The sequence below is a fragment of the Nycticebus coucang genome, chromosome 20, assembly GCF_027406575.1.
Source record: "Nycticebus coucang isolate mNycCou1 chromosome 20, mNycCou1.pri, whole genome shotgun sequence".
Taxonomy (NCBI): Eukaryota; Metazoa; Chordata; class Mammalia; order Primates; family Lorisidae; genus Nycticebus; species Nycticebus coucang.
Genome location: NC_069799.1, coordinates 64,922,360 through 65,063,804, shown reverse-complemented (window position 1 = coordinate 65,063,804; position 141,445 = coordinate 64,922,360). Strand labels below are relative to the sequence as shown.

Here is a 141,445-nt window from a genome sequence, read left to right as displayed (position 1 = left end):
TCGCCCACAGAGCTTCATTTTCAGCTTTTTTCTTATTTGAATGAATATGAACCAGAGGCTGGGGGTGCGGGAATGTTGGGGGGCCTCCCTTCCTCCTCCCTCTCCCTCTTCCCTCCTTAGCTGCAGACTTGGACCATTTCTCCTCTTTACCACCTGGGGTCGCTGCCACGCTTCCTAAACCTTATGAAATTTCGAAAACGTGAGCCAGGGTGACACCTCTTGATGGAATAAGAGGACGCTGCCGTAGGAGAGCGTGCAGTGAGGTCCTCCTGCCGGCAGGGGCAGTGCTGCAAGGCGCCCGCGACATAGGCACCGAGAGCTAGAAGCCGGCGTAGGCGCCTGCGCCTGCGCATGCGCAGACGCGTGCTCCCGGCATCCCGCGCTCCTGACCCCGCGCCGCCAAGCTCCTTGCGGACTCCGCGGAGGGTGGGCGCCGCCGTGGGCTCCGGCCGCCGGCGGGTGTCCGCGGAGTGCCGCCCGGCGCCGCCTGCCGCCGCGGCCCATGGGTAGAGTCAGCCGGGCGGGCCGGGTAAGTCGCGTGCCGGCGGTCCCGGGCGGGCGCCTGCCGGGACCAGGGGCGGGGGCCTTCCCTGGCGGCGCTGGACTCGAGGCCGCGGCTTCAGGCCGCGCGGCGAGGGGCGAGGGGCGAGGGCCCGGCCAGCCCGAGCCGCCGGCGGGCTCCCCCTCCACGGCGGGCGCTTGTCTCCTGGCGCGGTCCGGCCCCAAGTTCCCTGCCCGCCGCCGCCTTCTGCTAGCCAGGCCCTCGTCCTCTTGCCGAGTTCCTCCCGTCTGTCTCTATCCGTCTCCCTGGGACCAAAGAACGTTTCTTCCTTCTCGTGGACCACGTCCTGGTGAAGTTGCCCGCTCCTAGACCCCAGCGTCCCCGAGGGTGTTCCCTGTGGCCCCGCACAACTGCCCCTCTCCAGGGCTCTGGGGAAGGAGCCTCCTTCCCGAGCCTCAGCACTAGGGTTTCGAGTGTTGGCAGACGCTCGCCTGGCCGGGTGAAGGCAGTGGTGAGTCTGGCATCGCCTCGGGCCTTGCGGTTTTAAAGGGGCATTTGAGCACTCACGTCCCTTTCCCTAAGCAGTTTTGAGCTTCATCTCTTGCCCGGACGACATGTTATGAACAGAAAGAAGATGCGAGTCGAATGAGGTTCTGTTCTTTGCAGAGTTTGGTGTCTAGGAAAACAGGCATGAAAACCCTGGTCTGTGTTAATCTGAGGGACTAGAGTGGGGCCCAGAGAGGCCTCAAAGAGAAGGTAATGTTATGCAGAGTCTCTTCATTAGATGTGTGAGATGGGGGAAAGGCTCCCTGCCGAAAAGTAAATACAAAAGTAGCAGAAGTGAAGTCCCGTCGTGAACTGCAGGTAAGGCAGAGAGAAATAACTAAGGAGGGGGTGCTATGATCAGAGAGCTGGTCAAGCCAGATCGTGGGGGTCCTTTAAGAAGTCAGTAAAGGAGCGCCCTTGAAGGTATTTACTGCTAAAGCCTGGCGTAAAGGGGAGAAATAGGATATTCCTTAGAGGCGAGATTCTGCAGGTGCTGTCTGCCTCTCTGCAACAGGTGGAGTTTTTAAAGGAGGCAGCTTCATTTCCGCATTTTTGGTGGATAAAGGCCCAAGATATTTTGAGCATATTAACGCTCTGTGGGTGACATGCTGCAGGGAATATGGGTAACAAATTAGTCATCTAAATTGGGACTATTTTATTTTTAGAGTTTATTAAATAAGATGCGGCATACTGTACAGTTCAGAATAGAGAGAGTATTTAGGCAGTGAGGTTGTAGGGCTATGTGGAACCAAAGATAGCCCTTTGTGGGGAATGTTGAGAGGACTCTTGTACTCTCTGAAACATTATTTAAAGTGAGTTTCTTTTTACTTAATTTGTTTTAAATTACCTTCTTATTCTCTGTGTGCGGAGTTTTTCAGCCCTCCTCCCCCCTCCCAAGAGAACAGATGATCCCAAGTTCATCATTCTTCAGACCTATCATAATAGTAAATAGTGAAGGATGTTTTGTTGCAGACCCAAATTACCAGTGACTCTAGTGGACTTTGTTTGCAGTACCCTCAGGCCTGTGATGTTTTGATAATAGCTGAGTATGAGAATGAATAGAAATATTAAACTGTGACAAGGGTGTTAGAAGTGGAGGTACAGGCCGGGCGTGGTGGCTCACGTCTGTAGTCCCAGCGCTGTGGGAGGCCGAGGCCGGTGGATTGCCTGAGCTCAGAGGTTCGAGACCTGTATGTAACAGCAGTGAGCCAGAGTAAGACCCCATCTCTACTAACAACATCAAAAACAGCCAGCACCGCAGGAGAAAGAAGAAAATCACCAAAAAAGGAGTACTTCAAACAAAGAAGAATGAACAAACACATTGAAATTAAAAACAAAAAAATAAAAAAAACAAACGAACAAACAAACAAAAAAAGAGTTTGAGGTTGCTGTGAGCTTTCACACCACGGCACTCTACTGAGGGCAACATAGACTCTGTCTCAAAAAAAAAAGAAGTGGAGGTACAGAAAAAAATTTAATTCTTTAGAAAGTCATTGTAGATCTTATACATGAGGTAGATTTCTTTTATAGCCATATTTTTTTGCAGACATCAAAGTGTACCATCCCTTCCTATTTCCCTTCCTATGTATACTTGCCATGTTCTTCAGGCTTCACTGAGCCAGGCTTTGCTTTATGATGCATAAATATCTACTTAGTGATTAGAAAGGCTTTTAACCGTAGGTGCTTAGAACTTAGACTTTGAATCATTATTGGTTGTATGGTGGTAGTAGTTTTTCTCCCATTAATTATGGTATACAATTTAGATTTTACCATACTTACATCAAATTCCACTTGTTATAAGTTATGTCTTTAAAAAGCAGATCTGCAGATCTTAACTATTTCATAATAATGTGATGTAAGTAGGTGCACTAACATTTCCATCCATTCACTAATACATTTAGAAAATAATTAATAGAATGCTTGATGGTAAGCTAAAGAGAAAAAGATGAAGATTTAAACAGTTCCTACTTTTAGGGAGCTTGTCGTGTAGTGAGAGACGAGTGTGAACCAGAAGGCAGCATAATAAGGTCGCTGTAATCTGAGTATGTTATGGGAAACAGATTGGCAGTTGTTGGTTTTATGTGGAGATAGTAGTGACTAAAGTCTTCTAAGATGCTCTTGGAGAGTAAGTAGATGGGTTGCTTCTGAGAGGCTTTTTCCATGTTATTTTTCCTGTCAGTCATACATTTTTGGAAAAATACTTGCCAGCTTAGGTGGAATCGTGAAAAGTTAACCTTTTGCAGAACCACGTTTCCTCTTAGAGTAAATAAAGTCTATGTGAAAGATGGGTTGATCCAAAGGTGGGGGTGCCACAGAAAAGTCGTAAATAGCAAGTATTTTAGAGAGGTTTTAAAGACCAGTGGTTTGTTTGTATTTGCATTTGATCTTGGCTTCTGGTATATCCAAGTGTTAGAAAGTGCTACTTTTTTATTACCCGACACCAGACTCATAAAATAAATATGTTTTATCATCTAAATATCTGAACATTAATTAGGTTAAATTTATGTTAATTGTTACATTTCAGTGTTTGCAGTGGGAAGAATAAACAAGCTATTGTTATCATAAATGCTTAAAACAGTTAAAATAAAAAATACATACTTTTTTTTTTTTTTTTTTTGAGACAGAGTCTCAATATGTTACCCTCGGTAGAGTGCACAGCAACCTCCAACTCCTGGGCTTAAGCGATTCTCCTGCCTGCCACAACGCTCAGCTGTTTTTTTGGTTGTAGTTGTCATTGTTTAGCAGGCCCGGGCCGGGCTTGACCTGCCACCTTTGGTGTATGTGGCTGATACCCTACTCCCTGAGCCAAAAAATACATACTTTTTTTTTTTTTTTGTAGAGACAGAGTCTCACTGTACCGCCCTTGGGTAGAGTGCCGTGGCGTCACACGGCTCACAGCAACCTCTAAGTTTTGGGCTTACGCGATTCTCTTGCCTCAGCCTCCCGAGCAGCTGGGACTACAGGCGCCCGCCACAACACCCGGCTATTTTTTTGTTGCAGTTTGGCCGGGGCTGGGTTTGAACCCGCCACCCTCGGCATATGGGGCCGGCGCCTTACTCACTGAGCCACAGGCGCCGCCCAAAAAATACATACTTTTAAGGGAATAAATGCACATAAATAAAACTACACAAAAGGATAAAAGCAAGGATATAGTAAGAGCTGGATTTGGGCAAATCATGTGAATGGGTTGGGGAGGCCATATGGGTTGAGTGTGGTTCCTTGTTTAGATCTTTTGTTTTGGATGGTGGATTCACAGGTGCTTGTAACATTATAATAAATAAAAGAAGGCCATACATGCAGGATTGGTTAAGGAGAGTGTGTCTTACTATGATTAATCCAGTTCTTTGAACTTTAAGTGAGAATCGAGAGAAACAAGAAAAGCTCTTTTATTGTGAGGCACAGATTTAATTTTATAACTGTTGTGTTACAGAAAAGTAGCAGATGCTGGTAAGATGACTTCAGTTTCTAATAATTTAAAGTGTTTTTGAAGGTTTGAGAAGAGAAACTAAACTTTAAATGAACATAAGTTTTTGCTGCGTAGAGATTTCTGAAGCTTGCAGAATGAGACAAATCAAATAGATTGTCAACAAACCATCTTAAATGGAAGTGGAATCATAAATGTGTGGTCTCATAGCATCTCATTAATTCAGTGTTGAAATTTTTGTTAAATATTGAATTCTTAGATGGAGGAGCTATGTTGGCAGCTGAGATCTGCACTGCTTGATTTTTTAACCTCAAAATACAGAATATTTCCATCAGCATTAAGTAGGGATATGCTAGTGTTAGTGTTAGTTACCTCACCCTACACCCCAGTGCTGGCTCCTTGCCTATTCTTTTTAATTGTTTCTAACTTAGCAATTTAAATGACATATTAATAAGGATACAGTTCCATGGCATGAAGTTCCATGGCTTTGCAGACAGTATGAACTGTGTGTTGGACATCGTTTCCTCTTTGACATGGGTCAGGCAGTGATTTTTGTCTGGAGATAGAACAGTGAACAGGACAAACTGGATGGATGTTTTCATGGAGTTTATGGTAGAGAGTTTAAACTAGATTCTAAAGTGAACCCCTAAATTTTTGAAGACATGGTGATATTTCAGCCATGTAAAAACTGGAGTTCATTACTTTTTCTTTATTTGGCCTCAGTGCCTTAAGCCTAATGCTGCAAGTATTGCCAGATTCCTGTACCACTTAAACTGTGGCATTGAGGACTTGGGGCTTGCCCTGTAGGACATGCTGCTTTCCCCAGAGTGGGTGAACTAGAGAAGACTTGGTGGGAGGAGAATCCGTAGGTGTCCCTCCGTGCTCACGTGATCCCTTGGAGTGGTCAGCCCCTGTGCCCCAGACGCTCTGCTCTGCTTTCATACACCCTGCTTCTCCATTGGGGATAATTAAAAATGAGAATGGATTGTCTGAAGCAATAGAAAAAACAGGAAAGTGGTGACAGTTTTGTGGGGTGCTGACTTCAGGCAGAAGGTTAATTGTACTTAAGACCAGAGCAGCTCATCCAAGGGAATTAAAGTTGATTCAATCCCCGTCCCCCACCCCACACAGAGTGGAACCAAGGCCCCATGAGGTGCTAGGTGGCAAGTAGGTGGGGGCTGAGAAGCAGGAATACACTGAAGAGAAATGTTTGCCTTCAATCAGGGCTGAGGGTGGGGAGTCTTGAATATTTTCCTTTCCTTTTTTCTACCTTCTCTTCCTGGGACTCACACAATACTACTACAGCCGGCTTGTGTGTAACTCAGTTTCTATGGAAAATGCTTCCTGGGCCCTGGGAGATGACAAGACTTGGAATGTGTCCATAAATTGGGAACTATGTTGCTAAGCATTTATTTGCAATTGGTGAATTTTATTTTAAATTTTTTTCTCTTTCTCTGAGAAATTGATTTCTTCTTTTAAGAAATGGGCTTTGTTAGTGGGTTTCAGAATGTTAATGGGTTTTTTTGAAGGTGGCAGTTAGAATTCACTAGCAAGGGCCTGGAGTTACACTGCCCAGGTTGGAAGGGGCCTCTCCCTGTGACCATGGACAGATAATTCTTTAAGCTCCAGTGTCCTCATTGGTGCAGTGCTGGGCTTCTAATGGTACCCACTGCAGTCACCACATTTAAGATGCCTGGGCAGCAGGGCTTAGCAGGCAGTTGACTCTTGTAATTTTTTTTTTTTTTTTGGCAGTTTTTGGCTAGGGCTGGTTGTGAACCTGTCACCTCTGGCATATTGGGCTGGCGCCCCACTCCTTTGAGCCACAGGCGCCACCCCGACTCTTGTAATTTTTATTGTCATCGTGTATTCCTCTTTTCTTCTTTTTTTGTAGAGACAGAGTCTCACTGTACCGCCCTCGGTAGAGTGCCGTGGCGTCACACGGCTCACAGCAACCTCTAACTCTTGGGCTTACGCGATTCTCTTGCCTCAGCCTCCCAAGCAGCTGGGACTACAGGCGCCCGCCACAGCGCCCGGCTATTTTTTTATTGCAGTTTGGCCGGGGCTGGGTTTGAACCCACCACCCTCGGCATATGGGGCCGGCGCCCTACTCACTGAGCCACAGGCGCTGCTCCCCTGTATTCCTCTTTTCTTCTAGGATACTTTGTTGCTCACACGTAGATTGATTGCTTCTTTGTAGTCACTGTCATTAAAGATTATAGATTTCTGCTTTATGGGAACGTCAAAGTATTTAAGATAGAACCTGCTCATTCCCTGCTTAACAATTATAATTTGCAAAATAACAGTATCTGTGAGATTATTTCTGTTTTTTTTTTTTTTAGGAATATGTTCACATTTTTTCTTTGCAAAAGGGTAGCTAAGTCCGCTAAATCAACGTAGTAATTGGTATTTTTGTGAGTCTTCTACTTTTTTGCATTGAGATAAATAGAATTTAAAAAAAATAATGCGTGAGTATAGCTTCATGTATTAGATTCCAGCGTTGGCGATATCTATTGCTGAAGGGTCCTAGACCTTTTACCACTACAGTTTTACTTTGATGTGAAGAGCTTTGAAATCATTCCTGTATTTTGCATTCTTTAATCTCCACCTCTCCTGCCTTTCAGCATTAAATCAAAAAGAAGATGTCCCTGTATGATGACCTGGGAGTGGAGACCAGTGATTCAAAAACAGAAGGCTGGTCCAAAAACTTCAAACTGCTGCAGTCTCAGCTTCAGGTGAAGAAGGCCGCTCTCACCCAGGCCAAGGTAACGGCAAGCCCAGGGGCAAGAGCAGAACTCCCCAGGGTGGGTTCCTTGTTAGGATTACAAGTGATTTGGTTTGAGCTTGCTTTTCTGCTTTTTTATTGGGTAAATAGAGTTGAACTTGGGGGAGAGGAACGAACAGTGTGAGGTCACTTTGCTGCTCCTAGGAGTTAGGGATATTTCATGGGTAGCAATGGAGGGAAACTGTACTCTTGACAGAATGTTTCAGAGCACACATTCTTAGCAGAGGCTGTATTGCCCCAAATGGGGATAACAGGGCTCCTTTAGGAGTGAAAAAATCCTGCTCATTTGCTGTATAAGGCACAGATAGAAATCCATATCTACACAGATACACAGTGTGTCTGTGGTGTTAAAATTCCATCAGTGGGGAAGGATGTCTTAAAAGCCTTTTTTTTTTTTTTGGAGACAGTCTCAAGCTGTTACTCTGGGTCAAGGGCCATGGTGTAACAGCAACCTCCAACTCCTGGGCTTAAGTGATCCTCTTGCCTCAGCCTCCCAAGTAGCTGGGACTACTGGTGCCCACCACAATGCCTGGCTTTTTTGTTTTGTTTTGTTTTGTTTTGTTTTGTTTTTTTGCAGTTGTCATTGTTGTTTAGCTGGCCTAGGCTGGGTTCAAACCTGCCAGCTTTGGTGTATGTGGCTGGCGCTGTAACCACTAGGCTATGGGTGCCGAGCCTATTAAAAGGCTTTTTGATGTAGGGAGGCAGTCACAAAAAGAGGTGGAGAAACACTGCTTTAGAGACACATACTGAAATATTTACTGATAAAATGACTTAACTTTTAGAATTTACTTCAAAATCATTCAGTCCCTGGTAGGAGAGGGTAGAGATGACCCTGAGTAGATAATTGTTGAAGCAGGGGTGTAGGGACTTATTTATTAATCTGTTCTCTTTAATTTTATGTTTGAAATTTTCTATAATAAATAGGTATTTTTAAGTTTTAATTACTTTTCTTTTTCCTTCACCACATCATCAATAGATACTTAGATGGAAGCACTTACTTTTGTTCAGTATTGTAGAGGGACTTAAGAGTAGGTTACCCACTAAGAACAATGTTGTCTTAGAATTGTTTTCATTTGTTGCTTTTAATTAGGTTTTCATGTTTTTTTTAATTTATCATAACCAGATTTAAATTTTTTTGATGCTAGTATTTCTTTTTAGATGGAATTTTGTCTTTTTTGAAGCAAGTTTCTATCCCAAATAAAAGGAAAGTCAGCAAACAAATTTTCTTTTCCTCTTTAATTCTTTTTAAGTTAATTGGTTTTTTTTTTTTTTCTTTTGAGACAGAGTCTCACTGTGTCGCCCTGGGTAGAGTGCTATGGCATCCCAGCTCACAGCAACCTTAAACTCTTGGGCTTAACCGATTCTTTCGCCTCAGCCTCCTCAGTAGCTGGGACAAGTGCCCGCCACAACGCCTGGCTATTTTTTGGTTGCAATTGTCATTGCTGTTCAGCAGGCCGGGGCTGGGCTTGAACCCAGCAGCCTCGGTGTATGTGGCTGGCGCCCTACCCACTGAGCTTTGGGTGCTGAGCTTTTTAAGTTAATTTTTAATATATGTGTAGATTTGGGCGGTGCCTGTGGCTCAATGAGTAGGGCGCCGGCCCCATATACCGAGGGTGGCAGGTTCAAACCCAGCCCTGGCCAAACTGCAACAAAAAATAGCCAGGCGTTGTGGCGGGTGTCTATAGTCTCAGTTACTCAGGAGGCTGAGGCAAGAGACGCGCCTAAGCCCAGGAGTTGGAGGTTGCTGTGAGCTGTGATGCCATGACACTCTACCAAGGGCAACAAAGTGAGACTGTCTCTCTAAAAATATATGTGTGTGTGTGTGTGTGTGGAGTTTATGTAACTTTAGCTTTCCATATATGGGGCATAATTTTAAGGCATTATATTCTAGTGCCAATACCATTTCTTGTATTTTATTCTTGAAGCTTTAATTTTCTCCTTTGTGAAGTGGCTACCTTTACCAAGCAATTCTAATACTTAAACTATTATAAACTCAATTAGACTTTGAATAGACATCATTAGCAGCAGATAATTTTAATTCAGTGGAAGGCAGCAAAATAGAAAAGCAGAAGTTAACAAAAGATAGAGGTATACAGTGCTAATAACTGCTTGACATAATTTATCACTAACTTTAAACTGTCAGCTGTATGGATTACTTGCAGTCAGTTTTTAAAAATTGTAAATAATTTAACATGATTGCAAGAGGGACATTGCCTAACAATTGCAATCAATGTAACCTGGCTTATTGTACCCTCTATGAATCCCCAACAATAAAAAAAAAAAATTGTAAATAATTTGTTTCTTACTGCCCAGTATAGCCCTCTATCACTTTCTGTGTCTAGCCAGGGCGTATTTATAAACTCAAGAAACGGGCTTAAAACTAACTTACGTAGAACACAATTAGAAAATGCTTCCCAAAAAATGCATTAAAAAATTCATGGAATTAATTTATGGATCACAGTGATTTTCTATAACATTGTTTTAGTCATATGTAAAGTAGAATTAGTTGCTAATGAGCAAGAAATTATGTTTTCTCATAGAATGTAGGCTCTTAGAATCTGTTCAGTATCTGCTTAATGTTTTCTGAACACATTCATTTCAGCGAGAAGCAAATCTCTTGAGATTTCAAGTAAGATTTTTAAAATTGGCTAAAATAAAGTTACTTGTGAAATCATTTCTACTAACTTTCTAATATCTTTTGAGATTGCTGTGTACAGTTAGAATTTTTTTTTTCTTGAAGGGAAATGAAGATATATTGCATTGATTCCTGTGGGCTGATTAATTACTTGGAGAACTAGATTGGCCTAAACAAACCCACGCAGATACTTGATAGAGAACATTTTATCTGTAGTTGACAGATGGAGCTGTGGTTCCATTTGTGTCTCTACTTTAAGATCATATAGTTATTCCTTGGTGTATACAGAGGATTGATACCAGGACCCGATGGATACCAAAATCTGCAGATACCCAAGTCCCCTATATAACACTATTAACACGGCATAGTATTTACATAGAACCAGTATACATTCTCCTGTGTACTTAAAATTTTCTCCAGATTACTTGTAATGCTTAATACAATTTTTTTCTTTCTTTCTTTCTTTTTTTTTTTTTTTTTTTGAGACAGAGTCTCACTCTGTAACCCTGGTAGAGTACGGTGGTGTCATAGCTCACAGCAACCTCAAATGCCTGGGTTCAAGTGATCCTCTTGCCTCGGCCTCCCAAGTAGCTGGGACTGTAGGCGCCTGCCACAATACCCAGTTATTTTTAGAGATGGGATCTCGTTCTTGCTCAAGGTGGTCTCGAGCTCCTGAGCTCAAGCAATCCACTTGCCTCAGCTTTCCAGAGAGCTAGGATTACAGGTGTGAGCCACTGTGCCTGGCCACTTAACAGAATTTAAATGCTGTGTACATAGTTGGTATCTTGTATATGTTTTTTTATTTGTATTTTTAAATTATTGGATTTTTTTGTGAATATTTTCAAGTAGAGGTTGGTTGAATCCAAGAATGTAGAACCAGGCTGTGCCTGTGGCTCAGTGGGTAAGGCGCCGGCCCCATATACCGAGAGTGGCGTGTTCAAACCCGGCCCCGACCAAATTGCAACAAAAAAATAGCTGGGCGTTGTGGCGGGCGCCTGTGGTCCCAGCTACTCGGGAGGCTGAGGCAAGAGAATCACCTAAGCCCAGGAGTTGGAGGTTGCTGTGAGCTGTGTGAGGCCACGGCACTCCCAAGGGTGATAAAGTGAGACTTTGCCTCTAAAAAAAAAAAAGAACGTAGAACCCACAGATATAGAGGACTAATATACTGAATAGAAAAACATGATTCTAGAAAATAAATGATTCTGATAACCCTACCACCCCCCCACCCCCGTTGTTGTTTAAACTTTTATGTTCACTTTATGAATTGTATGTTTGGGTTAAACTGTGCTGGTCACTATTATATGTTAACAGATTATTCATATTTGAATTAGATTATATTTTGTTTGTTTAATTATATTCAAGAGAGATAAAGGCTTATTTTGAACCTTTTGTAGTAATACAATGAAAATTTGTAACACTTTATTTTTTTTTATTTATTTTTTTTTTGTAGAGACAGAGTCTCACTTTATGGCCCTCGGTAGAGTGCCGTGGCCTCACACAGCTCACAGCAACCTCCAGCTCCTGGGCTTAAGCGATTCTCTTGCCTTAGCCTCCCGAGTAGCTGGGACTATAGGCGCCCGCCACAACGCCCAGCTATTTTTTGGTTGCAGTTCAGCCGGGGACGGATTTGAACCTGCCACCCTCGGTATATGGGGCCGGCGCCTTACCTACTGAGCCACAGGCGCCGCCCAAAATTTGTAACACTTTAAATAGCACAAGAGATAAATGAAACCTTTGTAATGGAAAGATCTAATGGTCACCACCACACCCATGTGATCACCTTGGCATCACTGATAGGCACCCTGAGGTGTGTCTGCTGGCGTGGTGTGGGACAAAGCTCACCACCTCACCTGTGAAGTGTTCTTGCCTAAAAACTTTCCCTGAATTGAATCCAGCCCTAGACTTCCAGTTTTCCAGAATTATAGGGCATAGAAGAACCCATTAAGCTAGACCACCACGAAGTTGTATGGTCTGGATTGTACAGCATTTTATAAGATAGTGTCACAGGGAAAAAAGGAAGAAGATGATGGTGGTGGGAAGGACTCTTCCAAGTCAAGACACTTACAAACCAAATGTACTTCAGGAGCTCTGACAGGGTCCTGGTTTTAAAAAAAAATTAGCCGGGCGGCGCCTGTGGCTCAGTGAGTAGGGCACCAGCCCCATATGCCAAGGGTGGCGGGTTCAAACCCGGCCCCGGCCAAACTGCAACCAAAAAATAGCCGGGCGTTGTGGTGGGCGCCTGTAGTCCCAGCTGCTCGGGAGGCTGAGGCAAGAGAATCGCGTAAGCCCAAGAGTTAGAGGTTGCTGTGAGCCGTGTGACGCCACGGCACTCTACCCGAGGGCGGTATGGTGAGACTCTGTCTCTACCAAAAAAAAAAAAAATTAGCCTGGGAACAGCTTGGAGGATCAGGATGTGAACTGGGTAGGAAATGGTACCAGGGAGTTACTGATTTTACAGTATTGTGGTTACATAGAAGAATGTCCATAGTTTCAGGAGATTGGTTCAAATGGTTCATCAAAAAATAAAGGAGTAGGATCAAGAAAATCTGGTAAAATGTTAACAGTGATTAAATATATATGAATTATTGTTTTCTTTAAAAAAATATTTTTGGGGCGGCGCCTGTGGCTCAGTCGGTAAGGCGCCAGCCCCATATACCGAGGGTGGCGGGTTCAAACCCGGCCCCGGCCAAACTGCAACCAAAAAAAATAGCCGGGCATTGTGGCAGGCGCCTGTAGTCCCAGCTACTTGGGAGGCTGAGGCAAGAGAATCGCTTAAGCCCAGGAGTTGGAGGTTGCTGTGAGCTGTGAGGCCACGGCACTCTACCGAGGGCCATAAAGTGAGACTCTGTCTCTACAAAAAAAAAAAAAAAAAAATTTTTTTTTGTAGGTTCACACTAAAAGAGGTAGGACAGGATTTTATATCCTAGTGAAAGGGAGAACAGTATCTTTTGCCTAGGGCATGAAAACTTCCCCATTCCTTGTGAAGGAGCCACAGAGGGTAAGTGCTGTGTGCTGCACCTTGGCCTCCTGTGGTCGAGGACGTTCTGCACAGACTATTACACATGGAAATTCACATGAAAGTGACCAAGTTTACTGTAAACCTTTCACAGAAATGGGGGAAATCTGGCGGTTTTTTATAAAGGCGAAAGGAAATAGTATATAATTATAGTAATAAGTTAAAAGGCTGTTGTTTTAAGATTATGGTTTTATCATATCTCAAAGGTTTATTGCAGAAACCAGAAGAAAATCTTAGTTGCAAGAATTTTAATTTGAGACTTCAGTGTATTTTTCTTGGTTTTGATGATTTTAGAGCCAAAGGACAAAGCAAAGTACGGTTCTTGCCCCAGTCATTGACCTAAAGCGAGGAGGCTCCTCAGATGACAGGCAGATTGTGGACACACCACCACACGTCGCCGCCGGGCTGAAGGTGAGCCCACCCTGCCTCTGTGTGTGCCGTCTGTGCTCAGCGCTCTGAGCAGGTGGTCTCCTCAGTAGGCTTTTGAGATCTAGTCAGTATTTTTTCCAATCTGGTGCATGCCCACCCCTCATTTCAAAAAGAAAAACCAATGACCTTCATTCCTACCTCCAGAAATTAAAACTTAATGTTCTGGACATCTTTCCATCCTGTGCCTCTTCTGCCTTCTGTTCTCTAACTTGCTTCTCTCACTTGGTACATTGTGACTGTCAGAAAATACAGCCCTGTGTTGTCATTGTAATGGTGTCACCATATTCCCTTTATGGATGCGCTACAATTTTTGGAATTCTTTTAATGCTGAATATGTGAGTTTGTTTGCTGTCATAAACAATATTTATTGCTTTATTGTGGATTAAAATAGAGAAGGAAATTTAAGAAAAAAAAACAAAAAACTACTGAACCCATTTCACCCTCTAACTTTAATTATCCCAGTGATTTTACATGTGCTTAAAAACCAGATATGGTCAGCTCCCTGTCCCAGAAACTAGATTAATGAGGATGAAGAAGACCTGGGAGAGGATAATTCAAATTTATAGTTAAAACTCAATAAAAAGAGGTACAGAGACTTTAATATATAAACTGCAGTTAAAATGATATCCCCTATTTTGGTATATATTTATCTTTCTCCACAGGTGGAATTCAAGTAACATGATTGTGGTAGTTTAAACAGCACCATGCATTGTACAAAGCTGCTTGATGACAAATGACTAAGAGATTAATAATAGTTTATGCGGATATTGTTGACAGTTTCTTAGTAAGGTCCTGCCACTTCCCCCCAGCTATTAGAAAGGACTGAATCAGGTGGAGACATGGTCCCACTGCATGCCCACCCCTCACTTTAGGGGTCTCCAGGCATGCCCCCACTTGATCTCATGTCTCTGTCTTTGTGGTTTTGGCTGATCTGGTTGGGCTGCCTGCTCCCTGTTGTTGTGAGGCAGCTGTGGGCAGCTGTTCTAGCCAGAGGTGCTGGCGTTGCTCCTGAGGGCTGACAATCCCTGAAGAGGGAAGACGCCCTACGGTGGAGGTATTTTTGCTGATTCTTAGTCATTTAACATTTTTCCCCCATAAATGTACTACCTGATTTTTTTCTTACTGTATCTAGTTCATTGTTTTGTAATTATGTATTGATGTTAGTATCTATGGTATTGTTCTCCCCCATTTAATCAATAAGCATTTTTCCTCCTTGTTACATAGTTTTCATGACTAATTTCTTTCTTTTTTTTTGAGACAGAGTCAAGCTGTCGCCCTGGGTAGAGTGCCATTGCATCATAGCTCACAGCAATCTCTTAACTGAGCTCAAGTGATCCTCTTGCCTCATTTTTTCTATTTTTAGTAGAGATGGGGTCTTGCTTTTTGCTCAGGTTGGTCTTGAACTCATGAGCTCAAGCAATCCACCCTCCTTGGCCTCCCAGAGTGCTGGGATTACAGGCATGAGCCACCGTGCCAGCCTTCATGACTAATTTCTAATTGTAAAATATTCACATTAAGTGAATTTACAATTCACTTATACAATTATACAATTTACATAAGTATTCCCTGATTGTAGACCCATCTAGATATACTTTTATGTTATGAATAATATTCCAGTAAACATTCTTACAGAAACTTGCTATGCACTTAGAGTTATTTTCTTTGGGTAGATCTTTGGAGGTGGCATTAAGACATTAGTGATTTGTATGGCCAGTTTGTTGTAGCACCAGCCTGCTTCTAGCAGCATATAGCATCACCTGAAGGGTGTGCGTCTGTGTTACCCCACTCACCTCCTCTCCAGCCTTGGGAGTATTAACATTTTAATTTTTTACAATTGAACAAACTTTTATTTTCACAGCATTTAGGAAAGGAATGATTCACTGTTAAGCTTTTCAGGGTTTATATGCTAAAAATCATTTCTTTTCAAATTTTGAAATGACAAAGAATTAGCCTTCATATCAATTTGTTCTCTTAGACACCCTGTTATAATAGTATTATATAAATACTAGTTGGCTGATTGTTAGTTTCTCTCTGAAAAATTAAAAAGAAATCTCATTCATGTGTTTCTGTGTTTTTAAAAGTGTCTTTTTCTTGAATACAAATTAGTAACTATTCTTTACAAATCCTATATTAAATAAATTTTTGAATAGTATGGTCTGGGGGGTGATTATAGTTATTCTTCTAATTACTTTTAGCCATTGAATCTTAAGGTTTCGGATTTTTAGTCATAAGGAAATGATGAAGTATTTGTTTCACAATGCAGGGTGTCAGACCTAATAGTGGAATACAGGAATTGTTAGATTTAGATCTGTGGATATTGATCATAAGCTGTCTTAATCCTATCAGTTTTATGTTCAAAAATAAAATACATTTAGAAACGACCTTCTTGCCTTTGATCCTGTTGGGCGGTATAACTCCTGAAAGAGGCAGTGGTGGTGGTGGTGGTGGTGGTGGGGTAGATGCAAAGGCCCCCTTTGTTTCTCATATTCTTTGAGTTTAATTCTACGAGCCAACTTGTAAGATGTGAAGAAGATGTTTACGCTGGTGTTTTCACCTTCCTCAGGATCCAGTTCCCAGTGGGTTTTCTGCCGGGGAGGTTCTGATTCCTTTAGCTGACGAGTATGACCCTATGTTCCCTAACGACTACGAGAAAGTAGTGAAGCGCCACAGAGAGGAGCGGCAGAGACAGCGGGAGCTGGAAAGGCAGAAGGAAATAGAAGAGAGGGAAAAGTGAGTCTTCCCTGGATTGGGGACGTTTGGTAGTCGGAATGCTCATTGGAATGTTAATGAGGGAACTTTTGTGCTAACTGTAGGCTGAAGTTGTCAGGGCTGTCAAAAAGGGGATCAGTTGTTTTTGAGATTTACAGTTGTTACATCCCAGCGTGTTAGCATACTTCATCTTTGGACTTTGAAAACCTGAAGTGCGTATTTTGGGTGAGTTGTTAGAAAAATAACTTAGAAACTTGGTGTTGAAGACTTGTTTTGTAGCTGAGACTCTGCTATAGGTTGAATGCTCCAATTCGAAAATCAGAAAATCCAAAATCTAAAATCTGAAGTGCTCCCAAACCCCCTCAATTTTTGAACACTTACACAATGCTCAAAGAAAGTGCTCATTGGAGCATTTCAGATTTCAGATTTTTAGATTAGAGATGCTGAACTGGTAAGTACAATTCAGATATTCCAAAATCAAAAAACATTTGAAACACTTTTGGTTCCAAGCATTTTGATAAAGAGTTAATCTCTTGCAGCTATTGAAAATAGTTGTTAAGATGTTATTCTTAAGGTAGAATTTTTTTTTTTTTTTTTTTTTTTTTGTAGAGACAGAGTCTCACTGCACTGCCCTCGGGTAGAGTGCCCTGGCGTCACACGGCTCACAGCCATCTCTAGCTCTTGGGCTTACACGATTCTCTTGCCTCAGCCTCCCGAGCAGCTGGGACTACAGGCACCCGCCACAACGCCCGGCTATTTTTTGTTGCAGTTTGGCCGGGGCTGGGTTTGAACCTGCCACCCTCGGCATATGGGGCCAGCGCCCTACTCACTGAGCCACAGGCGCCGCCCTTAAAGGTAGAATTTTTAAAGAAGCTTATATGCAGCTTTTATTTATGTTTTTGGAAAGTGTAGGTAACAGGATTTACTTGTGTTTCTTTGTAAAATATTTAATTTTAATTATTAAATAGTTAATGTGTTAAATACACTGCTTCCTATTTATTGAATCATTTCATGAGTGAAAAATTATTCTAGAAATGAAGTTAAAATAAACTATTGCTGTTGATCTATTGAAAATCAATAGGTAATGTCAGGGAAACTTTCTCTTGCTAGTTACACTCACGTACCTATTTGTTCACTTAATCTTTTGAGTTTTTCTCACTTTTGCTACTTTAGTTTTTAACCAGTTTTTATACTTGAGTCCAGTTTTTCTCCCACCAGTTAATACGGCAGTCCCTGAGTTACAAACATCCGAGTGATGTTGACTTATACTTACAGAGGGAGGCTATTATGGGTCATAGGTAAATGTACCTTTTCCAACTTACATACAAATTCAACTTAAGAACAAACCTACAGAACTATCTCATTTGTAACCCAGAGGCTGCCTGTAGTTTATTGTGAAAGGATTTGGGTGTTGGGTGGCGCCTGTAGCTCAAAAGAGTAGGGTGCTGGCCCCATATACTGGAGGTGGCGGATTCAAACCAGGCCCCGGCCAAAAACTGCAAAGAAAAAAAAAAAAAAACAGTTAAAAGGATTTGGGTGTTTCTGGCCAGGAGTAAGTTGAGGTGCCAGCCCAGGTTCCCGTCTCTACATTGGCTCATGGGGGTGAGCATTTGTGTGCTTTGTTTTCACAGGCGGCGTAAAGACAGGCATGAAACCAGTGGGTTTTCAAGACGACCAGATCCAGATTCTGATGAAGATGAAGATTATGAGCGAGAGAGGCGGAAAAGAAGTAAGGCTGGAACATAATCTGTTTCCTGCGTGGTCACCTGTGCCCCTGGCTTGCCATTTCAGTTTAATATTTTGTTCAGCATCCATTTGGGTGATTTTCTCTCTGAAATCCAAGCAGTCCATATTTGCGTAATAGCTTTGATTTATATTGTGTTTTTACGTGTATTTCTTCTCCTGTGAGCTTCATAACCACATTCTAGCATTCATTTACTGGATACTTTTCAGAATAGCTTAAAACCTGGCACTTCCATACCCATGGCTTTTCTTAGAGCTATATGGCCTCTAATGGAGAGTCTGTATACAGAGGGTGCCCAAAAATTGTATACATGTTTTAAAAAAGGAAAAAAACTAATAAAGTTGTATTCAAGTTACATTTGACTTCTACAATTATAAGAGATACAACGTATACTATATAAGAAAACAAACATCATTGGCATATATTGAGTATTTCTAATACAGATTTTTCCTTTTTTAAAATGTGTCTACCTCTTTTTGGCTCTGTATTTGATCTTGTAGCTTAATATTAGGAAAGTAGTAGGATTATATCCATTATTCATACTGCAGTGTACAGAATTGTTTTAAATTGATTAGTAGTGATTTCTAGCAGTCACCCTGAATTTTTATGCTAAACTTATTAGAACTAATCTTTTTTCAGATTCAGTCAGTAATCACTCTAAGTCTTAGAGACAAGGTTAATTAAATGGTTGTAGGAGATACTTCAAAGGAAATGTAAGAAAGTTTTACTCAGGTTCATATTTGTCCTTACTTCACGTTGTTTAGTTTTCTTAATTATAATGTGTGGATACTGGCTTTAGAGTAATTTCTTTTGTAAAGAAACATTTTATGCTCATGTAGCATGATTTTGTAATCCTTTAAATATACAATTTTTTAAATTATTTCATTGGTGAGTAAGTCATAATCCATGTTAAGGCTTATTCCTAATGAAAAGTTTTTATAGCCGCCACTCGAGCTCTCCTTCCGGTTGTCTTGACAGTGAATGGAAACAGTCTCTATCACCTTTGTGGGTTTGTGTTCACTGTCCTCTGTCTGGGAAACACTAGCAGGAGTCATGACAGCATGTGGCAGGTTCTTCAGCAGCTTCAGGGACGCTTAATTCCAAGTGGGTGTTTAGCTCCAGCGTGGGGGCTGGGGTATCACCTGCAGGGTCTGTTCCCTTTCTGTAGATTCACTGCCCTGGTCATGGGTATGGAAGTACCTGACTCCCATCAGTAGTCACAGTCCTCTGTTAACTACTAAGACATTCTGGGCGCTTGAATGCCTTTTATGAAAAAAAGCAATTTGGATGTTGCCAGTTTTTTACATGTGAGGAAGAGGGATGAAGTGGTGGGTGTTTATATGTGAGGAGGAGGGATGAAGTGGCGGATGTTTTCCTGTTTTTATTTTGGCTTAGGGGATGGGTGATAGGACAAATGGTGTGTGGCAGTCCTTGGGAGTCTGGCATCAGAAACCTTTTTCCTGTTTTCTGTTTTTGCAGGTATGGGTGGAGCTGCCATAGCTCCACCAACTTCTCTGGTAGAGAAAGACAAAGAGTGTAAGTAGAGCTGTTTCTCTCCTGTTGTTGTGACCCAAGTATGTAACCCAGTTTTGGGGTCTGAGGTTGGCTCCCCATGTGTCCTGAGTTCAAACAGAAGTGGCCTGGAAGTGTCCTCCACCGGACTCTGTGGAAGTGGCTGCTGCTCCTGCCGCCCTCCTGCTGGGCCATTCCCGCAATGCTCTGAGGCTTGGCTTTTTATACAGGGGGACCCATCTCTTTCTCATGTAGTTTGTTTCGTTTCTTCAACAAGACATTTATGGTTTGTGAGGTTAATGAGACAGTAACATCAGTGTCTTGTGTCACGTGCCCAAGATGCTGTCAGCATCATAAGCGAGATTATATATATGTCCTGGGAATGTACACAAAAATCTGAAGGGTTCCAGCAAGAATTATCATTTAAGAGGATTTTAAAGTATAAAGAACATTTTGGTAAGATTTAAAAAGGACATCTGAAAAGATACAAATAGCAGAAGCAAAGTTGGGATCAGGAAAGTGGTGTTTTGCCTCTGTAGTTTAAAGAAGTCAAGTAGAGGCTATAAAATTTATTTATTTTATTTTTTCCTTGCAGTAAGCCAAAAATGTAGATTAAATTAGTTCAAGGAAAGTAATTGGCACAAGTGCAGTTTCAAAATGTTTTCTGTAGTGTTCTGGTGAGCCTCCTTAATTTCCTCCAACAGTACCTCGAGATTTTCCTTACGAAGAGGACTCGAGACCTCGCTCACAGTCTTCCAAGGCTGCTATCCCACCCCCGGTGTACGAAGAGCAGGACAGACCGAGGTCTCCCACGGGGCCCAGCAACTCCTTCCTTGCTAACATGGGGTAAGGACTGGGTGTTCTCGTCTGAGAGCTGAGACACAGTGTGCGGCGCCCACAGCCCTTCCTAGTGGCAGCTGGCTTGGCCAAAACACTGGGTTTATAGGAGGAGGCCCTGGTATGTGCAGTGCTGGAGGTAGGCAGAGCGTGCTCAGCACAGGGGGCGGTCTTTACAGAACAGAGTCTGCTGACACACACTGTGACTGAGTTTGATTTTGAATGTTATTTCTCTAGATAGGAACAGAATCTGAGAATTATTTACATTTATTTTCATAATATTTGAAAATCGCTCACATGAATTACAGTTGGATTTAGGCTATCTATGTAGGGTGAGTGGTATCTTGTTTTCCCTGACAAAATGGGTCATTTGCTTTAAGATTATGGTTCTATAACTGTGGTCTAAGCACTCATGATCATTTGACTATAACATAGTTAGACATTTGTTTGCTAGCACATAAAGTCAAATTTAAGTTTGACGTTTAGGTGGTACTTGAGGATTTTTTAATACCCGACTGCATTTAGCATGTATTTTGGTTAAGAGAATGTTTTGTGGGCTGGACACACTGGTATAATCCTAGCGGTCTGGGAGGCTGAGGCAGGAAGATTGTTTGAGGTCAGGAGTTTGAGACCTGCCTGAGCAAGTATGAGACCCTGTCTCCACCCTGTTGTGGTGGGTGCCTGTTAGTCCCAGCTGTTCAGGACACTGAGGAAAGAGGATCATTTGAGGCCAGGAGTCTGAAGTTGCTATGAGCTGGGCTGATATGTAGCCTGGGTAACAGAGTGAGCCTATGTCTCAAAAAGGGGGGTGGGGCGAATGCTATATGGTGTTACTTTGATACTGGGAAGCAGTGTCACACTGAGGCCTTTGTTCTGCGCTAACAGGATGCTTCCTGTAATAGAAGAGCTGCCAGAGTGACAGTCCCATTTAGTAACCACTCTGAGCTGCCTGGCCTGCCTGTATCCACTTTGGTTTTCAGAACCCGTGGGCTAGGGACTGATCAGAATTGGAGCATTCGGCGGGGGCTAGAGCACAGGAGGAGATGTAGAGTTTCTCCCGGTGTTCTCACACCTTGGTGCCCAGACCTGGGTGTTTCTGCATGGTAACTGCTTTCTTCCTTGGAGGTGGCCAGTAAATTAATTTAGAATAAACAAAACTTCCAATTTACTTCTTGGTCACTCACACTGGTCTCCTTCGAGTGCTCAGTAAGCACGTGTAAACCGTGTCCACATTGGGTGGTGCAGATGCAGGACGTCTCCCTTCCCACAGACCATTTTATTGCACGTTGCTGCCCTAGAATGTACTGGAGGTTGGAGGCTCCTGAAGCTGGTTTTGTTTTGTTTTTCTCTGATTAGGATAAAAATTAAGTTCTTGACTGAATTCCCTTTTAAACAGGAATGAAATCTTGTGTTTAAGAGAGATACAAAGTGGTATCGTTCAGCAGTTTTCATTCTTTTACTTTTAGCTCCAGAATAGCTTGTTCAAAAGACAGTTTTCGGGGAATTCATTACATAAAGTAACATAGGTGCAGTTCTCGTTAAAGCAGGGTTTAGTGGTTGAGCAGCCGTGGTCACTGCGAACATCCTGGAGGCCCGTGGGCCCCTCACTGTGGCAGGAGGGCACCAGGCTGGGACGGGAGGGGCAGTGAGCGAGGGTGGTGGGCTTTGGTTTCAATTCTGGCCTCAGCACCTGTGGGAGTCATTTCTAAAGGTGAGTCCTGCTTTATTGCTAATCAGCCTTAAGCTTGGGGGCTCATCTGGGCCTCGATGTCATTATCTCCTGTCTGTTAGATAGATGGCCTCTTCAGGTCCTCCTCTACAGCCCATCACTGGGAACAACCCTGTGATTTACAAAGATAGCATCGTCTTCGTTCTGTGAACTTCACACTTGTATTTGACAGTCCGCTTTAGTAGACGTGGCCATAGCTGTGCAGCTGTGCAGACCTGCAGCACAGGGTGTGCAGTATGCTCTAACGGGTGCTGGGGACACTGGCATTTCCCCTCACAGGTAACAGCTTCTGGGTTTTGTTTCTTGGCTTTCTCTCTCCCTTCCGCTGAATGGCCCACTGTTAGTTATTGTGACTTCCTGGAGCACTTGAGGGAGAGAGTGTGACGTGAAGTCCAGCCTGTCAATCATGATGATGTCAAGGCTCAGAGTCTTCTCTCCTCCCCTCCCCCCAAGGGGCACAGTGGCACATAAGATCATGCAGAAGTACGGCTTCCGGGAGGGCCAGGGCCTGGGGAAGCACGAGCAGGGCCTGAGCACCGCCCTGTCGGTGGAGAAGACCAGCAAGCGTGGTGGCAAGATCATTGTGGGTGACGCGACGGAGAAAGGTGACTCCCCAGGGAAGTGTGGTGCGGCGTGGGGACACTGGGGGGAGAGGGGAGGGTTTGTGTGGGTTGGGGACGGTGGGAGGGTGTCTGTGGTGGGGTGTGGGGTGGAGGGAGGGTGTTGCTGGGCCGGTCTTTGCTAGACACTGTCTTTTCTGATTATGGTGCTCAGCCACTTCTGTTTTGTGATACCAAGAATCCCGAGGCTCATATTAATTTTTTCAGAACAGAGATACAGACATACAGGAGCAAAAAATAATAAGAGACTGAGGCAGAAAATGAATAGTCCTCGGGAAAATAACTGCATGCCTGCTTTGGCTATGCAAAGAGCCTTGTCAACCTGATGACACAAAGGTGGTTTTTATAGCCAGGCCAGAGCCATGTGCAGCGTATTAATGATTCTGTCTGCTGCCTCTCTGTCCTAGGGGCCTGCTCCACCTTTGCTGCCCTTTCATTATAGGCGTACTTTCTAATTTTCTTAACATTGCTCTCTTGGAGATCTAATGTTATTTTGCAGTCTAATGGTAGATAATACCTAGTTGGTGTTTTGTTTTCATTTACTTTTTATAGTCTCTTCTGTACTCGGGATACGTAGGAATGAGCAAACCTGCATTTTAATCAGGAAAGTTGAGTTGGGTTTGAGTCAGCTTAGCTGAACTTGGTTTTCTAAAGAAAGAATAAAAACTTTCCTGGCAGCCCTGTTGATGCACAGCTTAGCAAGCAGCTGAATAGCCTGGCACATCAGTATCGGAAACCAGTGGCGCAAGTGGTTAGCCTGTGGCTGGGTAATAAACCACTTAACTGCTCTGGGCTAGCGACTTTGGACTGTAGTTCCAAGTCAAGATTCACCCATAAGAACTGTGGTTCATGTGCCCGGTCAGTTCTTTTGGAAGTGAAATGAGCAAAGATTGCAGGTGATGGCGGAACTGAAGACAAGCAGGTGGTATTGTGTGAATGTACACAAAAATGTCAGATGCCTTTGCTGCAGATAGGGCTGGTTGTCTAGATGCTTGTAGATGACGCTAGGACCTACGTGGTAGATTAGAGATTGCTGTTGAAATTAAATCAGTTAACGTAAGTAGAAGTTGCTCTTTAACACATTTGATGTATTTTCATACAGATGCAACCAAGAAGTCGGATTCAAATCCGTTAACTGAAATACTCAAGTGTCCTACTAAAGTGGTCCTGTTACGGGTAAGAAGGGAAGGGGAGCAGCCTGTCTGCTCTGACTTGTGTGTGTGATCTCAGCCTACCCTGCCTGCCGCATGCTCTCACCCTTGCTGGTACATGAACGTTTAGACTAGAATGAAGCCAGCAGACGATCTAATACACACCCACCTAAGAGAAAAACTCAAATCAGTTCAATGTGGGGGTTTGGGGAACGAGAGAGAAGAGAGAGGGGGATGGGATGAACAGTGTATTCCATGCCTCTTGGCGGGCAAGACACAATTGTAAGAGGGACCTTACCTAATAAATGCAGTCACTGTAACCTCTCTCTATACTCAATGAACCTGAAACAAAATTAAACTAGAATAATGCTTTTGCAAATACCTTTAGGCAGATCCCATATAAGGCTGATTTTAGACTCTTTTTTTACTAATGTATAAGTTTCTTTGCTAAATGCAGTGAGTAATTACTTTAAAATATTTGAAATTGCTGTAACTTCAGCTTAGTTTTATACATTTTCACACTTGCATTGATGCTTTTATAACACTTCATAAAGCTTAATACATGTTTTGATGTTTTAAGAAATACCAGCTTTTGGTATTTAGTTTGAGATTTTTCATTGTGTCATTTGGGATTGAGAACATTTGCTATTAGGAAGGAAGTTCTTATTTCTGCATCTCTGCTATATATTTGTAAATTATACTTGGTACTTGAATGTATTTATTTTTGGTTTGTAGAACATGGTTGGTGCAGGAGAGGTAGATGAAGACCTGGAAGTTGAAACCAAGGAAGAATGTGAAAAATACGGAAAAGTTGGAAAATGTGTGATATTTGAAGTAAGAGTTTTCTTTGTAATGTGTAGGTTACAGAACATTTTCTACAGCTAGGACTCAGGGTGTACTATAAGTAACATATAGCCTTGTTGTAGAAGGTGACAGATATTGGTTAGTTATACTTCTCTTGCTCAATTATAATAGTTGTAAACATAAAAATGGCTTAAAAGTTTTATTTGGTGTATGGCCAGACATGGTGGCTCATGTCTGTAATCCTAGCATTCTGAGAAGCCAAGGTGGATGGACCACTTGAGCTCAGGAGTTTGAATCCAGCCTGAGCATCTGAGCAAGAGCAAGACCCCATCTCTACTTAAAAAAAAAAAAAAGAGAGAGAGAAACTAGCTGGGTTTCGTGGGCACCTGTGTTCCCAGCTACTTTGGAGGTTGAGATAAGAGGATCGCTTGAGTCCAGGAGTTTGATGTTGCTGTGAGTTGTGATGATGCCACAGCACTCTAGCCTGGATGACAGTGAGACTCTTTCTCCAAAAAAAAAAAAAAGAAAAGAAAAGAAAAGTTAAGTTTTATTTGGTGATGAAATGTGAATTATTTGTTTTATGAGAAGGTCGGCATGGTGCTTACCAGCCTGGAAGACAGTGTGTTCGCCGGTTTAGTCACTCTGGCTCCAGTCGTCTGGGGCATGTGCTGTACTCCCAGTGACCTGGCCCATTAAAGAAATACAAAGAGATGTGAAGTGACTGGAGGGTATTCAGTGCTAGGCCTGGCAGTACTGACTGAGTTTAGGAGTTGAGAGAAGGATTAGATCAGCAAAAACATAGCTGGAGGAGGCTTTGTGAACAGCAGCAGGTGTGAGTGTCACTTTGAGTTGAATGTGTAGGATTGAGGGGCAGGGGAGGATAATTGGGATTGGGTGACAGCCTCTGGGAGACAGGAGTCAAGGCTGCTGAGATGGCCTGGGGACTCCGGGGGGTGGGCAGCAGATAGGCTAAAGTGGGTGGGATTCATGGTGGAGGGCTGAGAAAGCTGGTGAAGTTGGGTGAAATTTAGACCTGATGTAAAAGGCAATCAGAGCTGATCTTTTTATCTTAAATTCTGCTCCTGGTTCTGCTCCTCTATGTTTGTCTCATTGCTGGGTGATGTGCAGCTGATGATGCACACTCAATTCCGTATGTGCCCACGGGCATGGGGTTCCCAGGTCAGAGACCGCCTTGCCGGCTCTGTGCTCCCAGCACTTAGTTCAGTGCCTGTCGTTAAATGGATGTTTAGTACCTTTCTGGTGGCAAAAAAATTTTACTTACTTCCTTTGACTACTACTTGACGATGTGTGATGATAAATAGTATATTCACTGTGACACAAATCGTTTAAAAGAAAAAACTCTTTCAGGGTTATCTCAAATGATGACTCAGCTCAGTATATTTCCCTTTCTGTTCCAGATCCCTGGGGCCCCAGACGATGAAGCAGTACGGATATTTTTAGAATTTGAGAGAGTGGAGTCAGCAATTAAAGGTAAGTTGGACAGCAGTTTTAAATATTAATGGATATGTTTAACTGTGACCTTACTCTTTACTGTTAACGCTATTGTGTACTTAGGACCCCATATTAACTGGCTGTCTTTCTGTTTGCCTTGCAGCTGTTGTTGATCTGAATGGGAGGTATTTTGGTGGACGGGTGGTTAAAGCATGTTTCTACAATTTGGATAAATTCAGGGTCTTGGATTTGGCAGAACAAGTTTGATTTTAAGAACTAGAGCACGAGTCATCTCCAGTGATCCTTAAGTGAGCTACAGGCTGAGCAGAGGAGCAAAGCCACAGCCCCCACGGCTGCTGGGTGCTGAGACTCTTGGAGGGACTTCTAGGACATATGTTGGTTGAACCCTTTTTTATTTTGTGGTTTTTTAATATAGTATAAAAATCCTTTAAAGAAAAAAACAAAACAATCTGTGTGCCTCTCTGGTTGTTTCTCTTTTTTATTACCACTTCTGGTTGATTATCTTTTGCTAGGATTTCATGATAATTCTCAAGTGCTTCAATGATGCAGCATTTCTTGCACTAAAAGAAGTCTAGAAAGTTTTGGGATATGGGGTTGTATTAAATTATCCTTTGTCCCCTCCCCCCCTTTAAATAAAGCCTGCAAGTCATGAAACTGTAGTTTCATAAATTCTGTAATAAAGTATCATCTTGGCGGTGTGCCAGAGGTGAACATGTCTGCTTTCTCTAACAGAGAAATTCTTAGTGACTCCAGTCGTAGGAAACACTCTTCACAACCTGAACTAAGGCTGAAGAATTGTGAGCATACTGTGACCTGTGGATAAGGAGTTTGCCATTGAGCCAGGCAGCAGATGGCTTGTGATGGATTTATGCAGCATGTGGGTATAGAAATCATGAATCTAGCATTTGTTTTCAGAGATTCAAGCATAGTCTTTATGGTAGATCAGAAATGACAAGTTAATTCAAAACCTAGCAGGTGCATTGTAAGTGTGTGGCCAATTATGTTTTGAAAATGGCAGTTCCTTGGGGTCATGTTTCTACTGGCAGATTTGTGGTAGTGTTAGTTCTCTTGTATGTAATTTTAAAATTTATAAAATTCATCCACATCAGCCACTTAAACTGTACTGCCAGTTAATATAATTCTGGAACTGTGAGAAATTGTACCACTGAAGTGCAACGGTATGTGTGGCTTACTTTAGCAGGACCACAGAAAAGAAACCATAAAAATATTTGGTACTGAGGTTCATTGCCAAGGCAGGAGGTGTTTCTAGAAAATCCCTGTGCCTGTGTTCTGTTCCTTGCTTTCCCAGATACTCATGTGACTTTCCTGACGTGGCAGCACAAGCCTGTGTTGTCGGTCTCGGTTATTACACATGACAGTATGTGAAGGATTGAGCATTTCTTTGCATCCATGGACTTGGTTTGGAGACATAAAGAATATTCTGACCCTTTTTAAAAAAGGATTTTCTCATGTTTTTATTTAACATAAATAAAAGAATAACATTTTATCTTTTGTGTAATTATTTTTACTGAATAAAATTGAATTAAGACTGGAGTTTTGTGATAAAAGCGCACATGTTATATAAAATAATTTTCAGTTAAAGAATTTAAAATAATACATCATTGAACATTTTGCAGGACACAAGAAGTTAAAAGCAGCCCTGGAAATGAGAACAGACGTGTGTACTGCACCGTAGCTGATAGGTCCCCAGTGTGCCGTGCTGATTATTATGATGGATGGTTCAGTTGCATACACTCTGGTGGGGTTATGGTATGAGTTCCAACCCACTCTTCAATGCTTGCTTTATTGTTGTTACTATTTGTAATAACATTATTTGTATTTAGGTGTTTTTTTCCTGGCATCCTTATAATTGACAACCAGAGAAATGCCAAGTGATTCATACTTTAGAACCTCTATAGTTGACCACCTCCTTAAGTTCACCTAATTTTCATAGACCAGATGCGTACTATGTGTACAGATCAGCACAGTAGGCCTAGCTCCTATGTTGACCCCTCCATGTGGTGACCAGTGTGTTATAGTCCACTTACAAAGAGCATGGGCACCACTCAGTGAGTATCTTTTTTTTTTTTTTTTTTGAGACAGTCTCACTATGTCGCCCTCAGTAGAGTGCTGTGGCGTCACAGCTCACAGCAACCTCAAACTCTTGGGCTTAAGCAATTCTCTTGTCTCAGTCTCCCAAGTAGCTGGGACTATAGGTGCCCGCCACAACGCCCAGCTATTTTTTTGTTGCAGTTGTTTAGCTGGCTCAGGCTAGGTTTGAACCCACCAGCTTCCATGTATATGGCTGGTGCCCTACCCACTGAGCTATGGGTGCTACCCAGTAAATATCTTTGTCCCCAGGTTTGTCACTTCCTAAATTATCCATAACTACACCAGTCATCTAGTGCCTTATTTACAATGAATTTCTGGTATTAGAATAAACTCTAAATCTCTTGCAAGTTAGTGCTTGTGAAATTTGAAAATAACTTACAATGTTAACTAAAATTAACTTCATAAAAATTTTAATATACATCAAAAATTAAAAGACTGTGTAACTGGCAAGGTTCAATGTAATAGCTATTTGTCCTTCTTGGCCCATCTGTTTGAAAACTTCTTGTGTGTGTGTGTGGGGTTTCCTCTTTCACTTCGGCCCTCCTAAGTTAGAGACTAGGAATCTCCTTTCCCTGCTTTGCAGGTAGGCTGGGGCATGCCCTGGGATCCTCTGGTCACACCAGGCCTGGCAGAAAGCTTTGTGGAGAATCTGCTCTCACACCTTGCAAGGATCCTCAGCACGGCATTGCCAGCACTGGGGCAGCAGGGGCAGAGACTTCATCATCCCTACTCAAGTGTGGTGTCTGTGGCAGCACAGCCTTCACAAAGTGGTTTGGTGTGGTTTGGGAATTTTCTTGCTTCACATGAAACCTCTAAGCTTATCCCTACCTGTCTGCAGATTCTCTTCCCTATCCAGTATTTTTTCGACAGATTCCTTTTCTACTTAAACTAGCGTGAGTGCTTTCATTTGTGACTAAGAACCCTGGCTGATAAACAGATTGCTACCTAGAATTGCAAATGACAAATCCTGAAAGCCAGAGGGGTAGGACAGGATTAACAAGGACCCAGCTTCTCAAGGCTGAGAAGTTAGGGAACTTAGTGAAACACTTGGTGGAGAAACATTGCACCCAACTGTTGCTCTCATGTGGGATACAGACCAGGTGGAGTTAGGAGAAGGTAACAGGCAGCTGTAGTGTCACGCCCAGGCCCTGGTTCTACTGCCCACATCTGAAAATGGAAATGGTGATCGTACCTACAGAGGATTATCAGTAGGGTTAAACAAATTGTGTATTCTCTTAGTCTGTCCCGGCTGCTATAACATGATACCATAAGATGGGTGGCTTATAAGGAACAGACATTTATTTTTCATGGTTCTGGAGTTTGGAAGTCCGAGATCAAGGCACAGATAGATGTGGTGTCTTGTGGGGGCTGGCCTGCTTTCCATCTGCAGGCAGCTGTCTCCCTGCACCTCACCTGGTGAAGGGTGAGGGGTCTTCCTGGGGCTTTCACAAGGGCACTAGTCCTGTTTGTGAGGGCTCCACCCTCATGACCTGATCACCTGCCAAAAGGCCCTACCTCCTGACACCAGCACGTTAGGGTTGAAGCATGAATTCTGGGGGGGACACGAACATTCAGTCCATAGCAGTGGTACTTGAGTGTTCAGCAAATGTGAACTATAAAGACCTGAAAAGGCTACATACTGAGACTACAGAAGCTGGTTTGAAAGCAGAGCGAAGAGGTGGCCTTCCTAAGAGAAGTTTTTTTCTGCTTGCAGCTTGCAAATGAAGTCGACATAGACTCCCAATATTGATTTTAGAGTCATGCAGGTTTGGGAAATCCTACTATAAATCAAAACCAAAGGACTCAGCTGCAGCCTTAGCAGTTTAGAGTTCAGGTTGTGGTTTTGCAGGAATGGAATAAAGGTGTTTTTTTCCTGGTGGCGCCTGTGGCTAGAGTAGGGCACCGGCCCCATATACTGGGGGTGCCGGGTTCAAGCCTGGCCCCAGCCAAAATGGCAAAAAAAAAATAAAAGGTATTTTTTTCCACGCAAATGATTCTGAATTGCTTCAGCACAACGACCAAACGGCATTGAGGAAGGGGGCCTGGCAAAGCCCAGACACCAGCTGCTGTGGGCCAGTGATTCCCAGGCTGAGGACCGTCCAGGTAAGACCTTGGTGTTTACCTGAGGGAGGGATGTGTAGTGGCCTTGTCATCCTTGTGTAGGGACTGGACCACACAGGGCCACATTTGGACCTGAAAGAGAAGACATTATCCTTAGAGATCCAGGACTGGACTGGAAGAGACTGTCACACTGTGAGGATGCGTGTTCTGTGGGGAGGCGGAGAAGTAGGCTGCCGTGGACACCGCACACCCCCAACCCCTCCCCAGCTCCTCCCTGTTCCATGCCTCTGTTTCAAAGGCTGGAAAAGTTAAATTCTTGCCTGAAGTCGGGGTGGCCATGTGACATTTTCTGGCCATTGAGCTGTAAGTGGCCATGTGTAGCTGGTTCTAGAAACACTTCCTGACTAAAGGAGCAGACAGATGGAGCCCCCAGCAGGGATGCAGTGCAGAGCCGTGACCAGCACTGAGTGAACTTCAGGGTGGGCAACATGCCGGGGGTGGAGAGGGCAGGTGTGGTCACATCTATGAGGCGCACAGCAGTGGGGGTGGGACAGGGCACAGCCCACTGTGAGGGGGCTTCCATCAAAGCCAATGGCTTCATCCCTCACTGCGATGGTGGGTCTGTGGCCCAAAGTGTGTGGAGCCACCTTGAAAAGCTGCGGGGAGCTAATGGAGGTAACTAAACTCAGTGTGAACTTCCACAGACTGTCTGCTTGTGGTCCACTTCTGTAAGCAGTCCCACCTAAGGGGAAAGAACGAGCATTTGTCTGTCCGGGTAAAGGTATTATTTTCAGCCCTGGAGATGATGATAACTCCTGCTTCCAAAGCGTTCCTTGTCTGTTTCAGAGGGCGAGAGAGACAAAGGCAGGAAATACAAGTGAAGCTGCTAACTGCCATCTGTCATTACGCCGAGCTCCTCGGGGCTGGAGACGGTCACCACGCCCAGGGGAGCCCACTGGGCAGGATGCATTGCCTCCATTCAGGTAGTTCAGTTCCAGAATGGTTGATGCCTGCTCTGCAGGGACGACTTTATCATCCAGGGAACACTGCTGATGTCCAGTTCCTATGTCCCCAGTCGTATGGACTTCCCTCCTTTCCAAAGTCACTGAAGTAACTTACCTCATCCCCCTCCCCAACCTTCAGTGAAGCTGCTTCCGACATTGGCGGTACATTCACACTGGCTGCGTCCTGCATTGTATCTGGAATCTCCAGCCTCCTGAGTGAGTTTTTAAACGTACCTCATTAAGATTCCCTCAGCGTGCTGTCAGGTGTTACAGGTCCTGACAAACGCCTGCCTTGTAGCCGCCATTACAGCATCACACAGGACTGTTCCACTCCCTAAAACATCCCCTGTTTGTTAAAACCCCAGCCCCATGCCCATCCCTGGCACTACGATATGTTTACTATCTATAGTTTTGCTTTTTCCAAAACGCCTGTAGTTAGATCGGATGCAGCTTTTTCCAGACTGGCGTCATGCGCCCAGCACAGCGCATTGCCCATTCACCATCTCTGTGGCCTGGGGGCTCAGTTCTGTCAGTTTCTCTGTGTGGTGCACCCCCATCGGTTTGTTCATGCTGTTGAAGGACGTCCTGTTGAAGGACGTTTCAGTTACTTTTAGCTCTTGGCAATCATGAATAAAGCTGCTGTGACCAGTCCGTGCAGCCTTCCTGTGGATGTGAGATTTGCATTCGAGTGTGATTGCTGGTCTGCATGGTAAGATGGCTTTCTCTCCTGTGTTTCCACACTCCCTGTTCTGGCATGGAAATGCACTCCACTCTCACCCGTGTTTAGGGGGACAGGGTCAAACCCCTGAGTTTTTAGTGCAGGCCCCGGCTCTGTAGCGCTCCTTGTCACAGGTGGGCTCCCCAGAGAACCCCACGTCTGCCTCTACTTCCTCCCTCCCCACCGTTTCTGCTCAGCCCAGGCTTATGGGGCAATACGAGATGGGACCCCGTCACAGCAGGCTCCTTGATGGTGGGCGTAGCTGCACACCCAGCCAACCTGCTCCGCCTGGCAGCCACTGCCTCCCTGAGGACTGACCACTGTACCCGCCCATGTTCCCTTTCCCAGGTGATCCTGTCTGCTGTTCTGGCCTTGGGTTTGTTCTGTGACTGAAACATACCTAACCGCAGCTGGTCCTCACTGCACCACTCAGTTCTGTGTCCCATTGCCTGTTTGACCCCACCTGGTTTGTCTTCTTCATACCTTAAGTGCCTGTCTGAAACTCAACTCACTGTCTCCTTCCAAACCCTGCTAAATTCTCCGGTTTGGAGAAAAGCATCATCTGTTCAGTCGCCTGAGTCGCTCCCTTTCTCTCAACCAGTGGACGTGTGTCATCTGTCGGTGTGCTCCTTTATTTTACACCCTTTCACCTGCTGCCTGGGATAGGCCTGTGGGTCTCCCTTGTTGTGCCAGTCTTGCACTCTTGTCTGCCAAGGCACAGCTCAGCTGTCCCAGCCATTCCCATGTGTAAAAACTTCCCAGTGCTTCTCCGTGGCCGAGTCTGGGCTCAGCTGGCGAGGCGGGCTGGGCTCCCTGCCCTCAGGCTCATCCCATCCGGCTGCACCTTCACCTGAGGCTCCATCAGGTGCAAACATGGGCATGTACTTTTTTTTTTGCAGTTTTTGCCTGGGGCTGGGTTTGAACCCACCACCTCCAGCATATGGGGCCAGCGCCCTCCTCACTGAGCCACAGGTGCCGCCCTGGGCATGTACTTTTTGCTCCTCTTCTCCCCTCCACCTGGGGAATTGAATTGTCCCTTTTGCAGCCTTCTTCCTGCGGTTGTCTGTGCCTGGTGAGTAGCCGTGCACAGGCACCAGAGGCACCAGCGGCCCCTGCACTGTCCGCCCCCGCTGACTCGCTTTGAATTGCTGGGCTGTGCCGCTCTCCGCCCCTGCACTGCTAAATGCATCCACATAAGGGCTCCAGCTCTTACGGAGCAGATGTCTCAGGGAATAGTCTGTACTTCCCTTCCACCTCCTTACTTTCCATTCAGGAGTGAACACAGAATAAGATGACACTGACTCAGGAGACAGCACCCCATGCAGGAGGAACCCGGTGCAGGAGTCTCAAACTCCTGAGCTCAGGCGATCCACCCACCTCAGCCTCCCAGAGTGCTAGGATGACAGGGGTGAGCCACCGCGCCCGACCCAAACTTTTTTTTTTTTTTTTTAAGTGTAAGAAAGGGAAGGATTAGTGAGATATTTTATGTGTAGAATGAGTTGGGTTCATATACTTGTGACAGCTGAGGAAGACCGTTTTGTGGTGTGAGCGTCCCCTTAAAAGTTACATGGTCTACTGATATTTTTAAATATGTTTTTGGGTCCCAGCAACTTCTGGGTTTGGTAACCGTGGGGTCTTTTTCTTTAGCAACCACCTTGTCCCACCTCTGAGCTCTCACACAGTATTAAATCTCTACTATCCCCTTTCCTGTGCTTTCCCCACAGCTGTCAGCTCCCACTCCTTCCTCAGACTGAGCAGCACATGAACACACGACGCGTTCACAGTTTCTGCTACTGTCCACCCACTAACGGTGGGTGACAAGCCCATGTGGTCCCTGGGTTGGTGAAACCAGACCTCAGGTAAGGGCAGGAAGTGGGGGGACAAGACGGAAGCACCAAGGGAACTGGATTAGCGACTCTCTTGGAGAAAACGCAGGAACAAAAGGAATCCAAGTCTAATAATTTAGCCAAAAACCAAGAACAAACAAAAAACTAGCAAAGACGCCCCTCACAGTTACTTGTGAGAGTGTATTTAGAGTTAGAATCAGGAACTAAGAAACCAGGTCCCGTCGGTGCTAAGTCACAGCAGACGCAGATGATGGTGACTGAATACCCCAGCCTGGGTGACAGTGGCACGCTTTAAGAGAAGGTCTTAAAGGTCTTTTAAAGAAGGTCCCACTGCTTTAAGTCGTTCTGAACTGGGTGTTGCATGATTAGCACCAACATTTGGGCTGAAAAGTAAGTCTGGGGTCTTTTTCCTCCTATTTTAAGTTTGTAATAAGTTTTAATTTTTAATCCGCTCAGTCCTCAAAGACCCACAGCATATGAGCACACCTCTCTGCCCCCACCAGGCCTGTACCCCAAAGGAAAACGCGCTCCATTCTTGTAACTGTTTCGTTAATGGCATTCATCTCCCTATTTGTAACTTGTTTCCTAATTCCTATTTGTTGAGCTTTTATTTTTAGATGTTATTTTCTTCTGTTGTGGGAGAGGAGGGCTTAGCTCTCTTAACCCAACACATACCCTAGTTCCCCTCCCGCAGTCTTCCAGAATATTTATATCCAATTTTTTGGTTAAAGCTGTAGTCACTGCTAACTTGCTGTTACATAAATATTAGTCGGCCAGGCCTGGTGGCTCACACCTGTAATCCTAGCACTCTGGGAGGCTGAGGTCGGTGGGTCGCCTGAGCTCAGGAGTTCGAGACCAGCCTGAGCAAGAGTGAGACCCTGTCTCTACTAAAATAGAAAATCTAGTTGGGTATTGTGGTGGTGCCTATAGTCCCAGCTACTTAGGAGGCTAAGGCAAGAGGATCACTTAAGCCCAAGAGTGTGAGGTTGCTGTGAGGTACGAAGCTACAGCACTCTACCCAGGATGACAGAGTGAGACTGTTTCAAAAAAATGGTAAATAAATAAAAAGAAATTGCATGGTTTATATACTTAAATTTCTAATTCTTCATTCTTCTTTCTTTTTACCCACCCTTCAGTTTTTTCCTCAGATGTCAGATGTATGAAGTAACCAGTTTTGCATTTTTCCTGGAGACCACCCTCTCAGAGCCCTCTGGCCTTCTGTCCCAGTTTGGGTGGGTCAGCCACTCTAATAAACATCCACCTCTTTTTCCTTAGAAAGAGAGCTCCAGTCTTAACCAGACACATGGTCTGGAAAAAGGGTATAGCCCCAACCTGGGATTCCAGTTTTGTTTTAATTCAAAAAAGTTTTTTTTACTTCTCAATTTCTGCCCGAGGTGTAGCTTTCACCCCCAGTTGAGTCTGGGGTCCTCACGCCCGAGCTGCCCTGCCTGTGCCCTGCTAAGCCCCCGTATTCTGACCCCACCTGTGTCTCCAGCCTGGCTTCTCCCTGCCCTCCCCTCATTCCCAAACTCCTTGTCACATAAACTGTTCAGTTCTTCAACCTCGTTTGGCTTTAGGACACTTGCTCCACCCCAGCCTGGGTAGTTTCTGCTCGTTCCCCAGGTTTGCAAGCTTAGGTTATTAGTTCCCATTACTACCTGTGTGAGCATGTGTGTGGATGCACGGCCCAGCCACAGTGGACTCGCCTCTCTGCTCCCACAAGGCCTTGTGCTGCCTGCGCCCAGCACTCATCACACTGTGGAGACGACTGGACATTCACGGTGCGGGAAGGCCTCTTCTGCACCTCCTAGATGCCAGCGCCAGCCAGCACATAGCGAGCTCGTCTGTTTGATGAGCTCCTAACAATTTCTTTGAGCTCTGAACATTTTTTTTTTTTGCAGTTTTTGGCTGGGGCCAGGTTTGAACCTGCCATCTCTGGTCTATGGGGCCGGCTCCCTACTCCCCTGAGCCACAGGTGCCGCCCAACATTTTTAATGTAACTTCTGGATGAATAATTTATTATTGACATTTTTTAAAATCAGTAAGTTAAGGTTTGTGATGTTTTAAGTTCCATGTGCATCATGGAACTTAAGGGAGACTTGCTGCTGTTGTTTTGATTTTTCGCAGTCTCTGTTCAAACCCCATCAGCAGAAAGGGGACAGTGAAGGGTGACAATGATTCACCTGGGGTGTTAAAGCCATTGGCAGGTGGAAGGACCTAGCTCAACACGCAGTCGGGGCGCTGACGGGTCAGGCTGCTGGCGAAGGTGGCGTTTGCCCTCCAAGCTGGCCCTCAGCCTTCACATCTGGAGCAGAGGCAAAGAGCAATTGAAATCAGCACCTCTTTCCCAGGTAAGAGCAGTTATTCCACTAAACGTGGTTTTCCTTGTTCTTTTATTTTTGGAACTCATATAGTTCTATGAGTGCAGACACATAGAAAGGCCTGTAGATGGGTCTAAGATGCCGCCTTCTGATTAGTGCCTTGAGGTTTGCTGCTGGGTCAGCCCAAAGGTTATGGCTCCAGAGAGGGTGGGTGAGGGGCAGAGGCAGGAGGGAGGATGGGGCAGGAACAGAGACTCGCATAAGCTCTGGGCAGGCCTGCCAGCTTACCCTCCGCCTGCCTCCTGGCCTCCTGCTGCACTGCCGTACCCTGCGGGGGTAACATTGTCAGAAGGAATATGTGTTCTGCAAGGCTGGCACATGCCGGGGTCGGACGTGGCCTCACTAGAGTGGAGACAACAAAATGTACCAGTAGGGAGGGTCGCACACTGGGGGGTTTGAAACAACCAGAATTTCTTCACATAGTTCTAGAAGCGCCAAGTCTGAAATCAAGGCCTTGGCTGGGCCATGCTCCCTCTGATGGCTCCGGGGAGGATCCTACCTTACCTCTCCCAGCAACCACTGGTCACCAGCCATCCCTGGTTCCCTCCTAGCCCAGCTATAGCCAGATCACTCGTCTCTTCCCCCAGCGTCCCAAGGCATTATCCGTGTGTGTCTGTCTCTGTGTTTTCTCATGAGGACACCAACTGTATAGGAGGGATAGATCTGCAAAGACCCTATACCCAAATCAGGTCATGTTCCAAGGTCCCAGGAAAGGCATACATTTGGAAGGCAACATGCGATTCAATTCAGTGGGTTGCATAAGACCTGAGGGTATTTTTGTTCCTCACATAAAAGTTATGACACAAGTGGTCTAGAGGTGGCCAAGTGAAGCCGTTGGGAGCCCAGATGCCACCTGTCCTTAGCAGACACCTTCCCTTACAAAAAGGGGAGGAGGGGGAGGGACTAGAGTCACAGGCACCTTCCAGCTGCTCCTGAATTCTGCCAGACAGTGGCTGTGCTCACACCGCTGGCTGCAGAGGAGCTTGGGGGAGCCTCCATCCAGGCAGCTTTGTGTCCGACTAACACTGGAGGTTCTGTCTCTAAGGAAAAGGGGGCGAATGGCTAGTGGGGTGACCAGCAGTTGTCTGCTGTTGGGTGGCCTGTTGTACTTTCCTACATCATTTATAGAAAGTCTTCTTAGCTCTCCCAGAGTAGTTGTGCTGGTTAAATGATTGTCTAAATGTCTCGATTACATTTTTTCTAAAGAAGGGATCTATGTGTGTAGGAACAGGAGATGGTTAAACAATTCCTGAGCAGACTCTTAAGAAAAAACGATCCTGCATTGCCTTAGAAGCTCCAGTAAGTTCTGGTGCTCATGTCCCACAGGCCCACACAGCTGCTGGCGGGTCCCAGCCTCCCTGTCCTGCCTGTACTCCCTCGACTGCAAATCTGGGCCCCTCCCTGCCCGGTACAGCTGCACTCGGATGGCAGAGGCTTCCCTGAGTGGCTCTTTTCTCTTTCTGAGATGTTTATTAACCATCCAAAGTTCTGAAAAGAGTTGGTACTTCTGTCACAATCTCATCACTCTGGACGTTGATGGAGAAAGCAAAGGGGGAATTCTTTAGTGAAGACATCATATTTACTTGCAAAAGAGAAAATGGTAAAAAGGAATTTCAGAAAATAGAAAAAAGAAAAGAAAAGAAGATGGAGGAAGAATGCTGTCTGGTTCATGTCACCTGGCCTGGCCCTGGTCCTGTGAGGAGTCGGCACCTCCCTCTGACTCATCTTGCTCGTTGCTCTGTAAAACCGTCTGACGCTCCTGCTGAGATGAATGCCACAGCCACACGGATCATGGTGCCGCCTCTTAAGCTGTGGCCTTGCTGGGATGAGCGGTCGTCCCCACCTGGCTCAAGAGTGCATCTCAGCTCGCCTGGGCCCAGAGACTCTTGGGAGGAGAGGCTTAGTGACCTCTCAGCGTGGGTCCAGGTCCGGAGGTATGGGGTGGGACCGTGCAAGGGACAGGCAGGGCCCCGATGGCTCTGCTCCTCGGCCTGAGCCTGCCCTTCAGCACCTCCATCCTGCCGTGTGTTCCCATCCCACAAGGAGGACCCCATGTGCCGTGGCTGCCACCGGGGTGGCTCCTCACCAAAGCCTCCCACCACTTGAGGAACCAAGCATGAATAATCTTCCTTTTGGTGACGACTCTCAGCTTCCCTGAGACTGCATGGTGGGTAGCTGCCATGGAGCTCAGACGCAAGAAGAACGGTGTCATCTCCACGTCTGGCCACGTCCAGCCAAGGTGTGATAGTGACAGTGGCTGTGCAGCACTCTCTCCTCCCTGCATTTGTACAAAGCATATTTTCTGACAAAGATAAACCCTCCTGCTCACTTGTCCTCTTGGGCTGCCCACTCCTTGTCCATGCAGCCTCCTGTTCTGAAGAGCACGTCCCTTCCCACTGAAGACAGCCACGCTGGCAGACCGGGGCTGACAAAGCATTTGCGCTTGGGTGCTGGCACCCGAGTCATGGAGCTGTGGTGGCGCTAGTGAGCTCATTTATGTGGGAATAGAAATAAGAGGCTGAGTGAGCTGTGGAACGTCTTCTCGAAACAAGTGAACCTGGAAATACTGAGCAATAGGAAAAGTGGTATGTTTTGCTTTTTCCCAGGGTTGAGAGACACCATCTCTCTACTTGTCTGCACGGCACAGGGAATATGATTCTCTCCTTTCCCATCATTACTTACTGGGGGTGTTGGGCATACTTGTCTTTGGCTGTATCTGGCTGGTTCACAAGGCTCTCTATCCAGACCTGAAGGTCATTCTACCCACTGGGGGGCGGGCTGTCCCCACAGGTGCATTGGGGACCCTGAGTGTGTGCTACGTCACGCGGTGGACTGGGAAAAGTCCAGCCTGATCCCCAGTCCCTGGAGCAACATTATATATTCTCACCCTCAGCTTGCCTTGCCGCTGACCGGAGCAGGAGCAGAACCCGGGAGGAGGGGGTTCCCGATCAAAGACACATGCTGCTCCTCCTCATATCCCAAATGCAGACGTGACGTCTGTCACCACAACAGCCACACTGTGGCCTTGGGGAAAAGGGCATGTCCTTGGCATTATCAAGTCTCTGAAGTGGGAGTAACTGCTGCTACCTCCAAACTTTCTTGTTATTCAAGAAAAACAAATTCCAATTTGTTTAAGTTTCTGTTAGTCAGTTTTCATTTACATGTAGCTGAAAGTATTTCTGATGGGCATGAGCGCTCAGGAGAAAAGTCTCCGCCCTGTCAGCAAAGACCCCCAGGTGCTGCTGAGCCTGCCTTAGTCAACACTGATTTCACCTGATAGCTGAGTTATCTTCCCATGGGTGAGATTTGGGGTGAACTCGGGAGGCCTCCCCACCCAGAGCAATTCCTGCAGTTGTGTTACTGATGCTGGACTTCCCCAGGCAGAGCCAGACAGGTCCTGTGTGTAACATCTTCACACACATGAACACACACATGTGCACGCATGGGCACAAGTGCACACACACGCTCACCCACACACGGACACAAGTACACACACACGCACATACACGGGCACAAGTGCACACACACGCTCACCCACACATGGGCACAAGTGCACACACACACATGCACATACACGAGCACAAGTGCACACACACGCACATACATGGGCACAAGTGCGCACACATGCTCACCCACAGACGGGCACAAGTGCACACATGCACATACACGGGCACAAGTGCACACACACGCTCACCCACACACGGGCACAAGTGCACACACACGCTCACCCACACACGGGCACAAGTGCACACACACACGCACATACACGGGCACAAGTGCACACACGCTCACCCACACACAGGCACAAGTGCACACACACGCTCACCCACACACAGGCACAAGTGTACACACGGGCACAAGTGCACACACACAGTCCCCAGGAGGCTCCTTGACAGCCAGATATGGGGACAACAGCCCTGGGAGTCTTGTCCAGGCTGAAGTTTACTCATCGCCGAACCGACATCCCTGAATCCAAATCAGATCTCACTTTCAGAAAATTCTTCCATAAAACCCAACCTCCTGTTCCATAGCACAGACTTCCCTCCCATCCATTCCTGATGGCTTCTGAAGAGTGTTGTTCCCGCTGCCTCTCCTGCAGGGGCTCCTTCCCACGTCCAGCTCTTTCCACCCTACCCTCCACCCCTGTCCCTGGGCCGCACTGTACATCCTGGACAGCAGGACTCCCGTCACCCCGGAGCTGTCTGCTGTCTCTGTCTCAGCACCAGCTGGGTGGCCACAAAGATGGGGTGGGGTGCAGGCTCAGCTACTGTGGGAGGAGGAGGAGGTCTGGGACCTAGGGCAGCAAAAATACATTTTCTTTTGTTGGAGTGGGAAAAAGCCTATGGGGGTGAAGGGTACCCTGGGAATCCCTGCAGCTCTCACCTTTAACCTCTGTGCCCGCCCCCTCAACGCCGTGCCATCTCACTGTCTGGTCAACAGAGGCATGTCAGAAGGGTCATTTCCTAACTCCTCACTAAACAGGGAGAAAAGCTCCCCTGGCCTGACCTCAGTTTAACTGGAATTCCAGTGGTGATTTATTTACGCCCAGGAATTAATAAAGCTATTCTTCCAAGAGGAGAGAAAGGTGGTTTTCTTACATCTGCACCCACTGAAATAGCTTTGTGCCAGGCGGTCCAAGGCCAAGTCCTCACCATCCCGGAGGAGGTTCTGGTGATAGCTCTGCTGACCGTGCATTTAGGGTGTGACTGAGGAGTGCCCTGGATGTCACCCAGAACACAGGCTGTCCCCCACCCCCACCCCAGGACCACTGCGGTCTCTGAAGGAAAAGTCAGAGGGTCGGGGTGGTGTCTGTTGGAGCTCCTTCCCCAAGGGAGCCAGGAGCTCCTGCCAGGTGTCTCCAACGGGCCTCACTGCTTCCTGTCCCTTTTACCAGCAAGAGTTAAAGCCTTCCTGGTCTGTGAGTAACCTCAGTTCCCTGGGACAAGACCCCAGGTAATGGTAATGCTGGTAATGACGTCATGATTTCTTTCTTTTTTTTTTTTTGTAGAGACAGAGTCTCACTTTATGGCCCACGGTAGAGTGCCGTGGCCTCACACAGCTCACAGCAACCTCCAACTCCTGGGCTTAAGCGATTCTCTTGCCTCAGCCTCCCGAGTAGCTGGGACTACAGGTGCCCGCCACAACGCCCGGCTGTTTTTTGGTTGCAGTTTGGCCGGGGCCGGGTTTGAACCCGCCATCCTCGGTATATGGGGCCGGCGCCTTACCGACTGAGCCACAGGCGCCGCCCAACGTCATGATTTCTTTACTGGGTAAATTCCTTCTAACTCTGGAGAGGTTTGTTTCAACGGAGAAATGTGGAGTAAATTAAACTCATACTTTTGATATTTGGGGATTAATTTTAGGTGATCTATATGTATTTGGTATTTCTAAGTATTTGTGATTTTTTTTTTCTTTTTTTTTGTAGAGACAGAGTCTCACTTTATGGCCCTCGGTAGAGTGCCATGGCATCACACAGCTCACAGCAACCTCCGACTCCTGGACTTAAGCGATTCTCTTGCCTCAGCCTCCCGAGTAGCTGGGACCATAGGCGCCCGCCACAACGCCCAGCTATTTTTTGGTTGCAGTTCAGCCGGAGGCGGGTTTGAACCCGCCACCCTCGGTATATGGGGCTGGCGCCTTACCGACTGAGCCACAGGCGCCGCCAGTATTTGTGATTTTAAGAGAATGTGACAGGTTAGAGAATATAGTTGGACTGGCCTTGAGATTTCAGTTTAAAATATGTAATTGGGTCATTGATGTAGATTTGTGAAGTCAGCTAAAAGGTTCAGTATAATTTTATTGCAATTATAGGCAATGTGGGAATACGGAAGAGAACTTGAGATTCACTTAGTTGGTTAAGCATTTGAGAATGCTTGTGAGCAAACTGGAGTATTTAAAAGTATACAGCATTTCTACACTCTTCCCTGACTTAAAAGATAAAAAAAAGAATAAAAATAAAAGTATACAGCCTTAACTTTACAAATGTAGCTTTCAGATTTTTAAGTTAGCTTTTTGGTTTTGTTTTATTGTTTTTGAGACAGAGTCTCATTATATCACCATCAGTAGAGTGCTGTGGCATCATAGCTCACAGCAACCTCAAACTCTTGGCCTTAAGCGATTTTCTTGCTTCAGCCTCTCAAGTAGCTGGGACTACAGGCACCAGCCACAATGCCTGGCTATTTGTTGTTGTTGTTGTTGTCATTCATTGTGGTTTAACAGGTCTGGGCCAGGTTCGAACTCACCAGCCCTGGTGTATGTGGTGGCACCCTAACCACTGAACTACGGTCACTGAGCCTTTTAAGGAAGTTTAACTAAATTTCTGAATGGTACTAGCCCTCCAAATTTCCCTTTGCAGTAATTGTTAAAATTTTTCTATATTATAAAGTTGTAAATACAATTTTGGGGGTTTTATGTTAAACCTAAGTGCTAATGGAAAGCATAAAATTTATAACTTGAATAAACGGATGCTAATTAAAATGAAAATAGTTTCAAGCAGTCTTATATATTTATATATATAAGCCACCCTCAATTACAATGAAAATATAAAATTTGATATTTTCACAAACTTTAAAAGTCTGTTTCCATTTGGCTAGTGTTGAATATTCTCCACATTTTCTGGCTGAGGAAGGCAGGGAAGGAAGAGGCCGGGGCTTCCCACCTGTTTTTCAGTTTGCCCTCTGACATGTCCTCATCACAGTTTCTTCTCTGGAGATTCCCTGAGGTTGCCTTGACTCTGTTTCCCTGCAGCGGCCAGCACCGTGTTCTGGGAAGGCCACGTGGCAGGATTGCCTTGCGATGCCTGGTCCAGGGACGAGGACCCAACTCTAGGAAGGAGGCAGCCTGACACTGAGAGGGAAGGTCCCTAGAAGCTGACCTGAGGATGCAGGATGCAGGGGAGGTGGTTGACAGCTGTGTGGTGTGATGGGGAACAGCACCAGTCGGGAGACCCAGAGCTAAGGCTCTGCCTGTCCTGGTCTGGCTGGGTGAGTCACCTCCCTGGCTGGGGGAAGCCTTGTTGACAGTGACATGGGGCGAGGACTTGGCTCTTGATGCTCTGAAGCCTCTTTGTAACATGGAAAGGATTTTTTTTTTTTTTTTTGTAGAGACAGGGTCTCACTTTATGGCCCTCGGTAGAGTGCCGTGGCCTCACACAGCTCACAGCAACCTCCAACTCCTGGGCTTAAGCGATTCTCTTGCCTCAGCCTCCCGAGTAGCTGGGACTACAGGTGCCCGCACAACGCCCGGCTAGAAAGGATTTTTTTTTTTTTTTTTAAAGGCCTGTTATGCACCTGAGAGCAGGAGCGGGCTCCTTGGGAGCAGGCCAGGGACAGCCAAGCACCCTGTGAGCTATGGTGCTTTTCAGGAACCGTGCCCCATGCAGCCCACTGGCGAGAGCCTCCCTGGGGCCCCTCATCCCTTGTGAAGAACAGGGGCGCAGGTACCTTCTGCTGCTTCCTTGAAGGAAGCTGAAAGGACAGAGGGACAAACGGCACCGGCTCTCCTTCCATCCAGGCGGTTACTGCAGATCAGAAAAGGATCTGTCCCTAGAGACAAATCCCAATTTGTGAAACTGCAGCTGAGAGGAGGAGAAAAGGTAAGTAGTCACTTGCCGCCAGAGTCAGGGCATAAGCAGGGGATTACGCAGGATAGAAGGGTGCACTCGGGCATGGGGGTGTCACTGCAGCAGACAGCTGTCTCCCCTATCCCCAGCCACAAGCTTGCTGCTGATCAACACCTGCCCATGTGGTTTCAGACATCCAGCCCTGCAGCAGGCAGGACCCATGTGGCCCACATGCCCAGGCCAGCGTGGATACAGCTATTCCCTGGCACTGAGCCTGGCTTTGACCCAGTGCTGCTGGGAGGGCATCCGTAGGCTCATTCTGGTCCCTGTCAGTGAACTTCACCATAGGGATATTGTCTGGGGCCTTTATCCTTTAAAGGAGAGTGTTCTCTACAGCAGGATCCAGAAGAGGCCAGAGCTGAGAGCATAGGAGTGTTTGAACTGGCCTTTCCGACTTGCCCATGGAGGAGGGGCCACATGGCAAGGAATGAGGGTGGCCTTCAGGAACAGCCCAGCCAACAGCCAGCCAGGAATCAGGGACCTCATTCCCACAACCATAGGAACTGAATTCTACCAACAGGAGGAAGCTTGGAAGAGCAGTTTCTCCAGAAGCTTCAGAGGAGGCCCATGCCAGCCAGGTGGGGCCCGTGCAGAGACGCAGACTTCTGGCAAACACCAGGCGGGGGGGGTGGGGAGGCTTGAGGCAGCCAGACAACAACAGACAGAGGGCACAGGCTGGGGATAGCCAGGGAGTGGGAGCGACTTCTGTCTCCCCACATCCAGAAGGGTGGCAGAGGTCTGGGAGGCCTGCCCCAGGCACCCCTTCCTCCCTCACACACATTCTTTTCACCAGTGTCCCCTACCCCAGTCACAGGTTCCTCACCTGCCCTGGAATTCCTTCACTGGGCATGAGACGAGGCCTTGTGTTCTGTCATCACAGAGGAAAGGCTCAGGGTGCAAACTGCTGGCTAAGGAAAGGCCAGGCCGAGTGAAGAGTTTTGGACCGTTTCCTGCCTGAGTGTTACCCGCCCCTCCGAGACAGCACGAGAGCCTTCAGCCTCTGGACCAGGAGAAGAAATCTAGGAAGAGGCCCCTTCTCCCTGCAGTGGGACAACCAGAGCTGTGGCCACGGGCACCTGCCACCCCCAGAGCCTGGGCACTGGCGAGAGGGGACAGAGGTAGTGCGTCCCTTTCCCCATTCCCTGGCCAAGGAAATCCCAGAACTGAATCACGGTCCTGAGAGCAGGTCTGCCCAGGGAGGGGTGCCCTGCAAAAGGGTCACCTCACAGCTGAGTCCCCCTGCCCCGTGATTTTCTTTCGTTCTCAATGGGGGTCCAGAAGTAGCAGTGGATGGAGTGGAACCTCGCTAGAATGCTGGCAATGCAAGTGCTTGGCCACCCTGCTCTGGAATGAGTGAGTCAGAAACCCAGGGGAGGCCTCCGGCCTGCCACCCAGGCCCACGTGGTTCTGACCTCTGCTCAGGTTTGAGGAATTCTGTCCTAAGGGGCAGGCTATCCAATCATGCTCCCTAAGGTGGCCATTGCTAAAGGATGACAGAAAGAAACGGATGCGGAAGACCTGACCAGGCGGTCCCTGTGCTTTCTTCAGGAGTCCTAGCCAACAGCTGAGATTTCTAAAACACACTTAATGTGCCCAGAGCTCCTTAGATGAGGAGCAACGTGCAAATCAATAGTCCAGCAGACAGAAAGGAAAAGTCGGCAGACACAGGGTGAGTAATGATAAAACTTCTAGATTCTGTGACTCATTGTACACAGGCCTGAGAATATATTCTCAACTTAAAATTGCTTCCAATATTTTCTCCAGGTCTGAAAACCATAGGAAACTTGACCCATGACCCCTACCTATTTCCAGCATGGCCATGACAAGATCCTCCTTCAGCCCTGGGTGGCTCAGCAAATCTACACCCCACACCCTGCTCTGCCATGGTGTGAATCTGCCAAAGTGGTGACTGCTACTGGTGGCTTCTTGCCCCTGTGAGGGGAAAGGTGGAACCACCCTAGACTTACTCAGTGTTAGACATTAGTCCTAGGTGGCCGAGTCTGATTGACAGTGAAGGAACCAGTGGGCACAGGAATTACTAAATGAGAGTAAACCTGAGAGGCTTGTTACGCGGGAAGGAAAGAAGAATGAATGAATGCTAATGTTCTTTTTTTTTTGAGTCAGAGTCTTACTCTGTTTCCCAGGCTGGAGTGCTGTGGCATCAGACTCGCTCACAGCAACCTCAAACTCCTGGGCCCAAGTGATCCTTCTGCCTCAGCCTCCTGGGTAGCTGGGACTGCAGGCACCTACCACAATGCCTGGCTCATCTTTTCTATTTTTAGTAGAGATGGACTCTTGCTCTTGCTCAGGCTGGTCTCCAACTCCTGAGCTCAAGGGATCTTCCTGCCTCACCAGAGTGCTGGGGTTACACCTGCACCCGGCGGTTCTTTTATTTCTACACAGGATTTAAACAGATTCAAAGTAGAGAGATCCAAATAGTACAGCAATCAGAATGTATCAGTCTGACCTGCTTTCACTTGCAACACTACTGATACCAAACAAGTGGGGGTTTCCCACATCCGCAACAAGTTCTCCAACTCCACAGTCACTGAGTATCTACAATTTAGTTCAATTCTGGCACTAACCACACAGGTTCAAGGGCTGGATCCCCGAAGATTGCCCTGACTTTTGATGCTAGTCCAAAGTGCCGAGAACACCCACACTCATGTCCAACCTGGCTGCAGTCAAGGACTCCTGCACTCACCTCATCTGAGGCCCCAGTTTCACGCTCAGTAATTTGCTGGAACAGGTTACAGGACTCGGGAAGGCACACTGCTCACTGGCACCAGTTATCACCAAGCCTGCAGCTCAGAACACCAGCTGGAAAGGGGTAGCAGAGGCTGGTGGGGTGTGTGTGTGTGTGTGTCAGGAGCTTCCGCACTGTCCCTGGGCTGCCACCCTTCTGGCACCCCCAGGTGTGCACTGATCTGGAAGTTCTCTGTATTCTGTCATGGGGGGATGGTTTCTGGTGGCTTCATGACACAGGTGCAATTGATGGAGTCATTCACTACTGGTGACTAACTCAATCTCCAGCTCCTCTCCCCTTTTTAGAGGTCAGGGGTTGAGCTCTACTCTCCCTTCTGGCCACCAGCCCCCACCCTGAAGCTGTCCAGGGTCCCCAGCCCTTTCATTACCATTCAGGTGACCTTCTTATCACCCTAGAGATTCAAGGGTTTCAGGAGCTCTGGGCCAGAAACCAGGCTTAAAGACTAAAGACACAGCCATGTATCCCTGTGAACACACAAGTCCCCAGGGGCAAAGGTGCCAAGCAGGACGAAGCCCTGTCCACGTCCGCGGGCATGTGGGCCTGGACAGGTCTGATATAGGCAGCCTGATGCCCTCTTTCTCTGGACCAGTTGGCCTTAGATAAAATTTGCCCTCTGCGATGATTAAGTCAAATTTGCCCTCTGCGATGATTAAGTCCTTGGAGCTGTGCTCACATCCACCTGACATTCTAGTTAGGGCAGGGAAGGGGCAGAGAGCATTCACACTTGTTCCACGTGGAATCTGGGTCACACATACAGACACTCCTAACCCTCGGCTTCCTGCTCCTCTGACACACATCCTCTGCCCCATGGTGCAAAGCTGAGGTCTGAGGCCTCGGGCTGTTCTGAAAGCTCCCTCAGCAGCCTGTTCCCAGGCCAGCTCCGAGTGCTGACCCCACAGTCACTTCCCCCTCCTCCCCTCCTCCATATCCTGTCCTTTCAACAAGGGGGAGCAGGTGGGACCATTACTCATAAATGACAGCAGGCTAAAAAAAGGGTTCTGGTTAAGAAAATAAACAAAAATCCCCACCCCCACTGGCTGAAGCGTTCACCTGGATGGTTTGTCTCAGCACACAGAAAGTGGGCCAGCTGCTATCTGCACCCTTGTCTTAAGTACCAGGAGATTGTCAGATGGTTCCTAACATTTTTTTTTGTTTTCACTTGGGTCCATCCAATAAAAGGAACCTTCTCAGATGCTGGCCTTGGCGGAGGTGAAGAAGTGATGTGAGGAGACACCCCTCATGCCCCTCCCCCCCCACCGAGTTTCCTAAGTTGCGTGTTATTTCTCTCCAGGATTTTATTGGGCTGTGTGTGAGGGACTGTTTTGGGCTCTGAGGAAACAGCAGTGAACAAAGTATCAGCCTTCACAGACCTCCTGAACAAATGCAGAGTTTGCCAGAGGGTGACAAGTGCCCCGAGGGAAGTTCTGCAGGCAGAACTCAGGGAGGTCCACAGGGCAGCCTGCGGCCGTTAGAGAGGCGACTTTCTGGTGTCTCCTCCAGCCCTTGTTCATTTCGAGGGCACCAGCCTTGCGAGCGTGCTAAGGACAGAAAGCGGGAGGGGATCCCCCAGGGATGGTGGCCCCACCAGCCCTACAGAGCAGATGAAGGAGTTGGTTTTATTCCCTGCCGCCCCCAGCCTCTGCCAAGGCAGGAGGCAGCTCGGGGCCCCAGGGTGGCTGTCCACCGCCCCAGCGGGACTGGGCGGAACGGGGCGGGACCGGGGCCACACCTAGGGTTTCTCTGCAGCCCCAGGGCGCCAGGGCGCACAGCGACGCGCCCCGCGCTTCCTGCCTCGCCGCGGTCCTCCTCCGCGCCGTGACGCGCCAGGCTTTGACCAAATATGTCCCTTTCCCCTCCCTCGCCTGCCCTGCAGCCCACAGGCGCCCGGGGCCTCGGGGCTGCCGCTTGGACGTCGTCCTGCCTGGGAGTCGCGGGCCGGCCCCGTGGGGATGCCCCCGGCGCGATGCCCTTCAGGAAAGGTAGGGTCCACTGACACGACGCGCGCCCTCCCAAGCGTCCCGGAGACCTGCGCGGCCACCTGCGGGCCCCGGAGGCTCCGTCCCCGCCAGGCGCCCAAGCCCCGCGCGCCCGGGCTGCGGCAGAGCGGGACGCGCGCCGCCTGTTCCCTCGGCCTGCGCTGCCCTCCGGCCTCACAGTGTCATCTCCGCCCCGCACTGTCCTCTTGGAGACTCCCTGGCCGCCACACGTGCCAGAGCGGGGGCAGCGGAGCGCGGAGGGCGCGAGTCCCGGCACTTCGTGCGCGTCCCCGCATCCCGCCGCCGGCCAGTCCCTGGGGGCGGGAACCAGAGGGGCCGGGCCGCTTTCCCGGTGGCCGTCCTGATGTAGGTGCGGGCGGGCGCAGCTGCGGCGCCGGGCTGTAGGTCGTTTAACCACCTCGCGCGGTTTCTTGCCCAGAACCGAGCTCGTGGCTGAAACGCGAAGGAGCCCGCGAGGCGCCAGCCCCGCTGCAGGCGCTGTCTCCGTGCCACTCGGCACCGAGCGGCCCCTGGCGGTTCTGCGCTGTGTGGGGCCGCGGGCTGGCCGGGGTCGTCATTCCACAGGCCAGGTGTGGCCACTCTGAGCTCAGAGCCTGGAATAGAAGTAGGAGCCTCAGAGGGTGGGGAGACGATTGTACTTTTACGCCAGAGCTGAGCGACTCCTGCACTGGGTTAGGAGGGGCTTGGGCTCTGGTGACGATTGTCTCCCATGTGTCTGGGCGCACCGAGCCCATGACTGGCCCCCCCAGGGCCCGGGCTGCCCCCGCGGCTTTCCCCACCCCTCCACCTTCCCGGCTGCCGCCTCCTCTCCTAATTCACAGGAACATCAGCATGATGCTGCCGGTGCCCAGAAGATGCACTGGCCCCCTCCCTTGGATTTCCAAGGTGCCAGTGTGGGGCTGGTGACACGCCTGCCCTGTGGGGGTGGGGAGACCGGAAGGGAGGTGATGGCCAGAGAGCAAGGGTGGTGAGTTCCATCCCACTGCCCCTACCCTCAGGGTCTCCATTATCTCATGTACAATGCAGTCACCTCCTCTCTGTTGTCTGCAGGCTCTCAGGACCCCTGGCCCACCCCCATCAACTGTAGTGTGACGGGTCACTTATCTCTGAGGTCATTACTCCTGCCCTCTTTTGTCCCTGTGGTCTCTGGTTGGCAAACTCCTAGAAGGTGCAGACACCCGCTTACTTGTCATGGCACTCGGGGGCGGCCTTACCCAGCCAGGTATTAAATAACGGGGCTGCTCCAGTGTGACTTCCTTGGGAAGATTCGCTTTATGGCAGTACATTTTAGTGAATTATTAGACCCCATAGGACAAAACATTTGGAAACACCAGCCAAGTTCAGCTCTGGTCTTGCTGCTTTTTAATCTGAAGAAACCTTGCTGGGTAAAGAGGAAAACACCCTCTTCCCATTCTGGGGATGACACTGTTTGGAGATCCCAGGGCATAAGAAGTGTTGATTTCTCTCTGGGGACCAGGGTGGCTTGGCTATGAGACTGGACTCTTGATTTAGAGCTGCTTTCAGGCCTTGAACCCTCCCACAGTGTCTCCAGACAGCTGCGTTCCAAGTATCCTTACCTGTCTCCACATTCAGAAGGGACAAGGGAAAGATTTATTAATAAATAACAATTGGACACAAAATTAACATTTGTCAGGCACCTTCTGAGCGCCTGGAACTGTGCAAAGTGCATTGCGTGTGTTCATTTACCCTCACAATGACCCCCGAAGTGCCTGGTATTATTATTTCTGTTTTAAAGATAAAGGAAGTGAGGCTACACATCTCAGTGAATCATGACACACAGCTGGGGCTCTGACCTCCGTAGTGCACCTTTCCAATATGGGCCATCGTAGGAGAGGATAGGATAGGACAGGATATATGATCAATACTGGGCAGAAAGCGTGTGTTAGGAAAAGTGCTGCCATGGGCCAGGCGCTCCTGTAATCCTACCACTGTGGGAGGCCGAGATAGGTGGATTGCTTGAGCTCAGGAATTTTGAGACAAGCCTCAGTAAGAGCGAGACCCGTCTCTACTAAAAATGGGAAAATTAACCAGGTGTTGTGGCAAATGCCTATAGTTCCAGCTACTCAGGAGGCTGAGGTAAAAGAATCACGTAAGCCCGAGAGTTTGAGGTTGCTGTGAGCTAGGCTGATGTCACTGGACTCTACCCAGGGAGGCAGAGTGAGACTCTGTCTCAAAAAAAAAAAAAAGGTCTGTCATGAACCATCAGTGACTTCTTCACATTAGGGACGGGTAGAGAAACAGGCTCAGATGTCTGCATCTTCTGAATGTTTGGGAGCTGTGGAGGCAGACAGCAGCAGAGAACAGCGGAGTCTTCTGCCAGATGGAGAGGTCCTTTGAGGGCACTGCTGTCACAGGTGCTGAATTCAGAAACCCCTGTGGGGGTATGGTGGAGAACTTGGCCATCCAGATGTCAAGGCCATAGCTTCTTGATGTACTCCTCAGTCATTTGTAGGGCCCAGAGTCTCCGTGGATATTGTAGGAGGACAGGAAACAAGTTATATGATGTCAATGGACAGAGCCCTTCCAGATTCCTGCAGGTCAGCTACTTGAGACAAGAACTCAAGGGCAGACAGACCCAGGTTGGATCTCACCTTTTCTCCCTGTAAGAGCAGATCCTGAGAAGAGGCACTCATGGATTGGCCATCACTGACCCTTCTGTTCCTCTGCTGAGCGTCTGTGCTGTGCCAGGTGCTGCCCCTCGGGGTCTCTCCCTCAGCAGGATGTGCTTTGAGGGGTTGCTCTTCTCCCTGGGTGCCTAGGAAACTGCTGGACTCCCTAGATACTTCAGGGACTGCCTCTGGCCTACGTGCAGCATCCTCCCTCAGGAGAGACCTGCCGACCAGGCTGAGTCGGTTCCTTCTTGGATCAGGGGCCTTCTGGTCCCAAGGTTTCCCCCCGCGGTTTATCAATCCCATTTTCTTCTGGCAACATCTTTCCAGGCCTTTTATCCTTGAGCTGCGCCCTCTGACATGTTCCCCTTACTCCTAAGAGTGCACTTCCTGCTGTGGTCAGGTGTGTTCCTTGGCATCTGTCAGTGGCCACCTAGAACCTCCTCTGGCTGTGCGATTTCGCCTGTTGCTTCCCTGCTCAGAACCAGCCCACCTCCTTAAGGGCCTCCCCAGCTCCTGCTACACTTGTGCACACAGGCACGCAAGCTTCTAACCTTCCTCTAAGGCCCTTCTCAAGTTCATGTGTTCTCTGACAACTTTTCCATCTGCTCCAGGCACCTGGCAGCTCTTGCAGGTATATCCCGTCCCTTAACCAGAGTTGAGCACTCATTTGTTCCGAGCATGCCTTCTGCATGGCAATCTTGTGAGGGGTGAAGTAGGGTCTGGACTCCACACTTACGTTGGCCTGGCGAGTACTTCATAAACTAAGGCACTTGGTTAATCTGTCAGAATCTCCATTCTCTTTGGCAGAGCTCACTGAAGATCCTTACACACTGAACACTATCCTGGTGACATGCACACTGAAAGCCTTGACTTCAGCATTATAAAATGAATCCATGTAGTAAAAACATATGTACCCCCTTGATATGAAAAAAAGATTATCATTTTTTGATAATCACTGACAGATGACTGTCAACCCTCATCTGTAATCTAAAATAAAGACAATACCAAGCCATCCAAGGAAGAGGAATACATTTCTGATTTGTAATATGGTCACTATTTTGATATTTTAATTTTTTGGAACCACCAAATATCAAATTCTGAACACCACCTGGTGTGCAGGCCTGCACAGTCTGCCTGAGGTTAGCTTAGCCCTTGGGGGCTGATTCACTTGGTTTCTTTTTGAATGGTGCTAAAAATACCACCTGCTCCTAAGTCCTCAGGAACTGTAGATGCTCAAATTCCCCTCCACAGCTGCTCCTCTGCCCGCTGCAGTGAACTAGGAGGGGATCCTTTAACTTCCCAGCCCACTGGCGTTTCCCAGGACGGGCCTACACCTTCTGTGCGTGCTGTCCTTGATATTGTACATGGCTGAACCTGGATACAAAGGACAAAGGACTTGCAAGTCACTTGAGAAGCCTAGGAGGGTGGGGAGGGGACAAGCAATGAGGACGTGCCCCAGCCCTTGTTCTGTTTGGGGGTGTGGCTTCGGGCTTCTCATAGCACCTGCCACTTCCCAGTCCCCAGCACCAGGGCTTCCAGAAGCCTCTGAGCAGGCACCACTCACTCACTCCACCACTCCAAGCACTGTGGTCACTTGAAACCTGTTTGCAGATGGTTCTGGAGGTTGCAGGCAGTAAGTGTAGGTGTGGTTGAAGGAAGCATAGGGAAGAGTTGGTAACATGTATGAGGATGCCAGGGTGTGGGGGCAAGAAGCAGGTCCACCTGTTTGGGCTCCAGCAGGGCAATCTCAGTGAAGCTGCTGAAGATCCTTGGCCTCAGTTTACCTCCAGGTCTAATTCTGAGAAGGCTGCTTTCAGTCCCTTCAATGCTTGCCACACCTCTTCCCAAGCACCCCCTAACTATCCATGTAGTAAAAACATATGTACCCCCTTGATATGAAAAAAAAGATTATTATTAACCCTAAGCACTGACAGATGATTGTCATCCCTCATCTGTAATCTAAAATAATAGATTAGGTCAGCTGCAGGAGGCAAAGGGAATTCCACCTGCACCTTTGTCCTCCATCGACTTTGTACTGCACATCCCGCCTGGCGCCTTCCCCAATCTCTGGGTTTGCAGGCAAGTGGCTGAGTCAGAGGCCACCACCCTGAATTCTCCAGGCTGTGTGCTTCATTGGCTTTGGCTCAGGATGGGAATTTATGTCCAAAGGGTGTCAGTGTTGGGATCCAAGCCCCTGGATGCACCCTTATGCCCTTCCTCCTGGTGAGATAGCCTGGACCCTCATCTCTGACGTCTGCCATCCTTGTCACCAGTCTGCAGCTCCTTCCAGTGGCTCTGGGTCAAAGAACTCTCCAAGTTGTCTAGTAGCCTGTCCTTCCCGCCCTACTTCAGGGAAGAATGACGGTGCACTATGCAGAAGGCCAGAGGAAGCAAGTTAGTTAATTTATTGCGAAAGCTCAAAGGCCCAGTGTTTTCTTTGTACTTTTAATTGTAGGCAACTTAGAAAACGATAAGGAAGAACACAGAACTTGCTTATCTTTTTTTTTTAGTGATTATTTTTTTTAATTTTTATTTATTTATTTATTTTGTAGAGACAGAGTCTCACTTTATGGCCCACGGTAGAGTGCCGTGGCCTCACACAGCTCACAGCAACCTCCAACTCCTGGGCTTACGCAATTCTCTTGCCTCAGCCTCCCAAGCAGCTGGGACTACAGGCGCCCACCACAATGCCCGGCTATTTTTTGGTTGCATTTTGGCCAGGGCCGGGTTTGAACCCGCCACCCTCGGCATATGGGGCCGGCGCCTTACCGACTGAGCCACAGGTGCCGCCCAGAACTTGCTTATCTTTTCATGACCTGCAGGGGAGGAGTACCAAGATTTCCTGCTGGGGGCAGGATGGTGAGTGGGGACAAAAGAGGACAGTCCCTGTCTGTGGGCATTCCCCCCATCACCTGCTTCTGCACACCCCAGACACCAGTGGCAATTTATGTACAGGCTCTGATCGAGGGGTCTGGCTCTGGGGACATCCGAGGTCCTGGCTGGAGCAGCAAGGGACATCTGAAGAGCAGAGGGTTTGCTTCTATGCCACTTCCGTGAGCAACCTCCCCAGAAGTCTCCGGAAGGGGTTCTGACTCTGACATGACAGCTCAGCAAACACTCGCCCCCACCCCCACCCCCAACCTGGGTTTTAACACTCACTTGTCAGAAAGAGAGCCTCCGTCCTGCCCCTGTCCTCCTGGCCAGAGGAACAACGGGCAGATTTTACAGGGGGGCAGCCCCAAGTATTGGCATCGCCCCCCTGAAGTGAGAGGCACTGAGGTGCCTCCGGTGCTCGTGAGGTGACAGCTGTGCTCTTTCTGGCATTTTGGCTGCTTGCCTGGGATGCTGACCCGTGGGGATGGGACTGTGAAAGTCCTCCGGGAGTCCTGTCCTATCTCAGGAGTAGAGGAAGATTTAATTAGTCAGTGGAGACAGGCAGTGGAGAAGGACCCTGGGGGCAGTGTGGGTTTGAAAAGGAAAAGAGAAAGAGGAAGGAGTGACCCGGGCATGAGGAAGGCTCGTTTGATGCCCACAGCCCGGGGGGCACCATGGTTCTGTGAGTGTGGGCGGCAGACATTGGCTCCGAGCAGGGGCAGGGAGGTACGGCTTCACAGGAGCACAGGACAGACTCCTGTGGCTCCTGTCCCAGGCTACACAGTAGAATGAACTGGGGAGCTTTGCCCCAGAACTCTGATTTAATATTCTGGCTTGATGCCAGGGCAAAAAGTGTCATGCTGATGTTTTCTAGACTATTCCATTGGATGGAAAAAGGGTCTGGTCTTATTCCAATAGGTGTGGGTGGTGACCCACACATTTGAACTTGCTGTTGGGGCCTCAGCTGTGGGACTGGACGCCTTTCCTCCTGGGCCGCCCTGCAGGAGGCCTCTGGGTGAGATTTAGGGCCACGTAAGGCTGAGGGTCTGCTTGGAGCCCTCTCTAGCACTGCTGTGGGGCACAGCACTCCGAGGGTTTTTTTTGAGCCAGGCAGCCAGGGAGGAAGAGTCTAGGCAAGAGGCTGAGTGGCACCACAGTAACCAGCCACCTGCAGAGCCAGATTTCTCCGGGACATTCACAAAAGGAACATTTTGAGCACACTAACAAAGAGAGTCTGTAGATCTGGTGGCTGAGGAAATTTGGCAGAAAAAGCAAGAAACATAATCAGAAGGCTGCCCCTTCCTGCTCTTGCCTCCCCTTGTCTGAGATGTCCTGGGAGTCACTTCCACGAACCCTGCGGGCATCTGGTAAATAGTTACCGGATGCCCAGCAGCGCAGGTGGGGATGTGGCAGTGAGCTAGACAGTGAGCTAGACAGACCAGCACCTGCCCTGCCCCGGAGCAGTGAGCAGGTGAACACTGTGGGACCCCGGGGCAGAGTGCTCCGATGGAGACCCACGGGAGGGAGGGAGTGGGTGGTGCTGACAGCTCCCAGGGCATCCCAGGTGAGGAGGGGCAGGTGCTGGGGGGACCTTTGGGGGAGAGGCTATGAGGCTGCAGCAGGGAGCCTGGGAGCAGCTGGGGGCTGGGAAAGGGCACGGAAGGTGGGTGTAAGTCCTCAGGCCTACAGCCTCAGGCAGGCTCCTGAGGGTTTAGTAGATTAACTTGATGTTATAAAATCTACAGTAGAGTTCCAGAGAGTAGACTGTAGATTGTGGGGGTGGGGCAAGCAGGTGGGGCAGGAGTCTTTGGGTGTCATGCAGGTGGGTGGTGATAGAGGCTGAGATGGGGGGGGGAGGTTGGATTCCGAATATATTTAGGAGACAGAGAAGGCAGTTTCTGCTGATGGATTCAATGTGGGGTGGGAGAAAGGGTGAGTCACCGATGCCTCCTACAGCTGCCTGCTCCCAGTCTGATATGCGATGCTGAGGTGGGTGGCACCTCAGTGGGCGGGGCTGCTCCCTCCAGGGGCTGTCTTTTGTGGACACCGGGAGCAGTCACAAGGTCACCCCTGAGCAGTTCCAAAGGATTGGGACTCAGCAGGCAGCCCTCCAGAAAGGCCCCCCCACGCTCTGGGGCAGCCACCAGACAGACCTCTCTCTGCTACGAAGGTGGCTTTCTAGCTCCGGGCTGATGATCTTTGCCACCTACAAAGAACTCCTCACGTTTCCACGTGGCTCACTCATGGGCCTGGAGCGTGACATCCTCCGAGTTGGCAGGGGGAGGAGGTTTTCCACATTCCCAGTGTGTCCATGTAAGTGGTATCTAATTACGGACTAATTTCTGTCCTGTCCTGTGTTTCCACAAACAGTGAAGGGCTCCGTGGTGAGGGGAGGATAAAACCTTGCTCCAGGAAGGCCTCCAGAACAGACATGGCCTGGTCATCAGCTGACCAATTCGCCTCCACTCAGGTGCCCCCCTCATCCTGCTTTGACTAAATTTCCTTGGTTTTAACCTCAAAGTCAGTCACCCCTATTTCCAGCCAACCCTTGTGCCACGGGCTTGATGACAGCTAGATGACTTCATCTTAGAGAACGGGGTATAAAAACCTCACTAAATATAAAAATAAAGAAGGAGAAAGTTAATTTTAGGACCCTGGGCTACTGACTTGAAATTATGGAAGATATTTTTCATACAGTTCTGCCAAACAGAGTTATTAGAAAATCAAAACAAGAATTTGCCATCAACTTGCTGCCATAATAACGGCAAAGGAATCTGTCTTGAAGGGCCAGTTTCTTTGGGACAAACTCAAATTCAAAAGTCCCCCTTTATAATAAGATGGTGTCAGCGTGCCCTCTACTGAGGGTCAGGCTTGACCCTGTTGCATCTTCCCCCAGCATGGGTGTAAATGGAGAATACAGAGGGAGCCTACTCGAAGCTGAAGTTCAAGTCTTGGATTATAGGAAAGCTTTTTCATTTAAAGTCACTTGAATGTTATAAAACATTGAACATGAGCAAAAGGTCATGTTATCACTACTGCTTTATATGAAATTGGTTTTTTAAACCTTATAAAACTTAAAAAAATTCATTTGGGAGTAACAATACACGGCATCACTGCACCAGGGGACAGTCCTTTGTCTGTCGGTGGCTGTGTTCTCTTCTCTGGCTTCTATTAGGAATAAATGAATGGCTAATAAAACCTTCTAAGAATTGGGTAGTGTCGGGCACAGTGGCTCTCACTCCTGTCATCCCAGCACTCTGGGAGCCTGAGATGTGGGGATCACTTGAGCTTAGGAGTTTGAAACCAGCCTGAGCAAGAGCAAACAAACAAACAAACAAACAAAAAATAGCCGGGCGTTGTGGCGGGCACCTGTACTCCCAGCTACTTGGGAGGCTGAGGCAAGAGAATCACTTGAGCCTGAGAGTTTGAGGTTGCTGTGGGCTGTGATGCTACGGTACTCTACCAAGGGTGACATAGTGAGACTCAGTCTCAAGAAAGAAAGAAAAGAAAGAAGGAAGGAGAGAAGGAAGGAGGGAGGTAATGTGCAACCAAAGGAAATAAAGAAATTTAACCTTTGTAGTGATCCGGAACACGCAGGTTGAGTCCGCAGTGAGTGACAAGTTTCACCCCTATGTGGCCAGCATAAATGAAGAGTCTTACAGTTTTAAGTGTTGGAGAGAATGCAGATCCCAAAGGTCCCTTATGCATTGCTGGTGGGAGTGTAAGTTGTTACGAGCACTTTAGAGACACTTTGGCATTATTTCATAAAGTTGAAATTCACATACCCTAAACCAGCATCACCGTGCCTAGGTCTGAACAGAGGAACTCATGTTCTTCAGGGAATGTTTCTAGTGGCACTTTTCACAGAAAAGCCCTTAAGCAACCCAAATGCATGTTGACAGGAGAATAAATAATTCTTGGTCTATTTGCATAAGGGAATGTTTATACAGCAGTCAAAATGAGTCACAAACAGATTCCTGGTCTCAATGCTATTGATGACTATGAAAAAAAAATCGTCAAAACAACAGGTACAGTGAAATACTTTTTTATAAAATTAAAACAGCTGAAATGAAGCAATATGCTTGGTTGGGGGATACAAATATAATAAGATTTCATGATAATGGCTACTTCTGTTTGGAGGGCGGCAGGAACAGGGGAAGGGGGAACAGTAACTTACTGTCAGTAATTCCGAGGCTGGTTGGCTGCTGGATTCACAGTCGTCTGTTATATTATTGAAACAAACACCAAGGAGGTCAATGCCAGGCTCAGTGACGCTCAGAGAGCATGAGATGAACTCAGAATTACAGTTACTGAAATTCTCTGTGCCTGAGATCCATAAAGCTAGAATGAAGAGGGGTCTTCCCACCTACCTGGGGGGAAGGTAATCATGGTTTGTAAGGGAGCTTTAATGCAAGTAGATTGGCTGGTGTGCCTATAGGTGTGATTGTTTTCTTTCTTCTTCTTCTTCTTTTTTTTTTTTTTTTGAGACAGAGTCTCAAGCTGTTGCCCTCAGTAGAGTGCTGTGTGTCACAGCTCACAGTAACCTCAAACTCTTAGGCCTAAGCGATTCTCTTGCCTCATCTTCCCAAATAGCTGGGACTACAGGCACCCGCCACAATGTCCGGCTATTTGTTGTTGTTGTTGTTTTAGAGACAGAATCTCACTTTGTTGCCCCCAGTAGAGTGCTGTGGTGTCACAGCTCACAGCAACCTCCAACTCCTGGGCTTAAGTGATTCTCTTGCCTCAGCCTCCCGAGTAGTTGGGACTACAGGCGCCTGCCACAACGCCCAGCTATTTTTTGGTTTGCAGTTCAGCCGGGGCCGGGTTTGAACCTGCCACCCTCGGTATATGGGGCCAGTTCCCTACCCATTGAGCCACAGGCGCCACCCTTGTCATTGTTGTTTTTGGCTGGCCTGGGCTGCCAGCCTCCTACTCACTGAGCTACAGGCACCACTGGGTGTGATTGTTTTCTAAAGGAAACAAGTATCTAGATGGTATAGTAAGTCCAGGGCTGAATGTCTCACTTTATCAAAACGTAACATAGACCCTCTTTAAAAAGAAATTAAAGGCAGCACCTGTGGCTCAGAGGGGTAGGGTGCTAGCCCCATATGTTGGAGGTGGCAGGTTCAAACCCAATCCAGGCCAAAAACTGCAAATTGTTGTTTTTATTGTTACCAATTATATTTAAGTCTTAACCAAGGAATGAAATTATTTGGAGAGTCTATTTTCCAAAAACCAAGTAAGGCTTGTTAATTAGTAGTTCCCTTTTTAAAAAAATTTTTATTTGAGACAGAGTCTCACTCTGTTGCCCTGGGTAGAGTGCTATGGTGTCATAGCTCACAGCAACCTCAAACTGTTGAGATCAAGAAATCCACTTGCCTCAGTATCCTGAGGAGCTGGGACTACAGGCACTAGCCACAATGCTCAGCTAGTTTTTCCATTTTTATTGTTTTTTTTTAGTTTTTATATTTTTAGTAGAGATAGGGTCTCACTCTTGCTCAGGCTGGTCTTGAATTCCTGAGCTCAAGCAATCCACCTGTCTTGGCATTCCAGAGTGCTAAGATTACAGATATGAGCCACTGTACCTGGCCTAATTAATAGGCATTGGAAGGTAGGTACCCTGATTAAAGAGGACTGTAAATGCAAGGTGTGATCCTGGACTGGATTCTGGACATTTCAAGGACAAATGGTGAAATTCACTTGGAGTCTGTAAGGTACTGGAGTTAATTTCTTGACTGTGATGATTGTGCGTATGTATGTAAGCGAGCATCTATGTTTTTATATAATACACATTGAAGATTAAGAGAAAGGGACAAATTTTACCCTCAAATGGCTCAGGAAAATATATTTGAGTATTTTGTAATTAAAAAATTATTATATATGCATTATTATAATATATAATAATTTTTAAATTAATAATATGTATAGAGAGAATAATAAAGCAAATGTAGCAAAATGTTAATGATCGGAGAATCTGGGTGAAGAACATATAGGAATTCTTTGTGCTACTTGAAAATTTTCTGGGTTTGAAATTATGTCAAAATGAGAAGCTAAAGAAATAAGATTCTGGGTCACCTCTCCAACCCCAGCTCTTAATATTGTCCGGTAATTCTTTAGACTCATCTTTCTGTTCCTCATACATGCCTGCCTCACATCCCAGAACTTTGTCACCTAGTCTGGAGTTGTGTCAGTGGGCCCCTGTAATGGTGACCTTAGCTCCTGTCATTTCTTTGAATTGTTTAGAAGGAGAACTTTTCCCATTTGTAACTAAAAAGTTATCTATGGAGGGATCCTTTGTGGTCACTCACAAAGTGTGAATAAAATATTCCGTTTCAATATCTTTTTAAAAAACAAAAACATTTTTGATTGTCGTAAATGCGTTTACAATTTACCATCTTAACCATTTTTAGGGACACAGTTCAGTGGTGTTAAATATGTACATTCACAACGCTCTGTAATCATCCCTGCCACCCATCTTCAGAATTTTTGATCTTGGAGAACGGAAACTCCACAGCCATTAAACACTAACTCCCATTCCCATCTCCCCTGGCAACAGACCACACCCATTTTGCATTCTGTCTCTGATTGTCCCTACTCTAGGGACCTCATATAAGTGCCATCTTATAATATTTGCCTTTTAGTCACTGGCTTATTTCACTTAGCATAATGTCCTCAAGGCTCATCCATGTTGTGGTAGATGTCAGAGTTCCTATCCTTTTTCAGGATGAATAATATTCCATCACATGGGTAGACCACACTTGGTTTATCCATTCATCCACCCATGGACTCTTGGGTTGCTTTACCTCTTGGCTGCTGTGAATAATGTTGCTATGAACATGGGTGTGCAGTTATCTCTTTGAGACCTTGCTTTGAGTTCTTTTGGATAAATACCCAGAATAATCTTTTATGCAATAGTTTTAGCATCCATTGGTGATCCTTGACTGAAATGCTTATTACTAAGGGGGTTATGAAAAGGTAATTTACCATTTCTGTTATTTTTTCTATGTTTATTAGTTGGCATTCTTTTGTAAAGAAGTGCTTTCCTGCCTATCCTTCTCTTTACTAAATTTCATTTTTATCATTAGTAGTAGTACTAGCATTGTTTATGGACTCAGGGATTTTTAAAATTATTATCGCATGTGTTATAATCCATTCTTGACATTATTCATTTGATACTCAAGTTGTTTCAAATTTGGCTGACAGCCCTTTCAGGCCGTCTGCTGTGTACTTTGGACACATCCTCAACTGCTTTATTATTATTTGTTTTATTTTAGAGATAGGATATTGCTCTGTCACACAGACTGGAATGCAGCGATGTGATCATAGTTCACTGTAGCCTAGAACTTTGAGGTTCGAGTGACCATCCTACCTCAGCCTTCTGAGTGGCTTGGATTACAGGCTCATACCACCATGCCCTGATAATTTTAAGAATTTTTTTTGTGAAGACAGGGTCTTGCCATATTGTGAAAGCTAGTCTTGAATTCCTAGCCTCAAGCAATCCTCCCACCTTAGCCTCCCAAATGTTGGGATTACAGGCAGGAGCCACTGTGCCTGGGCCCCTTCCATTTTTGAGCTCTTCCTTAATTCTTGGCACACCCAGACATTCCAGACTTGTCTTGTACTTCCCAGTTTCAGTCTTGGGATTCCAGTCTTGGAGTCATACCTCCAAGGAGCCCTGTCCCTGTTAGTGGAGAATGGTAGTTAGAAGCCAGGATGTGGGTTTTGGTGTGTTTCTTGCTACTGGAGTATCTTTCGTCCTATTACCTTTTCAGTGCACAGAGCTAGAAACAGTTACTTTGTAAATCATAAATTCACACTGATCATATTTATTCCAGTCCAACACCAGTCCTCTCTTTCCCCCATTCCATGTTTGTATCTTGGTTTGCTTTTTATGTTTTGCCAGGAATGCTATCTTCATCTTAAATCTTCTTTGCTCCTTGTTGTATTACTTATAAAAATAAAACTCAGAATGAGAATACCTGACACCCCCATGAGCGATGGCACTGCGCAGAGGGCGATAAGTTGGTCAGGGCAGGGGTGTATGGGCGAATACCAAACCTCCTGGGGCTTTAAAAACGTGCACAGACAGGAGGGTCTGAAAGCCAATACCACCAGGAACACTTTATGTGACATCCCTCCCAATCATTGCACATGAGTGCATATTATTTTTAATAACAATAAGGAAATTTTAAGGCAGCCCCCCAAGCCCTGTACCTGAATGTCAACTCTTGCTGTGCTACCTACTTGTCCCAGAGCAGCACAGAGAGGGCAGGACCTGAGCTAAGCAAGAGAGCTGTGCAGGGTAGCTGCATCTTGCAGAGGTCAGCCCGGGACTAGGGGCGGGGCCCTGTAAGGGGTAGGACCCAGGGGCGGGGCCTAGGGAAGCCCGCGCTGATTGGCTGCGGCGTGCGGCGCGCAAGCGGGTTAGCGTGTGCCCCGCCCCGCGCACGCCGCGTTCACGTGCCGCCGCGCGACCTCCCGGTGTGCCCCGCGCGACCCCAGCCTGCTTCGCGGCGCCTGCCGGACTCGTGAGAGCTGCGTGGACCGCGTGCTCGGTCCCTGAGGCTTCCCCGCCCGTTTCTCGCGGGCTGCTGCTGCCTTCCTGGCTGAGTGTTTTCTGAGAAGGCCTGGGAGCAGCTGTTCTTTGTAAATACTCCGGAGGAAATAGGTCCGGATACGGGAGTTGGGTGGGGCCAAGGCGGGCTTGCTAGCCGCAGAAAGGAAACACACGGGCAGCGTTTTAAAAACAAAGTCCTGAACTTGGGAGATTGCATAAGAGCACAAGATGTTTTTATCTTTGAGAGTAGGTAAGAAGCAGAACGGCGTGCCAAGCCCGCGGCGTTCTGTACGCATTCGGGTAAACAGCGCCCAGAGTGTGCTGCGGCGGGCGCCGTCCCAGGGTCGCGGGCCGCGGGAGGCTCCCGGCCACGAAACCGCGGTTACCTCCTGGATGCGAGCCCTTGCGGACTCTGGGACTACTCCGTGCCCCTGGTTTGGGGTCCAGGAGCCCCCGACCCCCTGTCCTACAGTGCATTGGGTCTGTGGCTCCATCCCAGCTGTACGTCCTGAGTCTTCCTTAAGAGAGCCTGAAGTCAGTTTTGGAGGTGGACTTAGCTGGTGGTGCGTCAGGAAATAAGTCACATGAGGCCCAGTTGAAGAACTGGGATGTTTAACCCAGAAGAAAGACTGGCAGGGGGTGAACCAGATGCTAATATTGCCTCAGGGGACAAAAAGACTTTAACAGGCGAGGTTCAGGTCAATTATAGAGAAGGTCAATTACAAAAAGCGTAGGGTACGAGCTCAGTTCTTGTCAGCTACAGAAAGGTAAATTTCAAAGAATGGGTCGGGTACTAGCTTGGTGTTCTTGGGGCAGCTAATGTTTATGTATATTAGAGAATGGTGGAGCTAAAGTGGAAATTCTCATTTGCCCCCATACCTAAAGCCTAGAGATAGAGACTGTTGCCCAGGCTGGTGTACAGTGGCTGGATCACACAGTTCACTGTACTCTCTTAATTCCTGGGCTCAAGCCTCCCAAGTAGTTGAGACTACAGGTGCAAACTCCCATGCCCAGCTAATTTTTTATTTTATTTTTTGTAGGGTGGGGATTTTGCCATGTTACCCAGGCTAGTCTTGAACTTCTGGCTTCAAGGAATCCTCCCATTTTGGCCTCCCAAAGTACTGAATTACAGATGTGGGGTAATGCATCTGTTTTAGTGGAATAGATTACTTTGTGAATAAAGATACTGTAATGGCAATTGATTCATGAAGTAGTAAAGGGTTTCTGCTTTGATTGATTCCTTTAGGGTCTGTCCACCCCTGTTTAGCTTTGTCATTGATGTTTACTTCAGAGAGACATTGTCCCTGGCTAAGAGGAGGATGCCAGGACTGTTTTGGGATAGAGGAGGCCTGCCATATCACCAGCAAGTCATGTCTTCAGTAGTGCACGTCTCTGGCCTGTTGTCCCTACAGGTGCCCTTGGACTTGTTAAAAGAACAGTCATGACTTTGGATTTAACTGTGGTCACAGAAGCTCACTGCCATTCATCTTTCCCACTTGGACCTAGTCCTTTCTTTCAAATCTGACGCTCCTTCCCTTCATCTCACATGCACAGACCAGGCTGGAAATGAGACCCACACAGGAAGGCTCGAGCATTGGAGGAGTAACTTTGACCTGAGGAAATTTCAGCACTCCAGGCAGGACCAGATACAGTACCCTGAAAAGTTGGGAAGGGTAGTGTCAGTGCTGGTCTGATTCAGCTCTGTGTCTCCCACTGTCCTATATTTTAGTCAGGAGTGCCCTGAGGGTCACATGCTGATTTTGTGAGGATTATTTTTTTTTACTTATCTGTGGTGTTAGCATGAAAAGTATGTGTGGATTTTTTCTTTTTGCTAACCAGCTTTGATTAGTGTTTGTGTATTTAATGTGTGGCCCAAGACAACTTTTAACTGTTCCAATGTGTAGCAGAGAAAAAAAAGGTTGGACATCCTCGTTTTAGATGCTAAGACTTTCAGGTCTTAGACTTGCTTTATGGATTAATAGCTTCATACTTTCTTTTCTTTTTGTTAGCTACATACTTTATGAAGAGAATACTTTAGGAGTCTCTACCAACTTTATTGCCAAATATAAATCACTTTCACATCCCTTAGAAGAAGGTAGAGTGTGGAATGTGTAGGGAGAGATAGTATCTGGTTTTTCTTAGATTCCTAGCAGAGGTGGTTACAAGTTATCAAGAACCTAGCCAAATAGTATGAGTCATGCCCTCTTCCCCTGGAGGAGTTTGCCTGAGGTAGTATCCATGTTTTCTCCCCTCTTCATGGGGTACAGTTTGTGGCACTGAAGGTCCCCTTCCCTGGCTTTCAGTAGGTCTCCTGCGTTATTCATCCTCCTGTACCCTCAGGGAGTTGAGGATTTGGAGATCTGTCAAGGTAGAGGAGCCCAGCCCTAAAATGCACTGTAGGAAAAGTGAAATAATATTTCTGTGTGCTGCTTTCTGATCCTTTCTACCCTTGGGAACTCCTTAGGTCTTTTCCTGTTCTCTCCTTGGTCAGGTCCTCTGATCCTTCATTTTCATCATCTTCAAATGTTAGCAGCTCAGTTTGCATTTTAAGTTAGCTCTAAGTTCTGTAACTCAAAGAGATGTTAATTTAGGGGCAGGGTAGGGACCAGGTCAAATCACCTGGTCTTCTTTTGGTAGCCTGCCCCACACTGCCGCCCCAGATTTTCACATAGAAGGCAAAGGTGGATGTAGGTAGGGGGGAGGCTGGTGGGCTTCCGGGTGCTTTGGAAGGCCAGTAGCCACGGAATTATCCACTCTGTTCCTGCTTACTGGGCTAGGGCCCTGGCTGCCCACCCTGATGGTCCTTGTGTTCATGAACCTGCATGGAGCATGCTGCTTCAGGCTCTGCTGGGGGCTGGGGACGCAAGCCAGAGGCAGGATGGTGGAATGCTGGGCTCTGGAGCTAGACATCCTGTGTTCAGATCTCGGCTCTGCCACTGTGTATATGTGTGATCTGCGAGAATTTCCCTAATGTCTCTGTCCTTCAGTTCCCTGACCGATCAGTCTTAGGAGCTTGTTGCAAGGATTAAATGAGCTGCTGAGCACAGATCACTTCTGTGTGGCCCAGCAGATCCTTAGTGCTTCATAAGTGGTGGTGAATATTTTTGTCTTAAAGGAGCTCTCAGTCCAGCAGTGACAATTCTGGTGCTGCTACCCCTCATTTGTATAGGAGTTTATTGGGCCGGAAGTACAAGGTTGGAATGGTGGGCACAGTGGCTACCCCTCTGGTGGGTGCTGAATGTTCTTGTAGGTCTGTGAGAGCCTGGTGTGGGGGAGGTGGGGCAGTCTCCAGTTGTCTGACTTGCTACCCAAGAAACTTCCACATCACCCATCCACCAAAGCCTCCCAATATGGTCCTAGTGTCTCCTTAAAAGTTTTTTTTTTTTTGGGCGGTGCCTGTGGCTCAGCGGGTAGGGCGCCGGTCCCACATGCCGGAGGTGGTGGGTTCAAACCCAGCCCTGGCCAAATTAAAAAAAAAAAAAAAAGTTTTTTTTTTTCCCTTTTGCGGTTTTTGGCTGGGGCTGGATTTGAACCCGCCACCTCCAGCATATGGGGCCAGCGCCCTACTCCTATGAGCCACAGGCCCTGCCCTCCTTAAAAGTTCTTAAACAGGGTTCCCTCCCTCATTTTTTTCTTACCACATGGATCTGCTTGGGGGGCAGGTGTACCTGGGGGAGAGTGCCTTTTCTCATTTTTTCACTTTCCTGCCAGGAGGATTGTAACAGGGTCTCTGGTAGCTGTGCAAGGGATCTTAATTTTAGTGAGCAGAGGGATACGGGTGCTCAGAACTGGGCCACCATGGAGCTGTGGGGAGGGGGAGAGGCGGCATCCCCAGGAGTTGCAGAGTAGACTTGTTTTCTCTGGGATGTTTGATTGTGATCTTGGGCCCTGGGGGTGATCCTCAAGTGAGGTAGGGATAAACCTGCCAGGGCTGACCCTGGAGGTGGGTGGGGGAGGAGCAGGGAGATTGTGTCCTGGCCTAAGAATTCAGAGGTGTTCTCTGGGGTCTGTAGAGGCTCACAAATGTGCAGTATCTAGAAGCCACAATAAGCTGTCACTCTCCAACCATTGATGCCAAAGGGGGAAATCCCAGGAGGCTCCTCCCTGATTCCCATTTTTATAAATTTTTTTTTTTTTTTTTTTTTCTCCTTGGTGTGTGTTTAAACCTTTAAACCTTTCGCAGCCTCTTTTAGGTTCTGTGTCTGGAATACTGAGATGGACTGAGTGTACTGGGACTTGCTTTCTGGAAAGACATGATTTCTCCTATTCCCTATTTGTAGTTACCTTAAATTTGTAACACTTTGACTCTTTTTGCATTGAATTTCTTGGACTTCTGTGGTTATTCTGAAGTGGGAAGTGGGGATGGGAGAGCGTGCCTAGGCCCACCCTGTGGTTCTTTAATGAAGAGACCATGGCTTTACTTTTAAGCAAAAGAACCTTGTTTACCACTTACCAGAGCTCTAGAAATAGATTTTTTAATCCTAAAACAGGAAGGCTGGGGTTAGGATGGTAAGCCTAGATGCAGTTTAAAAACCTCTTGCTTGACTAGTCACCTTATCTGGAGTTATTCAGTGGATTGTTGGCTAACCTGGGAATGAGACTGCTAACTGCTAGAACAGTGGAGAAGCCTTCTTTCCAGACTCACTTGTCCCTCACCCTCTCAACACTTTCTTATTCCTCTAACAAATGAAACTGGACTAGAAACTTTCAGTTACAAAAATCTTTGGGGCCACTGAGGTATGAATGAGAAGGGTGAGGACAGTGTAGGGGACGGCTGAGCTGAGCCACAAGAAGCTGGGTTGGGCTGGGGCAGGGAGTGAGAGCCGCTCGGGTGCTCTCAGCTAAGGCCAAGGAGATCCAGACCCCATGGGTCCCCCAGTCCAGCAGCTGGGAAGGCAGGAGGGCCTTAGGTTCTCCTTAGATCCTCCAGAATTATGTTGAAAAATATTAGAGCTTCTTGCTCTTCTCTGTTTAGCTTCTCTCTCTCTCTCTCTCTCTTTTTTTTTAATTAAGTTTTTTTTTTTTTTTTTTTTGAATTTTTTTATTGTTGCAGTTTGGGTTGGGTTTGAACTCACCACCCTCAGTACATGAGGCCAGCACCCTACTCACTGAGCCACATCTCTTTTGAATTGTCCATTTTTATGTAGGGGTTATGTTTGTCAGTGCAGTAGCACACGTATGTAATTTACAAATAAATATTAGGGATAGTAGTTTGTGGTCAGTGGGGTTTGGATACCTCAGCTCAAAGCTGAGGGGAGGGAACCAGTTCCTGTCTAGCTTAGATCCTGAGTGTCATTTGGAGACTGAGTTCAAATGCAAGTTCTTCTTCCATAGGTCTGGCTGGAGCCCAGACTTGTGCAGGTGGAAGGCTGACTCAGAAGGCTGAGTTGGTGATTTCCTCCCTTTTGCCACAGTACGCCTTTTGGAGTCTTAGTCATCAAGGGAAACCCGAAAACCACTGGGTGTCAGGGACAGATACTCTGCCATCTCCTGGAACACCCTGGAGACAGAGAAAGTCCCAGCATCTGTTCCCATTGGGGACCTGTCTGCGCCTCCTCATAGCTGCTGCGGTCCTGCAGCTGGAGGGTGCCGAGGACACGGCTCTGTGCAGGGAGAGAGGGGGAGGCGCAGGCCACACTTGGAGCAGGGGCAGTCGGGAGCCCGGCTGGTCTTCTGCCACCTGTGCTCGGCAGACTAATGTCTCCCTGCCTTTCCTGGCCTCGGACTGTCACTCAGAGTGTGTCACTCGGCTGGCAACATGAACTAGCACACTTAGACACTGTTGCTTAATAACCCCATAAGGTTGATACTCTTTTTATCATGTTTGGGATGAGGAAACTGAGGCACTAGATGGTTAAGTGACTTAGATCCCAGGGTCTGTATGTGGTAGGTGGAGGCAAATTCTCACTTCATGCTCACTGTGCCTTCTCTTTCAACACAAATTGCCTGTGGTGTGAGAGTGAGTTACTGGGCTTGAGGCAGAAACTCACTCTGTCACCCTGGGTAGAGGGCCATGGCATCAGCTCACAGCAACCTCAAACTTTTGGGTTCATGCAATCCTCCTGCCTCAGCCTCCCAAGTAGCTGGGACTACAGGCACCTGACACAATGCCTAGCTAGTTTTTCTATTTTTAGTAGAGACTAGTTCTCTCTTTGCTCAGCCTGGTCTTGAACACCTGATCTCAAGCAATCCACCCTCCTGGGCCTCCCATAGTGCTGGGATTATAGGTGTGAGCCACTGTGCTTGGCCCATAGGCTTGAGTTTTTGAGACTTAAATTGTCAAATATCTACAGTGTGTCAGTTCCAAGAATTCAGAAATGGACATGATTCCTGTCCTTGGTCTCAGGGAGTTTGTGGTCTTTGGAGGAGACAGATAAAGATGCATTGAGCAGGGTGATGAGTGCTGTAGTGGGGGTCCCATTACTGTAGAGGAGTCTGAGAAGGTTAAGGGAGAGGGTGGCTAAGCTGAGCCCTGAGGGGAGAGTAACCCCAGCTAGAGAGAGCCTGGGGAGGGAGTTGTCAGTGGGAGAGTCAGTATGCAAACATTAGGACCTTGTTCTTAATAAAAATAAAATAGAAATGATGATAAATATGAAATACAAAAGAAAATTCCAGTTCCTTAGGCTTGTGGAGTGTTAGGTCTTCACGGTGGATTGACCTGTTGATCATTATGGAATGCCCGTCTTTAACCCAGCCAGTGTTCTTCATCCTGTAATTTACTTTGCTGTTACAATAATAAAGCTGCTCCATTTGCTGCTGATTAGTGTTTGCATGGTGTATTTTTTTCCATCATAACTGATAACTTTATATTTAAGTGGATTTCTTACAATCAGGTTTGCTTTGTCTTTTTGACCAGTGTGACAAGACCATTTATATTTAATGTAATTATTAACTGTCATAACATAAGAACCAAGAGTCCCCCCCCACCACTCCTATTTGCCTCAGGAGAAAAGAGGTGGGGAGGGGGGTGTTACAAAGGATTCTTCTTATCAGCTTTGAGCCAGGAGAGTGGGTTTAAGTTGGCCCTGTTTTTTTCTAAAGGTTTCCTCCATAGCAGGCCCTGCAGTCAATGACCTTCTGGGTGTGGACTTGTGGACGGGAGTCACCAGGCATGGAGTGCTGGCTTCCCACACTGCATTTTGATAACAGGACTGGTGGAGAATAGTTGGCCTTAGGAGCCTCCTGGTCCCTCTCACTCTGTGCTATCATTTGGGCCTCGGTCTTTCCCTTCTGATCTCTTTCTAGCCTGAAAAAGCCTGCTGACCTTATCAGGACACCTTAGGATGGTGAGGAGCTTGTCAGGTCATAAGGGGTTATTCATACCAGGTGCTATCTCCAGGTGGGCCTTATGGTGGGATCAGAGGGCAAGACAGCCCTGGTAAAGTATGGGAAAGTCTGAGAGAATTTCTGAGCTCCAGCCTCAAGCCTAACATGTACCTGCTGGGCCTGGTCTGAGACATCACGTAGGAGAAGGGGTGGGCCTCGGTGTTGGTGCATGAATGTCCACTTCTGTGTCTCCACCACCCAGGTGGAAGGTGTTCTCCCAGTAAATGCCTCAGTACGCCTTGTCACCAGGCAGACCCTGCAGCTCCACCACCAGGTTCCGAGGTCACCAGTGAGACCTAGCGGTCAGCAGGAACAGGCTCTTTTATGGTTGGGAACTGCTGGATGCCAACACCTTAAGCTGGAGCCTAAGGCTGGGGGTTCTGGGAGTGAGGGGGAGCACTGTCAGACGTTAGAACAGAGCTGGGGTCTTTTAAAATCACTCTTGCGGGTAGTGGGGAATAGGAGGAGGCGTCCACCTTTGACTAAGGCACTGAGGTGAGCAGTTTAGAAGTTTGCCCAAAGCCACACAACTTGTCTGGGAAGAAGAGCGGAATAGATCTGCCTGTGACAAATGCAGGACACCTCTGTCCTGTATCTCTGAAAGCAGGCCACTCTGTAATAATCTGCTGTGTCCTCACCACTTACTAAGTCTCATTAAGCCGCTCATTACCACCCATGAGCGAGCTGGCATCTGCTGCCGCGGCTCAGGTTCTCCAGGGCCCCTCAGGCAGACCCGTGTTCTGGCTGCATGTCCTGCCCTCATGTCCTCCCACCCAGAGTGTCCTCTCAGTCTCATCCCACTGTCCCCCATGGGAGCTCTCCTTCACAATTCCGCTCACATCCTGCCCTCCAGCGAGCCTTTCGAGTCCTCGGGCACGGTCAGAGCATGGCCTTGGTACTTCCGCCAGCAGGAGCCATCCCGCCCTGGCACTGCTTGTGTTCACGTCTGTCTGCCAGCGGCCGAGGGAAGGGCCACGGTGGTGTCCTGGAGTCCTTGTGCTCCTGGTGCTGAGTGCACGCTGTGGGGAGGTCCATCAGCATGTGGTTACAGGTCTGCTCTTGTGAATGCGGAGGCACAAGGGGCGCAAGAAGCGAGGTTGGAGCTCTGGGTGTGGATGGGAACACGCACGCACACCCCCGTGCACACTCAGGAAAAGGCACAGACAGTCTTGAGGTAGTGCCGGAAACAAAGCTTGTGAGTGCAGCAAGGGAGGGACATTTGCAGACATAGAGGGTAGGAGGGAGTGGACAGAGGAACAGGGGCTTCTGGTGGAATGCTCCAGACATGGAAATGGGTGGCAGGAAGCCATGTTTTGGAGAGAAGCAGACTGGGTGCTGGAGTGGAGAGGGGTGAGGGGAAGGCTGCTTGAGACGCCATTCTAGAGGACCTAGTGTGAAGACCATGGAGGCTGGCCTCGGTCTCAGAGGCAGTAGGGAGTCAGAGATAGTTCCTGAGCAGGGGACAGATGGGAGTGTTGTCTTAGGAAGATGAGTGTTGGTGGTGTGGGTGGGAACAGAGAGGTTGGGGATGGGGAACGATGATCTCAAGTGAGGCGAGGCTCTCAAGAGTTCAAATCCCCATGGAGCGCAGGCATGGGGAGAACACAGATCGGGTTTGTGAGAAGGGCTGGATGAAGTGGGGTTTGGGACTAACCAGGTATAGGGATTGGAGAGGCTCCGAGAAGCAGGTTCCTGTAAAAGGGGTAATAGGTCCTCACCAGGTGGGCCTGACTCCAAAGCCTTCACTTCTGTTGACTGCTCTGAACCTCAGTTGCCTCATCTGTGGAGTAAGGGAACAGGTTCCTTCATTCCTGTTTACTGGCCGAGCTGAGCCCTCCTGACCTTCTCCTTGTGTAGCCATGTAACCTAGTTTCTTAATCCAGGGCAGGAGTACTTAGAAGAGCCTTCTGTAAACAGTCAACAAGTTCCGCTCTGCACCTGCTTGGCCTCATAACACCCGGCAGGCAGGGGATGCCTGCGACCAGCTCGAGTTCTAGGGGTGAGGGGTGCCAGGGCCCGGCTGGCTCCCAGTCCCCCTGCCAGGACCTGTGGCTTGCCGGCCTGGTGTGTTTCTGACTCGAGACCACAGAGACAGGGCTAAACCAAGCAGGGTGGAAAGCTGGGAGGGGCTGTGTCCCCGGGTGACACCCGTCCTCTTCACTTCCCGGTTGGAGGCAAGTGGGTTCCGGGCAGCTGGGGAGTTGGCTTTCTGGTGCATTCCAGCCTTGGGCCCAGGTAGCCTCAGGGCCCCTTCTGCACTCTGCAGCCAGGGCCCTGGGTGGGTCCTTTCCATGGCAGAAGCTCATGAGTAGCTCTTGTTTTCTTTCTTTTCACTGGAGCTTACGGCGTCCCCAACTTTTCCCTTCAAGCCCCAGTTTGCCTCCTGTTGGGTACCTGTGCACAGGAATAAGGAGAAATACAAGGTTACTGTTCAATGGCAGCAGTGACCAGAAAACTGGGATTTCATCTCATTCTGACTCTGTCCCCTCTCTCCTTCCCTCCTGTCCCTCCTGGCGATTTGGGGTGGCTTCAGGTGCGAGGGGTGTTGGTAAAATGTGGACATGGGGTGCCAAGCATGGCCCCCAGGGTCTGTGTGTGGAGCTCATGGGAGCTCACTGCCCATGGTGCTACTGTCACCGTCATTCTTATTTGCCGACGGCACAGCTGGGCTAGGCCCTTGCTGGCCCCAAATCCCTCTGGCTGGGTTGGGGCTGCCGCGGGTCCCTGGATGGACTGGCTCCAAAACTCTGGCTTGTGTCCCAGAAGCTGCTTTGTTCCTGTTCCATCTACAAAAGTCACAATGGAGAAAGGAAAAACCAACCCAAGAAAACCCAAACAGCTTAACCTGGTGTCCCTGTCCTGTCCCCAGTACTGGTGAGAGAGGATATCCAGGTGGCAGTGAATATATTCCACCTCCCAGGTCACCCAGGAAATGCACATGAAAGCCACAGTGAGGCACAACTGTCATACACCTGTCTTAACCAGAACAGCTAAGAGGAGAAAGACCAAGTGTGGCTGGGGCCGTGGCGTGGTGGGAGCTCCCCCATGGGAGTGGAGCTTGATGGGGTGCTCCGGGAGGCCGCTGAGCAGTACTTGCCAAAGCCACCGGTGGGCACGTGTGATGACACAGTGAGTCCACGGAAGACACGTGGAAGCATGTTCTCAGAGACCCCCACAGTGGAGACCACTCCACCTGCCTCGAATGTCGAGTGAGGTGTGTTCCCGCAGTGGGGCACAAGGAATCAATTGTGGCTGTGAGAGGCGGCAGAGAAGCATCTCCTGGGCACAGTGTCCCGAAAGTGCAGCCAGACCCAGTGGCACTGATACAAGGTCACACATGAATCCGTGTCGGGTTCCTGTGGGCTCCTGTAGTGACCCAGTTCTTGCCTGGGGTGAGGGTGGTGCAGGTTCTCACCACCTGTGAGAACTGTGGAGCTGTGCGTTTTGTATATTTTAATAATGTGTTCATTTAAAAAATGAGTTGGGTGACAAGCTGGGTTCTAGTCCTAGCTGCCACTAATTTGAGTGGCTCAAGGTTACCTCTCCTGAATCCACTTTTCTAGAAGATGGGTAGTGTGTACAAGAGCCCCCTGACTGCACACGCCTGCCCCCGTGGGGGGCGAGTTGCTTGGGCAGGAGGGGCCCTCCCATCCTGGCTGCCCCTGGAGCTGTGTGCTGTGGGCTCTCCTGGTGGCACAGTGCCCTGTCTAGCCAGGCAGCTGTTCCCGGGGCTTCTGTTGCAGGTTTCCTAGCTTTACGGTGAACTCCGCAGGACAGGGCCTGACTGGCTGCTTAGGTTCCCTCACAGTGGACAGGATGGAAATTCTGGAGCTGCCTGGTGCTCCGTGGCAGCAGCCACGGAGCTCTCAGAGTGAGTGCCTCTCGTCACCTGCTGTTTCCTACACACAGAGCCGAGGGGATGTTTTCAGTGCAGGGCAGGTGGGCTTGTGTGGGAGCACGGAGAGTGGAGTTTGCTGCTGAGAGCTGTGACTCCTGGGAGGGTGTGTGTGTGGGTGGCTGCGAGGGCAGCCATGTGAGGGTGGGCATTGAGGGGGTGGGCACACGAGGTGGACACGTGACAATCAGCATGCAAGGGTGGACACATGGGGACGTACGGGTGGCGGTGTGTATGGGGAGGGTGGATGCTGGCTCAGGGCTGGGTGAGGCCCTGATGAGGGGGCCACAGGAACTCTGTGGCTGCAGGTGTGGGAAATTCAGAAATCTAGAGGCAGCGATTCCCAGGCTATGCAGAGAGCTCAATGCCATCACAGCCTGGGTGTCTTCAGTCCCCACGTCGGGTGTGCGTGTGAGGCTGTGGCTCGGTGCTCATGTGTGCAGCCGTTCATTCCCTCATTGTTTTCCTCACTTAACGCTGCACCTGCTGCCTGCCAGGCCGGCTCCAGGTCAGGAGACCGTCAGTGACAGAACAGACAGAAACTTCTTTGAGGGAGACAAGACCATAATCGAGGTAACAAGCCCAACTTGTAGGTTGTGTAGAAGTGAAAATTCTTAGGAGCAAAGCAGAGCATATGCTTTCAATCTTGGGGCCCCAGGAGGCCCGGCTGAGAGGGGACTTGAGTTATAACGGCTTGCTGAGGGGACAGTCGCTACCTGTGAGGATAAGCCTGGGAAATGCCCCCAGCCCCAGTTACCTGTTCTCCCCCAGGTTATTTAATCTCTCTGAGATTGTCTCTTTTTTTTTTTTTTGCATTTTTTGGCTGGGGCTGGGTTTGAACTCGCCACCTCTGGCATATGGGGCTGGCATCCTACTCCTTTGAGCCACAGGCGCCACCCTCTGAGGATGTCTTTTAATTTCTGGGACAATATAGTATCTACCTAGTTCCAGAGTTCTAAAGATCAGGGACCATCTGTTTAAAGTGCCCAACACATTGCCTGGTACGTTCCGTAGTCATTTATCAACTAAAAATAATAATAGCTAAAACTTGTATGGTGGCGCCTGTGGCTCAAGCGGCTAAGGCGCCAGCCACATACACCTGAGCTAGCGGGTTCGAATCCAGCCCGGGCCCACCAACAACGACAGCTGCAACCAAAAAATAGCTGGGCATTGTAGCAGGTGCCTGTAGTCCCAGGAGAATCGCTTGAGCCGGGGAGTTTGAGATTGCTGTGAGCTGTGATGCCATGGCACTCTACCCAGGGCAATAGCTTGATGCTCTGTCTCAAAACAAAAAACAAAAACCAAAAACTTGTAGAGCTTTATTATCTTCCCTATTTTATTGGTGGAGAAACTGGGGCACAGAGAGGTTAAGTTATTGGTCCATGGTCTCACAGCTAGTGAGCGTGGAAGCTGGAATTTGAGCCCTAGCAGCCTGGTTTCCCTCCAGGGAGGAGCAGCAAATGACGGCTATACCCGCAAAAGCCTGACCTCAGCTGTGCTGTGCTGCTTTTGAGCTGTTTGTCCAAATCCTTTATTCTTTGCTTAAAGCTTTCTGATCATTGATCAGTTTACTGTTCCTGTCTGTGCTGAAAGACCCACAGCAACTAGGAGAAAGAATGGGGCCTGGGGAGAGGCTGAAAGATCTAGCACTCAGACAGTTTCCAGCAAGTGGCCCTGGAGTGAACAGCTGGGCTTTTCCACAGATGTGGGATGTTTCCATTCATGGGGATCATCAGAGGACAGGAGTGGAGGCCCAGGAATGCAGCAGGCGAGGGGGGCGAGGGCAAGGAGCCCATCTGCCCTCGGCCGCACCGTCACAAATTTGCTTTCCACTGCTCAACCAAGGCCCTGACACCACAGGGGCTGAGGTGGGAAGTGAATCTTTTTATTTTTTTTCACTTTGTCGCCCTTGGTAGAGTGCTGTGGTGTCACAGCTCACAGCAACCTCAGACTCTTGAGCTTAGGCGATTCTCTTGCCTCAGCCTCCCAAGTTGCTGGGACTATAGGCGCCCGCCACAGTGCCCAGCTATTTTTTAGAAATGGGGTCTTGCTCTGTCTCAGGCTGGTCTCCAACTTGAAAACTCAGGCAATCCACCTGCCTCAGCCTCCCAAGTGCTGGGATTACAGGTATGAGCCACTGTGCCCGGCCCATGGGAAGGGAATCTTCTTCTTAGAGTATTCTTTTTTTTTTTTTAGAGACAGAGTTTCACTTTATGGCCCTTGGTAGAGTGCAATGGCATCATACAGCTCACAGCAACCTCCAACTCCTGGGCTTAGGCGATTCTCCTACCTCAGCCTCCCGAGTAGCTGGGACTACAGGCGCCTGCCACAATGCCCGGCTGTTTTTTGGTTGCAGTTCAGCCGGGGCCGGGCTTGAACCCGCCACCCTCGGTATATGGGGCCGGCGCCCTACCGACTGAGCCACAGGCTCAGCCACCTTTCTTCTTAGAGTACATAGATGTCGGATAACAGGACATGCTGCCTGCCAGCCCAACTCCGGCAGAAGCTGTGGGCTTCCCGTGGTGGAGTGGATAAGCCCAGTGTTTGCTCCAGGGTGATAAGTGGTGAGATGACCCCTGAGCCGCTGAGTGACACCTGAGCATGTGAGTAACTCGAGACCAGGAGCATCCCTTAACAAACTGAGATCTGCCTCACTGATACTTGTAACCTTACTCAGTGATTCAATGTAATCAGCTCTAAAAAGATCTGTAATTAGTATTATTTTGAATGAATGGGTGGATGAATGAATGAATGAGATTGCTAAGCAAGTCAGCATGAACCCCAGGTCCCACACACAGGCCTAACGCAATCAGAGTGTCAGGAAAGAGTCATTTTTTTTTTCTCTAACAATAACAATAATACAGGCTCATGGTAGGTAGACAGGAAAATATAAAGAAATCCATCCTTCCCTATCAGAAATAGCCATCGTTAACGTTGCCATTTCCTTCTGGTTTTTGTGCTTTTTTTTTTTCTTTTGGCTGCAGCTGGGTTTGAACCCACCACCTCCGGTATATGGAGCCAGTGCCCTCCTCATTTGAGCCACAAGCACTGCCCTGGTTTTTAAAATAGTTGATCACACAACGTACACGATTTTGTATTCTGATTGCTTTACTTGTAATGATCCTTAACTAAGATGTGCCGCTCTGGGTATCTGCTCTCTGGGCAATGACAGAATTGCGGAATGTTTTCCTCTGTGATCACACGGCAAAGGCTGATACTGACACTCTAAAAGAAGAGAGTTGGGAAGTGAAGACAGAAACTAGGACAGATGTCTGCACAGCCATGTTCACAGCTGCACAACTCACAGCAGCCGAGAGGCGCGAGCACCCCAGTGCCCCTTGAAGGATGAATGGATCAGCAAAATGTGGTACAGGCGTGTTACACCGCCTTGAAGAGGATGTGCAGTCTGCCGCGTGGCGTGGCGTGGATGGACCTCGGGGACATCGGCTGAGTGAAATAAGCCAGACAAATACTACATGACTCCACTTGTGTGAGCTTACTACAGTCAGACCCAAGGGGACGGAAAGCAGGATGGGGGTTGCCAGGGCCGGGGGTGGGAACCAGAGGTTTGTTTCTTTCGGGGAAGATGAAAATGTTCTGGGGAAGGATATGGTGATGGTTGCATAATGCCGCTGAACCGAATGCTTAAAAATGGCTAAAATGGTGAAATTTACATCATGTATGTTCTGCTACAATAAAACAAAAACGATAAGAGTCGGGCTGTGGTCCCCGGGGATTTCCAGTTGCCTCGGCCTGGGCAGACACTCCTCCGTCTCTCCCGATGCTCTTCCTCTTCCACTCCCTCTTGTTTCCCACCCCCCGAGCCCCAGTGTGGCAGCAAGTGTCAAGGGTGGTGCTGGGGGAGGAGGATGGAAGGAATGGAATTGGAATCACCTGAGGTCAGTCGCTCTGGTAGCCGAGGCTGGGCCAGCGTGAGGCCTGGTGTGCAGCAGCTGTGTCCTCTGGGAGAAGCAGGAGCTTCCCAAGTCACGGGTGACCCCTTTCCCTGCCTTCCCCAGGTTTTCCCAGGCCAGGTCTCCACACCAGGGCACTGGGATTGGCTAGCAAGTGCAAAGTGACTGGCGAAGCAAGCACTGGGTGTCGAGCTGGTGGGCTAGAGTCACAGTGCTGGCTGGGCAATGTAGGTGGCCCTGGGCCCCGTCCCTCCTCTAAGCTTGTGACACACCAGGGCCTGGGTTGTGGTGCTGGGGGGCTGCCTATGCCTCAGCTGGACAGCATCCAAGTGTGGGTCAGGTTTGCTGTCCAGTCCAGAGTCTGGGGCCAGGGCTAGGAGGGCAGAGGGCTGCGCCTTGGCCAGACAGTGCAATGCCTTTTGCGGCTCCCCAGGGCCCCTCTTGCTTCACAGCCAGACCGGCTGTAAGTCCCCATGGGCCCACTGTTGCCTCTGGCTCAGAAAGTGACCGTGATGAGCCCAGCAGGGCCTGGACTTTGAGAGCACAGTGCACAGATGTCCCCATGCACGCTCGTACGTCCCTAGGAGACTGAGTCCTCTGGGCCACACCTGTCCCTCCCAGGGGACTTCCAGGGGCTCTGGCTGCCGGGAATTTTGTCTGGAAACTACCTAGTGGTTTAGTATCCTGAGAACTTATCCAGCCTTCCTTCACAAGATCAACTCAATTCTTCATTTGCAAAAACAAAACAAACACAAACTCTCTCAAAGCTGCTAAGTTGCTTGTCAGAAGCCATGTGGGTAGGAAGGCCGCAGACAGGCCAGGAATGCCAGCTTCAGCAGATGGCTTCCTCTGGACTCTAAATTCTCTCCAGAACATCCAGACTCCACTGCCGTTTTGTTTATTAATTGCTCCCTGTGCACCTGTCCTCACTTCTTAGCAAGGGACAAAATCTTCGTTGTCAGGCAGAACAGCCAGTCTGGAGCTTGGCAGGGCTGGCACCAGAGCAGGTGGCGGTGGGGTCTGACAGGAGCGTCACTGGAAAAGCTCTTAAAAGTTGCACCACCTGAGCCCCATCCCAATAATGCTGATTTCCTGGTCGGGGAGGGTGGATCACAGGTGGATACCTGGAGACCACTGATCTTGACCATGGTCAGGTTTAGTAACCAGCTCCGTTCTTTTTCTCCTCTCATATGAATCTCCTCCAAATTGGCTTGGACCTCAATATATTGAGACCCAGACACAGAAACACTGATTTAAATAGCTGGAGGCCAAGTTTGTGCTTCCCATGAGGATGCCAGAGGGAGAAGAGCTCAGGTGACCAGATCGTGGCCAGAGGGTTTCCTGTGACCTGGAGACATATCCCTCTCAGCCACAAGGACTTCCAGTTCTCACCTTTTATCCCTGCCTTGCTTGGGCAGGTTGATAGAAGGAACTGTGAGTGCCCTCAGTAATCCACTTACAAGGTGATGCCAATGTCAGGGGGATTGGATCCCTTTCTGAAAACAAGTTTTGACGAGGATGGGGAGAACAGGCCATACAAGCAGGCCATTGAGGGCACATGGCGGTGGCAGAGGGAGTCCAGGCCTCCAGGTGGCTCCACCAGGCTCTCAACCATGCTCCGTGTGGTGGACCAGCAGTCCACCCAGGGGCCCAGCCACACCTCCCTGTGGGGCTTGGAACCTTACCTGCTCGCCCTAGAGCAGTATCCCTCCCTCTGCCAGCATTAAAGAACTCCAGGCCCTTTCCCGCCATGTAAGTCCACCAAGTCGGGAGAGTGGGAGTCCCTGACGGTATTCTTGGGCAGTTCCAGCAGAGCCCCAGGTGACCTCTCTGGCTCTCAGAGCTGTGGCCAGGCCCGAATGCAAGGTGCTTGGCTGTGTTGTTTTTTGTAGCATGACAGGGAGATGATCTGAAGTAAACTGCTTTGTTCTTGATTATATTGTTTACATTCTGATTATAAAGTTCATATTGAAATTTTAATATCTATATATCTATCTATATCTGATCATCAGTTGGGGATGCTTTGGGCTGTAATAGGACACAAGACCAAAGGGGCTTAGCGGAAAGGAACTGAGCCCATGGCCACATCCTGACAAGTGCCCCACAGAGGGAAGTGGGATGGGATGGAAAACAACTTTCTCTGAAATTGGGGCTCTGCCTCTCCCCACCAGCTAAATAAAGTCAAATCAGCCCAGGAGAAGAGGGGAGTGGTGCAGCTGCACTGGGAACGGCCTCTCTGTGTAAGGGGGTGGGGGTGGGGGCGTCTCCACCTTCCTGTGCTCTGATTAACACGTGCTCTGTGACTTACTTCTGTGCTCCCGGGAAGCATGAACTGTTGACAGATAACTGCAGCAATGGTGTGGCAGATGTGGGTCGGGGAGTGAATCTATAAGCATCATTGGTTTTGTCTGCAAAGCATACCTTGTCTCACTCTGTTTATAGTAAAAGACTATGTTTCAAAAAGTGTTTATTGAAAATTGTGTCACAGGAAAAGGACACCACAGCAGGCCGCTAGCATTCTCCCAGTGGCAAGGGGATTCCTGGGCATTTGCCCCCCATCATGTGCAGGGGTGTGTGGCCCCATGACTAAATCTGGCCAGTGAGATGGACGTGAATGGCGACCTGGGCTTCTGGAGAGTTGTTTCAGAAGTCGAAAGGCTAGCTCGCACCTCTGTCCTTTCCTGCTTTGTCTGATCACCAGTAGCATCTGGCATCGGGCCATGTAATGCGTGGTCCGTGATGGGGTGGGAGAAGCTGCAGGTGGCCGCTTCTCCACAGAGGACCAGTTTCACCTGGGGCACCTGCCTTTAGTTGCCAGCAGATGGAAAGTCACATCCGATGTGTTTGTTCTTATCTTTAAGCACTGGTTTTTGAAATGTCAGCAATGTCTTGATTCATCATTCGTTCAAAATTCCTAAGTATTTCAATCAGATGTATGTGTACCACTTTCAGATCTAAAGTAGGACCTTTCTGGTGGACGTGCAGAATTATTACCATTTTATGCTCTGCATGAACTTTAACATTTTTGAGGTTTAGTTTCTCATTTTGAAATAATTTCAGACTTACAGAAAAGTTGCAAAAATAGTGCAAAGCCTTCCCTTTGCACCTTCACCGAGATTCTGCAAGTGCTCATGTTTTATTCCATTGGTTTACCTTTTCTCTCTTTCTCTCACTCCATCTCTGCTTAGATAGCTGTCTCTTGTCCTGTCTGTCCATCTGTCCATCAACCTACCTATAGATAATATCTCTGTGTCATCTACATACGGAGAGAAAGAGGGAGAATGTATTTATATATATATATGTCTTTGTGTGGAAAGACAAAAATACACATTTTTTTCCCCCTGAACTTTTGAGAGTTAGATGCAGACATGACACCTCTTTGTCCCTAAATATTTCGGAGTATGTCCTCAAACAAGGATCAGGAAATCAACACTGATACCATTCTATTATCGAATGTACAGACCTTACCTAAATCTTCCCAAGTTTCCCACTAGATTAATTAATTAATTAATAGAGTCTCACTCTGTCACCTTGGATAGAATGCGGTGGCATCATCATAGCTCACAGCAACCTCAAACTCCTGGGTTCAAGAGATCTTCCTGCCTTAGCCTCGAGAGTAGCTGGAACTACAGGCATCCACAGTGCCCGGCCAGTTTTTCTATTTTTAGTAGAGACTGGGTTTTGCTCTTGCTCAGGCTGGTCTCCAAGCTCAAGCAATCCATCTGCCTTGGGCTCACAGAGTGCTGAGATGACAGGTGTGAGCCGCTGTGCTCGGCCTCACTAGTGTTATCTATCGTTAGCAAGAGAGATAACATTTTGAGTGACCCAGGGCTTAATCTAGGCTTGAAAGTTGCTGAGAGGTCAGTTCCCTTTATCTAGAATAGTTCTCACCCTTTCCTGCTTCTCATGGCTGTGGCATTTTTGAAGAGTATAGGCACTATTATCTATTTGGGGGCACTGATTTTTTTTTTTTTTTTTTTTTTGGCCGGGGCTGGGTTTGAACCCGCCACCTCCAGCATATGGGACCAGCGCCCTACTCCTTGAGCCACAGGCGCCGCATTGCACTGATTTTTTTTTTAAAAAGCAAAACACTTTAATTGTGTTAAAAACACATAACATTGGGTGGTGCCTGTGGCTCAGAGGAGAAGGGCACCGGCCCCATATGTCAGAGGTGGCGGATTCAAACCCAGCCCCAGCCAAAAAGGCAAAAAAAAAAAAACCAAACCAAAAAACCACATACCATTTACCCTCTTAATCATTTTTCAGTGTACAGTTCAGTAGTGCTGAGTATGTTCATCTTGTGCCTTGGATCTACAGGACTTCCTCAGCTGTAAAACTGAAACTCTAAACCCCGTAACAGCTCCCCATCCTCCCTCTCCGGCCGTGGCAGCCACCATTCTTTCTGTCTGTATGAATCTGACTACTCCAGGGACCTCATCTGAGGAGGACCTGCAAGGTTTGTCTTTCTGTGTCTGGCTTACTTCTCTTAGGCTCGTCCCTATCGTAGCAGCAGCAGGGCCGCATTACTTTTTAAGGCTGAATAGTATTTCGTCAACTTTATACTCCACACTTGGCTTATCCTTCATCTGTGGAGGGACGCTGGAGGGCGTCTGCCTGTCTGTTGTTGTGAATGCTGCTGCTGTGAACACAGCTGTGTACATAGGAGATTCAGGCTGCTTGTATTTTAGAATGTCCCTCAATTTGGGTCAGTCTGTTGCCTTTGTGCTTAGATTCAGGTTCTGAGTTTGGCAGGAATACTTTAGAAGCAGTGATGGGCCCTTGTGGCTGATGGGGCTCACTCTTGCCTGTTTCTTGCCTCAGGATGGAAGCTGCCAGCTTTCTCTTCTGTAAGATAACTGTTTCCCCTTCCTGGTTAGTGAGGATTTTGTGGCCCTGCAGATACCTTGTCTCTCGTCAGACTTTCACCACTTGGTGACACATGTGTGAGACAGTTCTTCCTGTATGATCACCCAGCAGTGACCCACAGATGACGCTGTCCTTCTCCATTTACGCATCGGCTTTCTGCTTTAAGGAGAAGCTTCCCCATCTCCTGCGTTCCTTCCTTCATTTTATCTACATTTGAATGGATTCCTGGGCCTGATGTTCCTCTGGGTTATAATCGGTTATCATAGTTTATTTTGTTGCTCAGCTTTGGCCAGTGGGAATCCCTTGCAGTACGCTCTTAGGTCTATTTTGACATGTCCTCAACATCTTCTCATTAACCTGTCTTCCACCATCAGTGTTTCTGGTGCTTCCTGTCTTTATTATATTTATATTAGTGATGAGGTCTCATTCTGGCCCCCAGGCTGGAGTGCAGTGATGTGATCAGAGCTCACTGCAGCCTTGAGCTCTTGGGCTCAAGTGATCTTCCACCTCAGCCTCTTGAGTAGCTGGGACTACAGGTATCCTCCACCATGTCCAGCTTATTTTTTAAAAAAAATGTTTGTAGAGACAGGGTCTCACTATGTTGCCGGGTTTATCTGGAATCTGGAACTCCTGGCTTCGAGCAATCCTCCTGGCCTTCCAAAGGGCTGGTATTATAGGTGTCTTTACACAGTGATTGATTGTGGGTATACACAAAAGACTAAGTAAGATTAAATCAGGCTGGGTGTGGTGGCTCATGCTTCTAATTGTAGTACTCTGGGAGGCCGAGGTGGGAGGATTGCTTAAGCTTAGGAGTTGGAGACCAGCCTGAGCAAGAGCAAGACCCTGTATCTACCCAAATTAGAAAAACTAGCTGGGCTTGGTGCCAGGAGCCTGTAGTCCCAGCTACTTGGTAGGTTGAGGCAGAAAGATGGATTTAGCCTAAGAGGTTGAGTTGCTGTGAGCTATGATGATGTCACAGGACTCTATCCAGGGTGACAGAGTGAGACTCTGTCTCAAAAACAAAAAAGATCAAATCAATTTCAAGCTGTGTAATGGTCAGACACCAAAGCTGCCATAGGAAAAATGTTGAAATATATACTTGTTAAAAATACATTTATTGATTTAAAAAATGGAAATCGAAATGGAAGTATTTCTAGTTGGGGTGTGAAACCATATTATGCTTTGTGAATCCTGCCGCAGGCACTGCTTGGGGGTCTTATCAAAGGAACATCTCACCCAGTCCAAGGCTCCTGGCCCCTGGACTACCCAGGTTGGTCAGTGTGTGACTAAGTGCTAGGTCACCAGATTTGTATACCCAGATTCACTGCATATAGCAGCTCTCAAAGACTTTAAAACAGAAAAGAAGCCCCAAGATCATCCCAAACTTGAAGTGCAGGCAAGTGTCTCATAAAAAGTCACAGAGTCAGTGGGATGCAGAGTGGGGCGAGGGTCAGGCCCCCAGCATCACAGGATCTTTCGAGTGCAGGGCAGGCAGAGGCCGGCTGGTTTGATTTACAGCTGGTGATGAGTGCTCCCCTCAGGAGTTCTTGATGGGTGGGCGTAAGGAATCGTGATGGGGCAGGCGTTTGCTATCTCTCTGGCGCTTCTTGTCCACTGTTGGAGGACGGTGTCTCCATGTACCTCCGGCTTCTGTTTGTGGAGCAACAGGCCGCCAGGCCCCTGCCTGCACATCGCAGGTGCATGAACAGGTCCCTGTCGGTTCTCTCGACGCCTCGTTCTCTGTTGCAGGCCGAACTCGCCAGCTGTTCCCCACAGGGATGGTTTCTGGGTGGCTGGGACACCCCAGTGTCTTTCTCTGGAGGTGTATGCTTCTGATAACATCCACTTTAAAAGGAGTAATGGAGAGCTGACCAGGATGGGGTCTCTCCGTCCCATCCTCTGATGTGGATACTCCTCGCTGAGTCAGCCCAGCTGGGGCCGGTTTCTTAACATGCAGTTGGCATCACTGTCCAAAACCTGCATTTTGTTTATTTAGTTTTTGGCTTGATTCAGCTCTATTTTTAGAATGTTTTCCACTTGGAGAGGGAGGAAGGATGAGGGGAACAGAGCAGGGCAGGTTGCCAGGTCTGGGTCTCGGCCTGATGTGGGTCCACTGTGAGCACCGGAATCACGGGTGCTGGAGTTGTGACACAGAGCCTGTCCCCTCCTGTCCCCAGCAGAACGTGATCTGGTTCCAGTTTCTGTTCTCCCCAGTTCTGGGCTAGGAGCCTCAGTTGGTTTGAGGCTGACTATCCCCACTCCCTTGTGTGTGAGGTGGGGGATGTCACTGACTGTGGAGGGAGCCAAGGGGTAGATACCACACCACAGACCTGCCGTGGCCAGAGGATGTATCTTCAGATGTCTGAATCACCCACTGGGGTGGGCCTGGACAGTTAGAAAAAATGCCCATCTATGGGTTGATTGAATAGTTTGCAGTTTTTCTGAGAGCTCTTTTGCTCACTTCCGCCCAGTTCTAATAAGGCTTCTGGAGGCAGACAGGCTGCCAGCACCCTGGCTCCGAGAGGACTCACAGCAGGTGGCTGCCTGTGCACCTCAGAGCCCTGCGTTCCCACCAACCCGAGGCGGAGTCAGTACTTGGATGTCGCCTACCTGAACCATGCAAAAGCAGACATTGCCCTTATTGAACACCTCTGTGTCCCACACTGGGCAGATGATTCAAAGGTGAATAGCTGTCCCTGTTGCTAAGTTTCGTGATCTAGTAATTACTATCAAGTTTCTATTTGTATTTCACTGAGAACAGCAGGGACCATTGGTCTTTGCCACCGGGGACTTAGAGGAGATGCTTAGAGACAGCTCAGTGGCAGATAAGGGAACAAGGCCCAGAGTAGGCGTGGACAAGGTCAGGCAGGGTCTGGGCCATGTCCCCACCTCACACCACACTGTTTCTCCTCTGCCCTCCCAGTCCCTCTGGGTAAGCTTTGGAAACCAGATGCGCCTGCCCATCGTGGTTGGATGTCCATGACCAGCCAGAGGCTCCCTGGAATCGCTTTTTCAGTAGAGGCTTGTTTCAGCGTTTACCTTAGGTGTTGACCCTTAGAGGACTGCACAGTCCTTTTACTGCGGCCATGTATAAACTATGTTTCTGCTCCTCTAAAGCCCAAGGTGGGGCTCCTTAGCCTAAAGGATGTGTGTTTTAGTGACAGGACAGCTGCTCACACATGTCCGAGGGTGGAGCACTGCTGCTGGCAGGGGCACAGCTCACTCTGTGTCCAGCGACAGAATGCGAATAAGGAGGAATATCGGGAGGAGGGTTTGGCTCAGGGAAAGCAATGCCTTCCAGTGTTTCCAGTGTGCAGCGCGCTGAGGATGGAGCACACGGCGTGAGCCAGGAGGCCACGTAAGGTCCCAGGAAGGCTCTTCTGGAAGTGAGAAGTCACAAGTGTCAGTTTGGTAGGGAGCTGGCCTAGACACCACCCACGGGGGTTGCAGTGGCCACCTAACTTATCCCCTAGGTGCAGTCCATACTCTGGAGCGTCTTTGCCTTGGGGAGGAGATGTGACACGGCCTGTGGCAAAGGCTTCTGTGTTTATGTTTGGGAGAAATTGTCGTCAGGGCCTTAGAAGACCCTTAGACAGGAGCACGGGGCTGCTCCGGGATGACTGGTGGCCATGTGTCCCCTACCCTGGAATGGGTCTGTCCCCCCGAGTGCTTCTATCAGTTCACTTGGCCCTCACTGCACATCTGGGTTTTTCTTCAATCTCTCCTTGTACTTGGATCTCAGAGTATTGTCACTGAGACCGTGTCTAGCAAGAAACAAAGCCACTTGTGTTCTAGGGCTTATTTCCATGGCTTGCCATGAAAAGGAGCAAGACAGAGCTGTTCAGGAGAGAGCTGGCCGGCCCCTCGGCCAAGTCTCCTGGGCATCTGACCGTGGGGCCACCGTGGTCCGGGGTCTTGTCTTATCCTTGGACTTTGCTCTTGAGAAGCAGGATGTTGGCAGGTGCACCCAGAGCGTTGAGCCTGGGGAGACCGAGTCACCAGCCAAACTCCTAAGAGAGTGGTATACAGCTTGGTGCATCTCCGGGAGCACAGCTGCAGTCAGAGTAGGAAAATGGGGGCTCACCTGAGAGCCCCCCAGGAGGAGGAAGCAGATGGTCACTGGAGGCCGCTGTGCATGGTGAGGCAGAGAGGGGAGAGCCTGAGTCCCTGTACTGGCCACTCTGGCAGAGCCCGGGTAACCTGACAGGTCAGGTTCTGGGTGGGTTTTCCACTCTGCGTGTCCCCGGCAGAGGGGTTCTTTCCTCCAGGCCCCCACCATGTCCTGCAGTGGTCACGGGTGCTGACACCCTCCTCTTCTCCACCCTAGCTCCACCTCTGGTTTTCCAGCCTCTGACAGGAATTTTCCAGAATGAAGCCTCTGGCTCACCCTCCTCTTTTCATTTCATAAGGAGGGATGAACACCATTTGGGAGAGAGGGCAGAAGAGAAAGTCAGTGCGGGGCGGGGTGAGGCTTGGGAGCTCTGCTTTTCTTCTCTTTCTGACACCCCAGACCGGTGGCTCTTGGCCTTGTGGCTATGTCCAGGTCCCCAAATCACTGCCCGTCTGTATCCAGCTCTTAACAGCGACCAGAGGCCACGCTCTCCCAACACGTTCTCACTCAGCCAAGCAGTATTCAGCCAGCACCTGCTGTGTCTACGGCACAGTTCCAGGTGCTCGGGGTGGACACCTGTGCATGCTAGAAAGTCCTTGCCCTGGTGACTGCTTCGTTCCCTTGCACATCCTCCTCTGTGCCCGCCAGCACATCCTGACTTTCTCAGGGGCCAAGCCTGTCTTTCCACTGGTTTTCAGGACACTGCCTGTGTTAGCCCATCCTGACCTGTGCTGTGTGCCCCAGTGGTCCCACCTTGGGGTCTTTGTCCCAGGTATCTCCCTGGGTGACTGGCTCCCTCTCATCCTTCAAGGATGAAATATCGAAAATGGAGCATAAGATCCTGGGATACTCACAATATGTTGAAATGACAATATTTGGGATACATTACGTTAAGTGAAAGCTATTACTGAAATTAGTTTCACCTGTTTCTTTTTACAGCTACGAAATTTAAAGTTCTGCTGGAGTCTGAATGGAGATGCCTTGAGCTCACGAAAATGTCATCCTGCCAGACACCAGCAGGACCCAGCCATTCTGTAAAAATGCTTTCCTTAGCAAAAGCCATGTGATTTATCTAATAATTTGGGTAAAGATGGAGATACAAGAATACCGTCGTCTGCCACATGACATCTTAGTTAATGACAGACCCTGTATAGAATATGGGGTCCCATAAGATTATAATGGAGCCTATTGATGTAGCTGTCATAATGTCATAGTATCTTATTTTATTGTATCTTATTTTATTTATTTCTTTGAGACAGAGTCTCTCTCACTCTGGGTAGAGTGCTGTGGCATCATCATAGTTGGCAGCACTCTCAGACTCTTGGGCTCAAGAGATCCCTCTGCCTCAGCCTCCCAAGTACCTAGGACTACAGGCACCTGCCACAATTCCCAGCTAGTAGTTTTTCTATTTTTCCTAGAGACGGGATCTCATTCTTGCTCAGGCTGGTCTCGAACTACTGATATCAAGCAATCCACCTGCCTCGGCCCCCACTAATGCTGGGAATACAGATGTGAGTCACTGCACCTGGCCAATTTACTCTATTTGAAAAATACATTTAGTGTACTGAAAATACATTTAGTGTACTGTCCCATGTGGACAGTGTTTACAAAGTCCACAGCAGTGTACAGGAGTGTCCTGGGCCTTCACATTCACTTGCCACTCAGTGACGCATCCAGAGCAGCTTCCAGCCTGTGCCTCAGTTCGCCGTGAGTGCCCTGTACAGGCGCACCGACTGCGTTTTTACTGTCCCTTTTCTAAGTTTAGGTGTTTCCACACTCACATACTTGCCACTGTGTTACAGTTGCCCACAGTGCTCAGTGCAGTGGCAAGCTGCCCCGGTCCCAGGTCGCTGGCCCGGGAGTGGCCTAGAAGCCCGTAGCTGTGCTGTCCAGGCTTGTGTAAGTGCCTCTGTGCTGCTCACAATTATGAAATCGCCTAACGCCGAGTCTCTCAGAACATCCCTATTGCAAAGTGACACAAGTGACACATATGTTTCTTTTTACTTCTCCTTTGCTTGGCAAATAAATTAGCACATCTTAAAATCTTTGAAAAGTGTGCAAAAAGCCCAAGGCCGCCTCCACTACTTTTTTCTTTTTAAGTGCTAATTCAGTTTCATTTCATACCACTTTTACTGTTGGTTAAGGGTGACCTCGCTGGAGTTGGCCGTGTGCCTCTCTTGTGTGTCCCAGGAGGCTCCCAGGTGTGATCGCTGAAGCTTGTAGGTGTGTGAGTGTCTCTGAGAGGCCGTCTGTTATCCGTGTTATAACACTTCACATTGTAGGGCCATTTGTAAGTTTTTAGTTATTAATCTTGTGATGGTTTCTTTAGATGATTATTATTCACACATTATAAGTGAATACTATGTAACTCAGCGAACACCACCTAAAACACTTCGACCTCAGATTTTGTTGTTAGTATTATCATTGGGAAGGGGATTAGACATTGTAGTTGCAAAGTGATTTAATCTGGAGAAACTTGAAAGAATACCAGGCCAGCTGAAGATCTTGTATTTTATTTTTCAGCTTATCAGCTGTGTGACTACAGGCAATTTCTTTTCTTTTTTTTTATTATATTTATTTTTTATTTTTATTTTTTTTTTTTGAGACAGAGCATCAAGCTGTCACCCTGGATAGAGTGCCCTGGCATCACAGCTCACAGCAACCTTCAACTCCTGGGCTCAAGTGATTCTCCTGCCTCCACCTCCCAAGTAGCTGGGACTACAGGCACCTGTCACAATGCCTGGCTATTTTTTGGTTGCAGCCATCATTTTTGTTTGGTGGGCCCGGGCTGGATTCATACCCCCAGCTCAGGTGTATGTGGCTGGCGCCTTAGCCGCTTGAGCCACAGGCGCCCAGCCAAGGCAATTTATTTTCTATTTTGGGCCTCAGTTTTGTCAACTCTAAGGAAAAAGGTCAGTGTGTGTGTGTCGGGGAAACACAGTGAAATCCAAAAGCATATTCTTCTTTTTTGGGGGGGTGGGGGGAGAGAGTCTTACTATGTTGCCCTCAGTAGAGTGCTGTGCGGTACAGCTTATAGCAACCTCCAACTCTTGGGCTTAAGCAATTCTCTTGCCTCAGCCTCCTAAGTAGCTGGGACTATAGGCTCCTGCCACAACACCTGGCTATTTTGTTGTTGTTGCAGTTGTCATTATTGTTTGGCAGGCCCGGACCGGGTTCGAACCCACCAGCCTTGGTGTATGTGGCCAGCGCCCTAGCCGCTGAGCTACAGGCGCTGAGTGACAAAAGCGAATTCTTACTTCTGCAAGGCCCAGAAATTGTGTGACTTGATAGATCCTGGAACAACCCAGGAAGTGGTGAGGCCAGCCTTTGAACTGTTGGCCTGGCTCTGGGCCCTTCCTCTGTCACCATGGAGCTGTTGCATTGGGTTGTTCAGTGATTACTTGTTGCATGTTCAAATGATTGAGAGATCTTGGCTTTTGGTTCGTGTGTCCCGGACTCAGCAGGAAAAAGCAAAGAACAACGAGATGGACATGAAATTTCCAAATGATCTGCTCCCAGTTACATGCAGACAACATCCTGATGTGGGCTAACCCTGAGCCTGCATTAGGCATATTCTCACCTTACCCAACACCGCCCTTTCAGGTCCCTGCTTCTATTCTAATACAGGAACATTTTCTTCTGTGGTCCTCAATGACAAGCTCTTGGACACGGGGGCTACTTCTTTATAATGGCATGAGGCTTGTCGGGATGGTATGATGACAGCTATTCCATCATCTCGTTCTCTTCCCTGGTGGGACCCAAGGTCATTGAGATTCCACCTGCAGCTTCTTCCTTGTCGTGTCTGAGACACAGGTCCTGCCTGTGAGCATCTGATAACCTCTGGGCACCACACAAACGTGGACAGGCTGGCTCATGTTATCGAGACAGTGCGCTTCTTAGGTAGTCACCTGCTTTCAGCCACTTTCCACCTCAGGGAAAGACAGGCTCTGCCCATAGTCCTGACTGCATCTGAGCATGCAAATTGGTGACTCAAGACTTACAAACTCATACATATTCTCCCTGAAATCTGTACAAAACCAAGAAATACACACCCTCCCAAGAGAAAATACAGCTGGAGCTTGATTCAGTTTTTGTGCAGCTGGCTGCAGGATTAGTGCGAATTCGGTTTGCGTCTGTGTGTCATTTGCAAGACACACAGGTGTTGCCAGCACAGCAAATCGCCGCAAGCTCTTGACTGCCTTTCTGCCAACCCCCCTCCTGCTTCCAAGGCTGAATCTGTGCATTTATGCATTTTTTCCCAGCATTTGAGAAAGCTGAGCTGTAAGTGATTTTTAAAAAATGTTTTATTTTGAAATAACTATGAACTCACAAGAAGTTGCAAAATAGTACACGGAGTCCCGTGAAGCTTTCATCCAGCTTCCTCCAGTGGCTGCATCTAATGCGGCTGTACCAAATGTCCAGCTGGCAGGTTGACAGGGGCACAGCGCTGCTAGCTAGAGTATGCCTGATTTTTTTTTTTTTTGAGACAGAGTCTCACCTATTAACCCTCAGTAGAGAGCCGTGGCGTCACAGTTTACAGCAGCCTCCAACTCCTTGGGTTTAGGCGATTCTCTTGCCTCAGCCTCCCGAGTAGCTGGGACTAGAGGCACCCGCCACAATGCCTGGCTATTTTTTTGTTGCAGTTTGGCCGGGGCTAGGTTTGAACCTGCCACCCTTGGTATATGGGGCTGGCGCCTTACCCACTGAACCACAGGCGCCGCCCAGTATGCCTGATTTTTAATAAGCACCAGGTATTTTGAAGCCATGATACAAAAAGTTTTGTAACACAACTGCTCATGTTATTGGGAGAGGAGGCTGACGAGAGTATAAAATCCTCCCATAACTGGTACCTGTGTGATTCTGGATGTGAAGCATCAGGGGGCAGCTTCAGGAACCTGGTCTTGAGCTCAGGGGTGTCCTTAAGAAAAAGAAAAGGCCCCTGAGGTGGAGCGACAGGACTGGGCAGAGGAAAGGTGTGAGTTGTTCACTTTCACTCAGAGCCAGGCGGTGGCTACAGTGGACCCTCTTTATACTGCCTGGATGAGACACTGAAGTCCGCTAGACTGGAGGAAAAAAATCATGTGATATTTGTAGAAAATTACTAATTTTTTTAAAGCCTTACTTTTTAGAGCAGTTTTTGGTTCACAGCAAAATTGTGGGGAAGGTGCAGAGTAGCCCTCTATCCCTCCCCCCTCACATATGCCCAGCCCCCACCATCCACATCTCCATCAGGTGGTGACTGATGAACCTACCTAGATGTGTTGTCACCACTCAGAGTCCACAGTTGCCACCAGGGCTCAGATTTTTCTGGGTCTGGACAAACGTATAATGACATGCAGCCATCATTACATTATCACCCAGATCAGCGTCACAGCCCTAAACGTCGAGCTCTGCCAGTTTATCCCTTACTCCCCCAACCCCTGATTTTTTTCCCTACGATTTCCGGAATGTCAGGTAGTTGGAGTCCTACAGGATGTAGACTCTTCAGATTGGTGCCTTGCACTTGGTGACATGCATTATGCTTCCTCCGTGCCTTTTTATGCTTGGTGGCTAATTTCCCTTTGGTGCCAATCATGTTCTATCGCCTCGGTGCACTGAGGGTCATCCAGTTGCCTCTTGCTTGCTTCTGTGTTTTGGTAATTGTGAATAAAGCTACTAAAGACACCTCTTTGCAGGTTATGAATTGTTTTTTCGAGCCCCCGAGGTTCCATCGTGTAGATCACAGTTTCTGCTCCCATACACGTACAAGCTACATATATTTTATTTACTATTTTATTTTTTTCCAAGACAGAGTCTCAGTTTGTTGTTCCCGGTAGAGTGCCATGATGTCATAGCTCACAGCAACCTCAAAGTCTTGGGCTCAAGTGATTCTCTTGCCTCAGCCTCCCAAATAGCTGGGACTACAGGCACCCAATGTAATGCCTGGCTATTTTTTAGAGACGGGGGTCTCGCTTTGGGTCAGGCTGGTCTCTAATTTGTGAGCTCAGGTGATCTGCCTGCCTTGGCCTCTCAGAGTGTTGGGATTACAGGCGTGAGCCACCGCACCTGTACATATTTTATTTAAAAAAATGTTGCCTTCTGCCCATCTTTGGTCGGATGGTGATGGGAGGGTTTGGTTCCATGTTTTTCTTGATGTCTCACTTCTCTGAGACTTTTCACAGGAGCAAATGATGACACTTTTAGTCTAATTAGCACTTTGTGATTGCTCACGGCTTGCCACAGCTTGTCACCAATCTCTCTCCCTGGGGAGGAGGGAGGTCCTGGCATGGTTTAGAGTTTAAATCTGGCTACAGCTGGCACAGGACCACAGAAATGGGCTTGCGTGTTGTGGTTGCTACAGCAGTATTTGGGGTGCTGGTGAGAGTTGGATGACATTGGCAGGTGTTGGGGAGAGGGAACAAATAAGGTTCCAGAGAAAAATCATTCCTGCAGCCCTGTCCCTGTGGCTGGGCAGGGCTCAGTGATGTGATGCCCCTCTGTGAGCTGCCACCAAGTGCTTGTAGTGTCTTCACAGTTGTTAGAGGATTTTTTTTTTGTAGAGACAGAGTCTCACTGTATTGCCCTCGGTAGAGTGCCATACGTCACATGGCTCACAGCAACCTCCAACTCCTGGGCTTACGTGATTCTCTTGCCTCAGCCTCCTGAGCAGCTGGGACTACAGGCGCCTGCCACAATGCCTGGCTATTTTTTTGTTGCAGTTTGGCCGGTGCTGGGTTTGAACCTGCCACCCTGGGTATATGGGGCCATATACCAGCGCCCTACTCACTGAGCCACAGGCGCCGCCCTAGAGGATCATTTTAAATAACTTTCCTGGTGCTGGTCTCCTACTCTACACAGTGAAGTTCTTTCTCTTCTCTCTCCTTCTGAAGGCTCAGTTGTTCTGAGATAGTCTCAATGGAAACCTGTCTAGGTCAGGTTTCCCCTGGGGTTGGGGAGGCCTGTCATGGGTCCCTTGTGGGCCTGCTGTCTGTGTCAAGTGGAGGAAAAAGCCCCACAGAAGCAAACCTTGTTCCTAATTGGCTTTCTTCCTTGACCTCTGACCTAGTCCATGACCTCTCTAAGTCCCTTTACTCCTATCCTATAAATCAAGAGGGTAGTCTTGACATTTCCTTCTCCAGGTAATAGGATATTGGCCCTGACCCTTACTCAGAACTTGAGGGAAACCATCCACCTGCCCTAGCACTGTGGGGATGTCACCCTGTGAAGGGGATGTGCCCATTCTTGGCAGTGTTTTCCAAAGAACTGCATTCATGAGATCTAGCTTCGGGAGAGGGGAGTCAGTGAAGACTGGGAAGGTAACTTTTGTGGTGCAGATGGGGCCATTAGCAGAACTAGGGGAAAAGTTCCCAGGATGTCTAAACCAGTCAGCCCTGAACTGACATGTTCTTGGAATACAGTTGGCAGTTGGGTTGTACATGAACGATTTTGTGTGATGGGGCAATTTTATTTACTATGGGGACTCTACCCTAATTTCCCCAGGGTTGTAAACGCTACAGGAATTCTAGCCTGACATGAAGACAAAACAAAAATTTCAGGGCAAATCCATCCTTGTCACCAGGCACTGCCAGTTTGCACTTGGACCCCAAAGCAGGAGTGGGACTGAGTTTAATTTCTCTGCACCTGCTGCTTATGGGGTGCAGGAGGCAACCAGGGAAAAGCAGTCTTTGCTCTCCACTCCCAGGAAAAGTGCCGGTGCTCGGCTGTGTCTCTGGGGCGTCAGCTGCCTGGCGTCCAGAGAGCCGGCCCTCATCAGATGTGTTACCCAGGTCCGAGATTAAATAAAGGTGTGCTTCTGCCAGTGCAGCCCCCGCCCACTTGAAACCAACTTGGTGTTTGCAACCTCAGAGGGAGGGTAGAAGAATGCCGCCTGGTCTGCTTGCCTGGCTGCAGGTATGTGCAAAATCTCCGGTGGGCGAGCAGCAGGCTCGCGGGAGGCCCGCCGTTCCCGGGTAGCCGCAGCCGCTCCCTCCACTGGCAGGGGCTGCAGCACCCCCACGCCCCACCCCCGGGAGCATTTGGGGGGTGGAAACTCTTCCCAGGCTTGGGACGGGCGCTCGCTGGCTGCTGTTTTCCTCTTTGGCCCAGTCGACTCTTATTTCAGGAGTGTAGTGGGACTCTCCTTTGGGCGATCTAGCGTGTCACCTCTGGCATATGCTCCAAGTGCAGAAAAACAAGTCCAAATGCAATGCTTCGGGTTTCCGAACAGCTGCCCGAGCGCCGAAACCAGACCGTCAGCAAAGCTGTCTGAGGGAGCGCCGGGCGGGGCGGACCCGGGGGCCCGGCCAGGTGGCCCCTGGGCGGCGCGCGAGCAGCCTTGGCCGCCGCCTGGCGCGGGCGCCCTCCCTGCGGAGCATGAGGGACGTGAGCGACGTGTGGCTGACGCGGCTCAGAGCCCGCCGCCGCCGTGTGGGTTCCGCGAGCGCCGCCTTGGTGCCTCCAGCTGCAGCGCAGCCGGGCGCCGAGCAAGTGCCCCTGCCAGGCCCGGGAGCGCTTCCCTGTCTGAAAGCTCGCGGGTGTCGGGCCCCTGCCCCACCCGGGGCACCTCGCGGAGCGGACGAGGAGAGAGGGCGCGGCACACCACGCGGCTGGGAAAGCCGCAGCGCGTGTAGTACCCACGGCATGAATTTGGGGCGGGGTGGTATGATCAAGTGCCGCCCCCCAGTAGTTACGTTGGGGGCTTATAGGCAGAAATGAACTGCAGGTCGGAACTGAATCTAGTTTTATTCACTCAGAGAGACAGAGGCACATTTATGGTGTGCACGGTGAGTGGGAAACCAAGATGCCAGCTGCACCCCCAGCCTTGTTCTCTTCTCAGTCTAGCGCCTCTCTCCTGGGCTTTCTGTCCCCTGTTCTCGCCCAGCACAGCGCGCCTCCCACGGTCCCACGGCTAAGGGTGGATGAGGGGAGCAGAGCTCTGCACAGCCCAGGTTGCTAAGGGATTCAGGAACATGGGCGGGCCGAGGTCCACCGACCAGGAAAGCCCCCTCCACGCCAGGGGCCGGGTCGTGGCGAGCGACGGCTCACGGGTGTCCGGGAGCAGCTGTGGCTCGGGTCCTCCCCCTGGGCCACGCCTGCTCTGAGCGCGTGAGGAATGCAGGGTTTGGACCCCACTTCCAGAAGGGGCTAAATCAGTACCATGCATTTTAAAAAGTTGGGGGGTTGGCTGCAGGGTCCACGGACCACGCTGGACGGCGTAGCACTGTCACTCGCCTCCCGGCACAAATGGGCTGAGGCAGTGGAATTATCCAGGAAGCTGAGCCCGGCGCCCTTAGGGGATGACGGGAGGCGGGGATGGTGCGAGCGAGGACCGCGGCCTCGGCCGGGCGTCGCGGAGGCCCCGGGCCGGGCTGCAGAAAGGAAGCGCGCTGTTATCCGCGGCCCGCAGGGGGCGCCGTAGGCCGCCGGGCCGGCTCACCCCCGCCCCACGTGAAAGGGCGCCGGGGCCCGCGGAATGCGCCCGCCCCCGGTGACGCGGGCCACCCTGCCGGCCCCACTCTTAAAAAGCAGGCGGCGCGCCGGGCTTCCAAGCAGAGCTGGAGAGAGGCGTGCGAGAGTACCGGCGGCGGAGCGCGCTGTCACTGCGCCCAAGCATCCCACGGCTTTCCGCTGCACACGAGCCGGCCGTGCAGCCCCGCAGCCCCGCGTCCCTCACTGCCAGCGCGGAGTGCCCGGGGGACGCGTGTCCCAGCCCCGGCCCCAGGCTTCCCCGAGCCGCGCGCCGGCGCACACACCCCTCCTCGCCTTTGTTCCGGGGGTTGGCGGCCGCACTCCACTCCGCGTCGGGACCTGGTGGGCCGGGCAGGTGGGCCGCTGGCGCAGCCGCGAAGATGCCCCTGGAGCTGACTCAGAGCCGGGTGCAGAAGATCTGGGTACCCGTGGACCACCGGCCCTCGCTTCCCAGATGTGAGTGCCGCCGCGCGGGCCGGGATGCAGGCTGCGCCGCGTGCAGGGCCGGGCCATTGTGTGGGGCCGCTTTGTGCCGACGCCCCGCTGCGGGAGGCGCGCCCGTGCGGGTCCTGCCGGCGGGGCGGGGACCGCGGCGGCGGCGGCGGCGGCGGCGCGGGCTGCGTCTCCCGAGCCGGGCAGTGGGGGCGCTGTGGCCCGGGCGCCGCGGCTGCCCCGCCGGCCCGGAAGCGGCGCCAGCGCTCGCGGAGGCTGGGAGGGCCCGTCCGCCCCGCCTCGGCCCCGCCCCGGCCCCGCCCCGGCCGCGCCTCGGCCCCCCTGCGCCCCGGCTGAAGTTCCGGGACCCCCTGCATCCACGTCTGTACTTGCGTCTCCCTCTCTGCCCACTTTCTGTCGGTTTCCATCTTCTGTCTACTTCACTACGTTTTCTCTTTTCTCTGACTCCCATGTATTTCCTCTCTCCCTGGTTCTATCTCCTCTCTCTCTAGATACATATGTCCCTCTCTGGGGCGTCAGGAAAGCCACGTGAAGCTAAACCTTTGCCTCCGGTTTTGGGGAGAGTAGGTGGGTTGGTGGCTGCACGGCTGGAGGCGTTTTGCGCGCCCGAGGCGCACACCCTCTCGGGTGCTGGAATCAGCTGCAGTTCTCCTCCCCGCCCTGCTCCGCTGGTTGCCCCCAAACTCTGGGGTGGAAGCCCAGGAAGGCGACTCCTCCCCTCCGGACGCCCATCGGCCCAGGGAGGGCAGCTAGCTCCCGGGTGGGCTTTTGTCTTGGCTAGGACATAGCCTGAAAGTTAACCATGGGATCCAGGTGCAAACCTCCTGGTGTGGTGTCATCTGAGGACACCTACGCGCCGGGAGGCAGGCAAGGCTTCTCCAATGACACGTTTCTCAGGACGGCGCCCGCGGGGACTGACAGCGGATCTGAATCACTGGCCTCCCCCAAGACCTGCGGGAGGGGTGCGCTGCAGTGGGGGCGCAGGCGATGCTGTGCGCCCTGGGCGGGACACCAGCAGGTCCTCTCCGCTGAACCTGAGCGCTGGGAGACCCCTTTTGGCGAGGTAGCCCGGGGCTGGGGTTTGGCAGGTTGCTTCGTTCCCGGCCCTTCCTGTTGTGCTTACTAAGCCAGGCCAGCTGCTAGTCTTTGTGTTAAATCTGTGCGCGGGGTGAAATGCAACTCTTTAACCCCCCAGGGAGGGGGGTTAAACAACCCCCCAAGAAACAACCCCTTACCCCCTTTTTGACTTTGGTATAAAACAAACATTATTGCACTTTGTAACCATAATTATAGTGCACTTTGTAATCTGTGGCTGATCACACAAACATAGGTTGGTCCTATAGACAGACATGGTGTATGTGATTGTATGTGAGCTTGCACGCGTGTCCCCGGAGGAACAACTCTGGGAAGCGAGTCCTGAGTGTCTGATGGCATTGAGGTTGGTGGCATTAGCTAGTAGTGATTCTGAGGGACATGTGCAGCCAGGTGTCCTTCCCCCAGGCTTGGGATACCCACGGCCAGACCCCACCTGCCTGAGAGATTTGCCTATGAGTGCTGTCCAAGCCATTCAGAGCTGGTGGGGGCGGGGTGTGTGTGTGTGTGCATGGGGGCTAAAGCTGATGGATTTGGTCTCTGGTTTTGCCCACTCCTGGAATCCCTGTGTATGAGTCTGGGGTGTAGTCTGGGACACATTCCTTTTTGTAAAAATATCTGCAGCCGGGATCACATGTCCTTGTCTCAATTGGCCGTGTCTTCTCAGTTTAAATAGTCACAGTTGTCTTTTCCTAGGGTGGGGAAAGAGGATGTTTCTTTCTTGGCATCTTTCTGAGACTCCCCTCCCTTCTTTAATGGCACTTGGAAGATTGGATGGGTTTTCTTTCTCCTAAACCTGTCAGCTTTCTAAGTGGTATACTTGTTGGGGGTCAGCATTATATTCATAGACAAAGAGCAGTGACACAGCAAGAAGCAGCGGGAGGCTGGTGAGTTGCACACTTCCCTGCTCAGCGCGGGAATGGTGCCCTGCTGCTGTACCATGGTGGTAGTAAATGTTTTTCACCCAACCTGCAGCTTTCTTCAAATGCATCTATAACTAGGGGGGACCTATTGAATTTGTCATCAGCAGAATAGATAAAAAGGGAGTTTTTGGCATACAAGAGCTGGCTGTCCTCTCTCTCTGTCATTACTGAAAACCGAGGGCCTCTGTGTTCCAGTCCCTACTTAGTTGAGTGAGTTACCTGTCTGCTCAGAGCCTCAGTTTCCTTGTCTGTAAAGTAGGGTACTTTCCTGTCTGCTCAATGACATTGATGGGTCCCAGCAACAATGCCTGGGACTTGGTAGTTGTTAAGACTTGCCTTCAGCCATGGAGGGAGGGGGTTGTCCTCACAGCAGGAAGAAAGACTTTTAAAGAACCAGACTTTCCCCCCCCCTAAAATATGGTGGAATGAGACAAATTACCAGTACTGTCTTTGCTTAGGATTTAGATGTCACTGCAGGATGTCTCATCTGAAGAAAGGTCCTTGTTATACTCAAACACTGCCAAGGAGATTTTCATCTGGGCAGGGGTTACATCCCAGATAGTATTCTAATATGAAGAAGACTGGTGGGTGGATATTCAAGAGAAATCCTACCGGATCCTTGGTGCTCTTACAGTTTATAGCTGTGATTTTTCAGCCACGGCTGCACATTAGAATCATTTAGGGGGAGATTCTGGGGAAAAAAACCAATAAAAACTGTATGGGAGCCTCACACCAAGTCAGAATTGCCCCAGGAAGTAGTGAGGCCAGCCTTTGAACTGTTTGCCTGGCTCTGGGCCCTTCCTCTGTCACCATGGAGCTGTTGCATTGCCTCCCAAGATTGTGACTGGATCACTACAATACCCAGTCCCCAGTGTTGGCTGAGACCACACAGGGTTGGGAAGGCTATTCATGAGGTGTCAGATTAGTCCGAGGTGAGATCATACTGAGACATTAGTTGAGTGTCCTGCAAAGAGACCAGAAGACGGTGACCCTGGAGTAGTGCAGAAGAGCTTCTGAAAGAGGTGCTGGGTTACCTGCATTCTGCACACCTCTTGAAGGCAGGCTCACTTCCATGCTGGCATGTAGTGTTACCCCAGCAGACTGTGAGAGGGCTGCTCTCAGGACATCGGGAGAGTTTGTGTCCAGTAGACAGCCATGTGTCCTGAATCTCCTTCCTTGCTGGTTTTGCCTGCATCCTGGTCTCCCCAGGGTCAGGCACATGAAGCCTGTTCTCCAAGAAACCTCCTTAGAGTGGTTGTGTAAAATTGCAGGGTCAAAGCAGGTGTTCTGTGCAGCTTTGAATTTGCCCTGGTCTGGTGGGAGCAGGTCCAGGTGGTTACTGGGGATGGACAGACACAACGTCCGTTCTCTTAAGCAGTAGTAGGAGATAGTGCTGTGGACCAAGAAAGGCTATCTGTTATAAATAGCCTCTTCCAGTTTTTCCTCTTGAATGTGTAATTGAAGCATAACTCCCCTACTTGTAGAAAAGAGTAGAACTGACATAACATCTTTTGACATTAGCCTCTCACATAGTCTCTGGGTAGGAGGAAGCTCGCAGGAGGTGTGGGACCCACAGCAAAGTGTCTTCCCAGTGGTTTACATTGCAGGGACGCATTGCGGGCATCAGTAGGGGGAGCAGACCACTGTCTAGTGCCTGCATCTGTCTGTGTGTTGCAGGCTGTCAGAGAGGTTTGTACCTTAATCCAGGGAGGAGAACAGGAGGTGGAGTCCAGGGGTGCCAGCCTCCCTGTGACAGATCTGTGGCTGACATGCCCTCTAGCCCGCCTTCCATTTCATCTACAAGGAATAGGCAGGTGGCCAATTTGCACTGTCCGCTGATAGCAGGGTGCTCCTGGCTTGTGCACAGCTGGGTCTTAGCTGGGAGGTGTTGCTCAGCAACGCTGACCCTAGTTCATCCGAGTATCCTCCCTCTCACACACACCCAGTGTATATGTCCCCTGAGTAGGTGAGTGAGTGAGCATAACAGCATTGCAGAGTTGAGGCTCAGCTCCCGGAACTTGGTGACTTTCTTTGAGTGCTCACTCAAGTGACCATGGCCTTGACCAGGATGACTGTTTCAGCTGGACCCCTAACCTCCAGACTGCAGTGTGGGGGCTTAGACTGTTGAGGCAGGTAGGCCTCAAACAATTGCTTCCTTCCCTGTTAACACAGGGCACTTGTGGACCCAGTTAGGCCTATTTAACTTGGCACCTAAATCTGACGTCTAAATACACCTGAGTTTTAAAACTTAATGTGTGTGAAAAAGAAGTTAAAATATTAAACATTTCAGTGAAATGAAGTGAGACACACGTGTGCTACTTGGAAAATCTTGTGTTAAACTTAGCACCTCTCTTCCTAATCACAGCGCTATTAGCAGGGGTCCGAGGAGGGTGGTGAAAACAGACGTAGGGGTGTGTCTCTTTTGATAGTAAAAGGAACCATTAAGAAGGCAAGAAGGGACTGGGGGTTGCGGAGGAAAAAACTTGAGATTGCTATCTGGAAAAGGGGTGAGGGTGAGAGAGAATAAGACCCCAAGATTTTGTCAAAAGCATGGGGTTCCTCAATGGAGACTCTCATCCCACATGCCACAGCCTCCAAACCTAGTGTGCAGGGGAAGGGAGTGGCGGTTTATTTGGGTTTGAAATTCAGCTTGAACTTTTGATCCAGGGTGTTTACTCTGCTGTGTCTTTATTGTTTTTGTTTTTTCCCTTCTGAAGTGTCTGCTACCACAGGAGATTTGTTCCTGCTATTAGCAGATAGACATAATCCCCGCTGTGATAATTCAGTCAGCCCCTGCCCCTGCCTGCTTGGCCTGGTTCCAGCAGCAGCGTGGCGTGCGTGTGCACAGCTGTGTGTGTGTCCATGTCTGTGTGTCTGCGTGCTCTTAGGAGCCGCGGGGTGGGGGTCTGCCTAGTACAGTGGGTGGTGGGCATTGGCCTGAGGGAAAGGTCTGTGGGTGGAAATTGTTTCCAAGCACAAATGAGGAGCCTTCAGTGGGTGCTGCCACTTTTCTGATGTGTCAACTGCACCTGCCAGGATGTCCTGCCCTGGGGACATCCAGAGGCCCCTTGGTGCCTGGTTTTTGGTGCTCATCACCTCAACTCACCCTGGGCAGCTGTTTTTGAGGAACCTGTTTGTCCCAGAAGCACTGGAAGGAATGCCAGCCAGGGCTTTTAGCACTCCTGGAGTCTCTGACTCCCTGGTGGCAGTTCCTAGCATCCCCTCCCCCTCCTCCTCCTCCTGCTCACTCTTCTGGCTGAGGTCACAGTGGTCCGCTAATGTTAACAAAGACACAAGGGCCCTGTGTGTTGCACCTGCTTCCACCACCCCCAGGCTCCAGGCCTGGGAGGCAGGTGTGGAATTGCAGGGTGGTGTTTGGACACTGACATCAGTTTGAGATCCTGCTGGGCTGTCTGGCCTAAGGACGGGCCTCTCTATGGGGGAATGACTCTCCCCTGCCCCCACCCCCGGGCTTACCGTGTATCAGAGTCTCTGTCTGAGGGTAGCCTCTGCCCAGCCCTGTGGTAGGGCTTTAGACCTTCCCCAGTGGGCTGTGCCTGCCAGTGGCAAGGGCAGCTGGGCTGCCTGGCAGGAACTAGCAGGTGGCCCCTGCTCATGAGCTATGTCACTAGGACTTCAGAGTTACCTGGGAGAGAGTCAGGAGCCAGGCGGTAGCCAAAGGAAGTGCTGGGCCTTCAGTGTCAGAATGGGCTGCTTTGGCTGCTTCCTGACAAACCCACTCCCTGGCGTTTTGTCTTGCTGAGATTCTCAGGGGTGGGGGACAGTCCTTTAGAAGTGGAGGTCAGGAGGGAGCCTGTGGGAGAAAGCGTCTCTGGGTTTCCTGGGTGTGTGTATGGGGGTAGCATTCTGGGTCCCTGATCTGCTTTTATTTGATAAACTCTTACTTTTTAAAATAGCCTTTAAATATAAATATATATATTTTAGGGGGGCCATCCACACCCCACCAAGTCCCAGCCGGTGCCCCTCGGCCTATGGGTTGTGTTTGGACCTCAACCCCTGTGCTAGCCCCCACACCCATGTTAACCTGATGCCTCTCTGTTAACCCCCCATGTTAACTTCACCCACCTGTGCTAAGCATGTTAACCTCACCCATCCCATGTTAACCTCATCCCACGTGCTAACCACCCTCCCCCCAACCCCCACCCATGTTAACCTGATCCCCCTGTGCTAAACTTTCCCCTACCGTGTTAACCTCCCCTCCCCTACGCTAAACTCCCCCGTGTTAACCTCACACCCATGTTAAATTCCCCCCTCATGTTGACTTCAGCCACCTGTGCTAACTGCTAACCCCCCCCAATGTTAATCTTACCACCCTGTGCTAAACTCCCCCCCCCCCACTGTGTTGATCTCACCCTCCTGTGCTTAATCCCCCCCTTTACCCCCCCAGGAGTGAGCACCTTCTACTGTGGCATCAGCAACCAGACTGCTAGTTTGGGCCCCTGGTATCAGGCTAGAAATTTGGGGCTGGGACTCTTAGCCAAATTTAATTTGATAGTGACATTGGGGACAAGGTGTGAGAGGAAGGCTGTGATCCTAGGGGCTGTGCTTCCATTGGGGGATAAAGTGTCAAGGGCTTTGGGTGAGGAATGAAATACAAACTTTGGTGAAATCCTTCTGGTTTGTTGTTGGACCGGGACTCTGTCCCTGGCCTTTGGCTGCTGGGTGGGTGACGCCCTTCTCCGCTGCTCTTCCCAGCCTGTGGGCCGAAGCTGACCAACTCCCCCACGGTGATTGTCATGGTGGGGCTCCCTGCCCGGGGCAAGACCTACATCTCCAAGAAGCTGACTCGCTACCTCAACTGGATCGGCGTCCCCACAAAAGGTGAGGCGGGCCCTGAGCCTGGGGCAGCCCCACTCCAAGAGCTGCTGTCCCCCAGTGTTGCATTCCTGGTTCTCACATCAGGACGGCCCTGGGTGGGGCCACCCCTTCATGGCGGTCCAAGGCCACCTCCCATCCAGCCAGGTCCCTGCCACACTCCGTCCATTACTTGCCTTTTCTGTCGGCCACCCCTCCCCCCCCACCATATCTGTTTACCACTCCCTTCCCTAAATCTTGCCCAACTTCTGAAGCTTTCTTTGGCCACCTCAGATGGGGAGTCTTTTCCTTTAGATTTCTGCGGTTCTCAGGTGTGACATCTCTGTAGTGACAAGTGACCTGCCTGTGTATCTCTGCCTGTCTTCCCTACAGAGTGGGGCATGTCTTGACCACAGGGACTAGATTGTATTCTTGCTGTTGCCCCTGTGCCCAGAGCAGTGCTGGGAACTCTGGCACGTGGTTCCCTGGCCCGGCCACTGTGCTTGTGGGAGAACAGCTGTCTGAGACCTGGCAGAGGGCGTGGGACCCCACTTGCTTTCTCATCTGTGGGTGGAAAGGGTTGTACCTGTTCTCACCAGACCCAGGCTGCCCCCATTCCCAGAGTCTTGGTTTCTGGTCTGTGATGTCCTGAGATTGGGGTTGAGGACAGGTCTGGGCAGTGTGGCCTGGCCTGGGAGGAGTGGGGCTGCCTCCTAGGTCCTCCCTCATCTGACTTGAGTTGGTGTTGGAAGCTGGTGGCCTTTCCCCTGGCTGAGCCGGTGCTCCCGTGTGCCCTGTCCCCCCAGTGTTCAATGTGGGCGAGTATCGGCGGGAGGCCGTGAAGCAGTACAGCTCCTACAACTTCTTCCGGCCCGACAATGAGGAGGCCATGAAAGTGCGCAGGTGAGGCTGCTGCGCTGCGGGGGCTCGGGGATGTGGCTCAGAAGCCAGTTCCGTAAGAGCAAGACAAAGCTGGCCTGTGGTGTGGCCATCAGAGCTGGCCAGCACAGCGATGGCCCCAGGTCTCTCTGAGACACACTGCTCTGTCCTATTCCCCGATGGTCCAGCTCAGTCAGTGGCAGATAGGTCGACAGTGGCCACCTGTCATTGAGAGTGATGCTGTCCTTTTCACCAGAAGCATCTGCTCACGTTTGGAAGGGACTCCTTGTTAACACGAGGTGGTGAAACCCTCCAGGTGTTTGGAGCTGGTTGCACATTTCAGTCACCTGGGTGGTTGGTAGAGCTGCTGTTGCCAGGACCCACCCTGAGCCAGCTCAGTGAGACTCTGGGTGGCTCTGGGCTTCTCGAGGGCACAGTTCCACACACCAGCATCACCTCCCAGGGTGCCTACAGTCACCCACACGGGTCCTTATTTGGAGAGCCTCTGGGCCCAAGGACAGTCTGGCCACCTCAGCCCAGCATGGAAGGCTTTGGACACAGAAGGGCTAGTCACTCTGTTGGGGCACATGAGGGGGTTTCCTGGGCCTGTGCTGATGTGCAGCCTCTCTTTCTTGTGTGCAGGCAGTGTGCTTTAGCCGCCTTGAGAGATGTCAAGAGTTACCTGGCAAAGGAAGGTGGACAGATTGCAGTGAGTTTGAGGGGTGCACCTGGTCCCAGAGCGGGGGGGTGTCCTGTCTCACTGGCCTGGGCAGTGCCAAGAGCCATTGAAGGTTGCTGGGACAGGGACACGTGCCTCTGGCCCAGAGGTTGGAGGGAAGCAGAAGCCAGAGCTGCCCATGACTCGGGAAAGTGGTAGTGGGGTGGACTCGGGGCCTAGCCTCCCTGTGGGCCGCTGCCCCCTCTGGGGCGGGCAGGCCCTTCTGTGTGCCCCACACTGCACCATACCGTCTGGCTGCTTTCGGGGCTGGCCCTGAGTGCAGTGGGCAGTGGGTGTGCCCCTGGAGAGGCCCGTAGGTGGGCACGCCCTGCCCTGGAAGTACATCTGGGAGCTCATTCCTGGAAGTGACAGGCCTGGCTTTGTTGCTGGTTTAGGTAAATGTTGTTAAGTTCAAACTTAGTTTCTTCTTCCTGGCTCTTCTCGCTCCCCATCAGGTTTTTGATGCTACCAACACTACTCGAGAGAGGAGACACATGATCCTTCATTTTGCCAAAGAAAATGACTTCAAGGTGAGCCATGCGTCTTGTCTTGCCCCAAGAGCTTGGGAGAGAAGGAGGACAGGATCTTGGGACAGCTGATCCCCTGATTCCTTCTTGGTCCTTCACCTCCCCTGCCCTATTTTAGGCACTAGGACTTGCACCAGGACTTGGGGGTGGGGAGCCCTTGGGAGGGGAAGGTGCAGTAGTGGGGAGGTGGGTCTTCGAAGTCCCTTCCTCCCACATGTGGTGATGACAGCACCTGGCACATTGGTGACACCGTGGGCCCTCAGTGTTTATTCTTTTCTTATGTTCCTGCCTTCTTCTTTCAGGCCTTTTTCATTGAGTCTGTGTGTGACGACCCCACGGTTGTAGCCTCCAACATCATGGTGAGACCACTAGGAACCCCACTCCCCTTGGGCAGCTGAGGCCTTGAGCACATCTATGGTTTGGGGAAGGGGTGGCCGGGTTGGGCTCAGAGAAGTAACGAAACCGTCAGAGCAAGCTGCTGTCGGTTGTGTCCTGAGGTCAGAAGTGCACAGTGGTGTCCAGCCTGGATGCCTGTCCTGTGATTGACCCGCGTCTTTGGAGACAGCACTCAGGCTCAGTTGAAGCATAAGTGACAAAACAGGACGTTGGCAGCCAGGTGCCAAGGGGACTGCCTCAACACAGGCAACCCACCCCTCCAGAGGTGACAGCAGGCTGATCTCTTGCTGTTGCAGCCCTGTTGGGTGAGGACGCTTGTGCATTCACAAGCAGCTACAGGACTTGGTTGGCTGCAATGTCCCCAAGTTTGGGAGGAAGGAGGGGCAGGAGACTCTCTTCCTGCTGTCTGTGGTGGTGGTGGGGAGCTTGCCTGGATACACTGAGGGGACTTGGCAGTGAAATTTGATTAATTCTGAAATGTTATCAGCTGATAGCAACATGCCATTAAAGAGGAACATCATTAAGGAGACTTAACACAGGTCACCTCCTCCCACTGGAGATCATTTTCTCTGGAGATTAATCTTATCAGAATAAGATACATCTCTACAGAAAAGCAGTTCTGAACACTTGTGCAGGAAGTATTGTGACGTGGCTTGTACAAGTGCACTTTTAAAGGGTACTCTAAGCATGGCTGTATTTTTTCCAAAGCAGTGGAAACATTTACAAGTATTTCTGAGAAGTGCATTCACGTTTCAGGAAGGGCTGTTTAAACTGTGAGAAATCAGTTCAGATTTGTTCAGTGGGTCCAGAGGAAGAGGCTCAGAGTGCAGGGAAATAGAAATTGCCATCATCTGAACAAAAGGTTTTGCTGTATGTCTCTGGCGTGACTGTGCTTGTTCCCCAGTGAGTAGTCACCAGTGTGCTTAGTGAGGAGCTTTTCATTTGTCTGGGAGTCCATTGACACAGACAGTAATTTGCTCCAGCCCCTCATATCCAGAAATCTCTTTCTCTGATTAAACCTCAAAGCAAGTTTGCAGTTGGGCCCTGCAATTTGTGAACTTAGATACTTTGTTTTGATTAATTAATCAATTTATTACTTCAGAATATTCCAGGGATACAGATATTTTGGTTACATAATTTGCTTTTGTACAGGTTGAGTGAAAGTTATCAGCGTGCCCTTTATCCACTTAGTGTGCATTTGTACCTGTCAGATGACTTACCCCGCCCCCCTCTGCCCTACTACCCGCTTGGTTTGATGAATCTTATTTCCCATATGTGTACGTAAGTGTTGATCAATTAGTTCCAATGTAATAGTACATGTGGTACTGGTTTTTCCTTTCTTGTGATACTTAGAAGAGCAGTCGCCAGTTCTATCCAGGTTAATATAAGAGATATTGATTAGTTCATTTTTTTAATGGCTGAGTAGTACTCCATGGTGTACATAGACACATTTTATTAATCCACTCATGTATCGATGGGCACTTGGGTTGTTTCTACATCTTTGTGATTATGAGTTGTGCTGCTATAAACATTTAAGTGCAAGTGTCTTTTTAATAAAATGTCTTTTTCTCCTTTGGGTCAATCCCCAGTAGTGGGATTGCTGGATCAGGTGGTAGGTCTACTTTTAGTTTTTTGAGGTGCCTCAACGTGACTTTCCATAGAGGTTATATTAGTTTGTGGTCCCATAGTTTGTTTCAGTGCCATAAAATGTACATAGCCTAATTTACCATCTTAACCATTATTATGGGTGCAGCTGTATCTGTCCCACTGTGTGGCTGGGCAGACTTCACCACCATCCACATGCAGAACTTTCTCATCTTCTCCACCTGACACTCCCTGCTCGTGGCACACTGACTCCCACCAGCTCAGATCTTTGAAAAGTGGCAGTTGCTGATGAGGAAAAGAGCCACAGGCATTAAAACATGCTGAATTTCCCTAAAATCTGCTGGGCTCCTCAGAACTGTTCAGCAATGGGTGTTGGCAGACCCCAGTGTGGTTTCTGCCTGGGCTTCACCTAGGAGGGTGAGCCCTGAAGAGGAGAGGGCAGAGCTTTGGCTAGAGCAGATGACAGCAGACCTGTCTGGGTGTCTGGGGTGGATCCGTGAGAGATGGGGCCAGCAAGTGCCCCTTGTAACTAACCCACAGCCTTGTCTTGCTGCCTGTGCTCCTGAGCAACTCAGCTGAGTGGGGGGTCAGGCTCTTTGTGGGTGACGCGGGTGCTGTCCTGATCCCAACTCCCCGGTCCATCCGGAGGAGTTTTTTGTGGCATCCTGTCTCTGCCCTTCTGCCTGATGGTCTTCTGTCTCCCTGGGGCATCCTCCCCAGGGACTGTCACTCCATGGCCCCGCCCATGGGCTCTTTCTCTTTTTCTCTTACATGCTGGGTAGGATAATCTTCATTCTGAGTCCTCGTGCTTTGCCCTTTTGAAGCCCCAAATCCTGCTTAATCTAAGCAGAAAGCCTTCCAGCGTGACTCATCAGCTGCCTCTTTGTGGCTTTACAGGAAGTTAAAATCTCCAGCCCGGATTACAAAGACTGCAACTCGGCAGAAGCCATGGACGACTTCATGAGGCGGATCGGCTGCTACGAGGCCAGCTACCAGCCCCTCGACCCCGACACGTGGGACAGGTAATTCCCAGGGGCTGACTCTCTCCGGGTGACCTGTCAGGGTTTTTCATGTTTTCTTGATGTTCCCACAAAGCATTTGCTCCTGGAAACCTTTATAAACTCTCTTTGAAATGTTCTTGAAAAAAATTCCTCGATGACAAGCCACATTCAGCAGGAATGTTTCAGACCCTCTGTGGGAGGACAGGAGGTAGTTGTGCCTAATCTTACCGCCGACCCTCTGATGGTTCCGTCCTTCTCCCTCCCTTCCCCTTTCATTTTTCTCTGGGGGGAGGCCAGCTGGCCTCGAGGCAGACAGGGGCTGAGGGAGCCCCTGAGCTCACACGCGGACTCTCGAGAGGATACGGCTGGCCCGTGGTGTGCGTGGCCCGGCCCCGGTTCTTGTGTCCTGGGGACTGGCTGGCCGGGGGTACTGTACTGCTGGGGCGGGCCTGACGCTGGTGCTCGTGGCATTTCTCCCAGGGACTTGTCGCTGATCAAGGTGATCGACGTGGGGCGGCGGTTCCTGGTGAACAGGGTGCAGGACCACATGCAGAGCCGCATCGTGTACTACCTGATGAACATCCACGTGCAGCCGCGCGCCATCTACCTGTGCCGGCACGGCGAGAGCGAGCACAACCTGCAGGGCCGCATTGGCGGCGACTCGGGCCTGTCCAGCAGGGGCAAGAAGGTGGGGGACATGCTCATCGCGCCTCAGTGTGCCCGTGTGTGTGTGTGTGTGTGTGTGCACGTGCGCCTGCCTGAGTATGAGCTAGGAAGTGCTGTGGAGAGGGCCTGTCCAGCAGGGGCAAGAAGGTGGGGGACATGCTCACTGCGCCTCAGTGTGCCTGTGTGTGTGTGTGTGTGTGTGCGCGCGCGCACGTGCGCCTGCCTGAGTATGAGCTAGGAAGTGCTGTGGAGAGGGCCTGTCCAGCAGGGGCAAGAAGGTGGGGGACGTGCTCACTGCGCCTCAGTGTGCCTGTGTTTGTGTTTGTGGATGCACGCGCCTGAGTGAGTGTGAGCTGGGAAGCACTCTGGGGAGGCTGTGTCCTGGGAGCTGGCCATCCTGGATGGCTGTCGGGTACACTGTCTCACCAGGACGGAGCACAGTCCCATGTGGACCCTGGGTCAGGCCCTCTCTTCCCTTGTGGGATCCCAGGTCAGGTCTTCTCTTTCCCTGGGACCCTGGGTCAGGCTCTCTCTTCCCTTGTGGGATCCCGGGTCAGGTCCTCTCTTTCCCTGGGACCCTGGGTCAGGCCCTCTCCTCCCTTGTGGGATCCCGGGTCAGATCCTCTCTTTCCCTGGGACCCTGGGTCAGGCCCTCTCCTCCCCTGTGGGACCCTGGGTCAGGCCCTCTCCTCCCTTGTGGGACCCTGGGTCAGGCCCTCTCCTCCCCTGTGGGACCCTGGGTCAGGCCCTCTCCTCCCTTGTGGGATCCCGGGTCAGATCCTCTCTTTCCCTGGGACCCTGGGTCAGGCCCTCTCCTCCCCTGTGGGACCTTGGGTCAGGCCCTCTCCTCCCTTGTGGGACCCTGGGTCAGGCCCTCTCCTCCCCTGTGGGACCCTGGGTCAGGCCCTCTCCTCCCTTGTGGGATCCCAGGTCAGGTCCTCTCTTTCCCTGGGACCCTGGGTCAGGCCCTGTCCTTGTGCCATCAGTTTGCCAGTGCCCTGAGCAAGTTCGTGGAGGAGCAGAACCTGAAGGACCTCCGGGTGTGGACCAGCCAGCTGAAGAGCACCATTCAGACAGCAGAGGCGCTGAGGCTGCCCTATGAGCAGTGGAAGGCGCTCAACGAGATCGACGCTGTGAGTCCCGGGCAGGTGCAGCCAGGGGGACCTCATCCTCGGGCATCTCAGGCCCTGTCCTGAGAGTCCTCACAGTGGCCAGCCGGGCTCCTCTGGGTATGTGCCCTGTGTGACTGATGGCGTCCCCATAGGGTGTGTGTGAGGAGCTGACCTATGAGGAGATCAAGGACACCTACCCTGAGGAGTATGCGCTGCGTGAGCAGGACAAGTACTATTACCGCTACCCCACGGGGGAGGTGAGTGGGGGCCTATAGTCGGGTCAAGTGGCTCTGGGAGCAGCCCCAGGACAGCTGGGTTGTGTGTGTCTCAGGACGTGTAGACAGATGGCATGGGACAGAAAAGATGGCCACCTAAGGGGGCTGCTGGTGCTCTGTCCTGGTGGGGGCCTTTCCCATGCACGGCAGCATAATGCTGGCTGCCCAACAGAGTGTGTGTGGGGGGGCGCAGGCCTGGGTTCACCAGCACATCCTCCCTGCCCCCAGTCCCTGTAGGCCTGCACGATGGCCTCTGGCTTCCTGATGGGCCTCCCCCACTGGGACCCCATGTAGGTGGCAGAAGCCTTGCTGGGTATAGCCCTGCTCTTTCTTGTCAGGTTGTTTCATTGATATCAAATCCATGTGGCGCAATATTCACCATTTTAACCATGTTAAAGAAACAGTTCAGCAGTTTGTGATATATTTGCCGTGCGGGGCAGCCATCACCAAAAAATCATTTCCCTGAGTCCAGGGACAACCCAGACCTGCTGGCCCTCGCCCTCCCCACACCAGCAGCCCGGACTCTGCTTCCCGAGTCTGCGAATTTGCCTGTTCTGGGCATTCCATTAGGGGGTGGGGTCAGATGCCATTGGAGGCCCATTTGTCCAGCCTTTTTCATACAGCATAAAGATGTTAAGGCCCATTCATGTTGTAGTCTGGGCCAGGGCTTGTGGCTGGGCTGTGTTCCCTAGTAGACTCCATGTTGATTGATTGATGAGAGACTGACTTAGGTGAGTTCTCTGGCCTGCCTGATGGAGGGCTGTGGCCTGAGCTGACCCCTGTGCTGATGTGGCGGCCGGTCCTGTGCTCAGTCCTACCAGGACCTGGTCCAGCGCCTGGAGCCTGTGATCATGGAGCTGGAGCGGCAGGAGAACGTGCTGGTCATCTGCCACCAGGCCGTCTTGCGCTGCCTGCTGGCCTACTTCCTGGACAAGAGTGCAGGTGCCACCGCAGGCCGTGGGGAGGAGGGAGGGTTTTGAGGTTGGAGCGGCCCTTCTCCTCGGGCCACTGTCCTGGCTTGTGATTAAACATTAAATTAGATGTTAAGTCTTATGTCTGAGTCCCTCGGAACCCCTGGGCACACCCAAATTTGAGAAAGGCTTTTTCCTCCTTAGTTCTCATTTTGGGAGGGCGGGTTTGGGTTGTGCTTCTTCAGAAATAGTCATTTTCAGGACCACCTGCCATGTGGGACGCCCTGTGTGCTGGGCCTGGTGCACCCGCCCAGGCTGTACTTCTAAGGGTCCTCGAGTGGCTGAAGCTCTCATTCTGGGCCCGGCATGTCCTCTCTCCCTGCCCCGCTCAAGCCTCCTGTCTCACGGTGGTGCCCCTCTCTTTCAGAGGAGATGCCGTACCTGAAATGCCCCCTCCACACTGTCCTGAAGCTTACACCTGTTGCTTATGGTGAGCAGCCAGCCACCCCTGCCAAGTCCTGCCCCTGGGTGGTGGCTCCTGGTGGCTGTGGGCTGTAGGCGGGCAGCCTTTAACAGGAGCTGCCTGCCTCCCCACCTGTGCCCTACAGGTTGCCGTGTGGAGTCCATCTACCTGAACGTGGAGTCCGTCAGCACCCACCGAGAGCGGTCAGAGGTGAGTGGAGGCCCTGTGGCGTCTGCTCAGCTCTGTCGTGCACTGGCCCTCATGGAGCCAGGGACCCTTGGGAGGTCCCAAGACTGGCTGGCAGCAGAGGCCAGTCTGTGTGTCGCCTTGCGCCTGGCGGGTCAGGTCTTACTGTGGCTTCTCAGGCTGAGCTTTTCTTTCCTTTCTCCCCATGCTCTCCTCCCCTGTGTCTGCCTGGCCCAAGGAGTATTAAAAGGGAAACACGTTTGCTGCCTGAAGACACACTGAGCAGGGTTCCTGTCACCTTTCCTTTCAGGCAGCTAAAACCGTGCTTTCAAGGTCACTGGTTCAGGATCGGCACTCCAGCCGCGTCATCCGCATGCACTTAGGTACAGGCCCACAAGAGCACAGCTGTGTCAAGGAAGGCAGTGGTGCTGGAGAGCCAGGGCTGGGTGATGGAGGGAGGGTTCTAGGAGGTTTCGAGGCCTGGCAGCAGCTGTTTCCCTACCAAGAAAACCACAGATCGGGGGTTTTCTGTCTGACCCCAGCTGGCAGGTTGGGCTTCTGTGTATCGTGAGTCATGAAGTGGGTTTAAGTCCCCTGTCCCCTGTATTGGAGCCTTTGAGGTACCGTGCTGTGCTTCCTTTCTGTGCTCTGAGCATGACTTTCTGTCTGTGGAGTCCCCACAACACGTGACTCCGTGTTCCCAAGGAGCTCGGCTGTTGGATTTTGGTGTTAAGGGCAGGAGATGTCTGCCCGGCTTCCGCTGGCCGTTCCCTGGCTGGTAGTTCACCTTTAAGAGGATTGTGTCCCCCAGCCTCCCGGACCCGCCTGTCACGCACGCTACTGGCTGCTGTGCTTCCTTTGGTGCGTGTGGACAGCCCTAGCCAGGGAGCCGCCGCTCCAGCCAAGCCTGCTGTGCCTCCTTGTGGGAAGCCCATTAGGTTGTCACTCACTGAGGCAGACTGTGCCCTGTAGATTTCCCGCGTCTGGTCTCCATGAAGGTTTTGCAGCCTCCATGTCTGATCCTCAGCCAGGGTACTGCTACATGAGCACCTGTGCTCTGCAGACCCAGCCTTAGAGTTGGCAGCAGGGGGTCCATGCCGGTCCCTTCCCCCCCCCCCCCACTCCCCGACAGCCTCAGACGCAGGCCTCACCCTCAAGACTCCCTTCTGAGCTGTGGGGGGCAGGACGCCAGACTCCCGTGTCTGATCTCACTCTCTGCCACGATTGTCACCACTCCCCTCCTTGCCTCTCACGTGCTGTGTTTGCCTGTCTGTGTGGGTGTCCTTTGGGGAAGGGGCACGGGAGGGACTCGCCCCCATTCTTGCTGACGGGGAGTCACTGCACACAAGCATAGGTAGCAGCCGTGGTCCTGGCCACTTACTCAGCTATCTTGTTGACCCTTGAACCCCAGGGGCAGAGGGCCTGTCGGTGTGCTCCCCTCTCCCTCCTCATAACTGGGCCCCTTTCTCTTTTGTCTTTGTCTTGCTTAGGATGCAAAGAAGGGACCTAACCCGCTCATGAGGCGCAATAGCGTCACCCCGCTAGCCAGCCCCGAGCCCACCAAAAAGCCGCGCATCAACAGCTTTGAGGAGCAAGTGGCCTCCACCTCAGCCACCCTGCCCAGCTGCCTGCCCCCAGAGGTGCCCACGCAGCTGCCCGGACAAGTCAGTGACCCCTTCTTTCCTCCTGTCTGCCTGGGGGACGGCCTCAGGGCCAGGGCTGCCTGTGCACCTGTGTCTGCGAGTATGCACGTGTGGGTGTCTGCGTGGTGTGTGTGTGCATGTGTGTTCTGTGTTGTGCATCTGTGTTGTGTGGCTGTGTGTGCTGCCACTGCTGTGTGTTACGTGTTGTGTGTGTGTGTGAGCTGTGTGCATGGGTGGGTGTTCCTGTGGCATATGTGTGCACTGCGTTGCGTGTGAGGGGTCTGTGTACACATTCGTGTTGGGGAACATGAGAAGGCGGCTCCCTATGACTCTGAGTCACCAGGCTGCCTTCTTGGGTGATGGCAGTGACATGTGTGTGCTTCCTGAGGACCAGGGCCTCACTGGGTAGAATCAGGCAGAGCTGACGTGTCCACATCCCAGTCAGGGTCGAGAGTTGTTTCTGAAGCAGAGAAAGTCATTCCTTTCCCATGGGCTTCCTTAGCTCTCCAGGTTGAAGGCTGCTGGGCATTGAGCTTTGTTTCCAGAAAACCAGTCTTTTCCTCAAAGGCAAATACGTGGGACGTAGAAATCTCTGGGCTCAGATTCAGGTAGTGCACAAGGGTGTCCCCCACCTACCCACCCCAGCAGGCCCTGCAAATCAGCTTCAGCTCAGTTTCCGTAGATGCCCTCTCTAGGCCTTTCTCTCCAGCCCCCTATCCTTCCTGCCTCTGCCTGGAGTGTCCTTAAACCTGGAGGTGTCTGGACTGTGATGTAGGGAGAACCTGGTGACCTCCGTTGGTCACTTGGTCCTCTAGGCCTCAGTTTTCTCACCCTTGGAATGGGAACAGCTCCAGTCACACCAGGCCAATCAGGCAAGGCCGAGTCCACTGTTGGGCACGTGGGGAGGGTGCATGGATGAGGGGAGACCTGGTTTGGGGCACAGCATAAGTGTAGTACGTAATTGCCAGGGTCCGTCACTCTCCCGGCCCTGATTCCTTAGTGTTATGTGTGATGGAGTAGGACAGGGGCTTCTTAATAAATATTACTGGTGGCGCCCGTGCATCATGGAGTAGGGCGCCAGCCCCATATACCGGAGGTGGTGGGTTCAAACCTGGCCCCAGCCAAAAACTGAAAAAAAAACCAAGACAAATAAGTATTACTCTCAGGCCTCAAATCCAAGATGGTTTTTTTGAAATCCGAGGAGATCTGAAATGGTGTCTTTGTGACATTCTGTTCTGGTGTCAGTGTAGGGTGACAGAGTCCAGAGGTCTCTGCTGTGACGTGTGAGGGGACCAGCATGTGTGTGTGGATGACAGCTGGAGCTGCATGGGCCTCCATTGTGGAGGACGCAGCTGCAAAGGCCCTGTGCTCTCACCCAGTGCAGAGCTGTCCTGACATTTGCAGGACGGTCCCTCAGGGTGGCCGGGTCTTCTGGGATGTGTGGCGGCCGCCGGCTGGGCTGGTGTGGGGTGTGCTGGACTCGTCCCACTGACTTCTCTCTCCACTTCCTCCCTCGCAGCCTTTGCTAGGGCAGGCCTGCCTGTAAGTATCTCTCTCTGCGTGTTTCTGCTGCCTTCCCCTGCTTCAGAGCCTGCCTCCCACCTGTCCAGATACTGAGGATAGGGACAGTTTGTGTGAAGTCTGAGGTCTTTGGGGGGAAGGAGGAGAGACGTGTATGGGAGGAGGAAGGAAGAGGGATTCGTGAGGTTTTCAGCAAAGGACCGAGAGGTCACGGTGGCCCCATAGGTGGTCAGCATGTCCTGGCATTTCTGCTCCCTGGTCCCGCCTGGGCTCTGGCTCGGTGTAAACCCGTATGTCCTCCTTCAGCCTCAGATTTTGGTGGTGGGCAGGGCCAGCAGCTGCTACCTTTGCCTTAAAACCCCCTCACTGGGAGCTTCCTTGCACTTTGAAAGGAAAACTGAGCCAGAGCCTGACCTGCAAGGCAAATATCTGAGGACAAGGGACCCTGAGGGGAGTGTGGCTGGGCTGGAGCGCTCTGGACAGGGCCGTTCTGTGGATCTGGCTATCTCGTGTCAGGAGCTGAATATAGCTCCTGAGTCCATCCCATTTGGTCTACCCTTCCTTGGTCCTGAGCCTTCTGCGGAGTTTTGGGGACGGCATTGACTTGTACAGTCACCAGATAGATAACTCAGTGCCCTGAGTCCCATTTGCAGAAGCTGAGGCCTGCCTGTCCCAGAGCTTTGGTGGCAGCTCCACGAGATGTCATTCTTTGCTCTTCAAGTCACAGCTGCCCTGTCATTCCATTTTTGCTCGTCAGGATAGCCCTGAGATGCTAGAGTATGAGGCTTGTGTCTGGACTTGCACTGAGCTTGGGGTGTGGTGATGGCATGCGGTGAGAGGCCCCTGCTGGGGTGCTGCTGCTCCCGGAGAGTGTGCTGGGCACCCGCAGCCAGTCCCTGTTCACCAGATGAGGGCTGAGGCCAAGTGCTTGTCCTCTTTTCGAAAGCTGGTCCTCCCTGCAAGCTTCTGTCCTGAGGCTTTGCCTCTGCAGCCTTTGGGCCACTGCTGAACCCCCCGACCCCCTGCAGCCCATCCCTTGTAGCTGTGTCCACAGCTGAGATTTGCTTAGCTGGTGGTGTGCCCATCAACGTCCACGGGTGCATGTTCCCATAGGCTGGTGCCCTTCATCCCTTGCAGCACAAACCAGAGCCTGGGCTGCTTCCGGGTAGGGGTCTGCTTGTGTGAAACCAGCTGTTGGGTTTGGAGCCTACCTCCGTGTGTGTCGTGGTCCTTCCCACCCATGCCCTGATGTTGCCAAGAAAGAAATCTTCCCACTGGGAGGCTCCAAGTGGGACATTCCCTGTACTGTTAGTGATGAGCTTGACTAGCTCCAGGGCTCATATCAGTGTGCTCGGCCTGAGCCCCTCCAGCTCAGTGAAAATACCTCCCTCCCACCCCTCTCTGCCACTATGTCTGAGTCTGAGAATTGACCTGGCCCTGTGACCAGAATTTATGATTTGGGTCAGATTGAGCCGGGGTTACATCTTGGTTGGTTCCTTTGGCGGCCTCTGTCCTTAGAACTCTGGGCACGTTGAGCCATTCCAGGACTTTGACGTCCTCACCTATAAAGCAGAGGCAATAACTTTTTCTTGAGACAGTCTTATTTGTTGCCCTTGGTAGAGTGCTATGGCATCATAGCTCACAGCAACCTCAAACTCTTGGGCTCAAGTGATTCTCTTACCTCAGGCTCCCGAGTAGCTGGGACTACAGGTGCCCACCACCACACCCAGCTGTTTTTAGAAACAAGGTCTTGCTCTGGCTCTGGCTGGTCTTGAACGTGTGAGCTCAGGCTATCCACCTACCTTGGCCTCCCAGAGTGCTGGGATTACATACAGGTGTGAGCCACCATACCGGGCAGGAGGCCATAACTTGATAAGGTGTTTTGATGAATGAGAATGTAGACACAGCTGTATCACTTAGCCTGGTGGACATGGGAACACCGGGGCTCCCTGGGGTCCGGTCTGCATCTGGCTGCCCTCCTGCTCCTTCCACCACAGCCTTGGGATTTCCAGAGTGCAGACATGGGAGGGAAAGCCCTGGGGGCTTGGCCATCTTGGCTCCCAGATAGAGTGAGAGGATGCCCCGACTCGGCCCTGTGCCAGGTCTCCCCAGCAGCTATGCCACTGCCCCAGACCGAGATGCCCCTTGTCACTCACTCATGGTATAACCTTCATTTCTAATTTTCTAATGCACATGGGGAGGACAATCCTACTAAAGGTTTTTTCCCCCCTTTTCCAACCTGTTTTTCCTCTTTCCTACTATGCTTGAAAGACGAAGTGTCTGTCACATTTTCTCAAAATTCTCTCCTTACTGACCTGGGAAGGTAAATGCCTGGGTGCACGTCCCCACGCCCTGCATCTCCCGAGTTGTGGCGTCGTGGTCTATGTGCAGACCGGCCATCGTGCACTCTGTGGCTCATTGTCTTGGCGGGAGGTGTTGACCGCGGCGCCATCATCGTGAGGTCTTCTGGTCTGTCTCCCTCTCCCCACCATGTGTGCTGAGCTGGGGTCCCTCCCAAGTGAATGACAGCCACAGCCCTGGCCTTAGGGTTCTCAGTGTCTTGTGTCACTGTCATTTGTGGGTGCTGGAAGCTGTGGGCTCTCCGTGCGGCCGGCAGGTTGGAACCAGCAGCAGTGGCTGGGAGGGCAGCACTCTCGAGCCCAGCTGGAGCTCCCGACTCACAACAGGTGCCCATCACCTGGGTTTCTGGGTCCTGCCCTGTCTGGGCAAAAGCTGTGGTGCTCCCAGCTTCGTGCTTCTGCTCTCTTGAGGCATCTCTGGCTGTGGCCCTGGGTCCATGTGGGGTGGGAGTGGGCTCTGTGCTCTCCCCCCACCCCCTCCAGAATAGTCTTGTTAGAGATGCTCAGGAGCACAGAATACTTTTAAAAATTGTGTTTTTTAATTGAGTGGTAGGTTAAAGAGGTTGACAAGATCCCTGCCTTGCCATGTTCCTGTGCCCCGGCTGTGTTAACAATGTTTTTTTTTTTTTAAGCATACCATTTGGGGGGAGGGGACAGAGACTGAAGATAAGTGGTCTCTGACCACCCTGCACAACTGGTGTACAGCTTTGAGGGGGATTTGACACCTGGCCAGGGCCTTAGGGGAGGCACTTCTCACCTGCCGTGGTGCTCAGAGCTGGGATGTTGCTTTAGTGACAAGCCTCTGCCCTGCTCCCACCTGGGTCTCCCCATATGTCCGGCCATCCCATGCGTCATCTGTGTTCTGTCTGTTGAGCTGTGTTCTTGGAATCTGGATGCATGAGGCTTCTGAGGGCACTGAGCCACCCACTGCTGTCCCTGAGCAGCTCCAGCGTGGCCACCGAGCTGCCTGGTCCCCAGCCCCCCCCCCCCCCACACACACTTGCCTCCACTCAGGCCTCCAGCCTCCTGCCCAGCCCCTCCTCTCTCTGTGACTCTGGTGTTATTTTCCATCACTTTCTGGGACCCCTGGCTGCTCCCCACCTGCTGGGCTGATGACACTTGTCCTGGGGGCAGGGAGGGAAGACATCTCATTGCATGACTTTGAGTCTTCTGCCTGAGACACGGGCCAGCAGCAGACCCTGACCCCCACTTCCTCTTCTCTCCTGGAAACAGAACATGAAGGGCTCGCGGAGCAGTGCCGACCCCTCCAGGAAACACTGAAGCTGACGCGGCCGGTGGTTCCATTCCATTTCCATTTCTGCAGCTTAGCTTGTGTCCTTCCATATACCCGAGGCCAAAGCGATCCCAAGGACTTCTTCTGGAGTGGGCTGGGGTGCAGGAGATGTACAGGGGTCTGGCTGGAGGGACCTGTGCATGGCATGGGTCAGGCCAGACCCCAGAAAGCCATGCAGGCTCCGGCTCCCTCGCCCTGTGCTCTCTCATCTTCCAGGGCTGTCTGGCTTTGCAGACCCTTCAGATGCTTGGGGAGACTCTGAGTAGAGGGAAGGAATGGGGGCCCCGAGGAGGGCCCCAGGGCTGCTGTGTTCTTTGCTTTTGCGATCTTGGCCTGGCATAGTTGGAGCTGGCGAGATGATGCTGACAGCAAATCCTAAAATTAAAGGATGCCAGATCCCAGCAGCTGAGGATGGGAAGATGCCTCGTGGGGAGCAGCCCTGGACAGGTGCAGGTTTGGGGCTCTTCTCCAAGGAGTCCCCGAGGTGAGCAGAGACATGCCCTCGGCACGTCCATACACCGGCCTGGGCCTGTGTTCTGCTTCTGAAGAAGATGTTTCGGGGACAGGGTGGCCTTGCCAGCAGAGGAAGTACTTTGCTGAAATACAGGACCCAGTGCTTCTCTCCTTCTCCCTGGACTTGGAGGTACTGAGAGAATCGCCCTCCTGGAGCTACTGGTGTTTGCACTTTGTCATGGTAGAAGTGTGACCTGACAGTCACACCTTCTCTTCTGGAACTTAGATGCTGGGGGGCTGCGCACTCGGGGCTTAGAGCCTCCAAATGCGGGTGTGGAGCATGGCCACGACGGGGCAGTTTGGAGCACATGGATCCTCGAGAGACTGACCTGGCCAGATGACAGGGAGGAGAGCTCCTGGCCTCCTTCCCTCAGGACTGGCATCCTTGCCCAGGTTCCCAGGTGGGGACAATCTCTCAGTCAAGGCCTCGTTCCAGGGGACTTCCTCCAAGAAGCTGTCTGCACACTTTGTGGTGCATCTGCCATGGGGCTGGAGCTGTGCCGGGTGCCCCGGGGGAAGCCGGAGGAGTGGAGCCTGGCCTTGCCTTCACAGCATCTGTGACATTTTTGCGGTGGCTGAAAGCAGAGCTTATGGGACACCAGTAGTTTCTGCCTGTTGGTTTCTCCTTGCTCCTTGCAGTTCTGGGGCAGGAGGGGCTGTCTCATGCCCAGAGGAAACAGTTTAGAAACTCACAATAGAGTTTGTCCAAATGACCCTTTTCAGGGTGTCTCAAAGCTGGTGCCAAAGGTCACTTTCCTGCCTTCTGCTGGAGACTCTGAGGTCCTCCTCCCAGCCCAGGGGGACAGGGCAGGTCCTGGACTGAGTGGGGAAGCTTCAGAAAAATCGTTTCTCTGGTTGGATCAGTAGGGAATGAGGCTGTGCTTCAGATACTGTGCAAGCCCATTCTCACCCTCCCTGCCCGTGAGGACGCCTGGATGTCCAACCCCAACAGCTTCTGACTTGGGCCCCTTCCACTCCCCATGTCCTTAGTCTTGTCAGACTGTGTGTGGTATGTGTGCGCACGAGTGTGTGTGGCTTGGTCATGTTTTCCAATGTTAGGGGCTGACAACCTTGTGTCCGAGGGCGGTTCCTCATGTCCCTCTTTCTGGCCTTGTTCTTTGAACGTCAACACAGGCCTTGATGAAGGTGAGTCTCCCCTCTACCTGAAACCAGTATGTGAATGGAGAAGGCTTTGCCTGACGTAGGACTTTAACCTGGGTGGGGCCTGGGTAGGGAGAGACAGATTGGACAGGGACTTGGGACAACGAGCTGTGCTGCTTCGAGTGCAAGCTGGCGACCTGCCTGTCCGGTGGCCTCGGGGGAAGGTGAGCTTGGGCGACAGTCATGGAACTTTTGCTCCTACAGGTCCCCCCTCCCCGAACCCCCTCAAAACAAACAAACTGGGACCAATATTTCTAACTTTGCCTATTTGTTTTGGAGTGGGCTCCCCCTCCTTACTCTGTCCTGAGGCCCTGGGCAAAGCTCTTTATTCTGAGGGAGAAGAAAAACTGTTGGAACCACACCAATGATGTTTTTGTTTGTAATACTTGAAATTTATTTTTGTATTATTTTGATAGCAGATGTGCTATTTATTTATTTAATATGTATAAGGGAGCCTAAAGTGTAGAGAGCTGTCTAGATGGGGTGCAGTCGTATTGGGTTTGGGTGCCTTCTCCGTGTGACTCGCGACTCCCCTGTGCTCTGTAAACCCGTCTGAACGAGTGACCTGGGATGAGGCCATGCCAGCTTTCAAACAGGCGATGCCTTTCAGAAATTTGTATATTTTGCAGTTGCCAGACCAATAAAATACCTGGTTGAAATGCCCTGGTGAAGTGTTCCTCTGACCCTTTCTTAGGGGGGATCAATCTTTAATTTATAGTCAGTGCCCTGGTGAGTGCACTTGCCACCGTGTCATCCTCCAAACAGCACCTTTAAGCACAGAGCTGCATTCTGGCCAGATCAAAAAGAGCTGATTTTGTTTAATCAACCAACGTGGTTCTTTAGCATGCTTTGGGGTTGACAGGATGGAGCAGGATGCAGAGGGGGCTCCCATACACCCACCAGCCGGTGGCTACTCAGTCTGGTGCTGCTCAGGGCTCTATTGGGTACATGCCTGTGTCACAGCTGGCAGACCTGTGGTGGCATAGCATTGGGGCCGAGAGCCCGTGGTTTCTATCAGGGTTCTCATGCTTTGCATTGCCCGTTCTATGGGTCTGATGTGCCCTGTGCTGTGGATCTGCCATGGCTGCTGGTGCAGAAAGCCATGGCTGTCCACGCCCTCCCTAGGTCTCGCAGTGGCAGTTCTCATGCCACCATGGTGCTGTCACAGTCCCCTGCCCTGCTCCTTCCGTCCTCTTCTAAGGTGGGGCGGGTGGTGGGACAGTGAGATTGAGCTGCTGTGGCTGCTTCCCACTTGGTGATGGGCAAGGTCGGGCCATTAGTTCGCTTGTGAGCCTCAGTGTCTTGATGGCCCTAGACGGGGCGGGTGAGGCCAGAGACATGGTACTGAGGGAGCCCGGAGCAGGGACTTAGGACTTGATCCAAAGGGACCTGCACCATCCCTGTATGGTCTGATACGTTTTTCCTGGAGTCCCTACAGCTACATTCCAAAAATAGTCTTGACACCCAAATTAGTGTTTCTTTATCCCTTTTTCCAGCCCGAGTGTGAAGAGCTGGTGTCAGCAACCTGGCACCTCCATTTGGGCTGACGGGCCAGGTGCAGGGGTGGAGCACACACGGTCACTCCCAGAAGATTAGACTTGTCTGTAAGACATGGTGTATGTATTTTAAAGTACTGGGCCTGCTGGGCTGTGGGAACCTACAGGGATTCCATTAACTTTTGGGCAAGCTCTGAGATTGATCCCGGAGACTCTGAACCAGGTCTGCAGCCCTTGACTAAATGTGGAAGAATCGGTGACCAGGGGGATTGTGTTAGAGGATGAGGGGGCGGGAGGGGTGTGCCAGAAAGAAATAACCAAGATCCTAAATCTGAGTCCAGACGTCTTGTGGCTCTTTCTGCCCTGAAAATCATACAAGCAATTCCCTGGTAGTAGATACTGATACCACATACTGAAGGCTGTGGCGCTAAGGCCTTGGTGCTAGTTATCATACCTTGTCCTTGGTGAGTGCCAAAGGACAGATGGGGAACTGGAGGCTCCTGAAAGTGTGTAATCACCCGAGGCCACCTGGCTGGTAAAGTGCAAGGATTCAGTCCTGGGTGTCTGTGACTCTGAGGTCTGTGGCTGTCACCATGACAGTATGTACCTCTGGTGTCTCTGCAGTCCGCAGCTGGTAGTAGATCAGGCTGGCAGGCAGATCAGCCTAAGGCTGCTGGTCGGGGCTGGGAGGTGGGCTTGGTCCTTCCATGTCCCTCCCCCACCCCATGGCAGCAGAGCCCAGTTGGTGGTCAGATGGCCAGAGTCTCTGGGAGAAGGCTGGAGCCCTGTCCCCGGATTTTGGAAATGCGGAGATAATATCTTGGCAGTAGCTCCTCCCACTGAGAACTCTCCCAGCTCACAAGAGGCAACAGCAGCTTGGTGTCATGTGCCTTCTGCTATAAGCCCTTCTGGTGGCCAAAGGGTGGGCGGCAAGTGGGGGCTGAGGCAGCGACTGAGTACTTGCTTCTGAAGGCCTGTTGTCCTGCAAAGTCTTCCATGGGAGACGGAGTATGGCCAACACTCTTGTCTGGGTCTGGATCCACGGGCCAGGAGACCACCCCCCCAGCCCAGCCCAGCTGGGTCTCAGCTCATTCTGTGCTCAGCCCTGTCCCCCACTTTTTAGTCAGCATCTTGAGAGTGTTTTTGCTAAGTGTGTTATTTAATAAATAACACTTGGTTAGCTACTTTTTGGGGAGAAGCTAATTAGATCATAGTATCTACAAACATGCGTTGACCAATGTGTTTCAGAAACAACCAGACTATTAAAAAGGAGAGGGACCCGGCAAGCAGTTTTTAGATGAGAAAAGACCAAGCTTAAAAGCAATGAAAACAAATACCAAGGAATCATTAGAGAGTCCACAATCTCCATGTTCAAATTCAAGGTCATTAAAAACCACCACAATCGGGCGGCGCCTGTGGCTCAGTGAGCAGGGCGCCGGCCCCATATACCGAGGGTGGCGGGTTCACACCCGGCCCCGGCCAAACTGCAACAAAAAAATAGCCGGGCGTTGTGGCGGGCGCCTGTGGTCCCAGCTACTCGGGAGGCTGAGGCAGGAGAATCGCCTAAGCCCAGGAGTTGGAGGTTGCTGTGAGCTGTGTGACGCCACGGCACTCTACCGAGGGCAATAAAGTGAAACTCTGTCTCTACAAAAAAAAATATAGAAAAAAAAAAAAAAACAACCACCACAATCAAAAGGCAATCAGTAGGCTAGAAACATATTTGCAACAAATTTGACCCCTCAAATTATAAGTCGATAACATACCCAGAGTAATAGAAAAGCATTGAGACTCCTACAGATACTTCGGTGAAATTTGTGACGTTGTCAAGACTAAAGACGGGTGGAATTCGGGGCCTTGCCCACAGCCTGCCGCTGCTGAGAGATGGCCCAGCTTGGATCCTGGCATCTTCTGGTCCCACGTTGCTTCATTTAGAGAAGAAACAGACACACACCAAATTAGAGTCTCCAAACATCCTCCCTGGCAAGAGTATGTGCAGGAACGGGCCCCCCAGTGGCGCCCCAGGGCATTTGCACATTGGCAGTGAGAGGGCCCTCGTTGGGATAAAACCTGGGTTATCTGTATACAGTTGACTCTCCAACAACACAGGTCTGGACTGTACAAGTCAGTCCAGTGAGGCAGCAAAACCAATCCCCGCCCTTCCTCTTCCTCCTGGCGTGCAGAGGGCGAGGATGGAGCCCCACTTAGGAGTGAACACGTTCTCTCTTCCTTAGGATTTTCTTAACATTTCCCTTCCTCTTGCTTACTGTGACAGCAGAATAAGGGAACATAGCTACAAAATGTGCATTAATCACCTTGCTGCCTGTGTTGCTCATGGGTCCGCAGCACACATCTGTTGTTCATCTGTCATCCACATACTTGTCTGCCTTTATCAATTCTTTTTTTTTTGGCCGGGGCTGGGTTTGAACCCACCACCTCGGGCATATGGGACCGGCGCCCTACTCCTTGAGCCACAGGCGCCGCCCACCTTTATCAATTCTAATTAAGTTTCTGAAACCCAGAGGAATGCCTTTGAAGACAAAGGTGTGTGTTGATGGGAGGCTGCAGGCAGTGTGTGTGGCACCCCGCCCTGGCACCTGGTCTTCCTGAGATGCTCAGTTGAGTTGCGTTGGGGTGAAGGGTTCTTAATGCTGACCGCCTCCACTACCACACACTGTGGACCTCACTGCTCTCTCCGTCTGCCTCCTCAGAGCCCTCCTAACTCATGCTGTCGGTCTTCCAAGGGTCCTGTGCTGGCCACAGGGCACCCAGCTTCTGCCTCTGGGAGACACCTGGCCCTGGAGACAGGTGCTTTGTCCTTTTGAACACTGGCCTTTACCCCGTAGCTGGACAGGCCCTGCTGGGGACAGGCCTGATTATGCCAATTCTGGCCACTCAGCCTTTTGACCTCCTAGCTGGGGCCCCAGCCAAATGGGATTGTGGCCGAGCAGTTAGAGGTCAGACCCCATCAGTTTGAATTCAGTGACTCTTATTCAGTGTCCTTCATAGCAGCTGCCTGGGTGAGATTTCAAAAATGCACATATCCTGGTCTCCTTCTGGGAGGCTGTGATGTAACTCAGGGGTTCAAGGCGTCTGTATTTTTGTGTAGGGGTGGTGATGGGGCCCTGTATGATTCTGAGAGATACTGGCTGAGGACCACTGGCTCAGGCTGACCATCGTAAGTAAAGAAGGGCAGAGCATACACAAGGTGTGAATTATTTCAGCCAGTCAGTCTCCAGAAAGCAGAGGACAGAAAGGTGGTTACCAGGGACTTGGGAACTGCTGTTCAAGGGGAATAAAGTCCTAGTTATGCAGGATGAAAAAGTCTGGAGATGTGCTGTTAACACACTCCCTGTGTAGTGTAATGGTACAGTATTCTGCACTTTAAAATGTGTTACAAGGCTCGGCACCCGTGGCACAGTGGTTACAGCGCCAGCCACATACACCGAGGCTGGTAGGTTTGAACCCAGACCAGGCCAGCTAAACAACAATGACAACTGCAGCAAAAAAATAGCCAGGCATGTGGCAGGCACCTGTAGTCCTAGCTTCTTGGGAGGCTGAGACAAGAGAATTGCTTAAGCCCAAGAGTTTGAGTTTGCTGTGAGCTGACGCTATGGCACTCTACCGAGGGCGACATAATGAGACTCTGTCTCAAAAAATAAATAAATAAACAAACAAAAAAGAAATATTCTTTAAAAAAAAATGTGTTATGAGGATAGATCTCAAGTGAACTGTTCTTACCACAAAATAAAACAACACAGAAGACAGAGGGATGTTCTTGGAGCTGACGGACATGTTTAGTGCCTTGATTGTGGTGATGATCTCATGAGTGAGTATAATTATTACAAATCCATGATATCCTGTTAGTCGCTCATTCCTGTCTTCCAAAGACGCCCTCCTGACACACACGCACATCAGGCGACCAGATGCTACTTTCCTGCCTCAGTGGTTTCTGCTGAGTAGAAGGATGGAACTGCCTAAAGCTCCTCATTGACCTGTTGTATTTTTAATTAATCATCTTTATTTTTTTCCCTGTCTTTTATGGAAGCCCAAACATTGCTATTTAGGAGACTTAGAATTAACTTGAGTCAAAGAAAATAGAGCCAGAGTTTATTATTTTATTTATACTTTTTGGGGAGAGAGCGACTGACATTTGTGTCTCCTCCACAAATGATCAAGTTCCGATGTGAATCCATTAGCCCCCTTTTCCTAAGTGCCCAGCCCCTCAGCAGATCCAGCCGTGAGCTGGGAACATGCCCCACTGTCCATTCCCCCGTCCGAAGCCCTGCCGGCTCTGCTGGGCCATTGCCATGTTATCAGCCTAGCCTGGGTGATCTAGGCTGTAAGCCAGGTCTCATCACCCTCTTCCCACAGTCTTTCTGGGGCTTCTGTCTCAGGATAGAGGCCAAAGTCTGTACCACGGGATCCCCTGTGTGTGCCTCCGTTCTGGAGCCGGGCCCCTTGAGCTTCAGTGGGCTGGTGCTTTTAACAACTGAAATAATGTAAAACTGGATGAGGGTGGGGGGCATTGGTCCTTTGATTCCTGCCCAGAGCACAGGAATCACAGCGATTCTTAACTGGGGATTTATTGTTTGTTTGTAAGTGGGAGGAGACAACTCCAGGGTCACGAGCAGGCTCTGTGAGTTTGCTCTGCAGAAGGGGTGAGTGTCCTTGAGAAAGACCTGACTGGCTGGTGCCCCGGAGTCTGGTCTGGGAGTAGGGAGTGTATTTACTTTGCTTCTGCCCCCTGCCCCGCCTGTGAGCTGCAGGAGAGCAGAGGGGCAGGCCCCTGCGGTTAGGGGGACAGGCAGCGCCTCTGACAATGAAGGTTCAGAGCGAGGAATTCATTTACCTCCTCAAGGGAAGCTTGGGAAGACTCTTCTCAGAAGAAAGAACATCTGAGCAAATGCACCCATTTAGTTAAACATGTTTTTGTTGAGCTAAAAAAGTTGTATTAACAAAAATTAACAAATTTAAAGCCTTTAGTGAGTTTTCAAAATCTGCATTACACGATTCTTTTGAGTTCTAAAGATTGTTTTATAGACGTCGTCCTAAGCTCGGGTTTTTCAGCATGGCAGTAGTGGGATTCTGGTTGTTCCAGGCTGTGAGTGGGCCCGTCCCGTGATGTCGTAGGTGGTCTAGATCACCTGTGACGGTGCTGGTTTCCACCTACAGGTTTTGACACATCCCTAAAACCATGTTAAAAGAACCCCCATGAAGACAGCAGAATCTCTTTAAAACACAGAACTTTAGCCACTTGGGGCTAAAGAGGACCCTTGGCACATTTCACTGGAGACATCTTTGTATATACAGTAGGACTTCTGTACCCTGACCAACTAAGGGGCCATAACAGACTGGTCAACATGCACAGGTGGTCAACATAGGGAGCTAGGCCTGCTGTACTGACACGTCCATGAGGTGCCTGTCCCATCTATGAGGCTTAGGTCAGTATAGGGAGGTGGTCAGTGTGGGGAGGAGGTCAGCTATGGACGTTCTACTGTATTGAATAGTGCGGGAGAGGTTGGCAAAAGCTGCGTTCCTTTTCACACTCAGGAGTCATTGACTTCAAAGTATAGGATGAGAGAAAAATTCAGGAAGGCTGTGTGGGAGGCCATTAGAAAGATGCCTCATGTAGGGCAATGTCCCCCCATATAAAATATTGTGTGCTGTTGCATTGTGAGTAAGTACTCAGTCCCCTGTGGTGGGGGGCACAGGTGACCTGTCCATTTTGAGTTCTTTGAGGCCCAAACTTGAGCTGTAGCCATCAGAGTAACTTTTCCATGGACATGTTCACCCCTCTGTCCCACCACGTTCCACATGAACTGAAATAAGTTACTTCGTGTGTTTTTAACCTGTTCCCCCATTTACAAAATGAGGAAACACATGCCATATTTTTTAATTTTGAGATTCACCGTCAATGTCTTAGCTTGTCATATAAAACACAGCCGACCATGCATACATCCAATACAATTGGATTCCAGATGTGTTAAATGTAGACATAGATTCTTCTTGAAGTGCAGGAATGCCATCATTCTTTTCAGGCTTGTTGTGAGGTCAGTCTCACGAATGAAATGCTCTTGACAATTGCTGGGCCCAGAGGGCCCTCCATTGGTAGTTGTTAATCTGATCGTGTGTGCTGGGCTCTTGGGACCGAAGCTGAGAGAACTCGAGGGTCGTGGTTGGCTTTGCCCAGCTATAACTTTGGGTGGGACCCGGTGCCTTAGGCTACCCACAGCCTGAGATGGCTCTGCCTGATGACTCACCAGACCACAGGAATGGGAGTTGAGTGGTGTGTTAATTAGCAAACAGGCTTTTGTGTGTCCCTGGGGCAGTGGAGACGGCTGTCAGCATTCAAATGAACAGCAGACTTTCTGGAAGAGATCATCATGGCTCAGAATACTCACAGCCTTGGAGACCAGATGCCCAAGCTTCCCCTCAGAGGCCCCAGACTCTTGTCCTTGGGATGTCCTATTCCTGGGGACCATGACACACTCTAAGACTTCCTACACCTGCGTAGATAGTTTTAAGAGAATAAGTTTTCGGATCTTCAGCATCTATATTCACACCTTTCTACAATAGCCCAAAAAGTTTGCTTTGTAAACAAGGGGACACCTGTGCTCACCCCCAGGGCAGCACCTCCGGGCACTTGATTAACCACAGATCATACCCTGGGCTGCCATTCTGATTACATGGTGATAATTATCAGATGCCATCTTGGCCACTGAGAGGCAAAACAGAGCCCACTCAGCGCTTCCTTTCCCTTGAATCTCCAGCTCCTCGTCTCCATGGGTCAGATGTGGGGGGCGGGGGGGGGAGGGAGGCGGAGGATGAGCCTTTTCTCTGATCTGTCTCCCAAGGATCCAGGATCAGTTTATCTCCTTCCTCTGGCCCCTCCTCTAGCCAGGCAACCAGTTAGGGCGGTGGCCTTCAAATTGGCCCAAGGGTCCCCCACCAAGGAGGGAAGGGGAGTAATGGGATGATTTTCTAAAAGGTAAGGGCAATTGTGTTGCAATTCTCAGATCTTAAATTCTGGGAGTCTGCTTTTGTAGATCTGGTATACCCAAGAATGTGCCTCTGGCTCATTTCAAACCTCCCCAAGTTGCATTGCCCCAGTGTGGAAGGAAACCTCAAGGGTGGGAAGTAAAGAGTAGGCTCCCTGGTGATGAATCAGGATTCCATGAATCACAGGACTTCCTACCTTTCCCTTCCTTAGGTTTATTTCATTAACGGTATAATTGCTTTGTTAGAAATTATTCTGAATGGCACATGGTGGAGGGAGTGGTGGAAGTCATGATAATTTCTTTTTCAATGTCTTTGGTCTTTTTTATTTTTTCCTCCCCTTAGTGTCAAAGGACATATATGTCCTTCTTGAAGGGGAGTCCCTTGACAGCAAAGCAAAGAACATTAGTAAGAAATACTGAATGTCAAAAATTAAGAATGCAAGGGTGGCCCCATTGCTCAGTGGGTAGGGTGCCAGCCACATACACCAAGGGTGTCGGGTTCAAACCCAGCCCCGGCCAGCTCAACAATGACAACTACAACAACAACAGCAAAAAAATAGCCGGGTGTCATAGCGGGCGCCTGTAGTCCCAGCTATTTGGGAGGCTGAAGCAAGAGAATCGCTTAAGCCCAAGAGTTGCAGGTTGCTGTGAGCTGTGATGCCACGGAACTCTACCGAGGGTGACAGCTTGAGACTCTGTCTCAAAGAAACAAAAAAGAAAAATTAAAAATGCAATTACACATAAGCAATTATTTTCAGTTATTCTTAATATGCTTTTTTGCTGGAAAGAAAAATGTCTGTAAGCAGTCAGAATAACAATGCAGCTTAGTCATAAATATTCTTTAAAATGTAATTGGAATGTTTTCTAGGACCCATAAAATTTTCAAGAGACATTGAAAAAAATCCCCACAGATAAAACGTCTATGTCATGTCTTATACTGCTGAACCTCACAGGCCACTGTCTACATTTCTTAAAATTACTCTTCAATGGTTAAGTGAAAAATCTATACACAAACATGCACACACACATAGAGAGAAAATGATAAAAAAAATAGGATAAGATGTTAATAGGAAGCTCTCCATAAAAGGTATATAGCTGGGTTTTGGGATTTTTGTTTGTTTTTGGTTCCCATTCTTGCAAATTTTCTGTACCCTTGAAATCATTTCCAAATAAAATGTCAAGACCTTTTACATGGATTCTTTAAGAGTCTGTATCATTTAATAAGATGGTTAAAGCCCATTTAAACAAACATATCATAAAATAGTTATTTCAATTCAATTCTCTCTCTTTTTAAATTTATTCATCCAGGTCCTCGAATACTTTCTCTTTTAAATATGTAGAAATGTCTCCCTCCTATTAACAAAAAATTAAAATTTGTGCCAGTTGCCCAACAGATTAGATTTTAGTTAAGTAAACTTTTCTTTTTCATTAAATATGTGTAAGGAAAAGACTGATTTTGATGATTCATGAAAGGAATGGAGCTATTTCTAATTTTTATAATCATTTAATCCTTTCCTCAAGCTAAAAACCAAGCTCCATGCTCTCACATTCACCGTGAGGAAATACAAGGCATCTTGTAGGACACCTCCCTCCATAAAATAACTTGCAATTTTATACACACTAGATTGAATGACTATAAAATAAATAATGACTTGGGGTAAATTATTTATATGAATTTGGTATTTCCCTTTCAAATTGATTGTTCTTCATGTTCTTACACGACGTAGTCCATAACGTATTTCATATGGGGTATTTATAATATACTTCACAACTCAGAGTTCCGGCTGCCCGTTCTTCCATCCATCCTAGAAGACGTCCAGGGGTAGGTATCTTGTGGTTTTAGTGGGTATTTCCCTGAGGACAATGACCCTGAGTGTTTTTTCATATGCTTATTTGCCATCCATCTCTCTTCTTTGGTGTAGTATCTATCCAAAGCCTTCACCAATTTTAAAAAATTGTGTTGTTGTTTGAGTTTCAAGGGTTTTTTTTATATGATCCAGATAGACATATGTTCTTTATCAGCTATGTGATTTGCAAATTTTTTCTCCCTTTTAGCAGCTTGTCTTTCCGTTCACTTAACATGGTCTTTAAAGAACAGAAGTTCTTAATTTTGGTGCATTTCATTTTATCAGTTTTTTAATGGGTTGTGCTTTCAGTGTTGTAGCTAAGAAATCTTTGTTTAACCCCAGGTCATGAAGACTTTCTCCTGTGTTTTCTTGTCGAGGTTTTATGGTTTTAGGTCTTATTAGGTCTGTGACCTACCCATAATAGTAAGCCTTATTATTTACTGCTGTATGGCAAATCATCACAGACTTAGCAGTTTAAGACAACATGCGTTTATTACCTCCCAGTTGCTGTGGGCCACAAGGCGGGATGCGATGTGACCTGGTTCTCTGTCCAGGGTCTCTAAAATCTTCAGGCCTGCATTCTCATCTGGAACTTGAGTTCTTCTTCCAAGTTCGTTCAAGTTGTCGGCTGAATTCAGTTCCTTGAGGTTGTAGGATTGAGGTCCCATTTTCTTGCTGGATGTTGACCCTTAGCCCCTTGCTGCTGCACTTGGTCCTTTCCTGACATGGCAGCTTCACGCGATCCTTCTCCAGGCTTGTCACAGACTGTCAGCAGACTGCACACAGTTGAGGAGAAGTTATGTAACGTAGGATAATTACCTTACGTGCATTTAACTTGATCAATGGTGTGACCATCCATCATATTTCTGGGTCTGGAGATGAAATTAAACAGGACATGCACACCAGGGGCAGGAATTTGGGGGTGTTTAATATTTCTGACTGGGACAGGCCTGTCAGGGCACATTGTCACCCCTAAGTACAAAAGCAGTTACCTCATTTTCCACTCTGACCCAAACGCCAGCCACATCCTCATTCCTGTTTTCCCTCTTGCCTTAACTATTATGACAAATCAATCTCTCTCTCTCTGTTGGTTGGGTAAGCCCTGTGGATGCAAGTATTCCCACTGTAATCCCTTGAAAATGTTTTTATTTTGACAGCCAATTCAGTCACTGCCTAGCCTGGAGGGGCTTTTTTAGTTAGTCTGGTTTAGTTAATCTGCCTTGGAGGAGGCTATCTCCACCGCCAGTGTCTGTTGAATGGTGGTTTTATGAAAAGTCATTGTTCTAAGTCCTCATGATTGACAATGTTTGAAGACTTGTCAGCATCCTGACAGAGCTAACATCTAACTGATTCACTGAGGGATGCTCAGGTCCTTAAAGTTCCAAGACCACTAGGAGCATTCAAGAGCTGCAGATAGTGTCTCAAAAAAAAAAAAATAAAAAAAAAAAAAGATTTCTTTGAAAGCCACATTGTAATGGTTGGAAATGGAGCTGCTGTTGGTTCCAAGCAGCTCATCCTGGGACAACGAATTTAGAATCTTTTGTTCAGCTCGAAGATTTTGGGGAAACTCAATCCAAGACTTTCTTTACTTAGTTATTAAATCCCAGAATGCATTGTTGGAAGATGTTAGTTGGGAGAGAAAAGTATAGAGAGGGATAAGAAAGAAAAAGTGAACCCACTGTGACCGCCTTGGAAACACCCTTTCTTCCCTCTGGGAGGGAACAGGAACATGGCCCTGAGTGGGCTGGCCTCTGGGTGCCATCATCCTAATCCCGCCAATGGAGATAGCCACTTCCTGTGATGCTCATCCTGCCTCTTGGAGGCTGAGACCTTTTCCAGCTGGGGCCTGTTCTCTTTTTCTAATTTAACTTTGAAGATGGCAAGTGGAATGGGGAAGATGGAAGTAAGGGAAATTATTGTTCTATCATTTTTTAACTTCCAGGGCTTGGGGGCTGAGCATGTGAGCTGTGTCTTTCCTCAGCCCATTGAAGGCAGAGGGTAGCTTCAGCTCAGCTGTCTGGGCATCAAATGACTAGCATCAACTTGCTTGCTGGGACCAAGAATGCCCCACATTGAGTGAAGGCTATTTAGTGAAAACTAAGCTCTCCATCTCCAAATAGTTTAGCCACCACTGGCCATGGGAATATCAGTGTAGTCCCCATGAAAGAGACTTTCTGGAGAGGCCATGATCTTTCTGTACCAATTCATCTACTCACCCCTTTTTTAGAAAAACACTCACAGGATTCTAATTCAGGCCAGAACTGAGAGCATAGGAGCTAGGAAAAGCTGGTTCAGCAGGTGGTGTGGGTTGGGCTGGACAACAAAGCACACCTGAGCCTGGGCAAGAATCTGGACTTTCTTACGCAAGGATAAATCAGTTCTACTGCAAGCAGATTATAATCTGGACAAGTAAGTCTTGGTCTCTGAAACCCACAGCTTGCAAAGGGATTAGGGTGGGATGAGAAGGTGCAAAGGGCAGGTAAGGGCAAAGACATGTCAGACAACTAGAGATGCCTCCTCTCTCAGGAGGGTGCAGTGTGGAAGTGGGAAGTGCTGGGTTTAGTCAGGTGCTTCCACTTGTGATTTATGGAGTCCTATGATGGTCTGAGATGGGCTAACTGCTGGGCGGTAATTTTACAAGAGAACAGGAAAGACCATTCCTATCAAAGAGAAACATGAAGTCACCATTGTACGAACTTTTTAGATCACTAAAGATTTGATAGTTCAGGAGGGGAGAGCAAGATGGCGGCCGAGTAACAGCTTCCTTGCAATTGGGCCTGGTGAGACTGGGGAAAGAAGACTCCAGGCATCTCTGGCTGGTGGGATCTGGCCAGAAATATCCCATTGGGAACACAGGGAGTCAGTGAGAGACTTCTGGACCTCATGAGGAGGACAAAAGCAGTGGAGAACTGGCAAGTGGTTGCGTGTGTTTGGTCTAATCTCGCCGACAGATGTAAGTAACAGCAGCAGCGAGATTGCAAACTGGGAAGACCTTCCCTGTGAGCTGTTTTGTTTTCTTTTTTGGAATTGGCACTCAGTTGAACTACCTTGGGAGAACTTGGGCAAGAGGGCAAAGGACTTTAGGCATTGTCTAGGGCCCTAGACTGAGCTGCTGAGCCTGACGGAGCTAATAGTGTTCGACTGTGGGCCATGTGGAGCCACCGTGGGAGAACTGTCCTGGCAAGCTCCACCCTTAAGGTCGCAGAGCAAGGTTCGGGTGGGAGACCTTGGGTGAGTAATCTAGTGACTGAGCAGCCTAAATGTGGGGACTGACACACTGTATAAACTTGGCCCTCAGGGGCATAGAGTGAGACTGGTTTTCTTCCCTCTGGAAGGGAACAGGGACATGGCCCTGAGTGGGCTGGCCTCTGGGTGCCATCAAGTGCTTTCCTGGGAAAGCTTCTGCTTAGCCAAGTTTAGCAGTTTAAAGTGCTTTTTAAGTGGGCTAAGGAGAGATTTAGGACCTCAACCCTGCGGAGTTTGAGAAATCAGCAGAGGGCTCCAGTCTCCATCTCGTATAGCCATATCAGCATTGTGATTAACATCTCATAACCCAGAAGATCACCTGTTGCCCAGATGATATTCAGCAAGATATATATACTGCTTTTTTTTTTAATTTCAACATTTTCTCTCTAGATTTTTTTTTGTTTCTTCATTTTTCTAGTTTAAATATAATTTTTCATTGTTGCCTTCTTTAACACTTAGAACTTCATTTTTGCTAGTGTTTCTACCCCTATTAGTTGGTTTTTCCCTAAATTGATCCCATAAAGTTTTCTGTTTGCTTGTTTTGGTTTGATTTATAGCATTTTTATCTTTCCTCTCTACTTGGTGGAGATGGGGTACTGTGTCCGAACAGGCTAGCAAAGAGCTTCTGACTTCAAGGGAATTACCCACCCTGGCAACCCCAGAGGTTAGGGGTTTTTAAGGTTGTGTCAAAGTACCCTACTGTATACCTATATTGCTCCTATCTCCCTCTTTTTGTGCCTCTCTTCTTTTTGTCAATATTCCCTTTTGCTCACCCCCTCTTCTTTCTCTTTTTTCTTTTCTTTTTTACCTTCTTGCTCTTCAGTCTTCTTATTCTTCTGGTCCTGTACCAAAAGGACTCATTGAACCTCTAATCCAGAGGTATGGTAACTTAAAGAGCAAGAGGAAGTGAAAGGAAAATTAGGGCAAGGAATCAGGTAAAAGAAAATACTCATGAGAAAGAATCAGCAGAAAAATCCTAGCAACATGAAAAATCAGTCCAGAGCAACCCACCCCCCCAAGGGACCATGAGGTAGCTACTGCAGAGGATTCCAACTATAAAGAAATGTTAGAAATGACAGAAAGGGAATTTAGAATACACATGATGAAAACAATGAAGGGAATGATGGAAACAATGAAGGAAGCTGCTAATAAGTGGAAAATAACCAAAAGGAAATCCAAAAACAGAATAAAAAAAGAGATGAACAATATGAAGACTATAGAAAGGATATAGCAGAGCTGAAAGAACTGAAGTAGTCAATTAGGAAACTTAAAGATGCAATAGAAAGTATGAACAACAGATTAGACCATGCAGAAGAAAGAGTTTTGGAGGTAGAGGACAAAGCTTTTGAGGTAACTCAGATAGTTAAAGGGGCAGAAAAGAAAGAGACAAAGCAGAACTTTCACTGACAGAATTATGGGACTTTATGAAGTGTTCAAACATATGAGTTATAGGTATCCCAGAAGGGGAAGATATTAAAGAGGCAGAAAAGAAGAGTGATAAAGCAGAACGTTCACTGACAGAATTATGGGACTTTATGAAGCATTCAAACATATGAGTTATAGGTATTCCAGAAGGGGAAGAAGAATGCTCCAGGGGAATGGAAGCCATACTAGAGCATAAATGAAAATTTCCCAAATATCACCAAAGATTCGGACACACTCCTTTCAGAGGGATATCATACCCCAGGTCGCCTAAACTCTAACAGAGCTTTTCCAAGACACATTGTGATGAACCTGTCCACAGTCAAGACAAAAGAAAAAATTCTGCAAGCTGCCAGGAGTAAGCACCAGTTGATCTACAGGGGCAAATCCATCAGAGTGACTGCAGACTTCTCTAATGAAATGTTCCAAGCAAAAAGACAAGGGTCATCTACCTCTAATCTACTTAAACAGAACAATTTCCAGCCCAGAATTCCATATCCTGCTAGGCTAAGCTTTAAAATTGACAGAGAAATCAAATCATTTGCTGATATACAAACATTGAAGAAATTTGCCACAATAAGACCAGCTCTACAGGAAATACTTCAACCTGTTCTACACACTGACCATCACAATGGATCAACAGCAAAGAAAGAACTCAGAAATTAAAGGACAGAACCTAACTTTCACAATAATGCAAAAGATGAAACTAAGCAATGGACTGTCACAAAATAAGATGAATAAAACACTACCACACTAATCAATTATCTCAATAAATGTTAATATCTTGAATTACCCACTGAAGAGGCATAGATTGGCTGACTGGATTAAAAAACCCAAGCCATCCATTTGCTGTCTGCAGGAAACACACCTACCTTCAAAAGACAAACTAAAACTCAGAGTTAAGGGTTGGGAGTCATTTTTTTTTTTCAGGTAAACGGAATTCAGAAGAAAAGAGGAGTTGCAATCTTATTTTCAGATACATGTGGATTTAAAGCAACTGAAGTCAAAAAAAGACAAAGATGGTCACTTTATATTGGTCAAGGGAAAGATACAAGAAGAAGATGTTTCAATTCTGAATATTTATGCACCCAACTTAAATGCTCCCAGATTCTTGAAACAGACCTTACTCAGTCTGAGCAATATGATGTCTTATAACACCATAATAACAGGGGACTTTAACATTCCTCTTACTGAGCTGGACAGATCCTCTAAACAGAAATTAAACAAAGATATAAGAGACTTAAATGAGACCCTAGAACAACTGTGCTTGATAGACACATATAGAACACTCCATCCCAAAGATAAAGAATATACATTCTTCTCATTGCCCCATGGAACATTCTTAAAAATTGATCATATCCTAGGACACAAAACAAACTTCAACAGAATCAAAAGAATTGAAATGCACCAAAGGTGGAACTCAACTCCAACAAAAAACATTCAATCCCACACAAAGGCATGGAAATTAAACAACCTTCTGTTGAATGACAGTTGGGTACAGGAAGAAATAAAAGAGGAAATCAGTAACTTCCTTGAGCATAACAACAATGAAGACACAAGCTACCAAAATCTGTGGGATACTGCAAAAGCAGTTCTGAGAGGAAAATTTATCACTTTAGATGCCTACATTTGAAAAACAGAAAGAGAGCGCATCAACAAACTCACAAGCCATCTTATGGAATTATAAAAAGAAGAACAATCTAAGCCTAAACCCAGCAGAAGAAAAGAAATATCCAAAATTAAATCAGAGATCAATGAAATCAAAAACAAAAGAATCATTTAGAAAATTAATGAAACAGGGAGGCGCCTGTGGCTCAGTCGGTAGGGCGCCGGCCCCATATACTGAGGGTGGCGGGTTCAAACCCGGCCCCGGCCAAACTGCAACCAAAAAATAGCTGGGCGTTGTGGCGGGCGCCTGTAGTCCCAGCTACTAGGGAGGCTGAGGCAAGAGAATCGCTTAAGCCCAGGAGTTGGAGGTTGCTGTGAGCTGGGTGAGGCCACGGCACTCTACTGAGGGCCATAAAGTGAGACTCTGTCTCTACAAAAAAAAAGAAAAAAAAAATTAATGAAACAAAGAGTTGTTTTTTGAAAAAATAAATAAAATAGATGAACCTTTGGCCAGACTAACTATAAATAGAAAAGTAAAATCTTTAGTAACCTCAATCAGAAATGATAAAGGGGAAATAACAACTGCTGCCACAGAGATACCAGAGATCAGCTCTGAATACTACCAGAAACTCTATTGCCCATAAATTTGACAATGTGTAGGAAATGGATCAATATTTGGAATCACACCCTCTCCTTAGACTTAGCTGGGAAGAAATAGAGCTCCTGAACAGACCAATTTCAAGCACTGAGATTAAAGAAACAATAAAAAATCTTCCAACAACAACAACAAAATGCCCTGCTCTGGATGGCTTCACACCAGAATTCTATGAAACCTTCAAGGAAGAGCTTCTTTCTGTAGTGCAGAAATTATTCCAAAAAATTTAGGAGGAAGGAATCTTCCCCAACACCTTCTATGAAGCAAACATCACCCTGATACCATAACCAGGAAAAGACCCAACTAAAAAGGAGATTTCAGACCAATTTCACTAATGAATATAGATGCAAAAATTCTCAACAAAATCTTAGCCAGTAGATTACAGCTTATTATCAAAAAAGACATGCATCTTGATCAAGTAGTTTTCATCCCAGGGATGCAAGGCTGGTTTAACATACACAAGTCCATAAACATTATCCACTGTATTAACAGAAGCAAAAACAAAGACCATATGATCCTCTCAATATATCCAGAAAAAGCATTTGATAAAATCCAACATTCTTTTCTAACTATAACACTGAAGAGCATAGGCATAGGTGGCACATTTCTTAAACTGATCGAAGCTATCTATGACAAACCCACAGCTAATACTTTACTGAATGGAGTAAAACTGAAAGCTTTTCCTCTTAGAACTGGAACCAGACAAGGTTGTTCTCTGTCACCATTACTATTCAACATAGTGCTGGAAGTTCTAGCCAATACAATTAGGCAAGACAAGGAAATAAAGGGAATCCAAATGGGAGCAGAGGAGGTCAAACTCTCCCTCTTTGCTGATGATATGATCTTATACTTAGAGAATCCCAAAGACTCAACCACAAGACTCCTGGAAGTCATCAAAAAAATACAGTAATGTCTCAGGACATAAAATCAATGTCCACAAGTCAGTAGCCTTTGTATACGCCAATAACAGTCAAGATGAGAAGTTAATTAAGGACACAACTCCCTTCACCATAGTTTCAAAGAAAATGAAATGCCCAGGAATATAACTAACAAAAGAGGTGAAGGACCTGTATAAAGAAAATTATGAAACCCTAAGAAAGGAAATAGCAGAGGATATTAACAAATGGAAGAACATACCATGCTCATGGATGAGAAGAATCAATATTGTTAAAATGTCTGTACTTCCCAAAGTCTACAGATTCAATGCCATCCCTATCAAAATAACAACATCATAGTTTCAAGACTTGGAAAAAATGATTCTGCATTTGTATGGAACCAGAAAAAACCCTGTATAGCTAAGGCAGTTCTTAGTAATAAAAACAAAGCTGGGGGCATCACCATACCAGATTTTGGGCTGTACTACAAAGCCATAGTGGTCAAGACAGCATGATACTGGCACAAAAATAGAGACATAGACAATTGGAATCAAAGAGAAAACCAGGAAATGAAACTAACATCTTACAACCACCTAATCTTTGACAAACCAAACATGACAGCGTCCACTGGGGAAAAGACTACCTATTCAATAAATGGTGCTGGGAGAACTGGATATCCATATGTAAAAGACTGAAACTGGACCCATACCTTTCTCCACTCACAAAAATTGATTCAAGCTGGATAAAGGATTGAAATTTAATGCATGAAATGATAAAAATCCTGAAAGAAAGCATAGGAAAAACACTGGAAGATAGTCGTCTGGGGAAAGACTTCATGAAGAAGACTGCCTCAACAATTGCAACAACAACAAAAATAAACAAATGAGACTTAATTAACTGAAAACTTCTGTACAGCTTAGGAGACAACAACCAAAGCAAATAGACAACCTACCCAATGGGAAAGGATATTTGCATATTTTGAATTGGATAAAAGCTTGATAACTAGGATCTATAGAATTCCTAAGAATTCCTAAGCCTGTCTTCTGCCAGTGGGGGTGGGAAGGCAATTAATGATCTGCCTCCATTTCACACCTAGATAGCTCTACCCCTGTTGGGTAGTAAATCTTAGATAACATACTTGCTGCTGGCAAATCTGGGCCTTTCTTTTGGATACTTTATAGCCACCTACCTCTAGATGTCATAAAAGACAGTCCATGCCTCAGGGGCATCCCTCCTGGGTAGGTGCCCTGAAAGGAGCTCATTGACATATTGGAACAGCACCCATTCTAATTCCTCAGCCAGGAATTTCTGGAGGTCATGAGCTAGCCCTTCTCCAAAAATTGTGGGTGTTTTGAACCCCTGTGGCAATCTGGTTCATGTGTACTGGATCACAGTTTCCATGTCTGGTCTCTCCCACCAGAAAGCAAACAGCCTCTGGCTTTCTGGAGCCAGCCTTATGCTAAAAAAAATGACATCTTTTAAGTCCAGCAAGTGGGCCACTTGGCTTCTGCTGGCGGCAGCCTCAGCAGGGTATACAGATTACGCATAGTAGGATACAGTGTTACAGTTACACCATTTACTGGGAAATTTTCTTTTTAGTTTTTAATTTTTCCTGAGGTATCTATATAGACACAGTAGATAACATTTAATACTGCAAAAAATTTTCCAGTGTAGTCAACAGGCAACCTTTGTTGAGTTTTAAGGCTTCAGAGTAAATATAACTACTGTATTTAATTCCATAATCTTTGGCCAGTCTCTTAGTCCCATTTAACAGATCAATTTAGTAAAACAGTTATGTCTCATTTTATGAGTTGACAGTACAGACAAGGCTGGGATTTAATACAGGTGGACCACAGCCTCTTTTCTCTTTTAATCATTTTTCTCTGTCCAATTTCTCTCTTTACTAAAGACAAATTATAGTAGAACTAACTTATTTGCCAAAATAAACTGTACCTTCAGTATACTGAGTCTGATTATTTGCATAAAGTACAGTAAGAATAATTATTGGCCATCTAGGTGCTTCTTTCCTTTAAAATTGGCTTTGCAGGAACCTTTTATAAGGAATCTCAGGTTGGACTTTCTTGAAAGCCTTTCAGAGCCCAGGTTTCATCTGTACCATTAGATACCTTTATGCTTTGGGTAAATTCCTCTTCTCTTGAGGTCCCAAAGCACATTTCGATTCCTGGACCCATCAGCAAGCAACCTTCATTACTTACCACAGATCAGGAAACATTACTAATGGGTATCTGGCCAGTTTTCCAAAGGGCTTTTTTATTGGCCTTATAAAGTCAACCTTAATTCCTTAACACAGTCTGGACACCTCTGGAAATGCTATTTCAGCCAAAGCCTTGGTAAAATAACCAGTGCCTTCATCATGTCTTATAGAAGAAAACAGATTCTTATTGAACTTATGCAAATAACTGTATTGTCAGAAATTAAGAATACTTACAAATGGCTTTCAAATTCCAGAGAAATCAAGGAGAGAGAAATAAAATACATGTTTCAAACTCTGCTCATAAGTACATACATTGCTTGAAAAACTACGAATAGCTCAAAAGACAGAAAACAGTTTTCTTGATTTCTGGAAAACAGAATACAGAAAATATCAACAATATTTCAAAAAACAAAAAGCCATAACAAACTAGCCCAGTTCCATGTAACTGATTTGTGTTCTGTTTGACTTCATAGTAAACTGGGATCCTGTTTTGTGGGAAGTGAGTTTTTGAGAGTAAGAGAAATT

At 49.1% G+C, this 141,445-nt stretch overlaps 2 protein-coding genes across 10 annotated transcripts; both read left to right on the top strand.

The window, feature by feature from the left end:
- The first annotated feature begins 347 nt into the window (after positions 1-347).
- On the top strand, positions 348-27,420 carry RBM17 (RNA binding motif protein 17). Of its 2 annotated transcripts, XM_053572650.1 has the most exons (12): positions 348-529; positions 7,094-7,234; positions 13,200-13,316; positions 15,898-16,064; positions 17,675-17,772; positions 19,267-19,323; positions 20,004-20,145; positions 22,319-22,482; positions 23,588-23,661; positions 24,372-24,470; positions 25,859-25,931; positions 26,056-27,420. In XM_053572650.1, the coding sequence occupies exons 2-12, from the start codon at positions 7,112-7,114 to the stop codon at positions 26,157-26,159; spliced, it is 1,218 nt and encodes a 405-aa protein (XP_053428625.1). In that variant the 5' UTR covers positions 348-529; positions 7,094-7,111; the 3' UTR covers positions 26,160-27,420. The 2 variants fall into 2 exon arrangements, with proteins under 2 accessions (XP_053428625.1, XP_053428626.1); XM_053572651.1 differs by lacking the exon at positions 13,200-13,316 and having other exon boundaries at positions 375-529.
- A 20,605-nt stretch (positions 27,421-48,025) lies between these two features.
- PFKFB3 (6-phosphofructo-2-kinase/fructose-2,6-biphosphatase 3) lies at positions 48,026-121,218 on the top strand. 8 transcript variants are annotated; one of them, XR_008376203.1, is made up of 16 exons: positions 48,032-48,403; positions 103,229-103,354; positions 104,134-104,230; positions 104,849-104,915; positions 105,380-105,454; positions 105,754-105,810; positions 108,350-108,474; positions 108,934-109,141; positions 110,106-110,252; positions 110,384-110,488; positions 111,319-111,448; positions 111,845-111,907; positions 112,026-112,090; positions 113,557-113,730; positions 115,229-117,553; positions 118,824-121,218. XR_008376203.1 is itself a non-coding variant. In XM_053572445.1 (16 exons), exons 1-16 carry the CDS (start codon positions 48,265-48,267, stop codon positions 118,828-118,830), a joined length of 1,608 nt encoding a protein of 535 aa, XP_053428420.1. In that variant the 5' UTR covers positions 48,036-48,264; the 3' UTR covers positions 118,831-121,218. The 8 variants fall into 8 exon arrangements, 7 of the variants coding, with proteins under 7 accessions (XP_053428423.1, XP_053428425.1, XP_053428420.1 ...); XM_053572445.1 differs by having other exon boundaries at positions 48,036-48,403; positions 115,229-115,251; XM_053572448.1 differs by lacking the exons at positions 113,557-113,730; positions 115,229-117,553; positions 118,824-121,218 and adding exons at positions 112,377-112,449; positions 112,772-113,524 and having other exon boundaries at positions 48,026-48,403.
- Positions 121,219-141,445: the final 20,227 nt, after the last annotated feature.

Coding starts and splice junctions, on each gene's coding strand:
- RBM17 (XM_053572650.1), top strand. CDS start 7,112: ATGTCCCTGTATGATGACCTGGGAGTGGAGACCAGTGATTCAAAAACA. Junction 17,773..19,266: donor GCGAGAGAGGCGGAAAAGAA/GTAAGGCTGGAA, acceptor CTGTTTTTGCAG/GTATGGGTGGAGCTGCCATA. Junction 24,471..25,858: donor GAAAATGTGTGATATTTGAA/GTAAGAGTTTTC, acceptor TTTCTGTTCCAG/ATCCCTGGGGCCCCAGACGA.
- PFKFB3 (XM_053572444.1), top strand. CDS start 48,265: ATGTCCCTTTCCCCTCCCTCGCCTGCCCTGCAGCCCACAGGCGCCCGG. Junction 104,231..104,848: donor GAGGCCATGAAAGTGCGCAG/GTGAGGCTGCTG, acceptor TCTTGTGTGCAG/GCAGTGTGCTTTAGCCGCCT. Junction 111,449..111,844: donor CTTCCTGGACAAGAGTGCAG/GTGCCACCGCAG, acceptor CCTCTCTTTCAG/AGGAGATGCCGTACCTGAAA.